This window comes from Tachypleus tridentatus, chromosome 10, assembly GCF_004210375.1.
Source record: "Tachypleus tridentatus isolate NWPU-2018 chromosome 10, ASM421037v1, whole genome shotgun sequence".
NCBI lineage: Eukaryota > Metazoa > Arthropoda > Merostomata > Xiphosura > Limulidae > Tachypleus > Tachypleus tridentatus.
The window spans coordinates 21,935,484-22,079,662 of NC_134834.1; the positions used below are offsets into that span (position 1 = coordinate 21,935,484).

The 144,179-nt window shown below is 35.2% G+C and overlaps 1 protein-coding gene across 1 annotated transcript; it reads left to right on the plus strand.

Annotated features, from left to right (window-relative positions):
• Window positions 1-22,552: 22,552 nt before the first annotated feature.
• LOC143228865 (uncharacterized) lies at window positions 22,553-97,714 on the plus strand. Its single transcript, XM_076460269.1, has 4 exons — window positions 22,553-23,536; window positions 64,081-64,299; window positions 96,078-96,782; window positions 97,289-97,714. Exons 1-4 carry the CDS (start codon window positions 23,419-23,421, stop codon window positions 97,480-97,482), a joined length of 1,236 nt encoding a protein of 411 aa, XP_076316384.1. The 5' UTR covers window positions 22,553-23,418; the 3' UTR covers window positions 97,483-97,714.
• The last annotated feature ends 46,465 nt before the right edge of the window (window positions 97,715-144,179 follow it).

Here is a 144,179-nt window from a genome sequence, read left to right on the forward strand (position 1 = left end):
TATAAGAAAAGAGTTAACAAATATAGTTTTAATAATTGTGTTCAATGCTGTAATTCCTTCGCCCCCTAGTGGCTCAACAGTAAGTCTGCAGGATTACAAAGCTAAAAATCGGGTTTCGATACCCATGGTCTAGCTTTGCGAACCATGTGAACCAGTAAATTTATTATTTAATTTTTTTAATGTGTTAGTAAAAAGATATCTTTGTTAGCGCAATGTAAACTTAAACGATATATCTACCACACTGATCAGGGTGTGGTTTTAAGGTTAACGTGCGAGGCTGCTTGTCCGATAATTCAAGGTTCACGCTTCGAGTTGCTGAACACATTTCACATTGTCAGGTGTGAATGCGTTAAGGAAATGACAGTCAGTTCTATTATTAGGTTGTACAAATGTCTTGTGGCAGCGAGAACTGTTCACTGACTGCCTTTTCTCTAAGGTTATACATCAGTTCTATATCAATAATACCACGCTGTCTATCGTATAAGTCTGTCAATATTTATGGTATAATCGTACAGAAGTCTTAATTATCTACTAAGGATTAGCTGGCATATGGATTCTGTGTACAAGAGTATTAGACAGATTTTACCAACTTGATCTAAAGAAGGGTAATATTAAATTGTGCACGAGCCCGTGTTTTGGTTTGTTTGTTTTTTTATTTCGCGCAAAGTCACAAGCCTTCCTTACTTTAGCTGTGATATACTAGAGGGAAGATTGCTAGACAACTTCACCCACCGCCAACTCTCAGGTTACTTTTTGCCAACGAATGGTGGGATTGACCGTCAAACTATAAGGCTTCCACGGCTGAAAAGGCGAACATGCTTCTTGACAAGAATTCGAGCTTGCAACCCTCAGATTGCGATTCGAGCGCCCCTAGTCAACACAATGTAGTAAGGTGAATCTTTTGTAAAGTTCTAAATTAGATAAATGTAAAGGCTAAACATTAGCGAACAAGGACGTGTTTTAACAGATATAGTCCGTTGTTTACCATCGAAGCCTAAATATGATATCTAGTTGTTGTTGTTTCCGTTTCCAATATTGATTATCCTTGTCATATCGGGTGACACAAATTTTATTTTTATTTATTGTCATAATTTTATTATAAAGATTGTTTTGGGTTGTTAGCTTAATATACGTAATTACACTAACGAAGCTCTTCTATGTTAATCAAACCTCATAAGATATTACTGGGATTACGGCCGAAAATTTCCAAGTTAATCGAACCTTATAAGATATTACTGGGATTACGGCCGAAAATGTTGTCAAGAGTGAGCTTACAGGCGATGTAACAATGCATTCTAATCTTTATAACAATAAACATAAGAATATTTTATTAGCTATACTGATGGCCAGATTCGTTTCTAGTTTCGCATTAAGTAAATACATAGCTTACTGTGATAGGAAATTATTCTTTTTTTTACTAAATTCGTCAGACAATAAGAATGTAGTTAATGGGAGTTGGTCTTAGGGAGAAAATGTTGACCTAACTGTTTATGTTTATTCCTTGTCTTAAAGTATTTAGATAGATGCTCTTTAGTTTATGACTCGAAGGCGAACAACATAGGTACTGGTTGCTATTATTAACCACTATTATGAAGTCTATTTCTGGTTCCAACCTCGTCAACCAAACAAGATATGTACTGAAGAGTAACAAACAAAACGGTTTAGGAAAGTTCATGCAGGTGTCTCTTGTATCATTTTTTGGTTCCTAAAAAAGGGTTAACTTCAGACACCCACTTTGCGGACAGAATTACTCATGAAGTCGCATACACAAGTAGTGGAAACCCTGAAAAAAAAACAAGAAAACCAGCGGTCATCTAACTTCTAACTCTATTCGACCGAGAATCGCCAAATGAGGTATGTTTTCGAATATGACAAGTTACGACGTCCTGTAGTGTTTTGGCGCGAAATAATTTTTTTATCACAATATCCTACGGAAGATTCGTGGACCGTACTCTGACTACACTATAACGCACTCGCTTTACGTGCCAGAGTCTTGTCTTCTCTCTGCCGATGGAAGAGATTAATTGATCTAAAATGGACCAATCTCTGTGTTCCCACCTTGCTTCTTCCCACCGTAGCCTACTCAAAGTGCTGTCGCCTTAGTAGAGGTTACGAACATTCGGTATTATTGGGGAAAGCTGCGTCGTGTGTCAAACGCGAAAAAGTAAGGCATAAGAGTTAGGTCTAGCGAAAAGCGATACGTCTTTCTTTGCTGGTTTTCGTCTTTCATAACGTAACGATTGAGTGAAGTTCGAGCGCGGGTTTATCACATTAGGTTAGAGTGTTAAAAGTTGAAGTGATAGCGTATTAGCTGTTCTCTCTCTCCATTAATAGCGTAGTTATGTGTTCTTGTGTGTGTTTTTAAACAGGCGGAGGTGTAATTACAAGAAAAAAACACCCACTTTTTTAGCCTGAAATAAGTGGGAGTCATAACTACACATACGTAACCACGAAAGGCTGTGTACGAAGGAGTATTGTTGTAATGCGTTGTTGTTGTTTTTATTTTTCGGTTTTACAGACAACATAAGCGTCGTTTTTAATCAGTCAACCTGAGAATCTTAACACGTTTCCATTGAGTTGAAGTCGTTAAATAAAAATAACCTATGCTGGTATACCTGAATAACCTAATAACTTCGTACAGGTAATCTATAATTGACGCTACTTTGTGGCACGTTGTGTCATTTCTGTCAAAGCCACAATGAAACAGTTATGTATGTAAATTCCTCTAAAGTTATGTTAAGAAAATTACGTTATGCACTTATTACACTTTCGCAAACTTGGGTCACAACTTGCGTATAATTAGCGCATTAGTGTTGTCAGGATTCGATGGATCTTGTGCTACTGTTAACTTGCATTATATAAGATTGTTTAAAATGTAAACACATGTATTGTGTGTGTGTGTTTTCTTACAGCAAAGCCACATCGGGGTGTCTGTTGAGTCCACCGAGGGGAATCGAACTTCTGATTTTAGCGTTGTAAATCCGTAGACTTACCGCTATACTAGCGCGGGACAAAATCGTGTATTAAAACTATGTTTTCTTGTCCTATTTTACATTTGGAAAATATTAAACTAATGAAAAGTAGGCTTAACACTGCCATTATAATGTTGAACATATCACATTCGTACTTAATCGAAAGGCTTGGCATAATCAGGTGGTTACGGCACTCGTAATCCAAGGGTTGTGGGTTCGAATCCACGTCACACCAAACATGCTCGTTCCTTTAAGCCGTGGGGGCGTTATAATGTGACGGTCAATCTTACAATTCATTGGTAAAAGAGTAGCTCAAGAGTTGGCAATTGGTGGTGATGGCTAGTTGCCTTCCCTCTAGTCTTATACTGCTAAATTAGTGATCGCTAGCGCAGATATCCCTGGTGTAGCTTTGTGCGAAATTCAAAAACAAAACAAACAAATTTAGTCAAAATGTGATTTTCTGTATTATTTAATGAGTCATTAATTAAAACATGATGTTCCATAACGCAATTAACTTTTTTTTTGAAAATTCAAACCTTGGATAACATTTATTACAAAATACTGTAAAAATATTAAATATTTTACAAAAAATATCCATTATAAAATATAGTAAAAACGCTAAAAATATATATTTTACAATGAATATTAATTACTAAATACAGAACATTACACAATACCTCTTTGTGCTAGCCATCCCTAATTTAGCAGTGAAAGACTAGAGGAAAGGCAGCTACTCATCGCTACCCACCGCCAACTCTTGGGCTACCATTTTACCAACGGGGTTTATCGTCATATTATAACGCCTTTACGGCTGAAATGATGAACATAATTTGTAGAAAAGGAATTCGAACCCGCGACCCTTATATTGCGAGTCGAACCCCCTGTCCACCTGGTCTTGTAAGACCGTTACCTATTAATGACCTTGAAAGATGAACTGATATAACTGAAAACCAAATAGAAACTTTCTGTGTTAGTGTTTATTTTTGAATTTCGCGCAAAACTACACGAGGGATATCTGCGTTAGCCGTCCCTAATTTAGCAGTCTAAGACAGCTAGCTAGTCGTCGTCACCCACCGCCAACTCTTGGGCTGTTCTTTTACCAACGAATAATAGGATAGCCCGTAACTTTATAACGCCCCCAGGGCTGAGAAAACGAAAATGTTTGGTGCGACGGGGATTCGGACCAGCGGCTCTCAAATTACAAGCAAGGCGCCTTCACATGCTACCACGCTGGGAACATTATATTAGTGAGGTTAATAATATATAATAATATATATATCATAAGACACCAAAACATTTCATGAAATAAAACAAAGAACCAACATTTAAACAAAAAATAAAGCTACAAAGATGTCTTTAGAGTTAAAAACCGCAAAATGGCGGTCTTAAGCCTTGGTTTCTTATCAAAAGAATGATGTGTTGTTATTTTTTTCAGAAGGCCTTCAGTTTTCTAAATCCATGCAGCCCGCTGTGACCAGATGCTTAAAACGCTTGACTGACAAACTGAGGTTCGCAGGTTCAAGTCTCTGTCACACCAAACGTGCTCGCTCTTTCAGCCATGGGGGTGTTATAATGTGATGGTCAATCCCACAATTCTTTGGTAAAAGAGTATTCCAACAGTTGGCGGTGGTTAGTGATGACTATTTGCCTTCCCTCTAATCTCACACTGCCAAATGAGGGACGGCTAGCGCAGATAGCTCTCGTGTAGCTTTGCACGAAACTCGAAACAAACCGAATTCTACAAAAACTATGGATTCGTATCATGAACACAAGCTGTTTTGATTTTGAGTCAATATATCAATATTTTGTACTGGGTTAGTTTTTGTTTTAAACTGAATATAGGTTTCAGTTAAGAAGTCAGATTTTATGTGTAACAGGTTTTTGTTTTGTTCTTTTTTACTGATGAGTTATATGGAATCGAAGTTCATGCCTTCTCAGGTCATTAAAGGACCAGCCCAGGCAATATCGTATTTTGCATACTGGCTAAAGATAATAACAAAATTTAAAATAACTTGTAAGAGTGCAGCTGTCCGCTGTCCTAGAGGGCTAAGTCTCCACCTGGTGTACCTAATGTGAGTTATCATGAAAAACGATTGTTCGAAATTATGCCCTATAAATTTTAAACCACTTTATAATAGGTGGTGTATTTGATTATATCTTAACCATTATTCAGTTAAAAAGCTATTTTAATGCATTCTATATGACCAACAAACGTCCGCGTGCGAATTTTCCAAAAGGGATCGAAAATGACTCTTTTAGTCACTTTGATAAATAACGTAACCTTTAGTTATTTTGCACCAACTTCCTTGCCATCCGTATTTACATCGCTAAAATCCAAGGTTCGATTCCCCGTGATGGATAGAGAACAAAGAGCCAATAACAATCTTTCCTTAGTTTTAATTTGTATATAATTATGATAACAGAAAAAAATAAGTTATTGAAACATAACCTTAAGTCTTACCACTAATGTGTTTTGAGTCAAAATTAAGTCGTAATAATTGTCGGACTAATCTGTCATTGGTTGATAATGATAAGAACATTTTATTTAATCTGTCATTGGTGTATAGTTATAAGAAGAATACTTTGTTCGATCTGTCATTGGTTGGTAATGATAAGAACATTTTATTTGATCTTTCATTGGTTTATAGTTATAAGAAGAATCCTTTTTTCGATCTGTCATTGGTTGGTAATGATAAGAACATATTATTTGATCTGTCATTGGTTTATAGTCATAAGAGGAATATTTTGGTAGATCTATCATTGGTTTATACTTAGAAGAAGAGTATTTTACAAAAAAATATCCTTTGTTTTCAATCATTATGGTTGCCATCTTTTTTTTTGTATAGATTTCATATAAAAAGGTTGAAAATACCACACCAAGAACCGCACGGCAAAAAACATTTTACGATTTTTTAAATTAATTACATCAAAAAAATACGAATACGAAGTAACTGCGAACACAGACACTTCTAATGAAAACCACACCAGTTTATGTAAGTTCGACACCAAAGAACCAGTTGTGAACACAGATAGATATATAGTTTCTATGAAAGATGCACAGACCACGAGAACACTTTAGTTGGGACGCTGATTTTTGTAATTTTATGCTTAACTGCAAGGATTGTTAAGTTTACATTAGTGTTTCAATCAGGACTCAAATATTTACGTACGTGTTAAAATAGATTCTTTATACGTCGTGCAACGGTTCTGATACAGAAGCCAAACCAACAAACACACAAAAAAAGAAACCTTTATCAGAATATTTTTCTCATTATTGTAACACAAAGTAGCTTATTGTACTTATTACTATTCTGCCTCCATTGGCGCCGTTCGCACATGTCTTATTCAGTCTTACCTAACTATAATCATCCCTTTACAGCGCTGTTAATATCGAGTTATACGGGATAATATCAAAGTAAAACTCTCATGTCACAAAGCACGCGCTCTGTTATTAGACGGTCGCGTGACGGGTCGCAGCTGACGGTATTCCGATTATCGGGTTTTTTTTTTAGTTCAAGCTTACATCACTAGAGTTATTTGTGTGGTTTTCTTTCGATTGTCAATAAATATTTAACTAGTTTATCAGTTATAAATATACGCCCCCTCTATGCGTATATAGTCAAACGTATAATAAAAAAATACAGTGTTGCACATGCTGTTATGAAAAACAAGGGATGATCTATATAATAAAACTCTGTGGTATACGAATCGATTTCAATAGATGTAAGCGAAACGTTTTTATCGTCTTAACACCTCATCTAAATATATCTTTTAGAGAAATATAATTTGTCCAGCCATTCGTATTTCAAGTTTTCAATAACATTATATAAAAATAGGGAGAGTAGTAGATAAATGAATGATCCCTCGGGTCTTTTATTTGAATACACTCTAAGTACAATACATTATTGACTTCCAATTCTTTAAACAATGTGGTTGGTTATAGCTAACCACAAATTAGCATTTCTGAGAAACTAAAGCTTTGTATGACAACTTAAAAGGTGCTTGCTGTCCTTGTCGAATTTTCTTGTTGTTTTGGTGGAAATACGTTTGATATATTTACACGTGTGGTATTCTACGACATTTTGGTGCTGTCGATAAAACTGAATTCTATGATTGACGCTTAATAATTCAAAAAGAAGATAAGGCTGTTTATATAAGCTTAACTTAAAGAGGTTTCGGTTTCATGAAAATAACCGACATGTTTGCTTTTGGTTTTTTTTTTGTTTTTTTAATGATGTACAATGAAAAACAAAAGAAAGGAAAATGGAGAATTTCATAACCAGTTTTTGTCATTTGAAACAGATTTCCGCAACTGGTTCTTTCATTTCGTTTATCAGTTCAATAAGAAATTGTGAAAGCTAATACACTACTGCAATAATATTAGTTATGTCAAAAAGAGATGGAAAATTTTAAGGTCACTCCTTATTTTCGTGAAATGAACATACGCACACCTATTGCTAAATATTGTAGATGACGCTTCAGAGAGTGCGTGTGTGTGTGTTTTCTTATAGCAAAGCTACATCGAGCTATCTGCCGAGTTCACCGAGGGGAATCGAACTCCTAGTTTTAGCGTTGTAAAGACTTACCGCTGCACTAGGGGAGGGATTGCCTCAGCAGGAGCGTTGGCTTTATATTTCAAGCACTGAAAAAAAAAAAAAAAAACCACGAACCGTGCTAAATTCAGACACGACGTTTTTATACCGACAACAAACGATCTGAAGAAATCAGTATATTAATTTAAGAAGTAAGATTGGTTATTATTGTTTTTATGTATTTACAACAATAAAATCTTGAAATAGTTTACTTGTGGTGAATTGTTTTGTTTTTTGAATTTCGCACAAAGCTACTCGAAGGCTATCTGTGCTAGCCGTCCCTAATTTAGCAGTGTAAGACTAGAGGGAAGGCAGCTAGTCATCACCACCCACCGCCAACTCTTGGGCTACTCTTTTACCAACGAATAGTGGGATTGACCGTAACATTATAACGCTCCCACGGCTGGAAAAGCGAGCGTGTTTGATGCGACGGGAACGCGAACCCGCGACCCTCAGATTACGAGTCGAACGTCTTAAACCACCTGGCCATGACAGGCCTTGCTTGTGGTGAACTGAGCGAAGATATCCCATAATGAAGCTTTTCACCAAAATAATAATAGTAATAGGCTACTAATGTTGACAATTTTTTAACTATCTATAATTAATAGTTTTCATATATATATATACACACATATATAAATATTTCTCTCGCCACCAGGTGTTACTAATTAGTTGTGTTTCAGTTTTATCGCTGGTACTTTATTATCATAGGTACCAACGTAGTAATACACCAACTGAGGCGTGATAAAGCCATTAATTCACGCTGTGTTTGTGAATCTCTGTTTTAACGCGAACTCCTCCATAGGGTTGGACCTAGGGATAAAGTTTGTCTGGAAGATCACTTAGATATGATGTGTAAGTTGTTTTTAATTAAACACAAAGCTACATAATTGTTTATTTGTTCTCTGCCCATCACAGATATCGAAACCTGGTTTCAAGCGGTGTGAGTCCATAGACATACCGCTATGCCGTAGGGGTGGAGAGACAATTGTCTCTGTTGTGTCAATGGTAATAACGCTCCTTTATATATGGTGAAGGAGAAAGAAATACGAGTTCCCTGTTTGTTCAATCTTACGCACAAAGTTACGCATTGGGCTATCAGTGCTGAGCCCACGACTTATCGCTGTTATAATTGTTAGGCTCTTGTTGACTATTGCATGAAAATCTAAGAACTACGTTAATGGAAATACAAAGACACTTTATATACATTCTGAGCCATCGTAACATACCTTTGAGTCGCTGTATGACATATTGTTTGGCTATGTTTAATCTCTTCTTATTTTGTAGACATTCTGAGCCATCGTAACATACCTTTGAGTCGCTGTATGACATACTGTTTGGCTACGTTTATCATTTGATCATTTTGTAGACATTATGAAGAACTGTACCATACTCCATACTGCATGGACATTTTAAAGTTGGTATTTGGTCATTTAAGGCACGTTATTGTAGCTTATCATGGACTTAAGAAACTATCTTATATTCTGGATTATTTTAACACCCTCAATTAGTCCTCTGAAGATCAACGGTAAGTCTCCGGACTTACAACGTTAAAAGTAGGTGTTCGATTCCCCGCGATGGATAGATTTCAGCTCACCCACTTTGTTGATTTGCACTGGGAAACAAAACCTATGTTTGAGTAACTTTGTGACATCTTAAGTCATTTAAAATTGGCTTTGATTACTTTACAGGATTCTACATTATTTTAACCCACCTTGGAGCCACTTTGTGACATATAAGATCATTTGATCTGGACTTTGGGTATTTTATGACATTCTAGATTATTTTAACCTACATTGGATTCACTTCGTATCATCCTTGGTTATCTAAGCTGGCCTTTGGTCATTTTGTAGCATTTCAACTTATTTTTTACTAGCATTGTGATAATGTTAAGTTAGTTTTGGGTCGTTTTGTGGAATTCTGGACCATTTTACCATGTTGTACAATCGATTTACGAAGTCCACGATCTTTTTACGTTAGTTTTAAATTACTTCGTGATGTTATAATGTCTTACATACCATTAATCAGTAACTTTTGAATAATTATTTTATTGGCTCTGTGGTCACTTTGTAACATTTCAGTGCACATGATCTATCCTTTATGCATTCTCGGACAATATAACTTTTCCTTGAGCCATTGTGATGATTTTGTTACACCTCAAATCACTTTTAGAGAATCTTTGATTATTTAAAGGTATCTTCGGTAAGGTTTAGCAACATTTTAAGTAATTTTGTGACATCTAGCATCACGATGTCTTAGTCTTACGTCACAATGTGGCATTATGGGTAATTTTAATTTAGCATGCAATCGCACTGTTAGTCATCATTGAAACCAAAATATTTACAATATTTAGGATTTATAGAAAACACAAAACAAGAGATGCATTGCCAACATTTTTAGTGTGAGATACTCAACGCTAATGGATGCATTTATTAATTACACGAGCTGTTTGAGCTTGTTTAACATATTTTAACAGGACCATAATTATACATATATATATAAAGCATAGATCCTATTAGTAATCATATGGCGACATCTGGTGAGCTTTAATTATTGTTCTCAGGTATATAAATGTTATTTATGCGAATCGGTAAAGAAGGAATAAAAAACACAGCGTATACATTTCAAGTTTATGTTTACGTGGGTTAAATGCAAAATATTCCTGTGCCATCAGTGAATGACTGCACAGCCATTTCTGTGGAAATTAATCAACACGTCAATTTGAAAAGTAATGTTGCCGATAAGTACTTAACGTAAAGTTGTGATCATCAAATATGGATCGTTATAATCAGCCTATAAAATAATATAGATAAAATTACCTTAACTAACTGCTGATTTTAATTAAATGATCGTGTGGTGAGGCCTGGCATGACCAAGCGTTTTAAGGCGTGCGACTCGTAATCTGAGGGTCGCGGGTTCGCATCCCCGTCGCGCCAAACATGCTCGCCCTTTCAGCCGTGGGAGCATTATAATGTGACGGTCAATCCCACTATTCGTTGGTACAAGAGTAGCCCAAGAGTTGGCGGTGAGTGGTGATGACTAGCTGCCTTCCCTCTGATCTTACACTGCTAAATTAGGGACGGCTAGCACAGATAGTCCTCGAGTAACTTTGCGCGAAATTAAAACAAACAAACAAACAAACAAATCGTGCGGTAATTAAAACAGTTGTTGTGACAAATGGTTATTTATTTGCTACAGACAAGGAAGTGTTTAACCATTTGTTCCTGATTCTTCTTTATTAAACTTTAATTGTAACCCAAACCCCTTCTTTAAGAGATTTCCAAAAACGGTTTATTTGCAAGTTAACTAAGAGAACTCCACTATATTATACATAAAACCTTCCATTAGTATTTAAATAATTTCTAACAAACCTTCAATATATTGTAAACAATACGTAAACAGCCATTAATAGAGCGTTTTTATTTCTTTGTTTGGAACTAAGCACAAAACTGCACATGGGCTATCTGTGCTTTGCCCACCACTGGTATTGAAACCCGATATCTCGCATTGTAAGTTCGCAGACATACCACTGTGCTGCTGAGAAGGAAAACACTGGTTTGTAAACAGTATATAACAAGCTATTAATATATTGTAAACAATATGTAACAAGCTTCCAGTACATTTGTAACAATATGTATAAAGACACCTATAAATTGTAAGCAATATGTAACAAGCTTCAATACATTGTAAGTAATATGTAACACACACTACCAGTATATTTTAACAATATGTAATACGATTGTAAACAATACGTAAAAAGTTTTAATAGACTGTACATAATGTGTAAGAAGCTTCAATACATTGTAAACAATATATAACACACTACAAGTATATTTTTAATATGTAAAAAGTCTCCGCTATATTGTAAACAATATTTATCACGCATAAAAAAAATATTAAAACATGTGGGTATCACGATAGCGAAGTTATCATTTTAACCCCAAAATGATTTTTCTGAAAAAAAAAAATATTACACACATTCTCGTGGAAGGTGAAGTTTTGGTTCACCAAGTGTTAAGCCTACAAAGATACCGACTGAATAGCTCTCTACCAGTTAACCCATTATTAACCGTGATAATTACGGTACCAAATGTGCCAGAAAGAGGCCTGCTGTTTTATTATACGTGTGGAATAAAATATGCAATATATTGGAGTTTCTGTCATTATAACATCTAAGGTCGAAGTCGACGTCATGAAGTGATTCGTAAGCCTTATTGTCGTATAAGTTTTATTTTTTCAAGTTATACAAAGTATCTGACAATAACTACACCTGTAACAGAGCTTCTTATTTGATTGCTTTAACCGTAATGAGTATTGATTTTCTAAGTGGTCCTGGTTGTCCGTGACGTCCAGAGGTCCTTCAATATACATGCATGACAAAATTATAATTATTAACCCATTATGTCCTCTCTTTCGATCTATCACCGCCTGTAGATACCCGACGTAATATTTTATGCAATCGCGGTTAGGGTTAGCTGTATCTGCGTATAACAAACGAAGAGAAACAGCTGCTGTTTTGGCGAACGATCTAAATCCGTCATCGTACATCGTAAGAGGTTTACCTAGTCCCGAATCGATGCACGTGGGAAACCCAGTAATAACTGTGCCAGGTTACCAGTACTGACGTGTTGACTGACTTCAGGATGGATGAAACTGATTCATACCGCAAGTCAGAGCGTAACTAATAAACTACCTGATCCGTGGGTTGTTATCATATGTTAATTGTAACATGTTAGTCTTACGCGTGTTGTGTTCGCAAAAGTAAGTAATTGTTTTAATTGGATTCAAAGTAACACTTCTCCACTACGTGAAGCCTAGTCTACTTTTAATTTATCCTCGTTGGAAGTTAGTAACCAGAGTTATAATAACGTGAAACCGATACAACTCCGTGGCAAGTGAGGAATATATATAATATGTTACTGATTATCGGAATATACAGATAGCAGATTAGAATACTCTAATATTAGAATATGTATAGATAACAAATTAAAATACACTAATATTAGAATATGTATAGATAACAAATTAAAATACACTGATATTAGAATATATAAATAATAGCTTAAAATACACTGATATTAGAATCTATAGATAACAGATTAAAATACACAGATATTAGAATATATATAAAATAGATTAAAATACACAGATATTAGAATATATAGATAACATATTAAAATACACTGATATTAGAATATATAAATAATAGATTAAAATACACAGATATTAGAATATATAGATAACAAATTAAAATACACTAATATTAGAATATATAGATAATAGATTAAAATACACTGGTATTATGATATATAGGTAGTACATGAAAATATTTTTCTTTATTTGTAGATAGTAGGTAGGAACATAGTGAAATTAAAATATGAAGGTAATAAATTAGAATGTATAGTAAAGGAAGTAGATGGAAGGATGGCTAATATCGTTCGTTCAAAAACAATGGAAACAAGATGGTAGGGATGGCTATTCCATCATCCTTTTATAACAACACAGACAGTGTAGTGGAATGTTAACAGATAAAAACAGGATAAATTAAACCTAATTGTCATTAAATAGTTATTATGTCAGGATGATGGAAATGTCATCCCTACCATCTTGTTTACGCTGTTTTTGAAGGATTGATTTCAGCCATCCTTACCTTCATTTCCTTTTTTTAAAAGTTTTTCTTTACTTATTTTAATGCAGTGTTTCAATAGACATAGGAAGGTTGTATTCATAACAAAATTTAAATACAATCGGGTTCCGTCTGTAGTACTTATTGTTCATCTGTTATTGGTTGGTAGCTCCTGTTTAAATCTGTACTTAAGCTTTTATACAGGTACACACAGTGTCTGTAAGAAAGCTAACTTCAAGGGGTAATAATAACATCGTTTATACTTGATTTGTGATTTTAAAAATTACTATTACATATTAACAATACTTATAAAAGTAGACACGCCATTTGAAACTACGTCATCTTAGTTGAACTGGTTGACATCATTGTTTTGGTTTTTCAATTATCGTGTCATAAGAAAGAAGCAGAACAAATGAAAACAAGGAATTCATACTTATTTTCTATCGTATTTACAGACATTTTCAGAACTTGTGACTCAGTTATTACATAGATATTGTTATAAAAGGAAACATCGTATAGTATTGTAAAGTTCTGATGACCTCTTGAAGAGATATTTAAAATACCATTTAGATGAACAATCCGAGTCATCCCTACATAAACAGTGCTGCCACCTGCCTAATATATAGTAGATTAGAATGCACTATATATCAGAATGTACAGAAAATAAATTAAAACACACTGTACTGATGTACTTTTTAACTTGAAGACAGTGACTTATTTCATGCCAGAATAGTCCTCGCCAGTCATCATGATTTTCTTTGAATATCGCTCAAAGCTACACTCGGGCTATATGCGCTAGCTGTCTCTAATTTAGTACTGTAAGACTACTAGGCAGCTAGTCGTCGCCAACCACCGCCAACTGTTAGACTACTCTTTTAACAACGAATAATGTGATTGACCATAATGTTACAACGCAGCCACAGCTGAAAGGGCGACCATGTTTGGCGTGAAGGTGATTTGAACCCGTGACCCACAGATTACGAGTCGAGCGCCATAACCACCTAACCATGTGTCCTTGCGCTATTTACTTTCGGGAATGCTTGTACGAAATGTTTAAAAATATAGATCCAGCTTTTCAATATTCTTACATACGAAGGTGCATCCAAACACTATTAATACTAGCGTTGTACATCTAAGCACTATTTATACATATAACGATATTCACTTAAGCACTAAGTGTGTCAGTGTGTACGTAAGATTGTTTATGTGTAACAGCTCTTTTCTTAGCCACGTGCATTGGAACTTCAGCCAAATACCACTTCTTCTCGTTCGTATTTTCTTACATATTACAAATCAGGTGTCAATGTTGATTTCGTAATATTTATAATCGAACAGCATATATTTAACTGCATGTAGAAACACTGAAAAACAGTTTACCTGTATGAAGAATTATTTATATAACCAGATTCTAAAGGTATTGTTCTACGAATCTGGCCTGGCGCGTAAGGCGTGCGGCTCATAATCCGAGGGTCGCGGGTTCGCGCCCGCGTCGCGCCTAACATGCTCGCCCTCCCAGCCGTGGGGGGGTTATGTGACGGTCAATCCCACTATTCGTTGGTAAAAGAGTAGCCCAAGAGTTGGCGGTGGGTAGTGATGACTAGCTGCCTTCCCTCTAGTCTTACATTCCAAAATTAGGGACGGCTAGCACAGATAGCCCTCGAGTAGCTTTGTGCGAAATTCCAAAAACCAAACCAATCTACGAATCTGTTTTGAAAAATCCCCTCAAAAATTTTTGGTATGTTTAACAACCTGTAGATTACAGTCCGTGTTGTCTAGACGTCTTATTTTGTAGATGTTTAGAACATTTTATATGGAATTATGAGGGTATTTCTTCTTTCCTTTTCTTTAGTGTTTAAAGTGCAGTAGAAATATTTGTTTTCTATTTACGCAAAAAATTATCATATCAATCAAATAAAGCTTTCAACGAACCTTCTCTTATCAATATATATCGCCCCCTAGTGTCCCAGCGGCATGTCCGCAGATTCAAACCGCTATGAATGATTTATTAAATCATAATTCCATAACACTGGTGACCATATGGTATAGAGGATTATCTAACCGCTCGGCAACTAACACATATTTAATAAACAAATGTATTAAGTCATTGCATTTACTTAAATAATAATCGATCATGCGAAAAACAGAAATCGCTTATTTTTCAGCTGTTTTACAAATATCTAAATAAAACGGATTTATTGGAAAGAAATTAACGTCTGTTCTGTTCTACCATTAATTCTTATCGTTTATATACGCTACCTGATTCCATTGTCACTAAAAGTAAGACGGATAGCCATTGTATATATGAAATAACGGCTCGGCATAACCAGGTGGTTAAGGCGTTCGATTCGTAATCTGAGAGTTGCGGGTTTGAATCCCCGTCCCACCAAACCTGTTCGCCCTTTCAGCCGTGGGGGCGTTATAACGTGACAGTTAATCCCATTATTCGTTAGTAAAAGAGTAGCCCACGAGCTGGCGATGGGTGGTGATGACTAACTGCCTTCCCTCTAGTCTTACACAACTAAATTAGAGACGACTAGCGCAGATAGCCCTCGTCTAGCTTTGCTCGAAACTTAAAAAGCAAACACAAAATATGATATAGCTCAACTCACCGTGTTGTACTTATATACCCCCCAGTGGCACAGCGGCATGTCTTTGGATTCAGACCGCTATAAACCGGATTTCGATTCCCTTGTTGGGCAAAGCACAGGTAGCCCATTGTGTAGCTTCGTGCTTGATTCCAACATCCACAACCACGTCATATGTATCTTTACTACGCCATCTATCGATGACTAAATTTTACAATCCAATAACGAAATTAAACAACCGTCAAATTCGCTCTCACCTCTCGATCAAAAAATAAAATAAAAAGTGCAGTGCAAGCTAGCATTGAATAATATAAAATATATTTTAGCTTTATACAGACATTATCACAAGCAAGACTTAGTTTAGGCTTAGTACCAAGTTTATACAGACACTATCACAAGCATGACTTAGTTTAGACTTTGTACCAAGTTAATACTGACATTATCACAGGCATGACTTAGTACTAAGTTTATACTGATATTATCACAAGCATGACTTAGTACTAAGTTTATACTGATATTATCACAAGCATGACTTAGTACTAAGTTTATACTGATATTATCACAAGCATGACTTCGTTTAGACTTAGTACAAAGTTTATACTGACATTATCACAAGAATGACTTAGTACTAAGTTTATACTGATATTATCACAAGCATGACTTAGTTTAGACTTAGTACAAAGTTTATACTTACATTATCACAAGCATGACTTAGTTTAGACTTTCTACCAAGTTAATACTGACATTATCACAGGCATGACTTAGTACTAAGTTTATACTGATATTATCACAAGCATGACTTAGTACTAAGTTTATACTGATATTATCACAAGCATGACTTCGTTTAGACTTAGTACAAAGTTTATACTGACATTATCACAAGAATGACTTAGTACTAAGTTTATACTGATATTATCACAAGCATGACTTAGTTTAGACTTAGTACAAAGTTTATACTTACATTATCACAAGCATGACTTAGTACTAAGTTTATACTGATATTATCACAAGCATGACTTAGTACTAGGTTTATACTGATATTATCACAAGCATGACTTAGTTTAGACTTAGTACAAAGTTTATACTGACATTATCACAAGCATGACTTAGTTTAGACTTTGTACCAAGTTAATACTGACATTATCACAAGCATGACTTAGTTTAGACTTTGTACCAAGTTAATACTGACATTATCACAAGCATGACTTAGTTTAGACTTTGTACCAAGTTTATACTGACATTATCACAAGCATGATTTAGTACTACGTTTATACTGATATTATCAAAAGCATGACTTAGTACTAAGTTTATACTGATATTATCACAAGCATGACTTAGTACTAGGTTTATACTGATATTATAACAAGCATGACTTAGTTTAGACTTAGTACAAAGTTTATACTGACATTATCACAAGCATGACTTAGTTTAGACTTTGTACCAAGTTAATGCTGACATTATCACAAGCATGACTTAGTTTAGACTTTGTACCAAGTTTATACTGACATTATAACAAGCATGACTTAGTCCTACGTTTATACTGATATTATCAAAAGCATGACTTAGTTTAGACTTAGTACAAAGTTTATACTGACATTATCACAAACATGACTTAGTACTAAGTTTATGCTGACATTATCACAAGCATATCTTAGTTTAGACTTTGTACCAAGTTTATACTGACATTATCACAAGCATGACTTAGTACTAAGTTTATACTGACATTATCACAAGCATGACTTAGTACTAAATTTATACTGATATTATCACAAGCATGACATAGTTTAGACTTAGTACAAAGTTTATACTGACATTACCACAAGAATGACTTAGTACTAAGTTTATACTGATATAATCACAAGAATGACTTAGTTTAGATTTAGTACAAAATTTATACTGATATTATCACAAGCATGACATAGTTTAGATTTAGTACTAAATTTATACTGATATTATCACAAGCATGACATAGTTTAGACTTAGTACAAAGTTTATACTGACATTACCACAAGAATGACTTAGTACTAAGTTTATACTGATATAATCACAAGAATGACTTAGTTTAGATTTAGTACAAAATTTATACTGATATTATCACAAGCATGACATAGTTTAGATTTAGTACAAAATTTATACTGATATTATCACAAGCATGACATAGTTTAGACTTAGTACAAAGTTTATACTGACATTATCACAAGCATGGTTTAGTTTATATTTAGCACTAAGTTTATACTGACATTATCACTGTACCACATTCAAGACTTCGACTAAACTGTGAGGGGTTAGATATTACCCGCTAGCCTCACATAATTTTGAGCTACTGACCAGAAGGAATGCAGCTGAGTCAGAACTCTAGTTTTAACGGGATCGTTTAAGGTAATGATTGGAAATTGTTTCCACTCCCATAACGCGTCCACGTGTTAGGAGGAATCACGTTTCAAACCCAGACCATTAGATTCGTAGCCCGACGTCGTAACTATTAGGTCAAATCTAACAATTCTTGTTATTCATATATTTAGACATTCTTGAGCGGTATCTGTAGGTATTTGTGTCTTTCTAATTAGCTGTGATTTCGAATATACTGAACAAGTGACATAATTCTGTTAAGATTTCGCACACTGTGGAGGTAAAAAAAAAAAAATACTAAAGCATTTGACTCCGTGTATTCAATGGGTACTGGTATAATCGAAAACAACTTTCAAACAATACTGAGATAAAACTGTGATATGTTTGAACATTTTTTCTTTGTTTTTCTCTAAATTTTACATTTAGTTTCTTTAATTTCGAAACCGTTGACTTCAACAGAGAAGGCTATTCAGTAAACCTTATTTAAATAACGTTCATAGCTACCTATCAACTGCGTAAAAATGTTGTCTTAAAAAATACTCCATTACATACGTAATTCATTGTAGGGGAAAATAAAAACAACAAATAAAATAAAATTTGAATTTATTTAAATAATCTTTTTTTCTTAATTTCGCGCAAAGCTACACGAGTGCTATCTGTGCTAGCTGTCCCTAATTTAATTGTGTAAGACTGTAGTGAAGGCAGCGAGCTATCATGATCCATCGCTAACCCTTTTACCAACCTTCGCATTACAACGCCCCTACGGTTGAAAGAACGAGCATGTTTAGTGCGACGGGGATTCGTACTCGTGATCCTCAGATTACGAGTCGACTGCCTTAACCACTTGGCCAGGCCGGGCCCTAATCTTTACTCAGATGCTCTCTAGCTACTTCTTTGATTGTTTTATTTTCAGAAACCAGAGTAAAGCAAAATACAATTAAAACTGGTAGTTAAAATGACAATATTTGGAGTATATCATGTTTACTTGTACAAGACTTAAGTAGTTATTTCATATTTACGCAATTGGGATTATCGAATGAAAGAATCCGTCCCACTACCAACAAACTTTTTTATTTTTTTGTATGGTGGCAACTCCTTACCTGTTATTACAGGTTAGCGTATGGAACACAAACTTTATTCTTATCTTATATTACCGATATTCCAATGAAAGCCTCTGGGTTTATTACGTCTAGCAAGTTTTCAAAGTTTAGGAACTTTCTTACAATGGTAAAACAATTTTATCTTTGTAGTCGTAAAGTCCTCCTTTGGGAGAGCGGTAAGCCTTCAAATTTCAGGTGCTAAAATCAGAGGTTCGATTCTCCTAGGTGGTCACAGCAAATAGCTTAATGTGGCTTTGCTGTAAGACAATACACAGACTTGTAACCATGAAGTACCTGCGCTTTGCCAACTGCAGGGAGCGAGCGTTGAAGATTAATGTTGTAAAAGTTGGCAAAAATTAGTAACAAAATATGACATTCCAGTTAATACCAAATTTATTCAAAAACCAGGCACAAAACTGAGGTCTATACTGTGTAAAAACTACACTGACAAACACCACACCAACATTATTTATAAAATACAATGTGATAACTGCCACGACTTCTATATTGGAGAAACCAGATTCAATCACCTTCACACATTTTCGAACACTGCAAGTCAAATAAATACAAAATAACCACAGAAAACACTCAAATACTAAATAAAGAAACAAACATAAATAAATGCAAAATTAAAGAAGCCTTACTTATACAACAACTCAAGGCCAAAATAAACCAATACAAAGAGGAACACCTTTATACCTATATTAATAAATATAATCAAACATCTAAGCACGCCCGCTACATTCCTACACTCAATTACACAACCCTTTTCAAACATGTGGTCAGCTTCCGGTCAGTTACCTCTTTCTTTCTTTGTGAACCTGACGATGACTGAAGAAAGTCGAAACGTTGTTCACTTCTCTACGTAAAATATTTTCTCAACCCAAACGAGCTCTTTTTACATAAATATTTCTCTACAAGTGGGTTTTCTCGACATCACTGAATGTTGTAAGTCTTTATGTGAGTACATCACAATGTCTCTGTAATATAACTCACTTAGGCCTTTTCATAAACTGACAATTCTCAGACACTTTTACCTCGAGAAAAGGAACGAGCTCACGCACTTCATCTCGTTCAGTGTTTTTCACGTTCCGATTTCCAGTTCGTTTATAGAGGTTCTGAATATTTTTTGTATCTCGCTACACTCTTGTGTGTTTTGCGACAAATTCTTGAAGATCCAGTGTAGAGTATTAATTACTGCCCTGAGTACCATTCAAGCTATTGCCAGTCATGTTAAAATTAAATAACCTAATTAAGAATGTCTGAACTATTGGAAACTGTTAACGGAATACAGTTAAATAACCTAATTCAGAATGTCTGAGCTATTGGAAACTGTTAACGGAAAATAATTATCACTTCATCATCGCGTGTAATTAGGTGTTCTAGAACACATTCACCATGTGGAACGTGGAACAGTTAATGAAACGCGGTAATCACGTGATAAAGATAACAGAACACAGTCACCACGTGTAACAACTAACGAAACACTATAACAAGTTTCCGTTGACGGAAAAAAGTGATAATGCGGAAAATGTTTATAGGACACAATAATAACGGACAAAACTGGACACATGATCACGTAGCAATAGTCTACAAAAGGTCAGTTTAACTAGGATACAGGTGTCTTAAAACAGTATTTCTATATATTTAACCATGACTCTTAATGAGTTTTATAAGTGAATCAGATTGAACCAAACTCTATCTTCAGGTATTAATATACCCCATTATAATGAATAATTATTTTCGTAAAGCATTTCAATTAGTCCCAGAAATTAGGTTAAAAATCGTCGTTTTACTTTTATAAACACGAGAAACAAATATATAATCACTTTGAAACATTAAGAGCCACAATAATGCTATAAGCTAGTCACAACCTTTAAATATAGGTTTGTTAAATATGTGTCACCCAGTGCCGTCTAAATTCAAAAGAGACATCTATGCCAGTTTGTTATTTCTTATTATTTACGTATTGATTACGTAGTAGACATTTAGCTTAAAAACTGTGCTATGTTACAAAGAGTTATCATGGCCTAGTGGTTATAACACTCGATTCGCAACCTGAGAGCTGACGTTTCGATCTCAGTCCATCCACATAGGTTCACCGTTTCAACTCAGAGTAAATTCCACAAATCGTTGTTAAAGTTTAGCCCAAGAGTTGACCAAAAATAATGTCCACTAGACTCTCATATCAAAAGTAAGGAGGATCGTCTCGAATAAACCCTTCAGTAGCTTTGTGTGAAATTAACTAAAAGAAATCTTCAAAACAAATATTTTTAAATTAACTACAGTACTCTAAAAGGCTTAACAGCACCAGGCTGTGGTGTCTTCCAAATATTATTTCTAGAAATGAGAAGGTATGAAAAAGGAATTCAAATTTTTACATTACTGCGCATGTTTTATAATTTGCCAATATTATTTAAAGAGCGGGCCCGGCACGGCCAGGTGGGTTAAGGCGTGCGACTCGTACTCTGAGGGTCGCGGGTTCGAATCTCTGTCGCACCAAACATGCTTAACTTTTCAGCCGTGGGGGCGTTATAATGTAACGGTCAATCCCAATAATCGTTGGTAAAACAGTAGCCCAAGAGTTGGCGGTGGGTGGTGATGACTAGCTGTCTTCCCTCTATACTTATATTGCTAAACTAGGGACGGTTAGCGCAGATAGCCCTCGAGTAGCTTTGCGCGAAATTGAGAAACAAACAAACAATGTCTTTAAAGAGCAAGACACTTCAAAAATAACAAACATGGTCATGTAATGAAGCTCAGGTTTAGTGAAAAATGTTAGGGTTAACTCAAATATGGATATGTTAGGGTAAAAAAAAATAGTTTTAGTTTGCACATAAAACTCGCCTACATAAAAAATCTCCAAGCTACTAATAGATGATACATAATTTCTAACAGAAAATTAATTAACAATGGTCAACTGACCTTGACATCCTTGGTCTACTAGTAGAAACGTTGTGTAACTAAATCTTCGTAACACGATAAAAACATCCAAAAGCCGTACAACTTAATAAAAAATATATCTGGTAATCTAAACTATAGATTGAAATAAGTGTTCACTCGCGACTGACGTTTTGAATTGTGCAATAAATGAAGAGAAACGTTAACAAGTACGTTCAAATCATAACTTTGGTCTTCTTAACACCTGCTGTTTCCGCTAGATGTCACCTCGACCTGGTGGGATCGGTTGTGTTCTCTACGTCACGATGACAGAGACGGTAAATTATTGGAGGGGCAGGCGTACTCCTTGATTGTCGTTATTAACATAATCATCGGTTTTACCCCCCCCCCTCCTCCTACTCCCAGTACGAGGAAGGCCAAGAACACGACACTTGTGACCACAAGGTTTAGCGTGGTAGCTGAGCTGTTGTCGATTCTCTCATGCTGTTTCCACGTGGTTACCGTTAGGTGCCTCCAATACCTTTACCCAACCCAGGGTGCTGTTAGCACAATATACTCTCTTACTTGTTTATTACGCATCGGTATTTTGCTTTGTGGGGTCGTCCTCAGTTGTGTCAACATGCCCTCACTTGTGGGGGTAGGGGAGAGTTACAGAAGTGCAGATTTTGTTGTATACAGTTTCACACCGTTCATAAACAGTTACGTTTCTAAGTTAAGAGGCTGATTAAGTTTAGTGGCTGATAAAAGCCATCCTCTTCATGTTTCGGGGTCTAAGTTTAGATTACGTGTTTAGACGTTTTTTTTAGTGGGATCTATTTGCCTTTTTTTCTTGGTAATACTTTTAATTTTAGCTGTTGAATAAACATAACTACAAAAGAAATCTATTGTGGCCATGTTCCAACACATACCGGCATCGACAATACAGATCTGCTTCAAACAGCTAAATTAGGACAGTTTAAAAAACAACAACTAACACTTGACCTTTCTTTAAAACCACGACAGCAATGTAGGAATTTGTTCGATACTGGACACTTTTCTTCTAATCTTTTACTGCTACAAATAAAACAAGACTTACTTAAGTTGAAATAAAACTAATAGGAAGAGATTTCCTATACAAATATTGTGCGCTGTATTATCTAAGATAATACCTGATTCATTACTATCTCTTCTGCACGAGGTGTTGTTTTCGGCTGACTGGTACGCGGGTAAAGTAGGTAACAAAAGAGGGATTCGAAACGGAGAAACAACAGTTCACAGCTTTACCCTGAAAGTCTGGAGAACACGTTTCAGAACATGCTACGTTCAGTGGACGCAGAAAGCCGCCATACGACTGACGGGAGAAGTTTTCTAACAACTCTCGATCACCTTGGAAGTGCTTTCCGAGTGGTAACTCCGAAACGGTCAAAGGAAGGTAAGATTTCGACGTTTCTCTAACTGTGTAACGGTTTCGAAACTACATCCATTCAGCTTTATGGTTTTGACAGTTATATACATTTGTGGTTTCTACGGTCTAACTTGTTGGGTTTATACTAAGAAACAAAAACCGCAACAACGTTCTATAGACCTCTTCCAGTTTGTAATAAACTACACTCTATATTCCAGTACTCTAATCCAGAATCTACACGCTTATTTTATTTTGTGTCTGTGTTTCCTTATAACAAAGCCACCTCGGTCTATCTGCTGTGTCCACCGAGGGGACTGGAATCCCTAATTGTAGCGTTGTAAATCCGAAGAATTAGCACTGTCCAATCGGAGGACTAGTTTATTTTGTAGCCATATTGTGTTACAGAACACATAGAAGTGTTACATAGCTTCACTTGCTACGCGTACTAGAGCTTAAAGTTTATTTATATCCGCATTGTGTTACGTAGTTTCACTTGTTACGTATTATAGAGCATAATGTTCTATAGTAAGCATCATAAGAGTACAGTGTAAAAAATGTTTTCTTTGATCTTCTTACTTCAATGGGCGTATATTGTGCAAAAGCGTCTTCGTAAGATACATTCTGATAAGTTATATCTGGGTACGCTATTTAGATGTAACATTGTTCAGTTGAGAAACCAACAAAAGTAATGCCGTAGTTTATTTAACCTATGACCTGCTTTACAAGTTCAACTACAGAACTGAAACGTGCGTGCGTGTATCAACAAAGATGAGTTACGTGCAAATTACAATGCGCAATAGAGGGTTACACGAATATTCCAAATGTGTTACACCGCTACACTTGTGATATGTTACTTTGTGCTTCACAACCCAACACTACTACGTGTTTAATGTGTTATAGAGTTGTCCTTAACGTTTACTTGATGTTTCAAATAGCTAAACATTTTTTTAAATATTTCAAAACAGACTTTCGATAGATAAACTACCTCTTTACCACGGTACTGCCCTCAACTTTAAAAATGAGTTGTTTTCCAAATAGAGCAAGTTATTAACAGTAAAGTATATCCTTACTGGCGGAGTAAACAATTAACAGTATACGACGTTTCGCTTTTTGGTCGAATAACATATAAAACAAGTTTAACTTCCATATTGAATAAATGTTTAATACCAAATGTTCCATCTTGTTAACACTGTTTTATTTGCATATTAATTCCAATATTCAAATAATTTTATAATAATAATTTAGTTATAATATTATTATTATTATATTACAGTATTTTAAAAAATACTTTAAATAAACTGATTTTCAAATAAAAAATAATATTTTAACCACCTTCTTAGCATCGTTCTTAAAAATAGAAAATACAACATTATAATAACATTTTATTCTCTTTCTGTGTTGTATGTTAAGATAATAGTATTTTTCACTCAAATTAGTTTTGTTGTTTATTATGAACTTGGCATAATCTTAATGACTATTAAAAATATATTTTTTTAAAACTTTCATATATTATTTTAAGATATTAGGATTTCGAAATGTGTTATAGTTGGAACTATGGTATAAAATATTTTCACGAGACATGTTGAACTTATCTACAGAACAACCTCCATATTTCATTTACAGTTAAGTTTTCAAAATACATTCGTTTCTATGATCGTCTGTAATGCAACTCTGTAGCTTTATAGTATTGATGAGATAACGTATGCATTGGACACTAAATCTAAGTTCATAAACGCTTTAGGGTCCTGACAGCAATTGAAATAACTTAAAAATGCTCGCGATGATTGATAATTTAACAGTTCTATATTAAGTTATGTTTTAAAGAAATTAACGGGGAATACTCTTGAATAACAGGTTCAAAAATTGGCCAAACCATTCGTCAACCTAACCAGTCTAACTCTATAAGACTCATCTCTCTGAGCAACGATCGTGATAAAATTTAAATTCTACTGAGAATTCTTTATTTCACAATCGTAGTGGACAACAACCATTCACTTGAAATGAAACGTGATCGCCTTGGGAAAAGAACGAAATTTATCTGATAGAGAAAAAACATGAGAAACATGCATTGAGATGACAACTAAGACCTCGGCAAACTGATTATTGCGAACTGTCCACACACAAAAACACATAAGAGTCAAATGTATATTTAGAAGTGTGTGATGACTTTGGTTTCACTGTAAGTTATTCAAAGTTTAATTACTGTTTCCAATGTTTTCTAACAAAATGTAGAAATATTTCTTATTTACCTGCAAGATGTGATTGGATAAACATTGAGTTTCGAGATATCTCTTCCTAACGTGATTGCTGTATTTGGTTGCCGTAAAGTGTAGCGAGTTGTGGTTGGATAAATATAAAATTTAGAGATTTATCGTATTAACGTTATGGTTATAGCTGGGTAAACAGAGAGTGTACAGCTGTCTCTTAGTAACATGATTGTGGTGTTATAAAGTGTAAAGACATCTCTTTCTGACGTGATATTTATGATTTAATAACCACAAAGTGAAGAGAAATCTCTTCCCAACGTGATATTTATGATTTTGATAACCGTGCGGTATAGAGACATCTTTCACTAACTTGGGGCTCGGCATGGCCAAGCGTGTTAAGGCGTGCGACTCGTAATCTGAGGGTCGCGGGTTCGCATCCCCGTCGCGCCAAACATGCTCGCCCTTTCAGCCGTGGGGGCGTTATAATGTGACGGTCAATCCCACTATTCGTTGGTAAAAGAGTAGCCCAAAAGTTGGCGGTGGGTGGTAATGACTAGCTGCCTTCCCTTTAGTCTTACACTGCTAAATTAGGGACGGCTAGCGCAGATGGCCCTCGAGTAGCTTTGCGAGAAATTTGGAAACAAACAAACAATTCATTAACTTGACATTTGTGGTTTGGTAACCACAAAGTGTAGACACTTATCTTCTTGGAAAAAACATAAAGATGTCTTTTCCTAACGCAATAGTTATAGCTGGATAAACGTAAAGTGTGAAGGTGTCTCTTACAAACGCGAATATTTTATTTGTATACAAAAGAATGTAGAGACATCTCTTCTTAACAAGACAGTTGTAGCTAAATAAAGAGGCAGAATATACAACATACAAGATGCTCTTTTTTGTGTCTAATTACCTATTAGCTTCACAAAAATTTACACACAACAAAGGGGCAGTTTTGCTAACACAATATTTTTTGAAACTACTATATTCTGATAGGCCAATGCGTTGTTTAGTTCTTAAATAATTTTCGCAGCTTATACAAAAGAACATATTGTATGTATGTGATGGATTTGTTTTGAGTGAAATCAGTAAGTCTAACACTTACCTCAGTCTATCTTATTTTGTTACTTGTAACAGCTGCTTGTTTAATTTACTCACTTTATATGACATTCAGATTTACAGGATATGTATTCTTACATAGCTTGTATCTCGTGTTTATATCACATAGTTATATGACTGTACTATTTATTTGAATTCAGCTTTTTTTTGTTGGGTAAAAATTCTATTTAATGTCAGCATTTATTGTAACAATGGATGAAAAATATTTTAAGTTCGTTGTTTATAATATGAAACGTTAAGCGAGTTACACAAGTATTGTGAAGTCACATTTGCTTAAAGAGATGTTTTTATGATTTAAAAAAAAGTGCCGTGTGTGTTCATGCGTTCGTTAATTTCAACGAGCTACATACATAAACCAAAATATTCGCAGACAGTGGGCCCGGCATGGCCAAGCGTGTTAAGGCATTCGACTCATAATCCGAGGGTCGCGGGTTCGAATCCAGGTCGCACTAAACATGCTCGCCCTTTCAGCCGTGGGGGCGTTATAATGTGACTGTCAATCCCACTATTCGTTGGTAAAAAGAGTAGCCCAAGAGTTGGCGGTGTGTAGTGATGACTAGCTGCCTTCCCTCTAGTCTTACACTGCTAAATTAGGGACGGCTAGCGCAGATAGCCCTCGAGTAGCTTTGTGCGGAATTCAAAAACAAACAAACACAGCAGATATCCCGATGTGGTTTTGCGATGAGGAATAGACACATAGTTTAAAAATGTTTCACATATACATGCCTCCCTCAGTGGCACAGCAGTATGTATGTGGACATAAAATACTAGAAACCGGGTCTCGATACCCATGGTTGACAGAGCACCGATAGCCCGTTGTTTAGCTTTGTGCTTAACTTCAAACAAAGCAAATACCTCAGCAAACAGGAGTGGCTATCGGTTTGGTAAGGCACTGTAGGGAAGTAGACAATAAATAGGTGCGTAAAATATGTCTCTCACACACTTTAGTTATATTGTACACATGAGGTTAAAAGCAATATATATAGTTACTTTATTAAGCTCCAAGTGAAACCGTGTGGAGTTAATGAACAGATTTATTGTATTTACGTAAACAAAATATCTTAATTTCCGTGTGATATTGTTAAATACCACGTTGGTAGGCTGCATGTTTGTTATTTTATCCATTATTAGTTTAGACTGTAAAACAGAAGTCTAAAGACGGAATTCTTTTCTAAATAGATTATTTTCATCGATCGTTTCTAACAATTATGGTTTTAACCAGTTATTTTCTCTTCAATGGACATTTTATCTGTCTGGGTTTAAACATTTAGTTAGTTTGTTTTTAACTGAGATTCTTGTCTCCATAAATTTCACCGGTTAGTTTATATTCAAAGGACATTTTTGTCTTTACATAACTTTTACTGGTTTGTTACTTTTTTCATCGGACATTTATATAAAGGTACATTCATTTTGCAATTCTGTTTTATTTGTTTTCAAAGGACACTTTAGTCTGTTTGTAGTTTTGTAGTTTCTCCCTGTCAGTTTATTTTCAACAGGTATTTTTGTCTGCCTATGCGTTTATTTTCCCCTTTGTTGCTATTCGCCAGCTCTATTTATTTGTCAGTTTTTTAACGAATTACTTTATTCTGTTCGCCAGCTTTCTGCTTTTATTCACATATATATGAAACATAGGCTGAAGAGGTGTTACAACTACATTTTTGGAGGATTAGTTGTAAGTGTAAATCGACAGATTTACAACGCTAAAATTAGGGTTCTGATTCCTCTCGGTGGACTCAGCAGATAGTCTCATGTGGCTTTGCTATAAGAAAACACACACAAAATTAGTTAAAAATGTATATGGAAATCCATTGTTCACTTACACTTTATGTTTCTCTTCTGTAGCAAACTGAAGAATGTTAGTGACATCTGAAAGAAATGGTGTCTCGAAAACGAAGTTCAAGAAATTGTGATTTATACATATTTATTTACTATGACTCACAGTAGTTAAAGTGTCCGTCGAACGATTCAAATATTTATAAGCCCATGGAAGTAAAATTAACTACGGAATTATTTGTACATATATTTATTTAAATAATATGATTTGTATAGTAAATGAAGTACAAGGACGATAACAGTCACATTGTTGATAAATATGTACTCAAGGTCTTGAATGATAACAGTCACATTGTTGATATATATGAACTCAAGGTCTTGGATGATAACAGTCACATTGTTGATATATGTACTCAAGGTCTTGGATGATAACAGTCACATTGTTGATATAATATATGTATTCAAGGTCTTGGATGATAACAGTCACATTGTTGATATAATATATGTACTCAAGGTCTTGGATGATAACAGTCACATTGTTGATATAATATATGTACTCAAGGTCTTGGATGATAACAGTCACATTGTTGATATAATATATGTACTCAAGGTCTTGGATGATAACAGTCACATTGTTGATATAGTATATGTACTCAAGGTCTTGGATGATAACAGTCACATTGTTGATATAATATATGTACTCAAGGTCTTGGATGATAACAGTCACATTGTTGATATAATATATGTACTCAAGGTCTTGGATGATAACAGTCACATTGTTGATATATCAAGGTCTTGGATGTACTCAAGGTCTTGGATGATAACAGTCACATTGTTGATATAATATATGTACTCAAGGTCTTGGATGATAACAGTCACATTGTTGATATAACTCAAGGTCTTGGATGATAACAGTCACAGGTCTCAAGGTCTTGGATGATAACAGTCACATTGTTGATATATATATGTACTCAAGGTCTTGGATGATAACAGTCACATTGTTGATATAATATATGTACTCAAGGTCTTGGATGATAACAGTCACATTGTTGATATATGTACTCAAGGTCTTGGATGTAACAGTCACATTGTTGATATAATATATGTACTTCTTGGATGATAACAGTCACATTGTTGATATATGTATAAGGTCTTGGATGATAACAGTCACATTGTTGATATAATATATGTACTCTTGGATGATAACAGTCACATTGTTGATATAATATATGTACTCAAGGTCTTGGATGATAACAGTCACATTGTTGATATAATATATGTACTCAAGGTCTTGGATGATAACAGTCACATTGTTGATATATGTACTCAAGGTCTTGGATGATAACAGTCACATTGTTGATATAATATATGTACTCAAGGTCTTGGATGATAACAGTCACATTGTTGATATAATATATGTACTCAAGGTCTTGGATGATAACAGTCACATTGTTGATATAATATATGTACTCAAGGTCTTGGATGATAACAGTCACATTGTTGATATAATATATGTACTCAAGGTCTTGGATGATAACAGTCACATTGTTGATATAATATATGTACTCAAGGTCTTGGATGATAACAGTCACATTGTTGATATAATATATGTACTCAAGGTCTTGGATGATAACAGTCACATTGTTGATATAATATATGTACTCAAGGTCTTGGATGATAACAGTCACATTGTTGATATATATATGTACTCAAGGTCTTGGATGATAACAGTCACATTGTTGATATAATATATGTACTCAAGGTCTTGGATGATAACAGTCACATTGTTGATATAATATATGTACTCACAGGTCTTGGATGATAACAGTCACATTGTTGATATAATATATGTACTCATCTTGGATGATAACAGTCACATTGTTGATATAATATATGTACTCAAGGTCTTGGATGATAACAGTCACATTGTTGATATAATATATGTACTCAAGGTCTTGGATGATAACAGTCACATTGTTGATATAATATATGTACTCAAGGTCTTGGATGATAACAGTCACATTGTTGATATAATATATGTACTCAAGGTCTTGGATGATAACAGTCACATTGTTGATATAATATATGTACTCAAGGTCTTGGATGATAACAGTCACATTGTTGATATAATATATGTACTCAAGGTCTTGGATGATAACAGTACTCAAGGTCTTGGATGATAACAGTCACATTGTTGATATAATATATGTACTCAAGGTCTTGGATGATAACAGTCACATTGTTGATATAATATATGTACTCAAGGTCTTGGATGATAACAGTCACATTGTTGATATAATATATGTACTCAAGGTCTTGGATGATAACAGTCACATTGTTGATATAATATATGTACTCAAGGTCTTGGATGATAACAGTCACATTGTTGATATAATATATGTACTCAAGGTCTTGGATGATAACAGTCACATTGTTGATATAATATATGTACTCAAGGTCTTGGATGATAACAGTCACATTGTTGATATATGTACTCAAGGTCTTGGATGATAACAGTCACATTGTTGATATAATATATGTACTCAAGGTCTTGGATGATAACAGTCACATTGTTGATATAATATATGTACTCAAGGTCTTGGATGATAACAGTCACATTGTTGATATAATATATGTACTCAAGGTCTTGGATGATAACAGTCACATTGTTGATATAATATATGTACTCAAGGTCTTGGATGATAACAGTCACATTGTTGATATAAATATATATAATATATGTACTCAAGGTCTTGGATGATAACAGTCACATTGTTGATATAATATATGTACTCAAGGTCTTGGATGATAACAGTCACATTGTTGATATAATATATGTACTCAAGGTCTTGGATGATAACAGTCACATTGTTGATATAATATATGTACTCAAGGTCTTGGATGATAACAGTCACATTGTTGATATAATATATGTACTCAAGGTCTTGGATGATAACAGTCACATTGTTGATATAATATATGTACTCAAGGTCTTGGATGATAACAGTCACATTGTTGATATAATATATGTACTCAAGGTCTTGGATGATAACAGTCACATTGTTGATATAATATATGTACTCTTGGATGATAACAGTCACATTGTTGATATAATATATGTACTCAAGGTGGATGATAACAGTCACATTGTTGATATAATATATGTACTCAAGGTCTTGGATGATAACAGTCACATTGTACTCAAGGTCTTGGATGATAACAGTCACATTGTTGATATAATATACTCAAGGTCTTGGATGATAACAGTCACAGGTCTTCTTGGATGATAACAGTCACATTGTTGATATAATATATGTACTCAAGGTCTTGGATGATAACAGTCACATTGTTGATATAATATATGTACTCAAGGTCTTGGATGATAACAGTCACATTGTTGATATAATATATGTACTCAAGGTCTTGGATGATAACAGTCACATTGTTGATATAATATATGTACTCAAGGTCTTGGATGATAACAGTCACATTGTTGATATAATATATGTACTCTTGGATGATAACAGTCACATTGTTGATATAATATATGTACTCAAGGTCTTGGATGATAACAGTCACATTGTTGATATATATATGTACTCAAGGTCTTGGATGATAACAGTCACATTGTTGATATAATATATGTACTCAAGGTCTTGGATGATAACAGTCACATTGTTGATATAATATATGTACTCAAGGTCTTGGATGATAACAGTCACATTGTTGATATAATATATGTACTCAAGGTCTTGGATGATAACAGTCACATTGTTGATATAATATATGTACTCAAGGTCTTGGATGATAACAGTCACATTGTTGATATATGTACTCAAGGTCTTGGATGATAACAGTCACATTGTTGATATAATATATGTACTCAAGGTCTTGGATGATAACAGTCACATTGTTGATATAATATATGTACTCAAGGTCTTGGATGATAACAGTCACATTGTTGATATAATATATGGATGATAACAGTCAAGGTCTCATGGTCTTGGATGATAACAGTCACATTGTTGATATAATATATGTACTCAAGGTCTTGGATGATAACAGTCACATTGTTGATATAATATATGTACTCAAGGTCTTGGATGATAACAGTCACATTGTTGATATATATATGTACTCAAGGTCTTGGATGATAACAGTCACATTGTTGATATAATATATGTACTCAAGGTCTTGGATGATAACAGTCACATTGTTGATATAATATATGTATATACAAGGTCTTGGATGATAACAGTCACATTGTTGATATAATATATGTACTCAAGGTCTTGGATGATAACAGTCACATTGTTGATATAATGTACTCAAGGTCTTGGATGATAACAGTCACATTGTTGATATAATATATGTACTCAAGGTCTTGGATGATAACAGTCACATTGTTGATATAATATATGTACTCAAGGTCTTGGATGATAACAGTCACATTGTTGATATAATATATGTACTCAAGGTCTTGGATGATAACAGTCACATTGTTGATATATGTACTCAAGGTCTTGGATGATAACAGTCACATTGTTGATATAATATATGTACTCAAGGTCTTGGATGATAACAGTCACATTGTTGATATAATATATGTACTCAAGGTCTTGGATGATAACAGTCACATTGTTGATATAATATATGTACTCAAGGTCTTGGATGATAACAGTCACATTGTTGATATAATATATGTACTCAAGGTCTTGGATGATAACAGTCACATTGTTGATATAATATATGTACTCAAGGTCTTGGATGATAACAGTCACATTGTTGATATAATATATGTACTCAAGGTCTTGGATGATAACAGTCACATTGTTGATATAATATATGTACTCAAGGTCTTGGATGATAACAGTCACATTGTTGATATAATATATGTACTCAAGGTCTTGGATGATAACAGTCACATTGTTGATATAATATATGTACTCAAGGTCTTGGATGATAACAGTCACATTGTTGATATAATATATGTACTCAAGGTCTTGGATGATAACAGTCACATTGTTGATATAATATATGTACTAAGGTCTTGGATGTACTCAAGGTCTTGGATGATAACAGTCACATTGTTGATATAATATATGTACTGAAGGTCTTGGATGATAACAGTCACATTGTTGATATAATATATGTACTCAAGGTCTTGGATGATAACAGTCACATTGTTGATATAATATATGTACTCAAGGTCTTGGATGATAACAGTCACATTGTTGATATATGTACTCAAGGTCTTGGATGATAACAGTCACATTGTTGATATAATATATGTACTCAAGGTCTTGGATGATAACAGTCACATTGTTGATATAATATATGTACTCAAGGTCTTGGATGATAACAGTCACATTGTTGATATAATATATGTACTCAAGGTCTTGGATGATAACAGTCACATTGTTGATATAATATATGTACTCAAGGTCTTGGATGATAACAGTCACATTGTTGATATAATATATGTACTCAAGGTCTTGGATGATAACAGTCACATTGTTGATATAATATATGTACTCAAGGTCTTGGATGATAACAGTCACATTGTTGATATAATATATGTACTCAAGGTCTTGGATGATAACAGTCACATTGTTGATATAATATATGTACTCAAGGTCTTGGATGATAACAGTCACATTGTTGATATAATATATGTACTCAAGGTCTTGGATGATAACAGTCACATTGTTGATATAATATATGTACTCAAGGTCTTGGATGATAACAGTCACATTGTTGATATAATATATGTACTCAAGGTCTTGGATGATAACAGTCACATTGTTGATATAATATATGTACTCAATGATAACAGTCACATTGTTGATGATAACAGTCAAGGTCTTGGATGATAACAGTCACATTGTTGATATAATATATGTACTCAAGGTCTTGGATGATAACAGTCACATTGTTGATATAATATATGTACTCAAGGTCTTGGATGATAACAGTCACATTGTTGATATAATATATGTACTCAAGGTCTTGGATGATAACAGTCACATTGTTGATATAATATATGTACTCAAGGTCTTGGATGATAACAGTCACATTGTTGATATAATATATGTACTCAAGGTCTTGGATGATAACAGTCACATTGTTGATATAATATATGTACTCAAGGTCTTGGATGATAACACATTGTTGATATAATATATGTACTCAAGGTCTTGGATGATAACAGTCACATTGTTGATATAATATATGTACTCAAGGTCTTGGATGATAACAGTCACATTGTTGATATAATATATGTACTCAAGGTCTTGGATGATAACAGTCACATTGTTGATATAATATATGTACTCAAGGTCTTGGATGATAACAGTCACATTGTTGATATAATATATGTACTCAAGGTCTTGGATGATAACAGTCACATTGTTGATATAATATATGTACTCAAGGTCTTGGATGATAACAGTCACATTGTTGATATAATATATGTACTCAAGGTCTTGGATGATAACAGTCACATTGTTGATATAATATATGTACTCAAGGTCTTGGATGATAACAGTCACATTGTTGATATAATATATGTACTCAAGGTCTTGGATGATAACAGTCACATTGTTGATATAATATATGTACTCAAGGTCTTGGATGATAACAGTCACATTGTTGATATAATATATGTACTCAAGGTCTTGGATGATAACAGTCACATTGTTGATATAATATATGTACTCAAGGTCTTGGATGATAACAGTCACATTGTTGATATAATATATGTACTCAAGGTCTTGGATGATAACAGTCACATTGTTGATATAATATATGTACTCAAGGTCTTGGATGATAACAGTCACATTGTTGATATAATATATGTACTCAAGGATATATGTACTCAAGGTCTTGGATGATAACAGTCACATTGTTGATATAATATATGTACTCAAGGTCTTGGATGATAACAGTCACATTGTTGATATAATATATGTACTCAAGGTCTTGGATGATAACAGTCACATTGTTGATATAATATATGTACTCAAGGTCTTGGATGATAACAGTCACATTGTTGATATAATATATGTACTCAAGGTCTTGGATGATAACAGTCACATTGTTGATATAATATATGTACTCAAGGTCTTGGATGATAACAGTCACATTGTTGATATAATATATGTACTCAAGGTCTTGGATGATAACAGTCACATTGTTGATATAATATATGTACTCAAGGTCTTGGATGATAACAGTCACATTGTTGATATAATATATGTACTCAAGGTCTTGGATGATAACAGTCACATTGTTGATATAATATATGTACTCAAGGTCTTGGATGATAACAGTCACATTGTTGATATAACTATATGTACTCACAGGTCTTGGATGATAACAGTCACATTGTTGATATATATATGTACTCAAGGTCTTGGATGATAACAGTCACATTGTTGATATATATATGTACTCAAGGTCTTGGATGATAACAGTCACATTGTTGATATAATATATGTACTCAAGGTCTTGGATGATAACAGTCACATTGTTGATATAATATATGTACTCAAGGTCTTGGATGATAACAGTCACATTGTTGATATAATATATGTACTCAAGGTCTTGGATGATAACAGTCACATTGTTGATATATGTACTCAAGGTCTTGGATGATAACAGTCACATTGTTGATATAATATATGTACTCAAGGTCTTGGATGATAACAGTCACATTGTTGATATAATATATGTACTCAAGGTCTTGGATGATAACAGTCACATTGTTGATATAATATATGTACTCAAGGTCTTGGATGATAACAGTCACATTGTTGATATAATATATGTACTCAAGGTCTTGGATGATAACAGTCACATTGTTGATATAATATGTATGTACTCAAGGTCTTGGATGATAACAGTCACATTGTTGATATAATATATGTACTCAAGGTCTTGGATGATAACAGTCACATTGTTGATATAATATATGTACTCAAGGTCTTGGATGATAACAGTCACATTGTTGATATAATATATGTACTCAAGGTCTTGGATGATAACAGTCACATTGTTGATATAATATATGTACTCAAGGTCTTGGATGATAACAGTCACATTGTTGATATAATATATGTACTCAAGGTCTTGGATGATAACAGTCACATTGTTGATATAATATATGTACTCAAGGTCTTGGATGATAACAGTCACATTGTTGATATAATATATGTACTCAAGGTCTTGGATGATAACAGTCACATTGTTGATATAATATATGTACTCATCTTGGATGATAACTCAAGGTCTTGGATGATAACAGTCACATTGTTGATATAATATATGTACTCAAGGTCTTGGATGATAACAGTCACATTGTTGATATAATATATGTACTCAAGGTCTTGGATGATAACAGTCACATTGTTGATATAATATATGTACTCAAGGTCTTGGATGATAACAGTCACATTGTTGATATAATATATGTACTCAAGGTCTTGGATGATAACAGTCACATTGTTGATATAATATATGTACTCAAGGTCTTGGATGATACAGTCAAGGTCTACTCAAGGTCTTGGATGATAACAGTCACATTGTTGATATAATATATGTACTCAAGGTCTTGGATGATAACAGTGTTGATTGTTGATATAATATATTGTTGATATAATATATGTACTCAAGGTCTTGGATGATAACAGTCACATTGTTGATATAATATATGTACTCAAGGTCTTGGATGATAACAGTCACATTGTTGATATAATATATGTACTCAAGGTCTTGGATGATAACAGTCACATTGTTGATATAATATATGTACTCAAGGTCTTGGATGATAACAGTCACATTGTTGATATAATATATGTACTCAAGGTCTTGGATGATAACAGTCACATTGTTGATATAATATATGTACTCAATGATAACAGTCACATTGTTTGATATATGTACTCAAGGTCTTGGATGATAACAGTCACATTGTTGATATAATATACTCAAGGTCTTGGATGATAACAGTCACATTGTTGATATAATATATGTACTCAAGGTCTTGGATGATAACAGTCACATTGTTGATATAATATATGTACTCAAGGTCTTGGATGATAACAGTCACATTGTTGATATAATATATGTACTCAAGGTCTTGGATGATAACAGTCACATTGTTGATATAATATATGTACTCAAGGTCTTGGATGATAACAGTCACATTGTTGATATAATGGATGTACTCAAGGTCTTGGATGATAACAGTCACATTGTTGATATAATATATGTACTCAAGGTCACATTGTTGATGATAACATGATAACAGTCACATTGTTGATATAATATATGTACTCAAGGTCTTGGATGATAACAGTCACATTGTTGATATAATATATGTACTCAAGGTCTTGGATGATAACAGTCACATTGTTGATATAATATATGTACTCAAGGTCTTGGATGATAACAGTCACATTGTTGATATAATATATGTACTCAAGGTCTTGGATGATAACAGTCACATTGTTGATATAATATATGTACTCAAGGTCTTGGATGATAACAGTCACATTGTTGATATAATATATGTACTCAAGGTCTTGGATGATAACAGTCACATTGTTGATATAATATATGTACTCAAGGTCTTGGATGATAACAGTCACATTGTTGATATAATATATGTACTCAAGGTCTTGGATGATAACAGTCACATTGTTGATATAATATATGTACTCAAGGTCTTGGATGATAACAGTCACATTGTTGATATAATATATGTACTCAAGGTCTTGGATGATAACAGTCACATTGTTGATATAATATATGTACTCAAGGTCTTGGATGATAACAGTCACATTGTTGATATATGTACTCAAGGTCTTGGATGATAACAGTCACATTGTTGATATAATATATGTACTCAAGGTCTTGGATGATAACAGTCACATTGTTGATATAATATATGTACTCAAGGTCTTGGATGATAACAGTCACATTGTTGATATAATATATGTACTCAAGGTCTTGGATGATAACAGTCACATTGTTGATATAATATATGTACTCAAGGTCTTGGATGATAACAGTCACATTGTTGATATAATATATGTACTCAAGGTCTTGGATGATAACAGTCACATTGTTGATATAATATATGTACTCAAGGTCTTGGATGATAACAGTCACATTGTTGATATAATATATGTACTCAAGGTCTTGGATGATAACAGTCACATTGTTGATATAATATATGTACTCAAGGTCTTGGATGATAACAGTCACATTGTTGATATAATATATGTACTCAAGGTCTTGGATGATAACAGTCACATTGTTGATATAATATATGTACTCAAGGTCTTGGATGATAACAGTCACATTGTTGATATAATATATGTACTCAAGGTCTTGGATGATAACAGTCACATTGTTGATATAATATATGTACTCAAGGTCTTGGATGATAACAGTCACATTGTTGATATAATATATGTACTCAAGGTCTTGGATGATAACAGTCACATTGTTGATATAATATATGTACTCAAGGTCTTGGATGATAACAGTCACATTGTTGATATATATATGTACTCAAGGTCTTGGATGATAACAGTCACATTGTTATAATATATCAAGGTCTTGGATGATAACAGTCACATTGTTGATATAATATATGTACTCAAGGTCTTGGATGATAACAGTCACATTGTTGATATAATATATGTACTCAAGGTCTTGGATGATAACAGTCACATTGTTGATATATGTACTCAAGGTCTTGGATGATAACAGTCACATTGTTGATATATATATGTACTCAAGGTCTTGGATGATAACAGTCACATTGTTGATATAATATATGTACTCAAGGTCTTGGATGATAACAGTTGATATAATATATGTACACATTGTTGATGATAATACATTGTTGATATAATATATGTACTCAAGGTCTTGGATGATAACAGTCACATTGTTGATATAATATATCAAGGTCTTGGATGATAACAGTCTCAAGGTCTTGGATGATAACAGTCACATTGTTGATATAATATATGTACTCAAGGTCTTGGATGATAACAGTCACATTGTTGATATAATATATGTACTCAAGGTCTTGGATGATAACAGTCACATTGTTGATATAATATATGTACTCAAGGTCTTGGATGATAACAGTCACATTGTTGATATAATATATGTACTCAAGGTCTTGGATGATAACAGTCACATTGTTGATATAATATATGTACTCAAGGTCTTGGATGATAACAGTCACATTGTTGATATAATATATGTACTCAAGGTCTTGGATGATAACAGTCACATTGTTGATATAATATATGTACTCAAGGTCTTGGATGATAACAGTCACATTGTTGATATAATATATGTACTCAAGGTCTTGGATGATAACAGTCACATTGTTGATATAATATATGTACTCAAGGTCTTGGATGATAACAGTCACATTGTTGATATAATATATGTACTCAAGGTCTTGGATGATAACAGTCACATTGTTGATATAATATATGTACTCAAGGTCTTGGATGATAACAGTCACATTGTTGATATAATATATGTACTCAAGGTCTTGGATGATAACAGTCACATTGTTGATATAATATATGTACTCAAGGTCTTGGATGATAACAGTCACATTGTTGATATAATATATGTACTCAAGGTCTTGGATGATAACAGTCACATTGTTGATATAATATATGTACTCAAGGTCTTGGATGATAACAGTCACATTGTTGATATATGTACTCAAGGTCTTGGATGATAACAGTCACATTGTTGATATAATATATGTACTCAAGGTCTTGGATGATAACAGTCACATTGTTGATATAATATATGTACTCAAGGTCTTGGATGATAACAGTCACATTGTCACATGATATAATATATGTACTCAAGGTCTTGGATGATAACAGTCACATTGTTGATATAATATATGTACTCAAGGTCTTGGATGATAACAGTCACATTGTTGATATAATATATGTACTCAAGGTCTTGGATGATAACAGTCACATTGTTGATATATATGTACTCAAGGTCTTGGATGATAACAGTCAGATTGTTGATATATGTATGTACTCAAGGTCTTGGATGATAACAGTCACATTGTTGATATAATATATGTACTCAAGGTCTTGGATGATAACAGTCACATTGTTGATATAATATATGTACTCAAGGTCTTGGATGATAACAGTCACATTGTTGATATAATATATGTACTCAAGGTCTTGGATGATAACAGTCACGTTGTTGATATAATATATGTACTCAAGGTCTTGGATGATAACAGTCACATTGTTGATATAATATATGTATTCAAGGTCTTGGATGATAACAGTCACATTGTTGATATAATGTATGTACTCAAGGTCTTGGATGATAACATTCACATTGTTGATATATGTACTACTCAAGGTCTTGGATGATAACAGTCACATTGTTGGATGATATAATATATGTACTCAAGTTCTTGGATGATAACATTCACATTGTTGATATAATATATGTACTCAAGTTCTTGGATGATAACATTCACATTGTTGATATAATATATGTACTCAAGGTCTTGGATGATAACATTCACATTGTTGATATAATATATGTACTCAAGTTCTTGGATGATAACATTCACATTGTTGATATAATATATGTACTCAAGGTCTTGGATGATAACAGTCACATTGTTGATATAATATATGTACTCAAGGTCTTGGATGATAACAGTCACATTGTTGATATAATATATGTACTCAAGGTCTTGGATGATAACAGTCACATTGTTGATATATGTACTCAAGGTCTTGGATGATAACAGTCACATTGTTGATATATATGTACTCAAGGTCTGGTATGATAACAGTCACATTGTTGATATAATATATGTACTCAAGGTCTTGGATGATAACAGTCACATTGTTGATATAATATATGTACTAAAGGTCTTGGATGATAACAGTCATATTGTTGATATATGTACTCAAGGTCTTGGATGATAACAGTCACATTGTTGATATATGTACTCAAGGTCTTGGATGATAACAGTCACATTGTTGATATAATATATGTACTCAAGGTCTTGGATGATAACAGTCACATTGTTGATATAATATATGTACTCAAGGTCTTGGATGATAACAGTCACATTGTTGATATAATATATGTACTCAAGGTCTTGGATGATAACAGTCACATTGTTGATATAATATATGTACTCAAGGTCTTGGATGATAACAGTCACATTGTTGTTGATATATGTACTCAAGGTCTTGGATGATAACAGTCACATTGTTGATATAATATAAGGTCTGGTACTCATATAGTATATGGTCTTGGATGATAACAGTCACATTGTTGATATAATATATGTACTCAAGGTCTTGGATGATAACAGTCACATTGTTGATATAATATATGTACTCAAGGTCTTGGATGATAACAGTCACATTGTTGATATAATATATGTACTCAAGGTCTTGGATGATAACAGTCACATTGTTGATATAATATATGTACTCAAGGTCTTGGATGATAACAGTCACATTGTTGATATAATATATGTACTCAAGGTCTTGGATGATAACAGTCACATTGTTGATATAATATATGTACTCAAGGTCTTGGATGATAACAGTCACATTGTTGATATAATATATGTACTCAAGGTCTTGGATGATAACAGTCACATTGTTGATATATATGTACTCAAGGTCTTGGATGATAACAGTCACATTGTTGATATAATATATGTACTCAAGGTCTTGGATGATAACAGTCACATTGTTGATATAATATATGTACTCAAGGTCTTGGATGATAACAGTCACATTGTTGATATAATATATGTACTCAAGGTCTTGGATGATAACAGTCACATTGTTGATATAATATATGTACTCAAGGTCTTGGATGATAACAGTCACATTGTTGATATAATATATGTACTCAAGGTCTTGGATGATAACAGTCACATTGTTGATATATGTACTCAAGGTCTTGGATGATAACAGTCACATTGTTGATATAATATATGTACTCAAGGTCTTGGATGATAACAGTCACATTGTTGATATATATACTCAAGTACTCAAGGTCTTGGATGATAACAGTCACATTGTTGATATAATATATGTACTCAAGGTCTTGGATGATAACATGTCACATTGTTGATATAATATATGTACTCAAGGTCTTGGATGATAACAGTCACATTGTTGATATAATATATGTACTCAAGGTCTTGGATGATAACAGTCACATTGTTGATATAATATATGTACTCAAGGTCTTGGATGATAACAGTCACATTGTTGATATAATATATGTACTCAAGGTCTTGGATGATAACAGTCACATTGTTGATATAATATATGTACTCAAGGTCTTGGATGATAACAGTCACATTGTTGATATAATATATGTACTCAAGGTCTTGGATGATAACAGTCACATTGTTGATATAATATATGTACTCAAGGTCTTGGATGATAACAGTCACATTGTTGATATAATATATGTACTCAAGGTCTTGGATGATAACAGTCACATTGTTGATATAATAATATATGTATAACATTCAAGTTGATCTTGGATGATAACAGTCACATTGTTGATATAATATATGTACTCAAGGTCTTGGATGATAACAGTCACATTGTTGATATAATATATGTACTCAAGGTCTTGGATGATAACAGTCACATTGTTGATATAATATATGTACTCAAGGTCTTGGATGATAACAGTCACATTGTTGATATAATATATGTACTCAAGGTCTCTTGGATGATAACAGTCACATTGTTGATATATGTACTCAAGGTCTTGGATGATAACAGTCACATTGTATAATATATGTACTCAAGGTCTTGGATGATAACAGTCACATTGTTGATATAATATATGTACTCAAGGTCTTGGATGATAACAGTCACATTGTTGATATAATATATGTACTCAAGGTCTTGGATGATAACAGTCACATTGTTGATATATGTACTCAAGGTCTTGGATACTAACAGTCACATTGTTGATATATATACTCAAGGTCTTGGATGATAACAGTCACATTGTTGATATAATATATGTACTCAAGGTCTTGGATGATAACAGTCACATTGTTGATATAATATATGTACTCAAGGTCTTGGATGATAACAGTCACATTGTTGATATAATATATGTACTCAAGGTCTTGGATGATAACAGTCACATTGTTGATATAATATATGTACTCAAGGTCTTGGATGATAACAGTCACATTGTTGATATATATCAAGGTCTTGGATGATAACAGTCACATTGTTGATCTTGGATGATAACAGTCACATTGTTGATATAATATATGTACTCAAGGTCTTGGATGATAACAGTCACATTGTTGATATAATATATGTACTCAAGGTCTTGGATGATAACAGTCACATTGTTGATATAATATATGTACTCAAGGTCTTGGATGATAACAGTCACATTGTTGATATAATATATGTACTCAAGGTCTTGGATGATAACAGTCACATTGTTGATATAATATATGTACTCAAGGTCTTGGATGATAACAGTCACATTGTTGATATAATATATGTACTCAAGGTCTTGGATGATAACAGTCACATTGTTGATATAATATATGTACTCAAGGTCTTGGATGATAACAGTCACATTGTTGATATAATATATGTACTCAAGGTCTTGGATGATAACAGTCACATTGTTGATATAATATATGTACTCAAGGTCTTGTTGATGATCAAGGTCAGTCACATTGTTGATATATGTACTCAAGGTCTTGGATGATAACAGTCACATTGTTGATATAATATATGTACTCAAGGTCTTGGATGATAACAGTCACATTGTTGATATAATATATGTACTCAAGGTCTTGGATGATAACAGTCACATTGTTGATATAATATATGTACTCAAGGTCTTGGATGATAACAGTCACATTGTTGATATATGTACTCAAGGTCTTGGATGATAACAGTCATATTGTTGATATAATATGTACTCAAGGTCTTGGATGATAACAGTCACATTGTTGATATAATATATGTACTCAAGGTCTTGGATGATAACAGTCACATTGTTGATATAATATATGTACTCAAGGTCTTGGATGATAACAGTCACATTGTTGATATAATATATGTACTCAAGGTCTTGGATGATAACAGTCACATTGTTGATATAATATATGTACTCAAGGTCTTGGATGATAACAGTCACATTGTTGATATAATATATGTACTCAAGGTCTTGGATGATAACAGTCACATTGTTGATATAATATATGTACTCAAGGTCTTGGATGATAACAGTCACATTGTTGATATAATATATGTACTCAAGGTCTTGGATGATAACATACATTGTTGATATAATATATGTACTCAAGGTCTTGGATGATAACATCACATTGTTGATATAATATATGTACTCAAGGTCTTGGATGATAACAGTCACATTGTTGATATAATATATGTACTCAAGGTCTTGGATGATAACATTCACATTGTTGATATAATATATGTACTCAAGGTCTTGGATGATAACAGTCACATTGTTGATATAATATATGTACTCAAGGTCTTGGATGATAACAGTCACATTGTTGATATAATATATGTACTCAAGGTCTTGGATGATAACAGTCACATTGTTGATATAATATATGTACTCAAGGTCTTGGATGATAACAGTCACATTGTTGATATAATATATGTACTCAAGGTCTTGGATGATAACAGTCACATTGTTGATATATGTACTCAAGGTCTTGGATGATAACAGTCACATTGTTGATATAATATATGTACTCAAGGTCTTGGATGATAACAGTCACATTGTTGATATAACAGTATATTGTACTCAAGGTCTTGGATGATAACAGTCACATTGTTGATATAATATATGTACTCAAGGTCTTGGATGATAACAGTCACATTGTTGATATAATATATGTACTCAAGGTCTTGGATGATAACAGTCACATTGTTGATATAATATATGTACTCAAGGTCTTGGATGATAACAGTCACATTGTTGATATAATATATGTACTCAAGGTCTTGGATGATAACAGTCACATTGTTGATATAATATATGTACTCAAGGTCTTGGATGATAACAGTCACATTGTTGATATAATATATGTACTCAAGGTCTTGGATGATAACAGTCACATTGTTGATATAATATATGTACTCAAGGTCTTGGATGATAACAGTCACATTGTTGATATAATATATGTACTCAAGGTCTTGGATGATAACAGTCACATTGTTGATATAATATATGTACTCAAGGTCTTGGATGATAACAGTCACATTGTTGATATAATATATGTACTCAAGGTCTTGGATGATAACAGTCACATTGTTGATATAATATATGTACTCAAGGTCTTGGATGATAACAGTCACATTGTTGATATAATATATGTACTCAAGGTCTTGGATGATAACAGTCACATTGTTGATATAACTCAAGGTCTTGGATGATAACAGTCACATTGTTGATATAATATATGTACTCAAGGTCTTGGATGATAACAGTCACATTGTTGATATAATATATGTACTCAAGGTCTTGGATGATAACAGTCACATTGTTGATATATATGAACTCATGGTCTTGGATGATAACAGTCACATTGTTGATATAATATATGTACTCATGGTCTTGGATGATAACAGTCACATTGTTGATATAATATATGTACTCAAGGTCTTGGATGATAACAGTCACATTGTTGATATATGTACTCAAGGTCTTGGATGATAACAGTCACATTGTTGATATAATATATGTACTCAAGGTCTTGGATGATAACAGTCACATTGTTGATATAATATATGTACTCAAGGTCTTGGATGATAACAGTCACATTGTTGATATAATATATGTACTCAAGGTCTTGGATGATAACAGTCACATTGTTGATATAATATATGTACTCAAGGTCTTGGATGATAACAGTCACATTGTTGATATAATGTACTCAAGGTCTTGGATGATAACAGTCACATTGTTGATATAATATATGTACTCAAGGTCTTGGATGATAACAGTCACATTGTTGATATAATATATGTACTCAAGGTCTTGGATGATAACAGTCACATTGTTGATATAATATATGTACTCAAGGTCTTGGATGATAACAGTCACATTGTTGATATAATATATGTACTCAAGGTCTTGGATGATAACAGTCACATTGTTGATATAATATATGTACTCAAGGTCTTGGATGATAACAGTCACATTGTTGATATAATATATGTACTCAAGGTCTTGGATGATAACAGTCACATTGTTGATATAATATATGTACTCAAGGTCTTGGATGATAACAGTCACATTGTTGATATAATATATGTACTCAAGGTCTTGGATGATAACAGTCACATTGTTGATATAATATATGTACTCAAGGTCTTGGATGATAACAGTCACATTGTTGATATAATATATGTACTCAAGGTCTTGGATGATAACAGTCACATTGTTGATATAATATATGTACTCAAGGTCTTGGATGATAACAGTCACATTGTTGATATATATATGTACTCAAGGTCTTGGATGATAACAGTCACATTGTTGATATAATATATGTACTCAAGGTCTTGGATGATAACAGTCACATTGTTGATATAATATATGTACTCAAGGTCTTGTTGATGATAACAGTCACATTGTTGATACATTGTTGATATATATATGTACTCAAGGTCTTGGATGATAACAGTCACATTGTTGATATAATATATGTACTCAAGGTCTTGGATGATAACAGTCACATTGTTGATATAATATATGTACTCAAGGTCTTCTTGGATGATAACAGTCACATTGTTGATATAATATATGTACTCAAGGTCTTGGATGATAACAGTCACATTGTTGATATAACTAAGGTCTTGGATGTACACATTGTTGATATAATGTACTCAAGGTCTTGGATGATAACAGTCACATTGTTGATATAATATATGTACTCAAGGTCTTGGATGATAACAGTCACATTGTTGATATATGTATATGTACTCAAGGTCTTGGATGATAACAGTCACATTGTTGATATAATATATGTACTCAAGGTCTTGGATGATAACAGTCACATTGTTGATATAATATATGTACTCAAGGTCTTGGATGATAACAGTCACATTGTTGATATAATATATGTACTCAAGGTCTTGGATGATAACAGTCACATTGTTGATATAACTCAAGGTCTTGGATGATAACAGTCACATTGTTGATATATATGTACTCAAGGTCTTGGATGATAACAGTCACATTGTTGATATAATATATGTACTCAAGGTCTTGGATGATAACAGTCACATTGTTGATATAATATATGTACTCAAGGTCTTGGATGATAACAGTCACATTGTTGATATAACTATATGATAACAGTACTCAAGGTCTTGGATGATAACAGTCACATTGTTGATATAATATATGTACTCAAGGTCTTGGATGATAACAGTCACATTGTTGATATATATACTCAAGGTCTTGGATGATAACAGTCACATTGTTGTATAATATATGTACTCAAGGTCTTGGATGATAACAGTCACATTGTTGATATAATATATGTACTCAAGGTCTTGGATGATAACAGTCACATTGTTGATATAATATATGTACTCAAGGTCTTGGATGATAACAGTCACATTGTTGATATAATATATGTACTCAAGGTCTTGGATGATAACAGTCACATTGTTGATATAATATATGTACTCAAGGTCTTGGATGATAACAGTCACATTGTTGATATAATATATGTACTCAAGGTCTTGGATGATAACAGTCACATTGTTGATATAATATATGTACTCATGGTCTTGGATGATAACAGTCACATTGTTGATATAATATATGTACTCAAGGTCTTGGATGATAACAGTCACATTGTTGATATATGTATAAGGTCTTGGATGTACTCAAGGTCTTGGTCTTGGATGATAACAGTCACATTGTTGATATAATATATGTACTCAAGGTCTTGGATGATAACAGTCACATTGTTGATATAATATATGTACTCAAGGTCTTGGATGATAACAGTCACATTGTTGATATAATATATGTACTCAAGGTCTTGGATGATAACAGTCACATTGTTGATATAATATATGTACTCAAGGTCTTGGATGATAACAGTCACATTGTTGATATAATATATGTACTCAAGGTCTTGGATGATAACAGTCACATTGTTGATATAATATATGTACTCAAGGTCTTGGATGATAACAGTCACATTGTTGATATAATATATGTACTCAAGGTCTTGGATGATAACAGTCACATTGTTGATATAATATATGTACTCAAGGTCTTGGATGATAACAGTCACATTGTTGATATAATATATGTACTCAAGGTCTTGGATGATAACAGTCACATTGTTGATATAATATATGTACTCAAGGTCTTGGATGATAACAGTCACATTGTTGATATAATATATGTACTCAAGGTCTTGGATGATAACAGTCACATTGTTGATATAATATATGTACTCAAGGTCTTGGATGATAACAGTCACATTGTTGATATAATATATATCAAGGTCTTGTACTCAAGGTCTTGGATGATAACAGTCACATTGTTGATATAATATATGTACTCAAGGTCTTGGATGATAACAGTCACATTGTTGATATAATATATGTATAAGGTCTTGGATGTACTCAAGGTCTTGGATGATAACAGTCACATTGTTGATATAATATATGTACTCAAGGTCTTGGATGATAACAGTCACATTGTTGATATAATATATGTACTCAAGGTCTTGGATGATAACAGTCACATTGTTGATATAACTATATGTACTCAAGGTCTTGGATGATAACAGTCACATTGTTGATATAATATATGTACTCAAGGTCTTGGATGATAACAGTCACATTGTTGATATAATATATGTACTCAAGGTCTTGGATGATAACAGTCACATTGTTGATATAATATATGTACTCAAGGTCTTGGATGATAACAGTCACATTGTTGATATAATATATGTACTCAAGGTCTTGGATGATAACAGTCACATTGTTGATATAATATATGTACTCAAGGTCTTGGATGATAACAGTCACATTGTTGATATAATGTATGTACTCAAGGTCTTGGATGATAACAGTCACATTGTTGATATAATATATGTACTCAAGGTCTTGGATGATAACAGTCACATTGTTGATATAATATATGTACTCAAGGTCTTGGATGATAACAGTCACATTGTTGATATAATATATGTACTCAAGGTCTTGGATGATAACAGTCACATTGTTGATATAATATATGTACTCAAGGTCTTGGATGATAACAGTCACATTGTTGATATATGTACTCAAGGTCTTGGATGATAACAGTCACATTGTTGATATAATATATGTACTCAAGGTCTTGGATGATAACAGTCACATTGTTGATATATGTACTCAAGGTCTTGGATGATAACAGTCACATTGTTGATATAATATATGTACTCAAGGTCTTGGATGATAACAGTCACATTGTTGATATAATATATGTACTCAAGGTCTTGGATGATAACAGTCACATTGTTGATATAATATATGTACTCAAGGTCTTGGATGATAACAGTCACATTGTTGATATAATATATGTACTCAAGGTCTTGGATGATAACAGTCACATTGTTGATATATGTACTCAAGGTCTTGGATGATAACAGTCACATTGTTGATATAATATGTATGTACTCATTGGTCTTGGATGATAACAGTCACATTGTTGATATAATATATGTACTCAAGGTCTTGGATGATAACAGTCACATTGTTGATATAATATATGTACTCAAGGTCTTGGATGATAACAGTCACATTGTTGATATAATATATGTACTCAAGGTCTTGGATGATAACAGTCACATTGTTGATATAATATATGTACTCAAGGTCTTGGATGATAACATATCACATTGTTGATATATGTATAATATATGTACTCAAGGTCTTGGATGATAACAGTCACATTGTTGATATAATATATGTACTCAAGGTCTTGGATGATAACAGTCACATTGTTGATATAATATATGTACTCAAGGTCTTGGATGATAACATTCACATTGTTGATATAATATATGTACTCAAGGTCTTGGATGATAACATTCACATTGTTGATATAATATATGTACTCAAGGTCTTGGATGATAACATTCACATTGTTGATATAATATATGTACTCAAGGTCTTGGATGATAACAGTCACATTGTTGATATAATATATGTACTCAAGGTCTTGGATGATAACAGTCACATTGTTGATATAATATATGTACTCAAGGTCTTGGATGATAACAGTCACATTGTTGATATAATATATGTACTCAAGGTCTTGGATGATAACAGTCACATTGTTGATATATATATGTACTCAAGGTCTGGTATGATAACAGTCACATTGTTGATATAATATATGTACTCAAGGTCTTGGATGATAACAGTCACATTGTTGATATAATATATGTACTAAAGGTCTTGGATGATAACAGTCACATTGTTGATATATGTACTCAAGGTCTTGGATGATAACAGTCACATTGTTGATATATGTACTCAAGGTCTTGGATGATAACAGTCACATTGTTGATATAATATATGTACTCAAGGTCTTGGATGATAACAGTCACATTGTTGATAAATATATGTACTCAAGGTCTTGGATGATAACAGTCACATTGTTGATATAATATATGTACTCAAGGTCTTGGATGATAACAGTCACATTGTTGATATAATATATGTACTCAAGGTCTTGGATGATAACAGTCACATTGTTGATATAATATATGTACTCAAGGTCTTGGATGATAGCAGTTACATTGTTGATATATGTACTCAAGGTCTTGGATGATAACAGTCACATTGTTGATATAATATATGTACTCATGGTCTTGGATGATAACAGTCACATTGTTGATATAATATATGTACTCAAGGTCTTGGATGATAACAGTCACATTGTTGATATAATATATGTACTCAAGGTCTTGGATGATAACAGTCACATTGTTGATATAATATATGTACTCAAGGTCTTGGATGATAACAGTCACATTGTTGATATAATATATGTACTCAAGGTCTTGGATGATAACAGTCACATTGTTGATATAGTATATGTACTCAAGGTCTTGGATGATAACAGTCACATTGTTGATATAATATATGTACTCAAGGTCTTGGATGATAACAGTCACATTGTTGATATAATATATGTACTCAAGGTCTTGGATGATAACAGTCACATTGTTGATATAATATATGTACTCAAGGTCTTGGATGATAACATTCACATTGTTGATATATGTACTCAAGGTCTTGGATGATAACAGTCACATTGTTGATATATGTACTCAAGGTCTTGGATGATAACAGTCACATTGTTGATATAATATATGTACTCATGGTCTTGGATGATAACAGTCACATTGTTGATATAATATATGTACTCAAGGTCTTGCATGATAACAGTCACATTGTTGATATATGTACTCAAGGTCTTGGATGATAACAGTCACATTGTTGATATAATATATGTACTCATGGTCTTGGATGATAACAGTCACATTGTTGATATAATATATGTACTCAAGGTCTTGGATGATAACAGTCACATTGTTGATATAATATATGTACTCATGGTCTTGGATGATAACAGTCACATTGTTGATATAATATATGTACTCAAGGTCTTGGATGATAACAGTCACATTGTTGATATATGTACTCAAGGTCTTGGATGATAACAGTCACGTTGTTGATATAATATATGTACTCAAGGTCTTGGATGATAACAGTCACATTGTTGATATAATATATGTTCTCATGGTCTTGGATGATAACAGTCACATTGTTGATATAATATATGTACTCAAGGTCTTGGATGATAATAGTCACATTGTTGATATAATATATGTACTCAAGGTCTTGGATGATAACAGTCACATTGTTGATATAATATATGTATTCAAGGTCTTGGATGATAACAGTGACATTGTTGATATAATGTATGTACTCAAGGTCTTGGATGATAACATTCACATTGTTGATATATGTACTGAAGGTCTTGGATGATAACAGTCACATTGTTGATATAATATATGTACTCAAGTTCTTGGATGATAACATTCACATTGTTGATATAATATATGTACTCAAGTTCTTGGATGATAACATTCACATTGTTGATATAATATATGTACTCAAGGTCTTGGATGATAACATTCACATTGTTGATATAATATATGTACTCAAGTTCTTGGATGATAACATTCACATTGTTGATATAATATATGTACTCAAGGTCTTGGATGATAACAGTCACATTGTTGATATAATATATGTACTCAAGGTCTTGGATGATAACAGTCACATTGTTGATATAATATATGTACTCAAGGTCTTGGATGATAACAGTCACATTGTTGATATATGTACTCAAGGTCTTGGATGATAACAGTCACATTGTTGATATATATGTACTCAAGGTCTGGTATGATAACAGTCACATTGTTGATATAGTATATGTACTCAAGGTCTTGGATGATAACAGTCACATTGTTGATATAATATATGTACTAAAGGTCTTGGATGATAACAGTCATATTGTTGATATATGTACTCAAGGTCTTGGATGATAACAGTCACATTGTTGATATATGTACTCAAGGTCTTGGATGATGACAGTCACATTGTTGATATAATATATGTACTCAAGGTCTTAGATTATAACAGTCACATTGTTGATAAATATATGTACTCAAGGTCTTGGATGATAACAGTCACATTGTTGATATAATATATGTACTCAAGGTCTTGGATGATAACAGTCACATTGTTGATATAATATATGTACTCAAGGTCTTGGATGATAACAGTCACATTGTTGATATAATATATGTACTCAAGGTCTTGGATGATAGCAGTTACATTGTTGATATATGTACTCAAGGTCTTGGATGATAACAGTCACATTGTTGATATAATATATGTACTCATGGTCTTGGATGATAACAGTCACATTGTTGATATAATATATGTACTCAAGGTCTTGGATGATAACAGTCACATTGTTGATATAATATATGTACTCAAGGTCTTGGATGATAACAGTCACATTGTTGATATATGTACTCAAGGTCTTGGATGATAACAGTCACATTGTTGATATAATATATGTACTCATGGTCTTGGATGATAACAGTCACATTGTTGATATAATATATGTACTCAAGGTCTTGGATGATAACAGTCACATTGTTGATATATGTACTCAAGGTCTTGGATGATAACAGTCACATTGTTGATATAATATATGTACTCATGGTCTTGGATGATAACAGTCACATTGTTGATATAATATATGTACTCAAGGTCTTGGATGATAACAGTCACATTGTTGATATAATATATGTACTCAAGGTCTTGGATGATAACAGTCACATTGTTGATATATGTACTCAAGGTCTTGGATGATAACAGTCACATTGTTGATATAATATATGTACTCATGGTCTTGGATGATAACAGTCACATTGTTGATATAATATATGTACTCAAGGTCTTGGATGATAACAGTCACATTGTTGATATATGTACTCAAGGTCTTGGATGATAACAGTCACATTGTTGATATAATATATGTACTCATGGTCTTGGATGATAACAGTCACATTGTTGATATAATATATGTACTCAAGGTCTTGGATGATAACAGTCACATTGTTGATATAATATATGTACTCAAGGTCTTGGATGATAACAGTCACATTGTTGATATAATGTATGTACTCAAGGTCTTGGATGATAACATTCACATTGTTGATATATGTACTGAAGGTCTTGGATGATAACAGTCACATTGTTGATATAATATATGTACTCAAGGTCTTGGATGATAACAGTCAAGTTGATATAATATATGTACTCAAGGTCTTGGATGATAACATTCACATTGTTGATATAATATATGTACTCAAGGTCTTGGATGATAACATTCACATTGTTGATATAATATATGTACTCAAGGTCTTGGATGATAACAGTCACATTGTTGATATAATATATGTACTCAAGGTCTTGGATGATAACAGTCACATTGTTGATATAATATATGTACTCAAGGTCTTGGATGATAACAGTCACATTGTTGATATATATATGTACTCAAGGTCTTGGATGATAACAGTCACATTGTTGATATAATATATGTACTCAAGGTCTTGGATGATAACAGTCACATTGTTGATATATGTACTCAAGGTCTTGGATGATAACAGTCACATTGTTGATATAATATATGTACTCAAGGTCTTGGATGATAACAGTCACATTGTTGATATAATATATGTACTCAAGGTCTTGGATGATAACAGTCACATTGTTGATATAATATATGTACTCAAGGTCTTGGATGATAACAGTCACATTGTTGATTGTACTCAAGGTCTTGGATGATAACAGTCACATTGTTGATATAATATATGTACTCAAGGTCTTGGATGATAACAGTCACATTGTTGATATATATATGTACTCAAGGTCTTGGATGATTGTTGATATAATATATGTACTCAAGGTCTTGGATGATAACAGTCACATTGTTGATATAATATATGTACTCAAGGTCTTGGATGATAACAGTCACATTGTTGATATAATATATGTACTCAAGGTCTTGGATGATAACAGTCACATTGTTGATATAATATATGTACTCAAGGTCTTGGATGATAACAGTCACATTGTTGATATAATATATGTACTCAAGGTCTTGGATGATAACAGTCACATTGTTGATATAATATATGTACTCAAGGTCTTGGATGATAACAGTCACATTGTTGATATAATATATGTACTCAAGGTCTTGGATGATAACAGTCACATTGTTGATATAATATATGTACTCAAGGTCTTGGATGATAACAGTCACATTGTTGATATAATATATGTACTCAAGGTCTTGGATGATAACAGTCACATTGTTGATATAATATATGTACTCAAGGTCTTGGATGATAACAGTCACATTGTTGATATAATATATGTACTCAAGGTCTTGGATGATAACAGTCACATTGTTGATATAATATATGTACTCAAGGTCTTGGATGATAACAGTCACATTGTTGATATAATATATGTACTCAAGGTCTTGGATGATAACAGTCACATTGTTGATATAATATATGTACTCAAGGTCTTGGATGATAACAGTCACATTGTTGATATAATATATGTACTCAAGGTCTTGGATGATAACAGTCACATTGTTGATATAATATATGTACTCAAGGTCTTGGATGATAACAGTCACATTGTTGATATAATATATGTACTCAAGGTCTTGGATGATAACAGTCACATTGTTGATATAATATATGTACTCAAGGTCTTGGATGATAACAGTCACATTGTTGATATAATATATGTACTCAAGGTCTTGGATGATAACAGTCACATTGTTGATATAATATATGTACTCAAGGTCTTGGATGATAACAGTCACATTGTTGATATAATATATGTACTCAAGGTCTTGGATGATAACAGTCACATTGTTGATATAATATATGTACTCAAGGTCTTGGATGATAACAGTCACATTGTTGATATAATATATGTACTCAAGGTCTTGGATGATAACAGTCACATTGTTGATATAATATATGTACTCAAGGTCTTGGATGATAACAGTCACATTGTTGATATAATATATGTACTCAAGGTCTTGGATGATAACAGTCACATTGTTGATATAATATATGTACTCAAGGTCTTGGATGATAACAGTCACATTGTTGATATAATATATGTACTCAAGGTCTTGGATGATAACAGTCACATTGTTGATATAATATATGTACTCAAGGTCTTGGATGATAACAGTCACATTGTTGATATAATATATGTACTCAAGGTCTTGGATGATAACAGTCACATTGTTGATATAATATATGTACTCAAGGTCTTGGATGATAACAGTCACATTGTTGATATAATATATGTACTCAAGGTCTTGGATGATAACAGTCACATTGTTGATATAATATATGTACTCAAGGTCTTGGATGATAACAGTCACATTGTTGATATAATATATGTACTCAAGGTCTTGGATGATAACAGTCACATTGTTGATATAATATATGTACTCAAGGTCTTGGATGATAACAGTCACATTGTTGATATAATATATGTACTCAAGGTCTTGGATGATAACAGTCACATTGTTGATATAATATATGTACTCAAGGTCTTGGATGATAACAGTCACATTGTTGATATAATATATGTACTCAAGGTCTTGGATGATAACAGTCACATTGTTGATATAATATATGTACTCAAGGTCTTGGATGATAACAGTCACATTGTTGATATATGTACTCAAGGTCTTGGATGATAACAGTCACATTGTTGATATAATATATGTACTCAAGGTCTTGGATGATAACAGTCACATTGTTGATATAATATATGTACTCAAGGTCTTGGATGATAACAGTCACATTGTTGATATAATATATGTACTCAAGGTCTTGGATGATAACAGTCACATTGTTGATATAATATATGTACTCAAGGTCTTGGATGATAACAGTCACATTGTTGATATATATGTACTCAAGGTCTTGGATGATAACAGTCAGATTGTTGATATATGTACTCAAGGTCTTGGATGATAACAGTCACATTGTTGATATAATATATGTACTCAAGGTCTTGGATGATAACAGTCACATTGTTGATATAATATATGTACTCAAGGTCTTGGATGATAACAGTCACATTGTTGATATAATATATGTACTCAAGGTCTTGGATGATAACAGTCACATTGTTGATATAATATATGTACTCAAGGTCTTGGATGATAACAGTCACATTGTTGATATAATATATGTACTCAAGGTCTTGGATGATAACAGTCACATTGTTGATATAGTATATGTACTCAAGGTCTTGGATGATAACAGTCACATTGTTGATATAATATATGTACTCAAGGTCTTGGATGATAACAGTCACATTGTTGATATAATATATGTACTCAAGGTCTTGGATGATAACAGTCACATTGTTGATATAATATATGTACTCAAGGTCTTGGATGATAACAAGTTGATATATGTACTCAAGGTCTTGGATGATAACAGTCATATTGTTGATATATGTACTCAAGGTCTTGGATGATAACAGTCACATTGTTGATATAATATATGTACTCAAGGTCTTGGATGATAACAGTCATATTTTTGATATATGAAATCAGGATCTTTGGTGATAAAAGACATATTGTTAGATATGATATATGAACTAGTTGTCTGGGGTGATAAGACGTATTGTTGATATAGTATATAAACTAGAGGTTTTGGATGATAAAATAGATTAGCCAGTATCTTTATAACTAAAGCTTGCTCACGTGATTCTTGCGTTATTTTAAAAATACAGTGGTTACATTCCATAAACACTTTTCAATAATAAAATACTAATAACACTGTAAAGGGATCGAACTAAAAGATCCAAGGTTTGAGCTGCAATATGTCACAGAATACAGTCCACGCTTTGAATTATAGGGGACATTTAATCTCGTTATTCAATTAAGGGAACGAAAAAAATACCTTGTGACGGCGAGCGGCGCCGACTGGCTTTCCTTATTCAGCTCAGTAGCCTAACATTATGACTTATGTATCGCATAATGAACCATTCAGGTTATAAAAACATCACCTTCTGCCTGTCTATCACAAGTTAAAAGTGTTGATAGCAAAGGCCAACTGCTCAGTTAGTTAACGTTTCTCTGTAAAAACAAAATGTTATGACATTTAAAGATGCTTAGTGGCCGTTCAAGTAAACAGCTGGAATGAGTGATTGTGATTTATGCGCAACTAATGTCTCTGTTTACCCCTTATTCGCTGGTATTAAAGCACATATATAAGACCATACTGCTAAGACAGTTTACATATCCGAACAAAACAATGTTGATATTATAATTGTAATAGTGATTACTTATTTGGTATTTAAGAAAAAAAAATGTGGTTTGGGAGTTAAAAGTTAATTAGGATATTACCAACCATATTCCAGCTACACAGTTATTACGTGTTAAAAAGTAAATAAACAGTGGTAATTTGTAACCAACCATATTCCAGCTACACAGTTATCACGTATTACAAAGTAAATAAACAGTGGTTATTTGTAACCAACCATATTCCAGCTACACAGTTATCACGTATTAAAAAGTAAATAAACAGTGGTTATTTGTAACCAACCATATTCCAGCTACACAGTTATCACGTATTAAAAAGTAAATAAACAGTGGCTATTTGTAACCAACCATATTCCAGCTACACAGTTATCACGTGTTAAAAAGTAAATAAACAGTGGCTATTTGTAACCAACCATATTCCAGCTACACAGTTATCACGTGTTAAAAAGTAAATAAACAGTGGCTATTTGTAACCAACCATATTCCAGCTACACAGTTATCACGTATTACAAAGTAAATAAACAGTGGCTATTTGTAACCAACCATATTCCAGCTACACAGTTATCACGTATTACAAAGTAAATAAACAGTGGCTATTTGTAACCAACCATATTCCAGCTACACAGTTATCACGTATTACAAAGTAAATAAACAGTGGCTATTTGTAACCAACCATATTCCAGCTACACAGTTATCACGTGTTAAAAAGTAAATAAACAGTGGCTATTTGTAACCAACCATATTCCAGCTACACAGTTATCACGTGTTAAAAAGTAAATAAACAGTGGCTATTTGTAACCAACCATATTCCAGCTACACAGTTATCACGTATTACAAAGTAAATAAACAGTGGCTATTTGTAACCAACCATATTCCAGCTACACAGTTATCTCGTATTACAAAGTAAATAAACAGTGGTTATTTGTAACCAACCGTATTCCAACTACACATGTAGCAGCGACCTACCATCCACCATCCATGCTATTAAATTAACTGTTATTCTTATAATGCGCTTACAGTTTAAAGTGCAAGGAATATTTCGGGCTAGCGCACTGTTTCTAACCCGGGTCAGAATGCTTCAAAATCCAGCAATAAGGAAAAAAAACTTCTGTTAGGTCTCTTAAAATAAACGATAATTCGAGTCCTCTGAGTCGTAGCTAATGGTCCAAAATTGAAATTTCAAACAACACTGTTGCTATTAAATACTGTTTTCGTTGGTGGCTAAGTAATAAGCTTAAGGGTTTAAAACTCTAAAATTCAGATTTAATCCCTGCCATAAACACAGCTCAGACAGTCTACGAAATATACAGCTTTGCGCTTGACAAGAAACAAAATAAATAAAACGGATTATATCCACTCGAGAGACGTTTGGTAGACTTTTGGTAGACTTTTTTAAAAATTCAATTAGTATCTTACTAGAGATTTATAGAAATTCGAAACCTTATTGGTGATGACGTAACAAAAAACTTAAGAACAAAGTAAAGCTAACACTTAAGGTACTACACACGCATTAACAGATATTAACAGAAGCTAACACTTAAGGTACTACACGCGCATTACCCGATATTGACAGAATCATTTCAAATATCAAAATTTATAAGCTATCTGCTGTGTCCACCGAGGGGAATCTAACCCCTAATTTTAACGTTGTAGCTCAGAAGACTTACCGCTATGCCAGTGTGAGACGATTTATTTAGATAAATTCGATTATGAATCAGATTATTTAAGCATTAAAGATACGGAAACTTATTCACGCAACTTTGATATAGTTTATATCCAGAATGCTCAAGGGAGGTCCTCAGACACTCTCTTATTATTTAAACATATATCTAAATTTTTGTGTGCACCAAACTACTTCTGGGTTTTAAGGTTTATGATCACTAGTCAACATAAGAATGGTCATTATTAATTCTATTTAACCTCACTGTTAACTAATGAATCATCTTTAAGTGTCTTACGTGGAAGATAAACAATTATATCTAACGTTTAGAGTTGTTTCTTCTTGTTGTATTTGTTTGTCTGTTTGTATTAATTAAGCACAAACCTATACAATGGGCTATGTATGCTCTGCCCACCACGAGTATCGAAACCTGGTTTCTAGCGGTGTAAGTCTACAGACATACCGCTGTGCCGTTAGGAGGGTTTGTTGTTGCAAGCAGCAACATTATGTCCCCAGTGGCACAGCAATATATCTGCATATCTGTTCCTCTGGAAACTGGGTTTCGATACCGTTGGTAGGTAGAGCACTTATGACCCCTCTTCCCAGTGACATAGCGGTATGTCTGTGGACTTACAAAGCTATAAACTGGGTTTCGATACCTGTGGTGAGCACAGTACTGATAGCCCATGGTGTAACTTTCCACTTATCTTCAAACATTATAAAATTACTTAGCATAATGTAATTTATGATAGTACGTGAATGGCAGTTTGAGATTTGATAAACAAAGATTGATTCAAGCCTTACAGAGAAATTATTTTCATAGACGAAGATCCTGGGAAACCCAGATTATATGTTTGTACATTTCTCACTATCGATGCGCTACGTAGGCCGTTTAAAAACTTTCAGTTTGTTCGATCGTTCTAAACTGCTAAGAGGCGATTATATTGAAAAGTCAATGGAAGAGGTGTTATTATATTTAATTACAACTAGCTTTAAAATAAGTAGTTATATTCATCATAATATAGCAATTATTAGAGAAGAAGAACTTATAATAGTATTTCAACCACACTACGCCCATTATATCTATCGTCAACGACGCATTCGTTCACTACCAGAGTTCATTAGGTTAACTAAGATACAACAAACGTGATCTGTTATTATAACAGTTGTTCTCCTCTGCCTTCCATAAAGTGGCTCGGCATGGCCAGGTGGTTAAGACGTTCCACTCGTAATCCGAGAGTTGCTGGTTCGAATCCCCGTCACACAAAACTGTTTGCCCTTTCAACCGTGGGGGTGTTATAATGTGAAGATCAATCACACTATTCGTTGGTAAAAGAGTAGCCCAAGAGCTAGCGTGTGGGTAGTGATAACTAGCTGCTTTACCTCTAGTCTTACACCATTAAATTAAGGACGGCTCGCGCAGATAGCCCTCAAGTAGCCTAGCGCGAAATTCAAAACAAACCAAAGCCTTCCATAAAAGGTTACAAAAGGCCTGGTATGGGCCCGGTATGGCCAGGTGGGTTAAGGCGTTCGACTCGTACTCTGAGGGTCGTGGGTTCAAATCCCCGTCGCACTAAACATGCTCGCCCTTTCAGCCGTGGAAGCGTTATAATGTGACGGCCAATCCGACTATTCGTTGGTAAAAGAGTAGCCAAAGAGTTAGCGGTGGATGGTGATGACTAGCTGCCTTCCCTCTAGTCTTACACTGCTAAATTAGGGACGGCTAGCGCAGATAGCTCTCGAGTAGCTTTGCACGAAATTCAAAACAAACAAACAAAAGGCCTATTTTACGCACATCTCTTTTAAATCCAAAACGAACAAATTAAGAATAATTTGGAAAAATGATAGTAAATGTGGTTTTTATCACAACTCTGTTGTAGTAAGTTATGGATTGAAATTTTAGAGTGAGGATACATAAAAATCTGGCTTTAATTCAGGAAAATACATTTTTGTCTTTTTTTCCCTGTCATGAAGAGTTAGCTCATCATATGCTGTACTTTTATAAAGAAGTCAGAGTTAAAATGGATAGTATGTAATTACATTAGGCTAATTATTGTATACTTTACTAAAATCCGAGCTTAGCACTAAAATCATACAAATCTTTTGTACATTTGAGTGTTACGATAACTCTATGGTTAATATTTAAATATACAATATCCAATATTTAGTTATTCTTGAAATAGTTTATTCTAGAACCTTCTTTAAGAGTCTGCCAAACAATTCGTCTGTTTTTTTACCCATTCGTAATTGTGATAGTGTATACGTATGTCTGTGTGTCCAAAAAATTTGACATTAATTACGACAATAACAGTGCATTTAGTCCTAACAAAATCATCAGAAGATAGCCTCTGATCTGAAAAACTAATAATAATTAGGCGTTCAAAGACAAATCTCGTAAGTTTGCATCCTTCATGACTGCTTTCTTAACCTGTTCAGTGCCGTAGACGAGATAACTCGTTCAAGCCGATCGGTAACACAGTACCTCGGACGAGTTAATTCGTTCTCAATAATACCTAACTGCAACGCTAGATGGCAGCACCATACATGCGTTTGACCTACTTACAAATTGTTTCACTTTCGATCCAAAATGGCGTCACGAAAAAAGTTACAAAATGAAGAAGCATTAGAGTTGTATTGTAGCAGCTGAAATACTTGGCAGTCAACAGGTTAAAGAATTATCTTGGGATTATTTCTTTTCTTGAGTACAATAACAAAAATACGACCTGCGGACGTGTTTACTCGGGCGTACTAATTGAAAGCAACTGTATACATCTAAAACGTACAAGGAAAGTTGCATACTTGTTAAAACATTCATGTTTTGACTCACTAGAACACTTTTGGACTCAGAAATTTTTCTATGTGTGTGTGTGTGTCGTTATCGTAGTTCGATTCGGAGTTTATTCCTAGAAATACAAGAAAATCCTTCTCGATTTCTCATACATTTCTGCTCTCTACCCGACAGCCATTGAAGACAACGAGGAATCTCCTATCTGAATATAAGTTGACAATGCTAAACTTGTTATATTTGATTTACAAACATAATGAGTGTTTGTTTGTTGTTGTTGGTTTTAATTTGCCTCTTTTCGCTTTATCTATTTTAGTTTGTGTTTTCTCCTGATGAAATTCTTCATGAAGTGGGTTTCAACATAACCTAAGAGCATTGACATAACAAAGCAAATGGCCCCATCTTTGAGGTTCAGTTGGTTGAAGTCGTGCAGTTTCTGTTGACGCAAAACAAGGTCATTTAAGAACATGTCTACGACTTATGAAATCTTAATTGTCTATGAACTCGACATAGAATAGGTTTCGTCAGGAATCATCACGCACGTGCTTATCCATATAATTAACCTTTCAGTTTATATAAGTTATTAGGAACTGTTTTCTGTTGATGACTTTGTCCATTTGCAACGACGGACTTCTCGTTCACCGACTTCACTTTATAAGCTGTTTAACATCGATACATCATTCAATTTTTCTTTAACCGTTCTTTGAATTTTTATAAATTTTAGGAACATCAACAGGTAGTTTCTGTTCATTCGGATTGGTCGCCCGGTGAAACATAGGTAAGCCTACGGATTTACAACGCTACAATCAGATAGCACGATTTAGTTTTGCTATTAAATACACACACGAAACGTTTACTTCAAATGTTAAAGTAATAGGATGTTAGTTACGAGATAAATGTCTTTATATAATGATAAAAACAGAAAATGGTGTTCTTTCCGTAGAATCCGACGTTTTACCATCCACTTTGTCGTCTCCTCCTTCACTTGGAATTCATTTGCAGTTACCAGAACATCTCTCTTCTCACTATCCAAGCTGGCGATTAAACGTTCCAACAAGTGACTTCACGCTAAAGGCTACAACAAGCTTGAAACCTGCACTGCCGGCATTTCCGTTTATGGTTCCAAGTTTCTACCCTGCTGCCTCTCGTGACACGTTCGTTGGTAGGTCACTTTTCTTGACTCTCCTTCAATATTGATATTGTAATGTTTTTAAACACTCTGTGACACACATGAAGTCTCGAGTCAAAGACCAGGTAATATTAATACACAACATGTTGAGTCATGGGGGTTGGCAGTAAAGTGCATTATGTGTTCAATCGAGGGGTTGGTAATAAAGCCCATAATATGCTGAGTCAGTGAGCTGCCTGTAAAGTACACGAAAAAGTAATTAATGGGTTATAGAATACGTCAGTGTATTTTGCTCGAGTGTTTCTACTAAAACGCAAACAGAATTTATGCCATCTGAGGTGCAAATACCAATAGAGCTCACTTGCGTTCTGTTGAAACTACATTTTCCCTACTTACGAATTAGTCACGTGGCAACGTGGCGGCAGTGTAAACTTCTTGAAAAGATGTTTACTTCCATCTGGAGTAATTTTCTTAAATATGTTTATTTAAATATAAAATAAAACTATCGTGGCTTTAAAGTTTACTATATACATGTTGTTCGGAGCGCATTAACAAAGTGACCGTAAATTCGATTTCTTACGCACTCATGGGACATTAAAAGAACATACTTACCAAGGGCTTCTGCTTCCAATTACGTGAAGTAATGTTATTCAAATGTGCCTTGACGATATCACTCATGCCTTGCGTAACATATTTTCCTTCTCAATAGTTTAAACCAATAACGAAACTTTATATCCCACTTTACCTTCTGTTGGTTTCCATTCTTTTCATAAACATTTTCATTCCGAATAAAGTTTGAACTAAAACGCGAATATATTATTTGCTGTTCTTCTTAACGTAGTGAATTAATAATGCATTGCGTAAAAGTGAAGAATTTTGAGCAAGTGGATGCTTAATATATTACGAAGTAACGATCGAAAACTGACTTATTTAACCTTTATGGTTTACGAGACTGTTGAAAATTCTGTACCGTTCTTACCCTCGATATTTATTAAATGTAGTGTTAAAAACATATTCAGTACCTGGAATAGTCGGTGGTTAATGTTTACTCAATCTGTGTTCAAACTGGGCCCGGCATGGCCAAGCGTGTTAAGGCGTTCGACACGTAATCTGAGGGGCGCGGGTTCGCATCCCCGTCGCGCCAAACATGCTCGCCCTTTCAGCTGTCAATCCCACTATGCGTTGGTAAAAGAGTAGCCCAAGAGTTGGCGGTGGGTGCTGATAACTAGCTGCCTTCCCTCTAGTCTTACGCTGCTAAATTAGGGACGGCTAGCACAGTTAGCCCTCATGTAGCTTTGTGCGAAATTCACAAAACAAGCAAACTGTTCAAACTAACAGAGTTGTTGACAACGATTTACAAGAAGAATGACGTAACGAACGTGCCACGTGTTCCAACAGAACACTGATTTGTCTTCATCAACTTTGATATATAACCAAAAGTAGAGGGTTCACTTACGAAAGCAATAAGTACTGACACAGGGGTTTATAATATAGTCATGTGTTCACGTGCAAGTAGTGAAATCTATAACAGGTTAAGACTTGAATTTTTGTTTGTTTTTATGAATTTCGTGCAAAGGCACACGAGGGCTATCTGCGTCCCTAATTAGCAGTGAAAATCTAGATGGAAGGCAGCTAGTCATCACCACCCACCGCCAATTCTTGCGTTACTCTTTTACCAACAAATAATAAGCTTGCCCGCGACATTATAATGCTCCCACGGTTGAAAGGACGTATGTTTGGTGTAACAGGTATTCGAACCCGCGACCCTCAGATTACGAGTCGAGTGCCTTAACCTCGTGGCCAGCCCGGGCTCTTCTCAGAAGGAGGAAAGGTTTAGTAATATTCATATCTTTTTCTTTCGAATTCGTATTATCGTCTTTCTGGAACATCTTATTACTTGTTGTGCTAATCACATCAGTAAGTGACTGTGGTAAATGGTGGAATACCAACTTCGAGAGATAAATTAACGGAACGATATCAGATGTAAATAAAAACCAATGTCAACATTTGACATGTCCTTTTCAATCCAACGTTTGTTTTATTTCATAACAAAGGGTTTCATTTATTTGAACGACATATGGCGTCAGGATGGGCTTCAGTTTAAAGTGACCTTTGGATATGTTGAAGTTCAACCTTTGATGAAACTGTAATTTTACTTACATCGTATTATTCATTTACCTATCTTTACAGTTCACGATGTAATTTTACTTATTACTCAAAAGTGATTTTACGTTTCGCTAATTTTAATTTTGAGACCTTTGTAGCCATTTTACAACACCGTCTTCTGATTGGCCAGCCTCTGTTCGTTTCATTCCTCTTAATGCCATCTCCCTCCCACGCGCGTGGATGAAACATCACAAAATTGTCTTTTGCATGTTCACTCATAGCTCGTGGACGTCTTGAAGTAATTTAAATCTTGATCTACGGAATAGTAACACGTGAGACAAGACTGTATGAAACAACCTTGTACAAAACATAAGCAATACGTGCCACACTTCACATGGCGAATCATCAGATGTCTGATTTGCATAACTGCTAGGCTGTTATTGTAACGGAGGCCTATCCTTGTTGTAGCTAGAATACTATAAAGTTTTTCATATGTATATATAAATATATATATATCGGCCAGCCGACATCGATTCATAAGATAAATTAAAAAAAAAAAAAAAAAACTATTTTTTATTGAGGCTCTTTACGCCCCATAAGTCGTATTTAATTATCTCCCCTGCCTTAATGGCAGAAAAAAACGGAGCTAGGGGTAATTTGTAATACGTCTCTGGCATTGCTCTGACCGTTTATGAACCCTGAGTTATCTCGCTTACCGACAGCCAAACTATCCATTACGTATATCGCTGTAGTGTATCGGTTTCGTTGTTAAATCATTCGTCACTGCTGTTTTGCAGTGGGATAAAGAAATCGCTTGCAGCATCTTCGGGCTATGGAAAACAGAGTAGCGAACACGAACCCAATAGCTATCCTTTCGTCTGGCGAGTTCCCACGTTTTATCACGTGCCAGAGACCACAGCAGGTTTATCCTGTACGTAGCTAGAACCTTTAGTTGCAGCTCTTGGATATTGACACAGAACTGGGCCGAGTGGGGCCACAATTATTCCTAATTCAACCCCCTTATTGTTCTAACCAAATATAGCCTGCGGTGCCGAAAGTGATTCCTATCCTCAGTAGCTTCGACCAACTCGAGTAATACACAGTCAGGTCTCAAACCAATACGAAACCATCGACAATGTGCCATTTAGAAAACGTTTCATGTACATCTCCGTGTCACGGAGGAAATACTTAAAGTAGAAAGCAACTCGATTCATGTTTTGCTTTGCGAAATAAGTTTACAGAACACCAAAAAGCGGACATGACACCACAAACAGAGGCGTTAAGTAGAAGATACGTCATAACTCGAAATAATATCTTGCTGTTACTGTTTTAAGTTGTTTCAGATTACGGTTGATTTGGTTCTATCTAATATACGAATGTTTCTGTTAGCAGTTGTTATTGTTAGCTCTATTGAACGTGTTTACATTCAATTAGCTTTCATATCGCCCAAACTTATCAATATTTTTATGTCGCGATTTTTGTCCTTAAGTTATGTTTAACTTTTCTAAATTCCATTTTTTCCCCAACTTATCAACATTTATAAGTGTGGTTCCTCTTATTCTGTGTTACATAACTTAAGTTTATTTTCAGTTTTATTTATTCGGCTTAATAGTGTTCCTACACATAATTGTTTAGTTTAGCTTGTTTCAAATTACACTACCTTATCAATGTTTATAGTTTCAGTTCTCACTATCACCGAGTTTTTCTGCGTGGTTTTGTCTTCATATGATCCTATTTTACCTAAGTTACGAATATATTAGGTGCAGTTGTTATTAAAAGTAAAAGCAGTTTACCAGCAGTTTCTTCAATATTTATGTCAGTTCTCAGCTGCCTCTAGTTGAGAACTGAGACCAGTGTTAAAAAACAGCTGCTGAACTGCATTTACTTGTATGTATATATATGTGAAACTTTGTTGTTCATTGAGGACCATTTGTTTTTGCGATGCCTGTCGCATGTTTTACTTTTTAACCGGGCCTGGCATGGACAAGTGAGTTAAGGCGTTCGACGTGTAATCCGAGGGTCGCGGATTCGAATCCCAGTCGCACCGAACATGCTCGCTCTTCCAGCCGTTAGGGCGATATAATTTGACGGTCAATCCCACTGTTCGTTGGTAAAAGAGTAGCCCAAGAGTTGGTGGCGGGTGGTGATGACTAGCTGCCTTCCCTCTAGTCTTACACTGCTAAATTAGGGACAGCTAGCGCAGATAGCCCTCGAGTAGCTTTGCATGAAATTCAAAACAAACAAACAAACAAACATTTTAACCCAATAATATCGGGCGATAAGTCTCCTATGGACATTTTTGTTATTACTTCGTCATAATTGATATCACGTAACGTCAATACGTCTCATTGTTCTAAACGTTTAAACACTGGCTTAGATGAATTTGACCCCCATCACACCAAACATGCTCGTCTTTTCAGTCGTGGAGGCGTTATAATGTTAAGATCAATCCCACTGTTAGTTGGTAAAAGAGTAGCCAAAGAGTTGGCGGTGGGTGTTCATGAGTAGCTGCCTTCCCTCTAGTCTTACACTACTAAATTAAAGATGGCTACCTCAGATAGCCCTCGTGTAGCTTTGCGCGAAATTAAAAAGCAAACAAACAATAAGATTAATTTGAAAATTACTTGTATTTCACATTTCAATTATTACGTCAAGCAGTAGGGGTTTTTATTACTATCAAATTTTCATCAAGACTAGCTGTGTAGGACAAACTTACAATTTAGTAAAACCTGGTTTACAAAATGAAGTTACCAGAAGTTCATATTGTTTAAAATCTGTGTATGGAAAAGTGACGATAGTTATGACGAGTATCCAATGAACTGTCGTTCCGATATCCTAGTTGATAAATATATAATCATCTGTAATCCAGGTAATACAACAGTCTTTGATACGGTGTTTCTTCTACAGTTGTTATATGTGGGTAGGGAATTGCTGTGATGGTTAAGCTATAGCAAACTAAACTGAGTGATTGATACCCTGCTTGTCTTTTAAAAACTACAACTGTATTAATTGATACCCTTTTGTCTGATAAAGAAACTACAACTGTATTAATTGATACCCTTTTGTCTGATAAAGAAACTACAACTGTATTAATTGATACCCTTTTTGTCTGATAAAGAAACTACAACTGTATTAATTGAAACCCTTCTTGTTTGATAAAGAAACTACAACTGTATTAATTGATACCCTTTTGTCTGATAAAGAAACTACAACTGTATTAATTGATACCCTTCTTGTTTGATAAAGAAACTACAACTGTATTAATTGATACCCTTTTTGTCTGATAAAGAAACTACAACTGTATTAATTGAAACCCTTCTTGTTTGATAAAGAAACTACAACTGTATTAATTGATACCCTTTTTGTCTGATAAAGAAACTACAACTGTATTAATTGATACCCTTCTTGTTTGATAAAGAAACTACAACTGTATTAATTGATACCCTTCTTGTTTGATAAAGCAACTACAACTGTGTTATTTGATACCCTGCTTGTCTTAAAAAGAAACTACAACTGTATTAATTGATACCCCGCTTGTCTTCAAAAGAAACTACAACTGTATTAATTGATACCCTTCTTGTTTGATAAAGAAACTACAACTGTGTTATTTGATACACTTCTTGTCTGAAAAGAAACTACAACTGTATTAATTGATACCCTGCTTGTCTTAAAAAGAAACTACAACTGTATTAATTGATACCCTTCTTGTTTGATAAAGCAACTACAACTGTGTTATTTGATACCCTGCTTGTTTGATAAAGAAACTACAACTGTATTAATTGATACCCCGCTTGTCTTCAAAAGAAACTACAACTGTATTAATTGATACCCTTCTTGTTTGATAAAGAAACTACAACTGTGTTATTTGATACACTTCTTGTCTGAAAAAGAAACTACAACTGTATTAATTGATACCCTGCTTGTCTTAAAAAGAAACTACAACTGTATTAATTGATACCCTTCTTGTTTGATAAAGCAACTACAACTGTGTTATTTGATACCCTGCTTGTCTGATAAAGAAACTACAACTGTGTTATTTGATACCCCGCTTGTCTTCAAAAGAAACTACAACTGTATTAATTGATACCCTGCTTGTCTGATAAAGAAACTACAACTGTATTAATTGATACCCTGCTTGTCTGATAAAGAAACTACAACTGTGTTATTTGATACCCTGCTTGTCTTCAAAAGAAACTACAACTGTATTAATTGATACCCTTCTTGTTTGATAAAGAAACTACAACTGTGTTATTTGATACCCTTCTTGTCTTCAAAAGAAACTACAACTGTATTAATTGATACCCTTCTTGTTTGATAAAGCAACTACAACTGTGTTATTTGATACCCTGCTTGTCTTCAAAAGAAACTACAACTGTGTTATTTGATACCCTGCTTGTCTGATAAAGAAACTACAACTGTGTTATTTGATACCCCGCTTGTCTTCAAAAGAAACTACAACTGTATTAATTGATACCCTTCTTGTTTGATAAAGAAACTACAACTGTGTTATTTGATACCCTTCTTGTCTTCAAAAGAAACTACAACTGTATTAATTGATACCCTTCTTGTTTGATAAAAGCAACTACAACTGTGTTATTTGATACCCTGCTTGTCTTAAAAAGAAACTACAACTGTGTTATTTGATACCCTGCTTGTCTGATAAAGAAACTACAACTGTGTTATTTGATACCCCGCTTGTCTTCAAAAGAAACTACAACTGTATTAATTGATACCCTGCTTGTCTGATAAAGAAACTACAACTGTATTAATTGATACCCTGCTTGTCTGATAAAGAAACTACAACTGTGTTATTTGATACCCCGCTTGTCTTCAAAAGAAACTACAACTGTATTAATTGATACCCTTCTTGTTTGATAAAGAAACTACAACTGTATTAATTGATACCCTTCTTGTTTGATAAAGAAACTACACCTGTGTTATTTGATACCCTGCTTGTCTTCAAAAGAAACTACAACTGTATTAATTGAAACCCTTCTTGTTTGATAAAGAAACTACAACTGTGTTATTTGATACCCCGCTTGTCTTCAAAAGAAACTACAACTGTATTAATTGATACCCTTCTTGTTTGATAAAGAAACTACAACTGTATTAATTGATACCCTTCTTGTTTGATAAAGAAACTACACCTGTGTTATTTGATACCCTGCTTGTCTTCAAAAGAAACTACAACTGTATTAATTGATACCCTTCTTGTTTGATAAAGCAACTACAACTGTGTTATTTGATACCCTGCTTGTCTTAAAAAGAAACTACAACTGTATTAATTGATACCCTTCTTGTTTGATAAAGCAACTACAACTGTGTTATTTGATACCCTGCTTGTCTTAAAAAGAAACTACAACTGTATTAATTGATACCCTTCTTGTCTGATAAAGCAACTACAACTGTATTAATTAATACCCTGCTTGTCTTAAAAAGAAACTACACCTGTGTTATTTGATACCCTGCTTGTCTTCAAAAGAAACTACAACTGTATTAATTGATACCCTTCTTGTTTGATAAAGCAACTACAACTGTGTTATTTGATACCCTGCTTGTCTTAAAAAGAAACTACAACTGTATTAATTGATACCCTGCTTGTCTGATAAAGAAACTACACCTGTGTTATTTGATACCCTGCTTGTCTTCAAAAGAAACTACAACTGTATTAATTGATACCCTTCTTGTCTGATAAAGCAACTACAACTGTATTAATTAATACCCTGCTTGTCTTAAAAAGAAACTACATATGTGTTATTTGATACCCTTCTTGTCTGATAAAGAAACTACAACTGTATTAATTGATACCCTTCTTGTCTGATAAAGCAACTACAACTGTGTTATTTGATACCCTGCTTGTCTTAAAAAGAAACTACACCTGTGTTATTTGATACCCTTCTTGCCCGAAAAAAAAACTACAACTGTTTTAATTGATACCCTGCTTGTCTTAAAAAGAAACTACAACTCTGTTATTTGATACCCTGCTTGTCTTAAAAAGAAACTACAACTGTGTTATTTGATACCCTTCTTGTCTTCAAAAGAAACTACAACTGTATTAATTGATACCCTGCTTGTCTGATAAAGAAACTACAACTGTAATAATTGATACCCTTCTTGTCTGAAAAAGAAACTACAACTGTATTAATTGATACTCTTCTTGCCCGAAAAAGAAACTACAACTGTATTAATTGATACCCTGCTTGTCTTAAAAAGAAACTACAACTGTGTTATTTGATACCCTTCTTATCTGAAAAAGAAACTACAACTGTGTTATTTGATACCCTGCTTGTCTTAAAAAAAAACTACAACTGTAATAATTGATACCCTGCTTGTCTTAAAAGGAAACCACAACTGTATTGGTTGATATCCTTCTTGCACTAAAGAAAAAAACTATAGCTGTACTGGTTAATATCCTTCTTGTATTAAAGAAAGATACTATAGCTGTACTGGTTAATATCCTTCTTATATTAAATAAAGAAACTATAGCTGTATTGGTTAATATCCTACTTGCATTAAAGAAAGATACTATAGCTGTACTGGTTAATATCCTTCTTATATTAAATAAAGAAACTATAGCTGTATTGGTTAATATCCTACTTGTATTAAAGAAAGATACTATAGCTGTACTAGTTAATATCCTTCTTGTATTAAAGAAAGATACTATAGCTGTACTAGTTAATATCCTTCTTATATTAAATAAAGAAACTATAGCTGTATTGGATAATATCCTTCTTGTATTAAAGAAAGATACTATAGCTCTACTGGTTAATATCCTTCTTGTATTAAAGAAAGAAACTATAGCTGTATTGGTTAATATCCTACTTGTATTAAAGAAAGAAACTATAGCTGTACTAGTTAATATCCTTCTTGTATTAAAGAAAGAAACTATAGCTGTACTAGTTAATATCCTTCTTATATTAAATAAAGAAACTATAGCTGTACTGGTTAATATCCTTCTTATATTAAATAAAGAAACTATAGCTGTACTGGTTAATATCCTTCTTGTATTAAAGAAAGATACTATAGCTGTAATGGTTAATATCATTCTTGTATTAAAGAAAGATACTATAGCTGTACTAGTTAATATCCTTCTTATATTAAATAAAGAAACTATAGCTGTATTGGATAATATCCTTCTTGTATTAAAGAAAGATACTATAGCTCTACTGGTTAATATCCTTCTTGTATTAAAGAAAGAAACTATAGCTGTATTGGTTAATATCCTACTTGTATTAAAGAAAGAAACTATAGCTGTACTAGTTAATATCCTTCTTGTATTAAAGAAAGAAACTATAGCTGTACTAGTTAATATCCTTCTTATATTAAATAAAGAAACTATAGCTGTACTGGTTAATATCCTTCTTGTATTAAAGAAAGATACTATAGCTGTAATGGTTAATATCATTCTTGTATTAAAGAAAGATACTATAGCTGTACTAGTTAATATCCTTCTTATATTAAATAAAGAAACTATAGCTGTACTGGTTAATATCCTTCTTGTATTAAAGAAAGATACTATAGCTGTACTAGTTAATATCCTTTTCGTATTAAAGAAAGATACTATAGCTGTACTGGTTAATATCCTTCTTGTATTAAAGAAAGAAACTATAGCTGTACTGGTTAATATCCTTCTTCTATTAAAGAAAGAAACTATAGCTGTATTGGTTAATATCCTTCATGTATTAAAGAAAGATACTATAGCTGTACTAGTTAATATCCTTCTTGTATTAAAGAAAGAAACTATAGCTGTACTGGTTGATATCCTACTTGTATTAAAGAAAGAAACTATAGCTGTACTGGTTAATATCCTTCTTATATTAAATAAAGAAACTATAGCTGTACTGGTTAATATCCTTCTTGTATTAAAGAAAGATACTATAGCTGTAATTGTTAATATCCTTCTTGTATTAAAGAAAGATACTATAGCTGTACTAGTTAATATCCTTCTTGTATTAAAGGAAGATACTATAGCTGTACTGGTTAATATCCTTCTTGTATTAAAGAAAGAAACTATAGCTGTATTGGTTAATATCCTTCTTGTATTAAAGAAAGAAACTATAGCTGTACTAGTTAATATCCTTCTTGTATTAAAGAAAGATACTATAGCTGTATTGGTTAATATCCTTCTTGTATTAAAGAAAGAAACTATAGCTGTACTAGTTAATATCATTCTTGTATTAAAGAAAGAAACTATAGCTGTACTGGTTAATATCCTTCTTGTATTAAAGAAAGATACTATAGCTGTACTGGTTAATATCCTTCTTGTATTAAAGAAAGATACTATAGCTGTACTGGTTAATATCCTTCTTATATTAAATGAAGAAACTATAGCTGTACTGGTTAATATCCTTCTTGTATTAAAGAAAGAAACTATAGCTGTATGGGTTAATATCCTTCTTGTATTAAAGAAAGATACTATAGCTGTACTAGTTAATATTCTTCTTGTATTAAAGAAGATACTATAGCTGAACTGGTTAATATCCTTCTTGTATTAAAGAAGATACTATAGCTGAACTGGTTAATATCCTTCTTGTATTAAAGAAAGATACTATAGCTGCACTAGTTAATATCCTTCTTGTATTAAATAAAGATACTATAGCTGTACTGGTTAATATCCTTCTTGTATTAAAGAAAGATACTATAGCTGTACTAGTTAATATCCTTCTTGTATTAAAGAAGATACTATAGCTGTACTGGTTAATATCCTTCTTGTATTAAATAAAGATACTATAGCTGTACTGGTTAATATCCTTCTTGTATTAAATAAAGAAACTATAGCTGTATTGGTTAATATCCTACTTGTATTAAAGAAAGATACTATAGCTGTACTAGTTAATATCCTTCTTGTATTAAAGAAAGATACTATAGCTGTACTGGTTAATATCCTTCTTGTATTAAAGAAAGATACTATAGCTGCACTGGTTAATATCCTTCTTGTATTAAAGAAACTATAGCTGTACTGGTTGACCAGAGAAGCCATCTCCTGTCACGTTTCCTCAACATATCGGCCGATCAGAGTGGTATAGTTCTTCAAGTTTTACCTGTTAATATAAGTTTTATTTTTCTCTAGTTTTTTAATCTCAATAATCAGTCATTATTTTAACTGTTTGTTTTAGTTTGGTTTATTTAATTATCCTGTTCATTCTCTTTCTTTCACTCTGATGAACAGGCCCGGCATGGCCAGGTGGTTAGGGCGCTCGACTCGTAATCCTAAGATCTTGGGTTCGAATCGCCGTCACAGCAAACATGTCGCCTTTTAATGTGACGGTCAATCCCATTATTCGGCGGTTAAAAGCGTAGCCCAAAAGTTGGCGGTGGATGGTAATGACTAGCTGCCTTCCCTCTAGTCTTGCATTGCTAAATCATGGACGGCTAGTGCAGATAGCCCTCGTGTAGCTTTGAGCAATATTCAAGAAATGAACAAACAAACACTCCAATGAAATCTTTCGATTCTTTTGTTTTGTACCTCAGTCCATTGTTTGATTTAATTACCTCAGTCAGTAGTTTGTAACTACTTCAGTCCATTGTTTGATTTAATTACCCCAGTCAGTAGTTTGTGACTATCTCAGTCCATTGTTTGGTTTAATTACCTCAGTCAATAGTTTGTAACTACCTCAGCCCATTGTTCGATTTAATTACCTCAGTCAGTAGTTTGTAACTACTTCAGTCCATTGTTTGATTTAATTACCTCAGTCAGTAGTTTGTAACTATTTCAGTCCATTGTTTGATTTAATTACCTCAGTCAGTAGTTTGTAACTACCTCAGCCCATTGTTCGATTTAATTACCTCAGTCAGTAGTTTGTAACTATCTCAGTCAGTAATTTGTAACTACCTTAGTCCATTGTTTAATTTAATTACCTCAATCAGTGGTTTGTAACTGCCTCAGTCCATTGTTTCTTTAAAGTAACTCAATCCATTGTTTCTTTTAATTATCTCAGTTCATCGTTTTCTTTAAACTACCTCAATCCATTGTTTAATTTAATTGTCTCAGCCCCTTGTTTTCTTCAACTACTTAAGCCCATTGTTCCTTTCAATAATGATATCATACACGTAAACAATATAGTGGCTTTTTATTAGCATTAAAAAGTGTTACATTATATATATAATATGTTGAAAATGAACAAACTTACGAAGCATTAACAAAACAGTTTTTAAATAACTGTTTTATATTTAAGAAGGTAAATGGAACTTGAAGGTTCTTCGGAAAATAATGTAAGCCCACGGAATGAAAATAATTACCATGACAACCACTTGTTTTTTTTTTTTAACAATAACTTTGTTTTAAGTGTTTATTATTAATGGGCAGAGATTTTAAGCTTTAATTCCATAGTGGGAGCACTTGGAGCTTAGCAATGGTCACCTTGATGGTGTAAAACCTACCGTCAGTCGAAAACACCATAACCACCCTGTTTGCTCAGAGCGCTCACTCGAAGTTACATAGCAGTCCCTAATTTTAAACTTTCAGACTAGAGATACAGAGATTAGTCAATAGTCCTACCATCACCCCTTGGGCTACCCCTATCTAACCGAACAGTGGGATTTGATGGTCAATCTTACAAGAAACCATTAGCACCAAAGGGCAGAGCGTGTTTTTGTAGAATCGGTGACCGAAACCTCGGTGTTACGTTGACCCTAAACACGCTGACGATGAATATCACTAGTTTGTTATAAGAAAGATATACATAATATCATCTGTTATATTATATTTACTCTCTTTAAAAAAATGAATGAAAAGTGTGGATTTGTTACAGACAAGAACCTTTGAAACTTGTTACAGGAAAAGAGGCTTCATTGAACTTGAACAAAAACTCGATATGCTCTTCTCTCTCTACGTCGTACTTTTCGCTCAGTAAATGTTTTTGTAGTGGGGTTGATTTGATCTCAAAGTTTTAATCACATGCCCCTGTTTAAATGCCCTTCTCCCACACAGACTCAGCAGTAACTCTCCAAGCTTATAACTCTAGAAATCGGGTTTCGATGCCCGTAGTGAGAACACTTAGACTTTTCTCTAGCTTTGCACCTACCAGAAACCAAACAAATATCTGTACAAATATTACATATTTAGAGCTGCTCTAACCCTCGTCACACATGCACGTTTATATAACGTAAACTCATCTCCACCGAGGACTGGAGTTTCACACAGTCCGTAGAACTATCGCATTGGTTTTGGGCCTGGCATGGCCTAGCGCGTTAAGGCGTGCGCTTTGTAATCTGAGGGTCGCGGGTTCGCGTCCGAGTCGCGCCAAACATGCTCGCCCTCCCAGCCGTGGGGGCGTTATAATGTAACTGTCAATCCCACTTTTCGTTGGTAAAAGAGTAGCCCAAGAGTTGGCGGTGGGTGATGATGACTAGCTGCCTTCCCTCTAGTCTTCCACTGCTAAATTAGGGACGGCTAGCACAGATAGCCCTCGAGTAGCTTTGTGCGAAATTCAAAAGCAAACAAACAAAACAAAAACAAACGCATTGGTTTTGTCACATGCAGAAAAAGACCAGCGTTCAAAGAGACGGTCACCCCAAGCTCGTAACTACGTTCCACTCCTTCAGTCAGACATGATGGTTCTGTGGGTGACAATAACGTAGGCAGTGTTCGCGCATATTCGATAACTGACTAATTACCTCCTTCCAAAAATCCACCCTGTTTAATATCCTTCTTAAGCAATGACCGTAGATGTCATTATATTTCTGAGGAGTGCAGTCGGTTGATTCAAACCGACCGCAGTTAGATATCCACTAGGAACAGTGGAGATAAATCGAATAAAAAGGAAGGCGCCACTCTGACGGCTGCTCCTCGCCGGATGACGGATGCGTCGTTTAAAATGATCACTTAACAAAATGTCACCTTTCTGTCAGTGAAAACGTTAGTGTGAATGTCAACCAGACAAAGAAAATTACTAAGAATTGTTTGTTTTATTAAGCATTACCTTAACTAATTTCATTTGGATAAGTTAAAGAAAACTGTCTCATCAGGTTTTAAAGTATAGTTGCCTCTTAATCAATATAAATATTTAGAATTCTAGTCAAGCGTTTTAGTGAAGTAGACGTGAAATACAAAAACTGTCATTTTATTTTTAGTAACTAAATATTTTGTGAAGGTTAATGTGTTAAAAAGGAAAATATTTATATGAAAACTGTGCTCATACCCTTAACATCAGAAGGATACACTGGGTACATTCTTTAGAAAGTGAAATTAAATAACACAGTTGCTAAAAGAGCGGTTTTATTTCACCTTTTGAACAAAATCTCAATGCTTTAGGCGAAAGAAAGATGAAAACGGGAAAACGAAACACATGATTTTCTTATTATACTGAGGCTTAGATATCCAGACTGTGGTAAGAACGAGGCTTAGCTACCTAGATTGTTGTAATACCGAGGTTTAGCTACCCCAGACTGTGGTAAGAACGAGGCTTAGCTACCTAGATTGTTGTAATACTGAGGTTTAGCTACCCCAGACTGTGGTAAGAACGAGGCTCAGCAACCTAGATTGTTGTAATACCGAGGTTTAGCTACCCCAGACTGTGGTAATAACGAGGCTTAGCTACCTAGATTGTTGTAATACCGAGGTTTAGCTACCCCAGACTGTGGTAATAACGAGGCTTAGCTACCTAGATTGTTGTAATACCGAGGTTTAGCTACCCCAGACTGTGGTAAGAACGAGGCTTAGCTACCAAGATTGTTGTAATACCGAGGTTTAGCTACCCCAGACTGTGGTAAGAACGAGGCTTAGCAACCTAGATTGTTGTAATACTGAGGTTTAGCTACCCCAGACTATGGTAATAACGAGGCTTAACCACCTAGATTGTTGTAATACCGAGGTTTAGCTACCCCAGACTATGGTAATAACGAGGCTTAACCACCTAGATTGTTGTAATACCGAGGTTTAGCTACCCCAGACTGTGGTAATAACGAGGCTTTGCTACGCTGATTATTCTAATACCGAGGCTCATCTACTTAAATTGAAGTAATAACGAGGCTTAACTACCCAAATTATGATAATAATTGTTGTAACACCGAGGTTTAGCTACCTAGATTGTTGTAATACCGAGGTTTAGCTACCCCAGACTGTGGTAATAACGAGGCTTAACCACCTAGATTGTTGTAATACCGAGGTTTCGCTACCCCAGACTATGGTAATAACGAGGCTTAACCACCTAGATTGTTGTAATACCGAGGTTTAGCTACCCCAGACTGTGGTAATAACGAGGCTTAGCTACCTAGATTGTTGTAATACCGAGGTTTAGCTACCCCAGACTGTGGTAATAACGAGGCTTAGCTACCTAGATTGTTGTAATACCGAGGTTTAGCTACCCCAGACTGTGGTAATAACGAGGCTTAGCTACCTAGATTGTTGTAATACCGAGGTTTAGCTACCCCAGACTATGGTAATAACGAGGCTTAACCACCTAGATTGTTGTAATACCGAGGTTTAGCTACCCCAGACTATGGTAATAACGAGGCTTTGCTACGCTGATTATTCTAATACCGAGGCTCATCTACTTAAATTGAAGTAATAACGAGGCTTAACTACCCAAATTAGGACAATAATTGTTGTAACACCGAGGTTTAGCTACCTAGATTGTTGTAATACCGAGGTTTAGCTACCCCAGACTGTGGTAGCAACGAGGCTAAGCTATTCTGATTATGCTAATACTGAGGCTTAGTTACCTAAATTATAGTAACAACGAGGCTTAGCTACCCAGACTTTGGTAATAACGAGGCTTAGCTACCATGCTTATGCAAATACCGAGGCTCAGATGCATGGATTGTTGTAATTACCAAGGTTTAGCTACCCAACTTATGATAATAGTGAGGTTCAGCTATCCAGACCGTGCTAATAACGAGGTCGTGTCAATATCAGGGCCGAAAGAGGATAATTTTGCAATTGTTTTTCATCAAAAAGGAAGATGTTGAGAAAGCTTTAGGGCTGTTTTCTGATACTTTATTACATGCTGTATTCATCAAACACAATAAAACTAGAGGTAAAATGGAATAACTTCCTTTTTAAACTTGAGAAACAAGCCAATATAAAATCGTTTAGTGGAAACACGTACTACATTAATACTGCATGCGTATATAATTTTTGAGAGGATATGAACAAAGATGTCCATTGTGGCGGCTTTAGATTAGGCTTATCTTAAATTCAAGCAGACGAAACTGGTTTAGGTATAACAGCCACACATTGAGACGTACTTGTCTGTATTAGAATATATATACACGGTGATAATTAAGCAGTTCTGAAGTAGTGATTATTTTGATAGTTCCTGTCATGCACCCACTACACCTCTTCCTCCACGTTTCATCCTAAAATTGGCCAATTTTTATCTCTGGCTATGATTTTATATTCAGACAGCTGTAAGAGCAGTTGTCTTAATTTATCTTTACAAGCTGACCTACCCAGAGAAGAATTACGGTATAGAAGAGAGAGAGATCGGAATGTCCATCCCGCATTACCCTCTCCTGGAAGGCCTAAGGGTATATACTAAGTTTGGTGACAATCAGTCCAGCGGTTCGCCAGTTATTATTTAAAAAAAAAAAAAACTTTGTCAAATAATGGTTTCAGACTAAAGTCACAGAAACAGTATTTTTTTCTTCTCGGTTACGCCTTAGCACCCCTATTTTAAGCCGAAACTTTCTGCCCCCTCACGACACCCATTGACTTGACATGAAACGTTAAAGTTGATTAACTGGTTCTCCGGCGTTACGTTTGTAATAGTTTTTCTTCTTCGTTATTATCAATAAATCTAACTTAAATGTATTGATATCAACAGACGTAAGATTTAGTTAAAAAAGAAGAAAGCTGTTTTTGTTTTTTTAAGTTTCTAAAATCCTCGAGGCTGATTTGTTACTTTTGTCTGTGACGTAAGAGCTTTATTGCTGTGTTTTTTTTTTCTTCTTGAATCTGAAAAATCGTTTTTATTTATAGCTCCGTGGGATGGAATTCATTGATCGAACATGTTCGCTCTTTCAGCCGTGGGAGTCGTTATTATGTCCCAATCAATTACACTATTTGTTAGTAAAGGAGACGCTCAAGAGTTAGCGGCTTGTGAGGTTAGCTAATTGCCTTCCCTCTTGGCTGTCTTCAAAATTAGGGACAGCTAGTGCAAAAGGCTCTCGTGAAGCTTAGCGCGAGATTAACAATTTATTGTACGTACCTTGATTTCATTTCGACTTATTTTACGACTTTTTTTTTTTTTTCAAATAGACGAAATGCTTATCAACTGAAATACAACTTAAGTCTAACTCACATGAGTTTCTTTTTTTCATTTTAATAAATTCCATAACGAATAGCGCGTCGTGGTATTATAATATTACTTGTTTGCCGTTAAGCGCAAAGCCACACAATGGTCTATCTGTGCCATGCCAATTACGTTATGAGTTACCGCTAAACTGGGGGCCTAGAAAAGTAATGTAAGTATGCGTACGTACTTGGATTATATATATAACTGCCTTCCATTCGGAAAATAAACATCGCTTACCAAACTTTCTGTCCCCTCACGACACCCATTGACTTCATACTTGTATGCAAAGCGAAAGCAGAAAATTCGTAACAGTAAATACAAACATTCTTTCGCGTGACTCAATCAGGATCTCTACTTACAAAATTCATTATTAAAAAAAGAAAACTAAAGAAATGCCACTCGCCACCTCAGCTCTCCAATTTCTAATTTTAACGTGGGCCAGAACCAGTAAATTATAACACTTGGTTATTCAATTTTCAGTATTAATGTGGGCCTACAACATCAGATTAAAGATCTTAAATATTTAATATTAATGTGAGCCCACACCATCGGATTATAACCCTTAATATTCAGTTCTCGTTATTACCACAGTCTGGGTAGCTAGACCTCGAAATTATAACAGTCCAGGTAACTGGGCCTCGGTATTAGCATAATAAAAGTAGCTAAGCCTCGTTATTACCATCGTCTGGGCATCTAAACCTCGAAATTATAACAGTCTAGGTAACTGGGCCTCGGTATTAGCATAATAAAAGTAGCTAAGCCTCGTTATTACCATCGTCTGGGCATCTAAACCTCGAAATTATAACAGTCTAGGTAACTGGGCCTCGGTATTAGCATAATAAAAGTAGCTAAGCCTCGTTATTACCATCGTCTGGGCATCTAAACCTCGAAATTATAACAGTCTAGGTAACTGGGCCTCGGTATTAGCATAATAAAAGTAGCTAAGCCTCGTTACTACCATCGTCTGGGCATCTAAACCTCGAAATTATAACAGTCTAGGTAACTGGGCCTCGGTATTAGCATAATAAAAGTAGTTAAGCCTCGTTATTACCATCGTCTGGGCATCTATACCTCGAAATTATAACAGTCTAGGTAGCTAGGCCTCGGTATTACCATTATTTGGGTAGCTAAGCCTCGTTATTACTATAGTTTGGGTAGTTTTAACTTCGATAGTTCCACATTATAGGTAAGTGGATAAGTTAGTTAAAAGTATTGTATACCGTAAATGCGTCATTTAATTTGTTATTAATTATATACACAAATACATAAAAAATGTATGCCTATGACTTTAAAGCTATATCACTTATTCTCCACCCCACCTCTAAATCGAAATTATCATGGTTGCACTATTTTCGAACTCTTTTCCAGAATTACCTTATTATAGACAAAACAAAGTATTCAAATAATGCGCATGTTCTTAAAACAGATGTAATGTAATACATATGTTTGTATTAATTGCAAGATCTAATTACGTATAGTTTCTTTCCTTGCTTACAGTATAATTGATTAAAACATTGTGGCGTATAAATAAATGTTTTCGGATATCGCATATCCATTCAAAAATGCTTGAGTGAAATAAGAAAAAAACTGATATTTTAGTCTGGCGGAACCGCAGCTTTATTTAAAAAAAACAACAACTATTACTTATAGTTTAACCTTTAATTCATGTGTTGTAGTTTGCCTCTTAATTCACTTAAAAATCTTCAAGTTAGGAGGACATTAGCTGAGTTTCTTTAATGCGAGATAAAGCGAAGACAGCTACCATTCAAACGCAGATAAATCGTCCAATTAATTAAAATTCTGTGAAAAACGTTTAATTTATAGAGGGCCAAGGCATTAAAGGAAGATTAATTTCCTCGTTCTATCACGAGTGAGAATCTTAAAACGTTAGTTGATAACTAATTGTAACATCTTTTGGTCTGTTTTACTTTGCGTTACTCTGAAACAACGAAGCAATAATTGACCGGAGAACAAGTCGCCAAAGCTGATGTTTACTCGTACAAATAAGCGACTGTAGTAACCTTTCGCTTCTTACAAGACAAGTAATCAGAACAACTGCCACTGAACGTGTCCCACAGGTACCAATGTCAGATCATGTTGGCTAGTATCATAATGAGCACTGACAGACGGTAAAAGAGCCTGATGTAGTCTAATACATATTAGTCATCGCGAAAGAAAGGTTTTAGTACAGAGGCAGACATAAAGTGTTTCACGTTTAATAGAAAATAAATTTCTTGTTAGAAATGAGGATAAAGAAGAAATAAAACTAAGTATTTTGAATCTGTTCTGAGATTATTAAGGTGTAATGTTTTTAACGTTAAAAAAAGATGGCACCCTTCTTATTTGTTTATTTGTTTTTGATTTCACGCAAAGCTACACTAGGGTTATCTGAGCTAGCCGTCTCTAATTTAGCAGTGTAAGGCTAAAGGGAAGGCAGCTAGTCATCACCACCCACCGCCAACTCTTGGGTTACTCTTTTACTAACGAATAGTTGGATTGACCATTACTTTATGACGCCACCACAGCTGAAGGAGTGAGCATATTTGATACGACGGGGATCCGAACCCGTGACCCTCAGATTACGAATCGAGTGCCTTAACCACCTGGCCATGCCGGGTCTCTCTTATTTGTTCTTTTTCTTTGCATACCTAAATCGGTTTCACGTAGTGTTGTTGAATGTGTCTCAGATGATGAACGCGGTTTTTATTTCGTTCACTTTAACATTTTGTTCAAGCATTGGATAAAATTCCTCTGGAACTGTGTGTGTGGCGTCGCTTGACCTGGTGATTATACATTCTAACTGTGGATATGAGGGTTCATAGTTTGCATCCCATTGCCGCAAAATCGCTCTTTAGGGCCGCGGATGCGTTATGGTCGTGACAGTCAAATCTTACTTTTCGCTTAGAGTAAGAGTTGTGAATAAGAATTGTTGACTAGCTGTCTTCCTTCTAGTCTAGGTACAGTTAGTTCTGTTGTATCTTTTGTGCGAATATTTGAAATTTGTTTGTTTGTTTTTGAATTTCGCGCAAAGCTATACGAGGGCTATCTGCGCTAGCCGTCCCTAATTTAGCAGTGTAAGACTAAATTATAGTCCTCACCACCCACCGCCAACTCTTGGGCTACTCTTTTCCCAACGAATAGGGGGATTGATCGTCACATTATAACGCTCCCACGGCTGAAAGGGCGAGCATGTTTGGTGCGACGGGGATTCGAGCCCGCGACCCTCAGATTACGAGTCGAGCGCCTTAACCCACCTAAAAGAAACAGTCGAATCGTTTGAAATAAGGAAAAAAAACACAGAGAAGAGTTTGGTTAATGTTGGTGTTTTATTTCGATCGAACGCTGATGCAGCCGAGCCTTTTGTTATTACAGTGGAGCGCCATTAAGCCGCGGACCAGTAAACCGCGACATCGCTTAAGCCGCTGTAGCAAGTCTTGTGAGCGATGTGAGCGAGGATTATCGCGGCTCACCGCTAATTTAAGAACGTGTAAAAACGCGGGAACGCGGCTTACGAATTTAATCCTGGCTTTATAACTTCAAGGGGATATTTAAAAAGGATTTGCTTTAATTTGGGAAATAAATAAAATATATTACAATAGAAATCGACCGTTAATCTACCTTATCTGCTCTCTATGTCAGCTTTATGGAGGCCGCCATTGTTACCGAATCACACCTCTCCATACATTAAAGTTAATCCGCGGTAAATCCGTGAAAAAAAGTGATCAATAATTAAAGTATTATTTTTAATTCGAAAATCCGATATAATGATCACGCAATGGCCCGGATGAGGCTCCTCGGCGGAACTGTTGGCGACTTCGGCTTTTCAGTCACAAAGGTTTAAGCCGCGGTTAAGCAGGTTGACCCCCCAAATACCGCGGCTTAACGGCGCTCCACTGTATTATGTGATACACTTATTTTAGTTTTACCATTTTCCCAATCTGAAGATTATTAAATAACTCTTAACTTTGAAATCAGTCAATCCACTTTCTTTCTTTGAAGTTTTGAATGTGTTTTCTCAAATCTTAATACCAATAATATCCCAAAATGAAACAATGGTTTAATCTACTCGCTTGCAATGCTAAAATCTAGAGTTCTGTTGAGATGCAGCAGGTAGCCTACTGCTATAAAAATAACCAATACCAAAATATGAACGTCTTCCCCTCTATAGAATTATTCCGATTTAAACTGCTATACTTTTTTCACACTAGAATACTTTTTTCATCTTCCTTTGGCACAATTGTGAAAAATACCAAGAACGTCTGTCTTTTTAAAATCCGAAAGTTAAATGAATCACGGACGTTTAATGGTAAACTTCGAGAATAACCAAGTACGTACACATGGTTAAGGCACTCGACTCGTAATACGAGGGCCGCGGGTTTGAATCCCGGTCGCGCCAAACATGCTCGCCCTCCCAGCCGTGGGGGCGTTATAATGTTATGGTCAATCCCACTTTTCGTTGGCAAGAAAATATCTCGTGAGTTGGCGGTGGGTGCTGATGACTAGCTGCCTTCCCTCTAATCTTACACTGCTAAATTAGGGACGGCTAGCACAGACAGCCCTGGTGTGGCTTTGCGCGAAATTAAAAAACAAGCAAACATACTCGAACTAAACGTGCTCAAGAGTATCTCCAAAGGTCACGGTATATTCACAATTTTAAGCAATATTTGCTTCTGATACATTCGCTTCGTTTCCCCTTCCCTCCACAATATGATTTCGTGATGAGACAATAAAAGGAATCACGTGTACAATCATTTTGCTTGTTTCTACATAAGCTGTGTTCTTCACTTATTTCACTTGGTTCCAAAGTGGATACATATTGAATAAATTCAAATAAGTATCTTACTCGTAAGTGGCCAACAATTCTAGAGAAAATCAGAAAAGATGGTTCCTTTGACAATTACCCATGTAATAATGAGAAATAGAAATGAATGGCGCACGAATATAGGCACAGTTTATTCTCAAAAGAAATACATATTTATGTTTGTAATATAATTAATCAGATGTTGGGATTTGCTGTTTCTAACGCAGTCTTTCATCATGATTTTGTTTACTTATTTAACTTCATTTAAAGGTAATTGTTTAATTTCACTGTATATATATATATATATATTAATTATATTATAACTATAAATTTTTAAGCCATAAACAAAACACGATCCTAGGGTACAAGCTACAACGTGGAATTATAAAATGTATCCTGGTTTTGGAGGTAACTGCGAATAGGACCCACATTGCAGTGGGGATACACCGACACCGTCTATCAGTCTTTACCTCCAATTCGCTAGTCTCACATAAAATTAGAAATTAGAGTGCTCTAGCCCACAACGTCCTACATCTATATCACCCTTCGCTGCCTGCAAACAGGTGTGGAAAGGTGACTGTTCTCCCAAGTTAAAATAAGAGAAAGATAAACATAAAAAAATGAAAAAAATAAATAAATAATGAAAATAAGGTACTACCATTTGAGGGTAAGTAAGATAAAACTTACTTCTTGAAGTTAACATTCCTGCCCCCAGTATGGTAGAAGCACTAATTAACATGACATTAATTATAGTTCAATTATGGCTTTAAAAATATATAAAAATACAATAAACCAGAGTGGTGTGTTTAGTATTTTTAGGCTAGACTATTTTGCATGCCTTGAACTACTACAAACCTCGATGCTCCCCTTTGAGGTATTTGATATATTCATAATTTAGATGTAATAACCGACAAATTTCACTGCAAAACGATCTGCTTTCATAATGTGAACGCAATCATCTAATAAACTTCACTGGAAAGTTTTGTGAATATAAAAATGTAGATACGATCTCCCAAGACGAAAGCTTGAAGCGGCACTGAGAACTTCAAAATAATATCCAAAACTTCGTTGCAGTGGGATAACCACAACTTCGTTCACATAAAGCTTTGGATGTTGTTTTTGAGCTACTGAGTTCAAACCCCTTATGATTGGCAGAGGATCAAACGTACCGAAAAACCTCCTTTATTATTCAATCTTATGTCTGTAGCTACCTCAAAGTGAGTACGCATCTAAAATAGAAAAATGTATGGCATTCGACCATGGGACCTGACCACGTGTGCCAAGTTTGGTCTCAATAGCTACTGAGTCATGGCAGAAACACAACTTCAAATATAGTGCCCCTGGGACCCAGAGAGTACCCGAGGACAGAAAATAATTCATCGTACAGTCTAAGGACCTTCTTCGAGCGTTTCGTCACCCCTTTCTTGGTTTTGGGCAAACAGACGATGATATCTTTCTTTACAGACGATAATATCTCCAGGTCATTCACCCTGAATCCATCTTTCATGTCAGCTCTAAATATTGGAAGAGTTCGCGAATAATAATAGGATATTAACTCTTATTTGTTTGCTTTTTGTATCATATGCACACAGCTATTCGAGAGTTTTAGGCGCTAACCGTCCCTAACTTACAAGTGATAGAATACACCACTCGCCTCCAACTCTTAGCTATTTGCTTTTTTACCAACGAACAGTGGGATTGACCATTACATTATAACGCCTCCGCGGGGGAAAGAGCGAGCATGTTCAGTGACGGGATTCGAACTTGTGACCAGCAGATTGCCAATCGAATTCCCTAACCGCCATACCATACAAATATTCGTAAGCGAACTTGCACGAGCTTGTAAAGCCTTGAAGTGAACATCGACAGCTTTCAGGCCTAGCTGGTGTTCGTAGGTTTCAGACAGCAATCAGTTTATTTATATCACTTGCGTCGCTTAATATGTAGTCTGCATAAGAATCATAAGGCTAGAAGTTATAACCTAATATCTTTACATAAGTGTTTCGCACGTTATTTCTTACAGGACGTGCACTTGTTTTTCTTTCCCATGTATTACTTTATTATATCATGAAGTAATGTTTATTTAAACAGGTTATTTTCTTGCTTGCTACTTCAAAACAATTATTTTCGGGATTATTCATTATTTGTGTTTCTCACTATATGTATATATATATAGTAGTGTTTTAATAAACTATACAACCCCCCAACGGATCTGGCCCGGCATGGCCAGGTGGGTTAAGGCGTTTGACTCGTAATCTGAGGGTCGTGGGTTCGAATCCCGGTCGCACCAAACATGCTCGCCCTTTCAGCCTGGAGACATTATAATGTAACGGTCAATCCCACTATTCGTTGGTAAAAGAGTAGCTCAAGAGTTGGCGTCGGGTGGCGATGACTAGTCGCCTTCCCTCTAGTCTTACACTGCCAAATTAGGGACGGCTAACGCAGATAGCCTTTGAGTAGCTTTGCGCGAAACTCAAAACAAAAACAAAAAACAAAACCCAACCGATTTGCAACGCTAGAAACCGGTTTTTGATACCCGTAGCGGGCAGAGCGCAGATAGCCCATTGTGATGTTTTGTGCTTAACTTCAAACAAACAATAGAGTGTACAAACGATAGAATTAATTAAGTATATGATTTAGCATCACGTTTAAAAATGTAATCTAACACAATGTTTATAAGAACTTCGTTTAACACCATGGTTGTTCGCATGTAATCTAATACCATGTGGCGTAAAACCATTTTTCTACGGATGAGGCTTGCGCGTATGTGATCTAATATCACATTTCTACGGATCTGATCAAACACCACTTAGAAACAGACTTAACAAAATTCTACGATAAAACAGATTGTTCAATTGAACTGAATCAGTAACGAGTCATTTATTCACAGCCTACCTCACCAACCGTTCTTATGTCACTCACAATGAGCAGACAAAACTGCTTTACATGAATACGTTAAAACAAACTAACCTGAGAAACAATCCTACAGACAGTTGCGACGACTACAAGAGACGTAACATTGATTCGAAACTAATGTGTACCAATTAATGCACCCGTTCAACGCCTGAGAAAGACATGGGATTTGTATCCGGAAGCTAATCTCCTCCATGTGTCAGTACCCGAGAGATTCTAAAGTTTAGTGATGATCGGTCAAGTAGTTTGATATGTATAAGTGACACACACACACTCAGACTTTTGTTGATTGTTGGTTTAGATTAATCAGGAGATCTCGTTTTTCTTTTCAGTAAAAACTAGTATGATCTCTATATCTTTTCTGAAGCGCACTCGTAACACTAAGCCCAAATTATGCTGCCCTCTAGTGCCGATAAAGAATATAACGTATGATAGAAAGGTATAAAATTCTTAAAGCTTCAAACCAATGCGCGTCAGTAAATTGTGTATGTATGTTTTTCTCAAGAAATGAAACTAGCTTTTATTATAAACTAATCAGAACAAAAACAAACTAAAAGTAATGTGTTTTCAGTTCACTTTAGTAGAATATTTCAGTAAAGACAAAATATATCTTTCAACAACAAAGAAATAGAATGTCTTAAGGAAAATCAAGTACCCTATTTCAGCTACAAACAAACAGGAACTTTTAAGGAAAGCCAAGTACCATATTTTAGCTACAAACAAACAGGGACTTTTAAGGAAAGCCAAGTACCATCTTTCAGCTTCAAACAAACAAGAACTTTTAAGGAAAGCCAAGTACCATATTTCAGCTACAAACAAACAGGAACTTTTAAGGAAAACCAAGTACCATATTTCAGCTACAAACGAACAGGGACTTTTAAGGAAAACCAAGTACCCTATTTTAGCTACAAACAAACAGGAACTTTTAAGGAAAGACAAGTACCATATTTCAGCTACAAACAAACAGGGACTTTTAAGGAAAGCCAAGTACCATCTTTCAGCTTCAAACAAACAGGAACTTTTAAGGAAAGCCGAGTACCATATTTCAGCTACAAACAAACAGGGACTTTTAAGAAAAACCAAGTACCATATTTCAGCTACAAACAAACAGGGACTTTTAAGGAAAACCAAGTACCATATTTCGGCTACAAACAAATGGAATCTTTTAAGGAAAACCAAGTACCATCTTTCAGCTACAAACAAATGGGATCTTTTAAGGAAAACCAAGTACCATCGCTCAGCTACAAACACGTCTCCTATGTTATTCTGTTATGTTCTACTTCTTAAGTTTGTAGCTCCAACAAAACGAAACTATGAAACATAGGTTTGTTTGTTTTTTCATCAACTGAGCCAAAGGCTTAACCCGAACCGCGAACCAAACGAAGTACGAAATAAAAAAGGCCCAGTAGGTTAAGAAAGGCATTCGACTCGTAATCTGAGGGTCGCGGATTTAAATTCCCGTCGCACTAAACATGCTTGCCCTTTCAGCCATGGGAGCGTTATAATATGACGGTATAATAGTTATACCAACTATTCGTTGGTAAAAGAGTAGACCAAGCCAAGAGTTGGCGGTGGGTGGTGAAGACTAGCTGCCTTCACTCTTGTCTTACACTGCTAAATTAGGGACGGCTAGCACAGATAGCCCTCGCGTAGCTTTGCATGAAATTCCAAAGAAACATACAAAAAGCAAAATAAACGAAATTAAAGGTTCTTACCAACTGGACCAAACAGCAAACTGAAATCCAATGAATTTAGAAACACAATCCACTCTCATCAACTTAATTAAACAGTTAACACAAGTCGCGAACACAATAAAATAAAAGATCATGAGTGTTCTCACCAAGTTAGCTAAATATCTGTTAACCTGATAGCCATAGCGTGTGAGGTACTTTTTATATTATACTTACTGAAGCTTATATTACAGTAAAATAAAACTGACGGTGGTACGCGATGCTACTGATGGTAAGAAACATCTTTTGAATTTAATTTTGGGGAACAAAGTCCATACGAAGGTTGAGAAACATTCTTGTGTTTTTCTACCAGAAGATTCCTTGTATGAGATTACATTCTGTACACTTACAGCATGCCCAGTAAAAGTGTAAAAATTGACACTTTTTACTCTGTTTTTGCTAATTTTTTACGTTATTTCGTTGTTTTTTTTGAAGGGGTGAAGGTAATTGCTCCTCTTGTGACATCCCATAATTATCGTCCCTAATTGTAAAACTACCAAGAAAAAAGCCAATTTTTTTTAGAGAAGTTCCTGAATTTCAATTATAAACAAAGCATATTTAAAGTTTGTGTGAACGTAAGAACTCAACTGGAATTTGACGAGCGTAAAATAGGTTTATTCAACTTGGACTTGACGAGCGTAAAATTGGTTTATTCAACTCAGATTTGACGAGCGTAAAACTGGTTTATTCAACCCAGATTTGACGAGCGTAAAATTGGTTTATTCAACCCAGACTTGACGAGTGTAAAATTGATTTATTCAACTCAGATTTGACGAGCGTAAAATTGGTTTATTCAACTGGGATTTGACGTGTGTAAAAATGATTTACTCAGCTGAATTCTAAAGAGTTTAAATTTAAATTTCGAATTGTTCATGCAGGATTCGGCTGCTTTACGACGTATCTTACTCACTTGAAATTTGGTGAGCGTAAAATAGATTTTACTCATTAAAGGCAGTCTAATTTAACTGTTTAGCCTCAGTTGGTCCAGGAGGCACTGACCACTTCATGATACGTATTTTATCATGTCTTTAATCAGCACGTGACTCTTTTGAAAATACCAAACTTTTATTTCTGAAAAAATGTTTACATTTCTTGGCTGGTTATTCATACAAGAAGGAGTTTAAAACTCTTAACTTATAAATTAATGTTACATTTTAATTAACATAAGTAATCTTTAATCCTCTACAAACTTATAACATTCTTGCAGAATTACAGATCTTGTGTCTTAATCAGTGATGACGAGAAAACTCTCTTGTAGAGAAAAATATATATGTAAAAATGGCTGATTTGGATTGAGAAAATTTTTTATGTAGAGGAGCGAACAACGTTTCGACCTTCTTCGGTCATCGTCAGGTTCACAAAGAAGAAAGAGGTAGCTGACCGATAGCTGACCACATGTTTGAAGGCGGTTGTGTAACTGAGTGTAGTAATGTAGAGGGCGTGCTTAGATGTTTGATTATATTTATTAATATAGGTATATATGTGTTCCTTTGTAATGGTTTATTTTGGGCTTGAGTTGTTGTATAAGTAAGGCTTATTTAATTTTGCGTTTGTTTATGTTTGTTTCTTGATTTAGTATTTGGGTGTTTTCAGCAGAAAAATAACCAACATTTAACAAAAACTAGTAATAAAATATGACATTCCAGTTAATACCAAATTTATTCAAAAACCAGGCACAAAACTTAGGTCTATACTGTGTAAAAACTACACTGACAAACACCACACCAACATTATTTATAAAATACAATGTGATAACTGCCACGACTTCTATATTGGAGAAACAAGTAGAAAAATGGAAACCAGATTCAAAGAACACAAAAAGTCACCTTCACACGTTTTCGAACACTGCAAATCAAATAAACACAACATAACCATAGAAAATATCCAAATACTAAATAAAGAAACAAACATAAACAAACGCAAAATTAAAGAAGCTTTACTTATATAACAACTTAAACCCAAAATAAACCAATACAAAGAAACACCTTTATACCTATATTAATATATAATCAAACATCTAAGCACGCTCTCTACATTCCTACACTTAGTTACACAACCCCCTTCAAACATGCGGTGAGCTATCGGTCAGTTACCTCTTTCTTTCTTTGTGAACCTGACGATGAAACGTTGTTCGCTCCTCTACATAAAAATTTTCTCAACCCATATCAGCCGTTTTTACACATACATAGTTCTTATGTGTTGCTCTATGTGTGTTCTCAACTTGTAACGTTCCTGCAGAATTACAGTTCTTATGTCTTGCTCTATGTGTGCTGTCAACTTGTAACATTCCTGCAGAAGTGCAGTTCTTATGTCTTGCTCTATGTGTGCTGTCAACTTGTAACATTCCTGCAGAAGTGCAGTTCTTATGTCTTGCTCTGTGTGCTGTCAACTTGTAACATTCATACAGAATTACAGTTCTTATGTCTTGCTCTGTGTGCTGTCAACTTGTAACATTCATACAGAATTACAGTTCTTATGTCTTGCTCTGTGTGTGCTGTCAACTTGTAACATTCATACAGAATTACAGTTCTTATGTCTTGCTCTATGTGTGCTGTCAACTTGTAACATTCATACAGAATTACAGTTCTTATGTCTTGCTCTGTGTGTGCTGTCAACTTATAACATTAATACAGAATTACAGTTCTTATGTCTTGCTCTGTGTGTGCTGTCAACTTGTAACATTCATACAGAATTACAGTTCTTATGTCTTGCTCTGTGTGTGCTGTCAACTTAAAACATTCAAACAGAATTACAGTTCTTATGTCTTGCTCTGTGTGTACTGTCAACTTATAATATTCAAACAGAATTACAGTTCTTATGTCTTGCTCTATGTGTACTGTCAACTTATAACGCAGCTTCAGAAGTGTTATAACGTGAATTATGAAACATATTCTGTATGCCTATTATCATTTCTCCATGGTAACCATTCTTGCTGGCTAATTTGACGGAACTATTAATTTACAACAGTGTGTGTGACGTAACAGAATGGGCGTACACCTTTAATTATCAATAACTGCGTTATGTTGCTTGTATGTGCCATGAGTTTTTATTTAGTAGTTTATGAGATAAAAATCTAAATATTTTTCCTTTTTTCATATTTCTAGAAGAAAGTAAGTCATAAATGTTGTGCGCTTTTTCAGAACCTTACTTCATTTTGAAAACCTTTATATCTTAAATTTCAAGAAATAATTTAGGTTTGTTTATTTGGCTCGGTGTTTAAAATCAACCCAACAACGAAAACACTCGAAGCTTGTGAAAAAGATGAAAATAAGAAAAGGGAAAAAGTAAACATTTTTAGTGTTTAATAGGGAATATGTGAACACTATGAAATTAGCCTAAATACTAGCTGGTCAAAAGTTTAAGACCATATTGAAACGGAGCGTTAATCGGTAAACACGTAACGAAATTTAGTCATTTGTGTTCAAGCATTATAGTTGTCAACATCTCCTGTGTTACACTGGATAAAAAACATGGCAAAGACTAAAAATTTGATAGAGTTTGAACGTGGCTGAATTGTCGAGCTGTAAAGGCAAGGTTTACGTGCCATCTCAACGTGCCATCGCTGGTGAGATTGGGTATAGTAAAACTACTGTTGTAAATTTCTTAAAAGACTCTGAGGGATACAGAACGAGAATTTCAAATAGTCAGCCCAAGAAAATTTCGCCGGCGTTGAGCAGGAGGATTCGACGGGTTGTCCGGTAAGACACGAGCCGATCGTCGAATTAGATTAAAGCCCTTACGGACGCAGAACGCAGCTTAAGAACAAAAAGACGGCATCTGCGAGAGAAAGGCTTTAGAAACCGTAAACGTCTTCAAAGGCCACGCCTCCTTCCACACCACGAAACAACTCGGTTAAACTTTGCTGAGAAGCATCAAACATGGGACGTAGAAAAGTGGAAGAAGGTTTTGTTTTCTGATGAAAAAATTAACCTGGATGGTTCAGATGGCTTCCAACACTACTGACACGATAAGGATATCCAACCGGAGACATTTTGTACACGACACAGTGGGGGAGGTTCCATCATGATCTGGAGTGCTTTCTCCTTTCATGGAACAATGAAGCTTCAGGTTATACAGGGGCGTCAAACAGCAGCTGGCTACATTGGCATGTTGGAGAGAGCATCCTTATTGACTGAAGGCCCTCGCTTGTGTGGAAATGACTGGATCTTTCAGCAGGACAACGCTGCAATCCACAATGCCTGGAGGACAAAGGTCTTTTTCATGGAGAATAACGTGATTCTTTTGGACCATCCAGTGTGTTCGTCCGAACTGAACCCCATTGAAAATGTTTGGGGTGGATGGTAAAGGACGTCTGTAGAAATGGACGTCAATTCCAAACAGTGCATGATCTTTGTGAAGCCATCTTCACCACTTGGAATAACATTCCAGCCAGCCTTCCGCAAAAAATTATATCGACCATGTCAAAGCGAATGTTTGCAGTTATTCGCAATAACGGCCGTGCAACTTACTAGTGAGATTTCTTGTTGGGCATTTCATACCCTGTTTAGGACTTCGTTTCAGTATGGTCTTAAACTTTTGATCAGCTAGTATTTAGGCTAATTTCATAATGTTCACATTTTCCCTATTAAATGCTAAAAAAAATATTTTTATTTTCCCTTTTCTTATTTTCATCTTTCGAAGCTCTACTCAAATAAGTGGTTTAGTCTAACAACGCAAAATGCATATTTTCTCTTTATGTTCATTGGCCTTAAGATTTTGGCCAGCAGTGTATGTGAAGGCCGAGCGTGAATACCCTTTCAGAACACTTGACGCGACACTTGAACCTGTTTACATGTGAGGGAAGTGACATTTCTAACTAACAGCCACATTCTACATATTCTTCAAAACGAAATGTAGCGTCAGATGTAACTTTTTGACATTTACTTTGATAGTTCAGTAATATGACTCGGAGATAACCAATGGTTATTTTAATCCTTCTTGTTAATCTCATATCAAATTAATTTTTGTGACGATCATGAGGAATGATTCTCGATATCAATTTTTATGTATACGAAATATTTCCAGAAAACAAGACCTGTTTGACCAGAAGTCCATCCTTACCCAAAGAGTCTTCGAGTAAGACACGTTCGTTATTTATTGACTCCATTTTCAAACCAGAATATCGACCCTTCAGTTTAACGTCTTGGCCCTCTGAACTCTCACCTGAAGACCACCAAACATTGACCTTCCGTGATCCCTCCGCTTTGACCTCCTCATTTTGCAGCTTGGCAACTCATGATCCAAGAGGATTCCTGTCGTCAACTTATGAGAAAATTCTTCGGCCCCTTCCCGGGTTCGGATTTCCCTTTTACAGTCCCCCAATCTCCTATTCTAGTAAGTCTGAATTTTCTCTTGTGTCCAAACCTGACCCCACAGCCAAACCCGTAGCTGTTGGGGATGTTTTTTCTTGCATCAAGTGCAACAAAATGTTCAGCACCCCCCACGGTCTGGAAGTGCACGCGCGGCGATCCCACAGTGGCAAGAGACCTTTTGCTTGCGAACTCTGTAACAAAACTTTCGGCCACGAGGTAAGTTTGAGTCAGCACCGTGTCCTTCACACGGCAGAAAAGAGTTTCGAGTGCAAGCAGTGCGGGAAGACGTTCAAGAGGTCATCCACTCTGTCCACTCATCTGCTGATCCACTCCGATACCAGACCTTACCCGTGTCAGTACTGTGGAAAACGTTTTCACCAGAAGTCAGACATGAAGAAACATACCTATATTCATACAGGTCAGTGATAGACAAACACAGAACTGTTCATGTTTGATGACACCCTGTTTTTGTTTTGTTTTTTCTCAATCAGCTCTTTGTTCTAACAAACGTAATTTGACCTAATCTTATTTTTTTCCTTAACAGCATTTTGAACACCTATTTTTTTGTGACGAGTGAAAAACGTTATCTCTTCTTGTTTTTTAAGTGTTTAACACTCCTACGAAAAGACGTTTCTTGTCCTGATTTCTCCAAGCCCGTTCCCCTGGCTGTGGTTTCGCTAGATAGTAGATAGGGACAGTGGGAATCTCGTTAATCCATTCATTAATGGATTTAAATGGCAATTTCATTTAAATGCAAAATTATTAGCCTAATATTAATAACCTTTCAAGTTGCTCTGGGGCCTATTAGGCCCCACTTTTCGTAGGAGTGTTAAGTTTATTTGGAGTGAGTGTTCGATTAGAAATTTCACAGTGATCGGTCTAGTTTTGTTAACGTATTACCACTTGTTTATGTGTTTCACACAGGAGAGAAGCCCCACAAGTGTGGTATATGTGGTAAAGCGTTCAGCCAGTCGTCCAACTTGATCACCCACTGCAGAAAACATACCGGTTTCAAACCTTTCTCCTGTGACGTCTGTGGGCGCGCCTTCCAGCGGAAGGTGGATCTCCGACGTCACAAAGAAACGCAACACATAGAGGCCCAGCAGTTGCACCAGTAGAAGGAAACGAATGTGACGCGTAGTAACTTATTGTAACCAATCAGAACTGGCTTTTTTTTCTTTTTCTTTTTAACGTGGTTTTCCATGTCACGCTACGACTTTGTCAAGTACGATTGCGCAAACGAAACGTAATAGAAAATTACGATGTTAATAGAATATACAACATCAAGTTAGATTTATTTATATATGTATATGTCTGTGTGCTGGTTAAATAAAGTTAACCTTAATGAAAGTCCTTGTGTTTGAAGGCCTTTACTACTGTTGTAATTTTAATACTCACCAGGAAAAAGGAAACCTCGTCGGTTAAAGCGCATATTGCTCGATGTTCATTATAAAATCTTTTAAGTGTAATAACCTATGCAGCAAGTGCTGTCAATAATTTTCACTTGTATGTTTGTTTGTTGTTGTTTTTTTAATTTCGCGCAAAGCTATGCGAAGGCTATCTGCGCTAGCCGTCCCCCAATTTAACAGTGTAAGATTAGAGGATAGGCAGCTAGTCATCACTACCCACCGCCAACTCTTGGAGTACTCTTTTACCAACGAATAGTGGGATTGACCGTAACATTATAACAACCCCACAGCTGAAAAGGCGAGCATGTTAAGTGTGACAAGGATTCGAACCCGCGACCCTCGGATTACGAGTCGAGTACCTTAACCACCTGGCAATGCCGGGCTTACCTGTATGTATGTGTGTATATGTATGTATATTCGCGCACACGCATCTTAAACATATAAATACAACTTTATTATAATATTTTGTGAAACGATGCCGCATGGCACATTTCATGGTTTTGGTTTTGTTTTAAACTTTATGAAATAAGTCACAGTTAATGTTTTTTCATATAGAGACAATAAATGAAAACACGTAATTTTTTTAAAAACACAAAACTGAATGGTGTATTTGTTAAGCGTTCCAACCCTATCAAAATAAAATATAATAAATACGGTCTTCACTGCAGATTTTTTAACTTAGCTGGCTAAGTCTACGTAAAATGTAGTATCCACAATTTCATAAAACTTCAAGAGTCCTGGACATGCCAGGACACGTTTCAACACCTCTGCTGTTAATTAACACGTAATACTTTCTCTTCGCAGAGATAATGTTAACTGAAGATGCCATGACATAAATACAGTTGATATTTATCTGGTTTAATATAATCATGTTTTAACAGCATAGTTTTCACTGAATGTGAGACTCACATCAATAATTTGCAATCATATCAGTTCCAACTATGTCAGCCTTCTTCAAACTTCAAATTAATATGCCAATAGAGGGAGCTGCTGTTGGTTCTTACGTCAGTACAGGTGGTTTAAATATTACTTTAAGGTCCGACATGGCCAAATGTGGGAAGAAGAGGTCAAATGTACCTGACTCTCCTGGGTATTTAACAACATCAATACCCAAATACCGACACAGTGAAACTTGGCCAAATGTGTTAAGGCGTGCGACTCGTAATTCGAGGGTCGCGGGTTCGCATCCCCGTCGCACCAAACATGCTCGCCCTTTCAGCCGTGGGGGCGTTATATTGTGACGGTCAATCCTACTATTCGTTGGTAAAAGAGTAGCCCAAGAGTTGGCGGTGGGTGGTGATGACTAGCTGCCTTCCCTCTCGTCTAACACTGCTAAATTAGGGACGGCTAGCACAGATAGCCCTCGAGTAGCTTTGTGCGAAATTCCAAAACAAACAAACAAACCAAGTAACATCCACAACTAAAAACACGGTAAAAGTGACTTTTTTACCTTTTAGTGGATTATGTTCTATTTTTCTCTGATTCCTTCTTTTACTGGGACACCCTCTACATTTTTGTACCTCTTTTACCAGGATACCCTATAAATTCTATTACCTTTTAATTACTATATTAACCTGTAAATTGTTTCTTTCTTTTACTGAGCTACTCTATAAATTATGTTACCATTTTTAATGTGTTACTTTGTGGTATTAGTTACTGGACCACTCTATAAATTATGTTACCATTTTTAATGTGTTACTTTGTGGTATTAGTTACTGGACCACTCTGTAAATTATGTTACCATTTTTAATGTGTTACTTTGTGGTATTAGTTACTGGACCACTCTGTAAATTATGTTACCATTTTTAATGTGTTACTTTGTGGTATTAGTTACCTGTTTTTACTGAATCATTCTATAAGATATATTGTTTTCTTCCAAAAATTTGTTTTAAAGTTATCACTGTGAGTTACCCGTAAAGTGTGTATATTTTTAAGAATGTGGCAGTAGCAGAATAAATAACGTTTCCTTATGGCCAGATGGGCTAAGGCGTTCGACTCCTAATCTGAGGGTCGCAGGTTCGAATTCCTGTCACACCAAACATGCTCGCCCTTTCAGCCGTGGGGGCTTTGTAATGTACGATCAATCCCACTATTCGTTGGTAAAAGAGTAGCCCAAGATTTAGCGGTGGGTGGTGATGACTAGCTGCCTTCCTTCTAGTCTTTCACGACTAAATTAAGGACGGATAGCGCAAATAGCCCTCGTGTAGGTTAGCGCGAAATTCAAAAAACAAAACATCGATAATGTATGGATTTTTAATCTTGTGAAATAATGAACAGTGAAACGAACCTTTTTCTTAATTAGTTCTTACAACACCTATAGTAGTAGTATGTGTGAGCGGCTTAAAACAACACATCATATATTTATATAAGGTCTTACACCATTACCCTTTAAAATGCAAGAAGTTATTTAGACCTACACCTGTAACAAGCAAATTACGTCTGAATATAATGTTACCAGACTATGCAAATGCCTTTAACAAGAACTATTTGTGATTAAAGTAGCTAATGTTTGTCACGGGAAGATGATCAGGGTGCTGGATTCGTAATCTGAGGGTCGCGATTTTGATTCCCCGTCCCACCAAACATACTTGCCCTTTCAACCGTGGGGGTCTTTATAATGTGACGGTCAATCCCACTATTGGTTGGTAAAAGAATAGCCCAAGAGTTGGCGGTGAGCGATGATGACTAGCTGCCTTTCTTCTAGTCTTTCACTGCTAAATTAGGGACGTGTAACGCAGATAGTCCTCGTGTGGCCTTGCGCGAAATTCAAAGCAAACAAGTCAACCAGCCTAATGTTTTCCGTCATTTAATCAAACTTGAAAGGAAGCTAGGAGAAAAAAAAAAAACGTGTTATATTGTCATCAGTACCATTAGAAATCACTTTACTCACTCATTTCGTCATTATATGTTTCCCAAAAGAAAGTGAATTAAAAAGGAAATAATTGTTGTTAATGATGCATCGGTTATGAAATATCTTGTAACACTCTTACGTTTTTTCTTCTTATTTAGAATATTTATAACTCCATAAGAACAACGCCGACTTACGCAGACAGATGTGTTTGAAAATTTGTCACATAAGAATTTTCGTTATAAAATATTTCCTCATCCAAGTGACACAGCGGTATGTCTGTTGACTAACAACGCTAGAAACCTGGTTTCGATACTCGTAATAAGCAGCACACAGATAGCCCATCGAGTATTTTTGCGGTTAATTACAAACAAATCATTACAACTCGTGTTTTAAAAATTTTCACGTAGGAATCTTTATTACAACTCGTGTTTTAAAATTTTTTTATATGAAAATTTTCAGTACAACACGCGTTTGAATTTTTTTCATATAAGAATCTTCATTACAACACGTGTTTGAAAATTTGTCAGATGAGAATTTTCATCGCAGTAATTGTTTATAAAGTTGTCACTTTCAAATAAGCTTACTAGAAAAATTAATATTCTATTTCCAGTTTATCTCAGAACGGTTGGAATGGGTCTTAACGCTTTTACTAATAAAGCAGAGAACAATGTTTTAACCTGAAGATGACCTAGAGAGGTCGAAATGTTGTTTTCTGCTTTACTAGTACAAGTGTTAACACTAATACCAGCCGTTCTGAGATCTAATTTTTGTTTCAAGTAGGTTTCTCGTGATCAACAATTCTGCTTCTAGATTAAACTGCTTCTTGTTTTGTTATATTCGTTTTTGTTTTTTTTTTTGTCATAGTTTCTTTTCTTCAGGTCTCTCGGCGGGATAACGACAAGTTTACGGATTTAGAACGCTAGTATCAGGGATTCGATACCCCCTCTGAGGACACAACAAATAGCTCAGTGTGGTTTTGGTATTAAAATAAACACACACACACACACACCCTTCTCTTGAGAAAAGTTGAACATAGTGATATTAACCGTCATGATCGTTCTTTAAATTAAGGTCATAATAAAAAATGGGAGTAAAAAAGTACACGCATAAACACCACTTGATTTAGGCTTAAGAAACTTGTGATTATAAAGTCTTAAATTCAATTCAGAGGTGTGTATCTCAGAAAGGTCAACCTAATGTTAGTAGTGAGTGTACACGCGGAAATATTATGAAGTCTTAAAACCTGTTCAGAGGTGTGTATCTCAGACAGATCAACTCAGTGCTAATAATATGTACACACAACGTAAGTAAGCCAATCCAAGGTTCCACAAAAATCTTGGTTTCTATCTGACAAATATCCGACTATATATGTCAAGTGATGACGTTTCAATTTCGGTAAAAATTGAGCTGTTGTAGAATTTAAACATAACCAGAATTCTAATATTTTTATAAGACTTTCTATACGTCAATTTCAGTTTATTGTTGTTAAACAATTTACAGCAAAAACAACAACAACAAAAATAACTCTGTTCCTAATTTTAAAAAATGCATCAGCTTTGGTAAATAATACTTTTCCATATTTTCCATTTTCCGAAAACGGTCAAATGCCATTAAAACAAAGTGCCTTAGTACACTTGGAGTCTTGGATGACGAAAGGCGTTGACAAAGGTTCTGTCACCTTATTTCTTTTCAAACGTTTTTTCAGAACTCTGTTTGTTTTGTAATTTCGCACAAAGCTGCTCGAGGGCTATCTGTGCTAGCCGTCCCTAATTTAGCAGTGTAAGACTAGAGGGAAGGCAGCTAGTCATCACCACCCACCGCCAACTCTTGGGCTACTCTTTTACCAACGAATAGTGGGATTGACCGTCACATTATACGCCCCCACGGCTGGGAGGGCGAGCATGTTTAGCGCGACGCGGGCGCGAAACCGCGACCCTCGGATTACGAGACGCACGCCTTACGCGCTTGGCCATGCCAGGCCCTTTTCAGAACTCATAAGCTGTATTTGAAAATTGCACACGAAAGGATATTCGTCACAACATGTATTCGAAGACTCGTCGGATAAGAATCCTCACCATTAGGAAATATTTACAAGTTTCTCATATGTGAACGCTCACAGTAACACGTGTTTGAAAATTTATCAAATAAGAATCCAACAAAGGCTCGGCTAGCGCAGATAGCCGTTAGCGTAAGATTCAAAAAGCAAACAAACACGCAAAAATTCACTATGCAATACGTGTAAGGCCTGGCATGGCCAGGTGGGTTAAGGCGTTTTACTCGTCATCTGAGGGTCGCGGGTTCGAATCTCGGTCGCACCAAACATGATCGCCCTTTCAGACGTGGGGGTGTTATAATGTACGGTCAATCTCACTATTCGTTGGTAAAAGAGTAGCCCAAAAGTTGGCGATGGGTGGTGATGACTAGCTTCCTTCCCTTCTAGTCTTACGCTGATAAATTAGGGACGGCTAGCGCAGATAGCTGTTAGCGCAAAGTTCAAAAAACAAACTAGCAAAAATCCATTATGCAACACGTGTTTGAAAAGTTGTCAAATAACTGATAAGTGATGAATATGTGTAAAGGTTTTTAAAAGTGCAATGTTATAAACTCTTAGGAACTGCACAAACAAAGATGAAATGGTTAGCAACTGCTAAGGTCAGTGTGACAATTGTGACAGTCAGTACGACTATCCGATTAAGAGTTAGACAGCGAATATCCGTCTTCTGATCGGTGTAGAATGGACGGCTATGCCTGAATCTTGAGATCTCTCAGCCGGCCGCTTAACGCAGGCGTCGCCTGACGCACTTTTCAGGTGGAAAATTTAAAATAGTAAAAAAAGTAAACAAATAAATTTTTACAATTTCCAAGAATGTTTTGTTTTCTTTTTTCATCTCTCTCACTCGCTTTGTTTGTTTTTGAATTTCGCACAAGGCTACTCGAGGGCTATCTACGCTAGCCGTCCCTAATTTAGCAGTGTAAGACTAGAGGGAAGGCAGCTGGTCATCACCACCACTCTTGGGCTACTCTTTTACCAACGAATAGTGGGACTGATCTTCACATTATAACGCCCCCACGGCTGGGAGGGCGAGCATGTTTGGGGCGACTGGGATTCCAACTCGCGACCCTCGGATTAGGAGTTGAACGCCTTAACCCACCTGGCCATGCCGGGGCCTCATCCCTCACTTACTTCCATTAATATTATTAATTTAGTGATTCCTATAAAGTTATAATTCGACGCTGGGATTTTTTTTTGTGAGCACCTGTAAAAAAAATATTCAAAATAAGATATAAGTATTAAATATTCAAAAAGCACACTTAACATAATTGCACACACAAGGTAGTGGTTGATGTTTATGAATTTCAAATTGTTTGAACCAGCTGTAAGATGAATCGTATAAAAATATACTGCAGTAATTAATTGGAAAAAAAATTTAAATTATATGTAATATTTAAATATTCAAAACGCTATAATTGATATATAATTTATAAAATACTCTATATATGTTATTTTTTTATTTTTCTTGCATGAATCTAACGTAATCTTAATTATTAACTGCTTCATTTAAACTTGACTGAAAACTGTGGCTTTATGACACTTTTTTTTTCATTGCTGCGAGAGCTTAATTTCATTTTTACTTGTCATTTACCGCGTGGTTCTGAAATGTGACGCTGATTTTAAACGTGCATGTTTTTGTATGTAAGGTTGAAGCCATTTAGTGGTCGACAACTGTAAGAATATTGTCTGTAAAGTTCGATTCGTCGTGTCTAATACTGTTGCGAAAGGTTATGAACTTACTCGATGTCTAAGTCACTTAGTTTTTGTTTTGGCACCATTAACTAATACTAAACATGCCATCAAAGAGAATTTTGATTTTTCTCAAAACAAATAAAATTTTAATTTTTATCATACCATTTACTGTATTGGTTTTAATATATAATTCCCTCTTTGTGATCCCTCTAGTGGCACAGCGATATGAATATAGACTCACAACGCTAGAAACCGAACACTCGTGGTGGGCAGAGCACAGATAGCTGTTTGTGTAGCTTTGTGCTTAAGTACAAATAAACGAACTTTCTTTGTGCTTAGGTTCCGTTACGTGAATCTATACATTTTCCCGATATTTTTATATGGAAATGAAAATAATCAAATAATATTTCCTAAACAGGTGTTTTAAAAAAGTCGATAATTTTAAAACCAAGAAACTTAATTTTGAATCCGGCAGTAATTTGTATGACCAGGTTATGACAGTTTCATAGTACCAAGACTCATCACTAGCTGGCCTGTCCCTTTACTTCCGTGAAAAGTTCTGGTTTTATCACAGTCCTTCTTATTTGAATTCAACATACTACAGAAGATGAATGCGTGGTATATTACTATTTTGGAAGAAACTGAGCAAGTGGGTGGGCCCGGCATGGCCAAACGCGTTAAGACGTGCGACTCGTAATCCGAGGGTCGCGGGTTCGCATCCCCGTCGTGCCAAACATGCTCGTCCTTTCAGCCGTGGGGGCGTTACAATGTGACGGTAATTCCCACTATTCGTTGGTAAAAGAGTAGCCCAAGAGTTGGCGGTGGGTGGTGATGACTAGCTGCCTTCCCTCTAGTCTTACACTGCTAAATTAGGGATGGCTAGCACAGATAGCCCTCGAGTAGCTTTGTGCGAAATTAAAAAACAAACAAACAAACCTTCTCTGGGATTTAGTCATATTAGGTCTCTATAAGAACACCCGTGAACTGTTTTTTATACTTTAGGAATATTGCCTTGCTCATATACAACAAATTAACATGAGTAAACCCCTAAATAGGAATGTTTACTAGTTCCTTCTCAATGATTCACTAATGTTAGATCACTGTGAAATGGTTTGACTGCACATTACAAAATTGAACAAGAAAAGAAGTCATACTGGGGAACGTTACTTTCAGATATTGTTATAACCTTTCACGTGCAACATGAATCTCGTCTCAGTTACTTAACCTAAACGTGTAACACAAAAACAATTACACTAATAAGACATTAATCCTGTAAAACAGGAAGTAACAAGAACATTGGTAATGAGAAACTTTCGAAACCTGACAAAGCCACTTAGGACTTACTGGAAGTAAAAGGATAATAAAAACTGGTAGAGCTGGATAACTCATAAATAGTCAGTTGGACAGTTCTGTTCGCTTTGATTAAAGCCCTATTTGTTTTTGGGTGTTTTTTTTCAAGTAACACTCCAGTGCAAGATAAACATGTGGCGCCACCTTTAGTTACTGACCTGACTCGGACTGATTCACCAGTACCCTTCACCAGTAATCCTTGACAATTGGTTTCGTTTGTCGTGAATTTCGCACAATGTTACACGAAAGCTACCTGCGCTAGCCGTCCCTAATTTAGCAGTGTAAGACTAGAGGGAAGGCAGCTAGTCATCACCACCCACCGCCAACTGTTAGACTACTCTTTTACCAACGAACAGTGGGATTGACCGTCACATTATAACGCTTCCACTGCTGAAAGGGCGGGTCAATCCCAATATTCGTTGGCGGTGGGTGGTGATGACTAGCTGCCTTCCCTCTAGTCTTACACTGCTAAATTAGGGACGGCTAGCGCAGAGCGCCCTTGAGTAGCTTTGCGCGAAATTCAAAACAAAACCAAATCTTCTATAACATAATCCATGGGGTTTCATTCAATTGCGATCGTAAAAATTAACATTTTTTTACTTATTACGATATGATTCGCAAAGTTTCTTCATTGTTAATTAATTTATTTTACTTTTTATTGTACTCCATGAATATTTTTTATGTTTGTGTTTTCTTATAACAAAACCACCTCGGGCTATCTGCTGAGCCCACCGAGGGGAATCGAACCACTGTATCCCTAGACTTACCGCTGTACCGGCGGTGGGCATATTATTTATTAAAGCGCTATTTTGGAATATATTTCTAATTATAGGTCCTCCTGTGGATCAGAAATAAGTATAAACACTATCATGCTAAAGATGGAGTTTCGATACCCGTGAGCCAATCACAGACAGCCCATTATGCAGTTCTTCTCTTAGCAACAAATAAACCTTAATATTTATATTCTATTAAATGTTTTACTCATTATAGCTAATTTTCATAATTTTTTTTCTGTGTTGTTATTTATATATTATATTTTCAAAACAGTCACTTGGGGAATTTCTGTATTTTAAGTTCTAAAAATTCGTGTTGCGTTGTAAGCGTTAGATTGGTTCTCTTACATTAAAGCCTAAGTAATGTGAATCTCAGGTGCTGTCGATTATACGAACTTTCATGATTTGAAGAAAGCACTTTTCCTGGTTTTGTTTGTCATAAACTAAGTCATTAGTTAAGCAGCCGATGTAATTTCCACGTACTTTAATATAAATTATTCTGCAAATACAGATGAAGACCAGAACTTCTGTTTGTGCATATTCGTAAATTATTTTATACGTAAATGTGTGTGTGTCTGAACTCTTTTTGCATCGACTTTAAAAGCGAAAATAGTTACAAAAAGTTTTCTTCCAGCAAATAAAGTTCTTTCTTTTTGCGAAGATGAAAGGAACGTGTTACGACTGCAGAATGAAGTACAAAACATAACAATATAGATGAAGTCAAGAGTGATCGCCAACGGGGCTAACCAAACAATCAAAACTGCTACAGTAAAACAGCAACTCAACAAGACGCGACCAGATTTGCTAATCGGCCACCCATGAAAAGAGGCTGCACCATCTTTATGATTCTATTCCGCCGTGTATTACCGAAACACTTTTCAAAATGCTGGACCATTCATATCGCTCCTGGGCAGAGAACCGCTGTAACTATTAGGACTACTTGAGCTAGGTTCCGCGGAGCTACGCTTTATTCCTGGTGCACATCTAACCCATCTCTCTTCATCATTTGCCGCCGACCAAACTCTCCTGTGACTCGGCTAATGAAATCACAGAGCCGGAGTCTGACCGAGGGGAAAGAAGCTTATTGCCTGGATTGGATTGTAGATGAAAGGAAAGCTACGAAGGATATATCATTTCGGACCTTAGCCGCATCAGCAATCGTACAGTGCAGGGTCAACCTCTGACAGCGTTTTCTGAACGATGGAGAATTCCGCGGACCCTCGAGACTTCATGAATTAGGCCCGGCCATTTACCAGTCTTTGTGTTTGTCTACGGTGATTGGCCTAGCTGTCAGGCAGCACAAATCTGATTTCCAGTTTCCGCTTCGCGCTTTCTGTTCAAGTGGCCTCTTCTGGCACATTGTAACAAAGGAACTGGAAAGCGATTCGTGAACGTGGTTCAGCTGCCTTATACGGAAAAGTTATCTCTCGTTGTTTTATTACTTCAAGACCGAGACAAAAAGATCCAAACAACAAACAGTTTGGTTTGTCACATACTGTGTCTACACGTTATGTTCCCAACCTGCAAAGTTCTTTGTTTCATTAACGAAGTTTTTGTTGCGTTTCCAGTTTGCATAAAATTTAATACAGAAAAAGAAATCTGGTATTAAGGCCCTCTGTATGCTATTCTAACCAACATTTCATATTGTTAAATGCAAGTGATAACAATTAAATCAAAGTGTCATCTCATTGTTAAGCTCATTTCATGACAACTAAATCAGAGTGTTAGTTCTTCTGTTCTAATATAGCGGTTTCACCGTGCAGTTTAACAATAGTACCAAAACTGTTCTGTACTGATTTATATCAGTTCTTTTTCATAGTTATTTGTAGCTTCATTGTACTAATTCAACAATAGTGCCACTACTGTTCTGATTCATATCAGTTCTTTTCCGTGGTTATTTGTAATCTCATTGTACTCATTCAACAATAGTACCACTACTGTTCTGTTCTGATTTATATCAGTTCTTTTTCATAGTTATTTGTAGCTTCATTGTACTAATTCAACAATAGTACCACTACTGTTCTGATTCATATCAGTTCTTTTCCGTGGTTATTTGTAATCTCATTGTACTCATTCAACAATAGTACCACTACTGTTCTGTCCTGATTTATATCAGTTCTTTTTCATAGTTATTTGTAGCTTCATTGTACTAATTCAACAATAGTACCACTACTGTTCTCATTCATATCAGTTCTTTTCCATGGTTATTTGTAATCTCATTGTACTCATTCAACAATAGTACTACTAGTGTCGTATTTCATATCAGTTCTCTTCCATAGCTATTTGTGCGTTCATTCAACAATAGTACCACTGTCATAGTTTAATGTATGCTTTACTGATTTAGTTGAACAGTAAGTCCCCCTATTCTAATTAGTTATATTTTTTTCCAACTTAATTCATCATTAATCCTCTTACTTAAGTTCATTGCGAGTTCTACCATCTTGATTCCATACTTTGCCACTGTTCTAATTGATCAGGCTAAGTTAATGGTTCGTGTGTTCGATTGCGTAAATGATTATCCGATTATTTAGAATTTAGAACAAAGCTACACAATGGACTCTCTGTGCTCTGCCCGTTACGGGTAGAGAAACCTGATTTTTACAGTGTGATTTCGACACTGGGGGATATTTGTGTTCGGAATAAAAAACTTTGGGGCCTTAAGTGTGCTTTACTACAAACAAACGAGCAAAAAGACTGTGAATCTGAGAGTTTATAGTTCGCGTCTCGTTGCCGTAAAAAAAACCACTTCATCTTTGATATAAGGATGCTATAAGACAGTTGGGGTCAAATTCCTGTCTTCGATCGGGCAAGAGTAGCTCAAAAGTTAGCGGTGGGTTTGATTGTCTAGCTGCCCTCTTTTAAGTATGTCAGTGCCATTAATGCTTGCTATGACCTCACAATCCTTTATGCGGAGCCCGGCATGGCCAGGTGGTTAAGGCACCCGACTCGCAATCCGCGGGTTGTGGGTTCGAATCCCCATCACACCAGACATGCTCGCCCTTTAAACCATGGGGGCATTATAATGTGATGGTCAATCCCACTATTCGTTGGTAAAAGAGTAGCCCAAGAGTTGGCGGCGGGTGGTGATGAATAATTGCCTTTCTCTCTAGTCTTACACTGCTAAGTTAGGGACGACTAGCGCAGATAGCCTTCGTGTCGCTCTGCGCGAAATTCAAACCAAATTTTACGCGGAAATTATAAAACAAATAAATCGTTGTAAATTTTAAGGTATTAGTTTTATGCAAATTATTGAATTTAAAAGGACCTAGTCAAACCTACCTCATCCCTCTAGAGTGTGGTATAGTGAAAACTTATAATAAAACTTCCATCACCAAATTTGTTAACAATTTATTTGATGATTTAATGATAGCACGCTTTAATAACATCCCCGTATACGATAAAACGTTTTCACTTCTTAGATACAACCTCGATTAAACCAGCTTTAACATTTAAAGGAATCTCGTTAGCGCTTTAGTGAATGAAAACTATAGTTTTATAAATGTTATACACGTATGAACAAAACCTGTTTCAACTGTCGTACTCTTAAAACAATTTAGTCTGAAAAGTAAATACTAGCGCCTTCTAATATTATAAAAAGTAAATTATTTTTTTAAAAATCAGGGTGAAACGAGTAATCTGTAACTTTATGAAACTTCAGTAATCACGAAAAATAGAGATGGAAACTTCTAATTGTTTGTTCCCGATTTCACACACACACACATAAACCTACAAAATTAACTTTAAATTCAAAATGTTATAAATGTTGCTGTTAAAATATGATACAACTATTTCAAAACTGCTCGTATTTAGTAATTCTTCACTAATAAAAATTGTTCCAATAAGAAAAAAAGGCTAAAGATAGGTGTCGCTGATATCTATACTGCGTAGTAATACATATTATTTAAATTAAGAGCCAAAAGAAAAGAACTACTTTTAAACTTATTCATTAGTATTATGAAACCTTTTGAGTTTTTATTCTGCGATTTTAAAATAAAAAACACGAGCAAAGAACGATTGAAAAATCTAAGCCTAATATACATCAGAGTGAATGTCAAAAAATATCTTAGCCTTTGATATTACGTGTATTTATTTTTGATTGTGGACGCAATGTGTAAAATATACGAGTCTATGTCATCCTGCTTTGTTCCATTAATACGTTACACTATCATAGTTTAGTAATGGGTATTGACTGTTTTAACTGAAACGCCAGTACATACGTACGTGCGTCGACTAAAGAGTCAAGTGAGAAACTCACATAGAGTTCTGGTGTAGCCATTACAAACTTCGAACTAGAGAGCCAGAAGGAAGGCAGCAGCAGTCGCCATGATGGTTTTGTTTAGCTTTGAGCCGTGAAAAAAAAAATCGACTGTTATATTTATAACGCATCAAGCCCTGAGAAGGCGAAGTACATTCAGCGGTATCCAGGTTCGAAACTTGAACTTTCCGATCCGCTCCCTGACATGTTAACTATTAGAACATGCGCGGATGCAGAATTATAAGACAAATGTAAGGAACTTTTTTACTGTAAACATGTTTCGTTTCAGCTAGAAGATCCTCGTTTCAGCCGTTACTCACTTGAAAACACTGCAGTTTTAGGTAATCTAGAGGAGACCAGTTAATAATGGAATGTATATTATCATAGTAAAGAACCTACGGGATGCTGTTAGGAGTATCCATTAAGTGACAGTGGAAAACGCAGAAAAACAGTAGTGTCAGTAGAGAGTGTTAATGTACCCTATACAAAATGATAGTGAGAAATGTTCCAGATGATCGGGGAGATCTTATACAATACTAGTGAAATAATGTATAGAATAACATCGAGGAACGTATAGTGGGGATTGTGTAGAATAACATAAAGAAACGTAAAGGATGATATAGAGAATGTATAGAATAACATCGAGGAACGTATAGTGGGGATTATGTAGAATAACATAAAGAAACGTAAAGGATGATATAGAGAATGTATAGAATAACATCGAGGAACGTATAGTGGGGATTGTGTAGAATAACATAAAGAAACGTAAAGGATGATATAGAGAATGTATAGAATAACATCGAGGAACGTATAGTGGGGATTGTGTAGAATAACATAAAGAAACGTAAAGGATGATATGAAGAATGTATAGAATAACATCGAGGAACGTATAGTGGAGATTGTGTAGAATAACATAAAGAAACGTAAAGGATGATATGGAGAATGTATAGAGTAACATCGAGGAACGTATAGTGGGGATTGTGTAGAATAACATAAAGAAACGTAAAGGATGATATGGAGAATGTATAGAATAACATCGAGGAACGTATAGTGGGGATTGTGTAGAATAACATAAAGAAACGTAAAGGATGATATAGAGAATGTATAGAATAACATCGAGGAACGTATAGTGGGGATTGTGTAGAATAACATAAAGAAACGTAAAGGATGATATAGAGAATGTATAGAATAACATCGAGGAACGTATAGTGGGGATTGTGTAGAATAACATAAAGAAACGTAAAGGATGATATAGAGAATGTATAGAATAACATCGAGGAACGTATAGTGGGGATTGTGTAGAATAACATAAAGAAACGTAAAGGATGATATGAAGAATGTATAGAATAACATCGAGGAACGTATAGTGGAGATTGTGTAGAATAACATAAAGAAACGTAAAGGATGATATAGAGAATGTATAGAATAACATCGAGGAACGTATAGTGGGGATTGTGTAGAATAACATAAAGAAACGTAAAGGATGATATGGAGAATGTATAGAATAACATCGAGGAACGTATAGTGGGGATTGTGTAGAATAACATAAAGAAACGTAAAGGATGATATAGAGAATGTATAGAATAACATCGAGGAACGTATAGTGGGGATTGTGTAGAATAACATAAAGAAACGTAAAGGATGATATAGTGAATGTGTGGAATAGCATTGAGGAACGTCGTAAAGGATGATATGGAGAACGTATATAATAACTTCGAGGAACGTATAGTGGGGAATGTATAGAATATCATCGAGGAACGTATAATGATGAATGTATATAATGTGTAGTGTAGAACGTGTTGAACGTATTATACGTTCTCTGAAATCCCTTTTAAAGAAAGTGACAATGAAAATATATGCTGGTGATCCATTCAAAAAAACAACAGTTTTCTTGTCATTGTTTTCACAACATCACATCGCATCATTGTTATTATTACTATTGTAACTCCCTCATTGGTTGCTCGTTGATTGATTTAAGCTGCGCGTGAAAACAAGGTAGCACGAGCTAAGCTTACCTCACGAACAGTTAGAATGCTTTTATAAATACACCAGCAGGTAATAATTCGACTGATTGAGACGCATAACAAACGTAACACATCCGTCTATGTAGTTTAAGGGATCGCCCCTTATTGTCCAAGAGATTCGCTCTTCGCGAAAGATACAGTCTACTAGAAAACCGTTAAAGTAGAGTTCGCGTGCTGTATTAGTATATATTTTCTCTCTTTTTGTAAGAGGTCGATAGAAACGCCAAATACTTAAAGAACCGTGCCACGCATGCGCTGAAACTGTATAAAAAGTGACTTTCCGAATACTGCGACATTGTCAGAGTTCAATGAATTCGCGAACTTTGTTATTAATAAATACAACTTTATTTTAATGAAACCTTAATAATCGACAACAGAATCATATGTAAGAAAACATGTATAAGGTCATAGAAGTCATTAGAGCATTGATTTTTTTAACCCATAAAATTTATTGCTCAGAAAATAATAAATTTTTCACTCGATTAGGTATTTCGTGAAGGACTTCGTTAAAAACGTTAATAGCCTGGTAAGTGTTCATCATAACAAGTACCTGAATGTCTTCTATTTCTTTAAAAATGAATTTGACATTTCAAGTTTCTGAAACTTACACGCTTTACTTACAGTTTTACAGACAAAAGGTCACATTACTAGCTGGATCTCAGGTTTGTTTTTCAGTTACAATACTCCTGATCCGGTGGTAAGCCAGGAACCGTGGTTCGATACCAGTTATGGGCAGAACTCAGACAGCCCATTGTGTAACATTGTGCTTAATTTCAATCAGTCAGTCAATTTCAAGTCTGGGAATATTTTACCTTCCAATGAACAAAAAAATTATTTTTATACAACATAAACCACTAGGGTTCGTTTGGTTTACCTGGCATCACTAATGAGTGAACTATTAGAAGAAACCCACAACTGTTCTAACTGTCCAAAGTTACATGTGCAACAATGATTTTATCACATTAAAACAACAAAAGTCAAATGTAAACCTGTGGTATAAGCTAATACAGGATATAATAAATGAGTAGTTTTTGTATAATACTGAGAAACGTACTTCTGAAAGGAAGAAAGGGAAACTGGAACATTTATGACGCCATAAACATGTAAATTAACGTCTATGTGTAAAATGTATTTCTAAACTGATGGTGGTGATCGGGTGCGATGTGTCTACCTCGGGGAATCGAGTCACGAATTTCAGCGTTATATGTTTATAAAGTTACTGCTGGCTCACCAGAGAACGCTACTGCAGGAATTTGTTTATTTGTTTGTTTGTTTGAAGTTAAGCATAAGTCTGAACAATGAGTTATCTATGTTCTGCCCACAACAGGTATCTAAACCAGGTTTCTAGCGTTGTAACTCTACAGATATGCCGCTTGGGAGGATATTACTATCTCCTGCGTATTCTCTTGTTTGTCTCTTCGATGATATTTGTTGTTCAACGATGACTCTTTTATCAGAAGATGGACTCATCTTGGAAACCAAATCTTTGCTTATAAACCAGTAACATATGAACTTTTTATGTGTGGATGAAGCAGTCGTAGAAAGTAGTTACGCACGTGCATGAACAGATGACGCCGAAGGCGTTGCCCGCGGCTAGGTTTAAATGATGATTCCTGAAGCGAATGTGCCCAGAACTGTTAAAAACTGTAATGTTTGTTTGTTTGTTTTTTTAATTTCGCGCAAAGCTACTCGAGGGCTATCTGCACTAGCCGTCCATAATTTAGCAATGAAGGAAAGGCAGCTAGTCATCACCACCCACCACCAACTCTTGGGCTACTCTTTTACCAACGAATAGTGGGATTTACCCTCACATTATAATGACCCCACGGTTGAAAGGGCGCATGTTTGGTGTGACGGGGATTCGAACCCGCGACTCTCGGATTACGAGTCGCACACCTTAACTCACCTGGCCATGCCGGGCCAAAATATAATTTAAAACAAGAATGTTACAGAACCTATTCTATCTCCTGTCTTCAATGTCTGTGAATAACGACACAGTCGCAATTCAAATTTCAAAATGTGTCAAACCAGAACACTTGACATTGTAGGCTCTATCCGGTGATCTTTGTGACCTCACTTCAAGACCAGCACGCGACTTCCTTCTTAACAGCTTTGTTCACTTAGGTCAAAGACCTGTTTTTACTCTGACACTAAACGTATATGACACACCTCTGACAAGACAAACGGGTGATTCAAATTAAATCTGACAAATGAGGTGTGAAATTCAGTAAAACCTTAGAACTGGTATATTTGATAGAAGAAGATAATGGAGTGAAATTCTTGACACAGTCTGGACTGTGTAGATCTACGAAAACAAACACTTTTATGGAGAGATAAACGATAATGTATTATGTCAAGAGAGATTATTTATTTCCTTTCAGTTAATAGGCTGCAACATTCGAGCTTTAATTTAACCTTTATTCGCTATTCCTTTTGTTTTCGTGTTGTGCTCAATACCGTATACACAGTGTTTTTAAAAGCAGTTTTTGATGTTACAAGAAACGAAGTATACAGATTTATTTTTCTCTTTTTCTCAAGAACACTGTCATCAGCGACATCTACATTAATGATTGCCTAAGATAAACAAAAAATGCGGTTTAAAGATTGCATTGGTAATTAGACGTTTTGCTCGAATATTACATATTTTTGGAATAACACTGTTTACAGCATTAACCAGCTAACACTTCCCTTGCAGTTCGACTCAAAAACGTCTCTCAAACACAACCGTAATTAGTTATTTAACACTTTCCTTGCAGTTCGACTCGCGAACGTCTTGTAAGCACAACCCCAATTAGTTATTTAACACTTCCCTTGCAGTTCGACTCGCGAACGTCTTTCAAGCACAACCCTAATTAGTTATTTAACACTTTCCTTGCAGTTCGACTCGCGAACGTCTTTCAAGCACAACCCTAATTAGTTATTTAACACTTTCCTTGCAGTTCGACTCGCGAACGTCTTTCAAGCACAACCCTAATTAGTTATTTAACACTTTCCTTGCAGTTCGACTCGCGAACGTCTTTCAAGCACAACCCTAATTAGTTATTTAACACTTTCCTTGCAGTTCGACTCGCGAACGTTTTTCAAGCACAACCCTAATTAGTTATTTAACACTTTCCTTGCAGTTCGACTCGCGAACAAAACGTTCTGATACAAGTTGTCGACCACTGGTACAGTGGTAAGTCTACGAATTTACAAAGCTAAAATCAAGGATTCGCTTCCCACTCGGTGGCTTTGTTATAAGAAAACACACACACTGAACAAGTTACTGGATACATACTTCATTCTTCATATAAATGACTTTCATCTTGTTTCTATGTAGGTGTTACAATTATGAATGTATTTTATTTTTCACATGTTTTACAAAACTTCTTAAAACTTTAACTTTTCTTTGCCGAAGAGACGTGTAACTCTCACACTCGTTTCCTTTCTCTAACACATTTCTTTCACATATCCATTTATTCAAAACAAATCGCTGATTAAGAAAATAAAAATCATACTGTCTTGATTGTTTGTTTTTTAATAATACGGAGCTATCTGCGCAAGCCCGTCCCTAGTTTCAGAAGTGACAAGGAAGTGTGCTAGTCAACACAATCCATCGCTATCTCCTGAGCTACTTTTTACCAAAGAATAGTGAGATTAACCGATTCATTATAACGCCACCACGGCTGAAAGTGGGAGCATGTTCGTGAGGGGGGGGGGCATAAAAGAAGTGAAACAAAGTAGAAGCTAACTATATCAAGCGACACCTATTATTGGATATTCAACGAAGAAAATTGTGTTAATTTAAATTTAATTATCTTGGCCGCTTTTGTTCAAGAGAAATATTTATTGATACATTATTAATGCCGAGAAGGAAGAACCCATTAGCCACGGTTGAAACAACAACACTTAAAAAGCACAAAATTAAGCGATTGCGCTTATAACTCACACAATAGTCCCAACTTAATAAACGAAAAATATCTTAGCGACCTTTTAAAAAATAGGAAATTATTTCCGTTCAAAACGACTTTAGCAGAAAACATACAGACCAAAGCATTTGTGTGTGTGTTATATCCTGAACAAACTTATTAATATCGTGTTATCAGACACATTATTACATCGTGAACAGAGAATTATTATATCCTTATCAGATACATTATTACATCCTGAAAAGACACATTATTATATCCGATTAGACTGTATTATTATATCTCATTAGACTGTATTATTGCATATTATCAGACTTTATTATTATATCACATTAGAGTGTATGTTTGTTTGTTTTTTAATTTCGCACAAAGCTACTGGAGGTCTATGTGCTAGCCGTCCCTAATTTAGCAGTGTAAGACTAGAGGGAAGGCAGCTAGTCATCACCACCCACCGCCAACTCTTGGGCTACTCTTTTACCAACGAATAGTGGGATTGACCGTCACATTATAACGCCCCCACGGCTGAAAGGGCGAGCACGTTTGGCGCGACGGGGATGCGAACCCGCGACCCTCAGATTACGAGTCGCACGCCTCAACACGCTTGGCCATGCCGGGCCTAGAGTGTATTATTATATCCTAATTAGACATGTTAATTGAGACATACTTAGACACAAGTCGGTTCAAATGAAAACACAATAAAACCAGCGAGCAAGAAATGTATAAGTATGCATACTATTCCCCAACTTCAAGGTGTGGATGTTTGAACACCCTTTTCTGCGATGACCTTAAGATGGCGTCAATAATCCAGTCAAGATATTTTATGACGAAATCCAGTCGTCTCTATTCCCTTAACAAAGGAAGACACAACGCACACGAGACTCTATTATAAATCCAGTAACACGAAAATAAAAGCTAATTTAAAACCAACTTATTTCTGGTTTAAAAATGTAAGTTGGTGAATAATTTATTTTTGAGGAAAAGTCATTTTACGAAGCAAGAAACATTGCTTAAGTTTGTTTTGTTTTTTTTTTGGAGGGAGGGTTGGAGTCGGCGTTTGGGAGATACAATAGTTCTCTTCTGCTCTCGCTTGGTGTCTTGGAAAAAAGTAACAACAAAAGATCAAAGAGGAACCATCTGGTTAGGGAAAGTAACCATGTAATCATAAGAAATCGAAAGTCACAATTCCAAGAAATCACACTCTATTGTTCGATAGAACTGTTCCAGTTACCTCTTCTGTCACCTTTAGAACCTTAAAGGTGTTTCTGAATATGAAAGAAATCTATGTCATTCTATCAAAAAAGTTTTATCAGATCATTCTGGGAATAGGCAATACGAATCTTTCGGAAGTCTATTAATATATTTTATTCAAAAAGCAATTACAATATCTCGAGTGCGTTAACGAAATATATATTGCCACACATGCGTTGACTCAGTGTTTAGTGTTTCACGTGAGTTATTAGATGACATACACTGCTGTCCAAAATCATAAAACCAATGAACATAAAGAAAAAAATATGCATTTTATGTTGTTAGACTTAACCACATATTTGAGTAGAGCTTCGAAAGATAAAAAGAAGAAAAGGGAAAATAAAAAAAAAATGTTTAGCATTTAATAGGGAAAATGTGAACACTATGAAATTATCCTAAATACTAACTGGTCAAAACCATACCAAAAAGAAGTCCTAAACAGGGTAAAAAATGCCCAACAAGAGGTCTCAGTAGTAAGTTGCGCGGCCATCATTGCGAATAACTGCAAACATTCGCTTTGGCATGGTCGATATAAGCGTTTGCAGAAGACTGGCTGGAATATTATTCCAAGTAGTGAAGATGGCACTGTTTGGAATTGACGTCCATTTCTATAGACTTCCCTTGCCATCCGTCTCTAAACATTTTCAGTGGAGTTCAGTTCGGGAGAACACGCTGGATGGTCCAAATAATCACGTTATTCGCCACGAAAAAGTCCTTTGTCCTGCGGGCATTCTGGATTGCAGCGCAGTCCTGCTGAAAGATCCAGTCATTTCCATATAGTCGAGGGCCTTCAATCAATAAGGATGCTCTCTTCAACATGCCAATGTAGCCAGCTGCTGTTTGACGTTCCTGTATAACCTGAAGCTCCATTATTCCATGGAAGGAGAAAGCATCCCAGATCATAATGGAACCTCCTCCACTATTTCGTGTAGAAAATTTCTCCGGTGGGATATCCTTATCGTTCCATTAACTTTAAAAGCCATCTGGACCATCCAGGTTAAATATTTTCTCATTAGAGAACAAAACCTTCTTTCACTTTTCTACGTCCCATGTTTGGTACTTCTCAGCAAAGTTTAACCGAGCTGTTTCGTGGTGTGGAAGGAGGCGTGGCATTTGAAGACGTTTACGGTTTTAAAGCCTTTCTCTCATAGATGCCGTCTTATTGTTCTTGAGCTACAATCTGCGTCCGTAAGGGCCTTAATCTGGTTCGACGATCGGCTGGTGTCTTGCTGGACAACCCGTCGAATCCTCCTGCTCAACGCCGGCAAAATTTTATTGTGCCGACCACTTGAAATTCTCGTTTCGTATCCCTCAGGATCATTTAAGAAATATGCAACAGCAGTTTTACTACGCCCAATCTCACCAGCGATGGGACGTTGAGAGATATCTTGCTTTAACAGCTCGACAATTCTGTCACGTTCAAACTCTGTCAACTTTTCAGCCTTTGCCATGGTTTTACCCAATGTAACACAGGAGATGTCAGTGGGAGATCTTGAAAGATCCCGGCATGGCCAAGTGGTTAGGACACGCGACTCGTAATTTGAGGGTCTCAGGTTCAAATCCTGGTCTCAGCCGTGAGGTGGTTATAATGTTTTAGTCAATCTCACTATTCCTTGGTAAACGAGGATCTCATAAGAAACCACTGAATAATGAAATTATAATTTTCAACAAAAACAGATTTGTCTATACATCCAAGATCCATCTCTTCTTTACTTATTTCATCAGTCTCGATTCCTCTACTCTTACACTGCTAAATAGAGACAGGTAGCACAGATAATCCTCGTATAGCTTTGCGCGAAATTAAATAAACATTTTACGAACTGTAGTACAGAGTAACTTAAACAGCTGGACCATAAAGTTTATTTTATGTTAATATGGCACATCCTAGTTGTTTATTTATTTGTTGTTAAACGCAAAGTTACGCAATAAGCCATCTGTGCAGTGCCCACCACGGGGGTATCGAAACACGGTTTTCAGCGTTATAAGTTTACAGGCTTACCATTGTGCCCCTAAAGTAGAAGGGACCAACAAGAAATAACAAAACAATCGTGTGAAGAAAACGCTTTTGTATCAATTTCCAAAAGTAAATAAAATTTTAAAAATCATTTAGCGTTGGTCCCACGACCACGTGAGGTTTTAAAAATTTAATGTCGTAATATCATGTAACTCATGTATAGAGTGATTATATTGACAATATCTTGAAAAACCAAAAACACTCTAATTATTGCTAGACTTCCCGATAGGGATGTACAACGTTATGATCATTACCAACCAAACAGCACATACCAGCTTCTAAGCCAAGCATTTTATTTGCCCAATATATGTTTTTACTCATAACTCCATTAAGGCCCTGCATGGCCAGGTGGATTAAGGCGTTCGACTCGTAATCCGAAGGTCGAGGTTTCGAATCCCCGTCGCACCAAACATGCTCGCCCCTTTCAGCCGTGGGGGCGTTATACTGTTACGGTCAATCCCACCATTCGTTGGTAAAAGAGTAGCCCAAGAGTTGGCGATGGGTGGTTTTAAGCTGCTAAATTATGGACGGCTAGCGCAAATAGTCTTCACTTAGCTTTGCGCGGGGAATTCAAAAACAAACAAACATAACTCCATTAAATGCTCTTTTCAATTATAGATAACGAAATAGCAAAATAAACGAAAATATATGATATGAGAAGCAGGTACACCGAAGACAAAAGGTTCCCCAAATGACGTCATTAGTCTCATGATAGATGCTTATAAAGAGGTCTCGTGCAGTTAAGAAATATAATTTTTACCCTTGACTACAAACAAACTCGTTACATCCATCAAAACAGACCTTTCCAAGACTATCGAATACACGCTGTGGCACTCTCGTGAGTTATGCGCAACTCGCGACCATACTGTGCGTGGAGTCACTCCACGAGACAAATCACCTTCGACTTAGAATTAACAATGGCTTCTTAAATCAACAACAATTCCTACCTGAAGGTGCGTGTGTAATTAAATTAAACCATGTGAATGGTTAGAAGTCGTTCTTTCAGAAAACGGAATACTGAATATCTCCAAGTATTTATGGACCCGTATCAGCATGTTCTGTGCAGAAAATACAAATAAATAAGAATAGAAAATTTGATTAAATAGAATCATGTAGTTAGTCACTATTTCGATTAAAGCTGTAAAAATTATTTAGACTCTCTGCTCCGATTAAGTAAGAATAGGCATTGTCTTTATTGTTTTCAAATAGTTCACTATATCTGTGTGTGTGTGCTTTCTTATAACAAAGCCACATGGGGCTATCTGCTGAGCCCACCGAGGGAAATCGAACCCCTGTGTTGTAAGTCCGTAGACGTACCGCTGTACTAGCGGGGGCTTCACTATTTGTTTCTTTCTTGTTGCTATCTTTATTGACTCGTATCATGTTTAAGTTTACACGTTCGTTTAAAAACAAACAAACAAGTACTCCACCTTCGTGTGATTAGGCATTTCATTCCTTAATATCGTGAGAGTGTAATTGATGTTTGTAAATGTACGAATAATATGTACATATATTATTTACGAAGTGAGAAGTGTTGGTCGTCAAAACAAGTGCGGTATATCCAGAATGATGAAAGTGGTTAATTAGTTTATCTCCGTGGGTTCGGAGATAAAATTACAGCAACACGGTATTAATCACAAACAATTAAGCTTGTGTCTCATCTTTTCATGAGGGACCTTATTGAAAGAGGTTCGTGGACTGGTTCAGTGTCACTTATTGAAAGAGGTTCGTGGACTGGTTCAGTGTCACTTATTGAAAGAGGTTCGTGGACTGGTTCAGTGTCACTTATTGAAAAAGGTTTGTGGACTGGTTCAGTGTCACTTATTGAAAAAGGTTCGTGGACTGGTTCAGTGTCACTTATTGAAAGAGGTTCGTGGACTGGTTCAGTGTCACTTATTGAAAGAGGTTCGTGGACTGGTTCAGTGTCACTTATTGAAAGAGGTTCGTGGACTGGTTCAGTGTCACTTGTTGAAAGAGGTTCGTGGACTGGTTCAGTGTCACTTATTGAAAGAGGTTCGTGGACTGGTTCAGTGTCACTTATTGAAAGAGGTTCGTGGACTGGTTCAGTGTCGGATATCCTAACCGGGGTTGAGTGTTTGTGATGCTACAAACTATAACCCGCGCTTTAAGAGTTGAAAAAATGACAACGGAATCCATTAGTGTAAATGGCGAGTGTTATGGAGCAGCTGACTGACTGTTTTCCCTCTTGTCATCTCTGGTGAACAGTTCAAAATTAGTGACGGCAAAAGACAGCCCCCGCAACTTTGTGATTAACACAAAATCGAGAATGAAGTTCGAAGCTTTAAAAATTATTTCATGAAAAATTATAATTATATCTCCCCCCGTATACTTTACTTGTAATAATAAAATGTTTAAGCTAAATTCTCTAAAGCTGTCAGTGTTAAGTAATGTAGAGGTTTCGCATGATTCGTGAAGATATAGGATTGTTTGTTTATTTGTTTGTTTAATTTCGCGCAAAGCTACACGAAGGTTATCTGCGCTAGCCGTCCCTAATTTAGCAGTGTAAGACTAGAGGGAAGGCAGCTAGTCATCACCACCCACCACCAACTCTTGGGCTACTCCTTTGCCAACGAATAGTAGGATTGAGTGTCACATTATAACGCCCCCACGACTGATGTTTGTTGTGACGGGATTCGAACCCGTAACTTTCAGATTACGATTCGAGTGCCTTAACCACCTGGCCATGCCGGACCCCTACCAGTAATTCTGCTGATATTTGATAGTTGTTTCTTTGTTTTTTTTTAATTTCGCGTAAAGCTACACGAGGGCTATCCGCACTAGCCGTCCCTAATTTAGCAGTGTAAGACCAGAGGGAAGGCAGCTAGTCATCACCACCCCCCGTCAACTCTTGGACTACTATTTTACCAACGAATAGTGGGATTTAACGTCACATTATAACGCCCCCATGGCTGAAAGAGCGAGCATGGTGGTGCGACGGGGATTCGTACCCGCGACCCTCGGATTACGAGTCAAACGCCTTAACTCACCTGGCCATGCAGGGACAGGAATATATAACATATATTTATCCCACATATGTACAAAGTGTCAATCATGTTGAATATTCCTATTCTGTTTCGTTTTCATATTATATTGATTTGTGCCACTCATTAGTCACTTGAACAGGTTCAATGGATTTTAAAACGGATATTCCATAAGCTTCTCACCCTCAGCCGGCCTTTAAACTGTTATAAGCAGTAACAGCTCAGAAGAAAACAATCTAGCCAATGGTAGAGTGTCGCTGTTACATAAAAGTGTATAATGCGTATTTTTATGCGAGTCGTCTTGTAACTCGAATCATTCAGTTTATGTAAAGTTTGTGTGTATTTTTTGCCCGTATACGTGAATAATTCCTCCGCGCTATGGCTTCATTGATTGAACACGTGAAAAACGAATATACAGAGGACTGAGTGCGTTTAATATCATTAAAACGACTTTAGAATTTCACCATGCCATTACAGTCCAAGAGACCATGTCCGGCCATACGCTTTCTGACAACCGTGCATCTTGTTTGTAGCTTCTCAACATAATTTCTTTGGAAAATACTCTGTCAGAACGCTGTCACGCACAAAGAACATCACTCCTCCCTACTGGCTTTCGATAATCCATCTAGTGTACGAAGACAAAGGTTTCCAACGCCATGTCAACAATTTGATCGGCAGAAATCTTTAGATACTGTGTATGGCGAGCTGATCAGTATGTCTTGATATAGAATAGCATGAATATCTGTTGCATTTTCCTTCTAATTGAGGTATGCAATAGATGAACAAAAGGTAAGATTGAAAAACTTATCTTGGTGAACTCATCCCATGTTGGCCTCGTTTCTAGTAGAAGATATTTCTTGATTATATTGCGTACTGTTGCTTTACCACTGACTTTGTGTTCGGGATTCTCATCTCTACAGGATTCTGCATTTTGCGTACTACGACTTGTTGTAGGTCTTTTTATCGATAGTCCAGGTACTCTAAGCTAAACCATATTCCTTTGTTTTTTGGTATTAGCAAGTATAAGGGAAATTCTGTATCCCAGCTTGTTTTCAGATTAAAGCATATTCTCATTAAATGTTAGATATCAAAATACATCCTTGTTAGAGGTTACAAATCAAAACTCATCTTTATTTTAAACTAGAAATTAAAACATACACCCATTCAAATTATAATTTAAATATATCCTCGTTAGAAGTTAAATATGTTCTACATTCTTTTCAGTTGTCGGCTTAAAATATATTATTGCAAGAAGTTAGAGCAAAAAACACATCCGGTCTAGAAATAACTCTTTGATGCTCTTGACCTGAGGTGACATGGGTTCAATGGCGAGATCAGAGACTACAACAATCAAGCACAGCTGCCCTTTAGTTTTGATCTACTGACCATAAAAAGGTCAAACACTAAACAATTACTTCAGACCAAATAGCGAGAACAACAGTTTCTTTTGTAAATATACCCAATAAAAACTGTGAGAATAAAGTGGGCTCAAACGTAAAAACTTCCGATAAGCAGCCCAGCATGTTAAACACGTGGTCAAACCTACTTCTCGTAAGAATTAAGTTAACACATATGATCACTAAAAGTTAGAAATCAGACCTTAGTTTCTCTTACTTGTTATGGCCCAGCGTGGCCAGGTGGGTTAAGGCGTGCGACTCGTAATCCGAGGGTCGCAGGTTCGCATCCCCGTCGCGCCAAACATACTCGCCCTTTCAGCCGTGGGGGCGTTATAATGTGACGGTCAATCCCACTTTTCGTTGGTAAAAGAGTAGTCCAAGAGCGGGCGGTGGGTGGTGATGACTAGCTGCCTTCCCTCTAGTCTTACACTGCTAAATTAAGGACGGCTAGCATAGATAGCCCTCGAGTAGCTTTGCGCGAAATTCAAGACAAGAAAACAAAACCAAACTGATCTTACTGAAATAGTGATTGATAATTTATAAAATAAACTCGTGATTTTCTACATTGTGAACAATATTTATACTAGGTGTAGCGTAGTGGTTAGCATATAGGGCTGCGTACCGAGTGTCCAGGGTGTGAGACATGATGCTACTCTACACGATCCCCCGTTTTCCTTATGGGTGCATTATAACACCGACAGCCATTAACATTATCCGATGTAAAAAGCTAGACTAAATCCTTGGGGTGGTGTCTGCTGCAGGATTGCTGACTATTTTTCATCTGCTCAGTATTTTACCACAATAGTGCCTCTGGCGTGTCCTAAAGATGTCGCTCGAATCGAAGGTTTCATTTCTACTAATATTGTCAATCGACTAAATTAAGTGCTCTATATTTGTCTCATCGTTTCGGAAAAAAAAATCATTCCAATGTGTTTCGAGTAACTAAGAAGGTTGATGAAAGTGAGCTGTTCGTTTCACCGAAACGTCGGAAGAGACTTTTTACTAGACGTTTGCAGATTTATGTACGCACTGATTTCCAGTTTAATTACTGTTGTAATGGATTTTAGAGTTAGTAAACGCTTCTCAGGATCTCGAGATAACCACGTGCACCGTACGATAGTCACAAACAACAAAGCTGTCAGAGAAACTAGGGCGCCAATTACAAATGATTTAATCCTTAAAGGATGAAGATGCTTTAGTTTTCATTTATACTAAAAGATAGTGGCATGCAGGACACTCTTGACTTTAGAATAAGTCTCAAAGAACGGAATTTCAATATCGAGGATCAGATTTGTTTTTTAAATTTTGCACAGTGCCCGGCATCGCCAGGTAAGTTAAGGCGTTTGACTCCTAATCTGAGAATCGCGGGTTCGAATTCCCGTCACACCAAACATGCTCGCCCTTTCAACCGTGGAGGCGTTATAATGTGACGGTCAATCCCACTATTCGTTAGTAAAAGAGTAGCCCAAAAGTTGGCGGTGGGTGGTGATGCCTAGCTGCCTTCCCTTCTAGTCTTACACTGCAAAATTAGGGACGGCTAGCGCAGATAGCCCTTGAGTAGTCTTGCGCGAAATTCAAAACGAATAAACAAAAGGAGTAACATTACATGAAATTTATATTATATAGAAAACCAAATGTTCTCGTATTCTGTTAGCGTGTTGCACGGGCACGGTTCTATTGTGTTATTTGTTTGTTTTTTTGCCAAGCAAGCACATCATGCAGTGAAGGTCATCATAAAATAAATGAAATGTTTTTTTTTTCCAGCGCTGGTTAAGGCAATCAAACTAGCAGCGAGTCCACAATGTTAAAAACTTTTAAATACGATATTTTAACAAAGTTCTTCTTAGTTATTAGAGCTCGAGATAAATTTTTGTTGGTTTGTAGTTAAACACAAGCTTATTTATTACAATACCTATATCTGTACAATAGAATACCTATATCTGTACAATACAATACCTATATCTATACAACACAATACCTATACCTATATAAGTAAAAACGGCTCGTTTGGATTCAGAAAACTTTTACGTTTTATTTTAAAATTTTCCAACCCATACAAGCCGTTTTAACATATATATTTTCTCTACAAGTGGATTTTATCGATATCACTGATTAATAGCTCTACCTATACAATACAGTACCTATACCTGTACAATAAGCTATCTCTACCGTCCCCATCATGATTTGTAGCGTTATAAGACATACCGTCCCTTCCCCCGTAGCATAGTAATAAATCTACAGACTTATAACGCTAGAAACCGGGTTTCTATTTTCGTGGTGGACAGACAGCCCATTGTACAGCTTTGTGCTTAACTTCAAACAAACAAGAACAACTAAGACATGCCATTGGGACACTAAACATGTACAGTTTATTTCTTATTTAAGTATTTCTGAATGGTATATTTTATATTAGCTTCAAAGGTAAATAAATATATGTTTGTTTGTCATTTAATAAAATATGTAGTTTTATTTTCTCAAGGTAAATTCGAGTTGTTTCTGCTTTTGATTCAAAATTTTGCGAAGACATTATTGTGCCAGACGTGACTTAATGGTCACCGTGGTGGGATGTCACTCGAAAGATGCAAGGTTCGAGCAGCAGTATGATACTAAACACACTTTGTCCCTTGAGTTATGGAGAATTTATAAACATTGGCATTCGGTTCCATTATTCGGTTAAAAGAAAACACTGAGTCGCTGGGTGCTTTTGACTCGGTGCCTGCTAACTGGTAGATATTTCAAAATCACAAATGGCTACACATACGTCTTGGTGTCTAGGACTTAGCTGTTTATCTCATTTATCGCATAAGGTACCGTTCTACTTAAAAATACCAAACACCTAAATAAAAATAATTATATCAACAGATATAGGTTAATGAACTTTTTATCAATCGTGAAGGTAAAACTAAATATATATATATATATATACATATTGTTTCCACAATTCAGTCAAAGCTTTCCCATCTTTCCTGTCTTTTCTCTCTCGTGGCATTTTAGAAAAGCCACACTCTTAAAGCGAATTTCTGGCAAATCGAATTATCTCAACCCATCTGGTCAATAAACTGGATACATCTGACACGGACATAGATGATCATTGACAGTTTAGAAGTACTTAGGTGTACGAGCAGATCTTCCAACAATGGAATCTAGAACCATCATGGGCGTCCTTTATCAGTAAAGATGACGTAACCTTCTCTCCCTGTGGGAGCTAGGGCACCAAGACAGCGCAGCAAACACAATTTGGAGAGTGCCGCTTGATTGATTTAAAATTTGATTAAACGTAGTTCAACCCAGAGCTGTCAGGCCATTACATCTTCAAATGGACAAATTCCAGAGATTCTAGAGCTGTAGAGACGTTCGAATTTCTGAGATTTGACGACACGGGCAGCAAGTTGTGGGGGACACCTCAATAACCTGGCACTCTCTGCTAAATGTCATATAAAATCGACCCTCTCAGGGGAGGAGATATTATGGGGTCCAAAGGCCGCGTTACTAAGCGGTCTGACTATGACTGGAGTTCGTATCTATTGTCTCTAAAAATCCAATTTATATATCCATTTATCACGGCTCCCCCAGGTGGCGCCAGATATTGACAGGCCTTTGGTTTTGTTTAAGATTTTTATTGGGAATATTCGACTCTAAGTGTGCTCGTTTGTCATTTCAAGCTAAACTCCACATCTGTTGCCTTGGAAACGTTTGCTGGAGATTCTAGTGTAGGGGCGAGAAATCATAAATGATAAACGTATATAATAAATAAGAAACACAGTGCCTTGAAAGCAACGGATTTTTTTTTTCTTTCAGTGAAGTTTAAATACGTTCTATCTTCGAAACTAAATATGGAATTAAAGAACTGACAAATATCGAAAAGTTCAAATATTTATCTCTGTTTCTTGAACATATATTACATCAATTACGAATTATTTACTTACCAGCATATACCACGTATATGTGGCGAAAAGAAATAGGCATCAGAAAAGAAGACATGAATTGTGTATTAATTAACTTATCGTAGACATAAGCTTACAAAGCGCCCTCTACAGAACATAACTATATTTATTCAGCATCAGAATCACATATGTGTTGTTTTTTAATTTATGTAGCTTGGAACTGAAGTCCACGAGAGTTAAACGTTTGGATTTAGAGAGAAACACTCGATAAAACTTAATTGTTTCATCAAATAAAGTTACTGAAACTAAAAGATATCATCATGTATAGACATATAGATGTCACTTTATCCAATATTCTGATATTAAAGAATCGAACATAACTTTGAAAAGGGTCCTTTTTTTCCTTTTTATTTACTAAAAAACGAAACGTTTCCCAGGCTAATAAGATGTATTTATTAAATAAATTTCATTTTAGTCTATTATTTTATATTATATTTGTTTATTACATATTATTATTTTACGTATCGGCCCGGCATGGCCAAGCGCGTTAAGGCGTGCGACTCGTAATCTGAGGGTCGCGGGTGCGCATCCCCGTCGCGCCAAACATGCTCGCCCCTTTCAGCTGTGGGGGCATTATAAGGTGAAGGTCAATCCCACTATTCGTTGGTAAAAAGAGTAGCCCAAGAGTTGGCGGTGGGTAGTGATGACTAGCTGCCTTCCCTCTAGTCTTACACTGCTAAATTAGGGACGGCTAGCACTGATAGCCCTCAAGTAGCTTTGTGCGAAATTCAAAAACAAACAAACATTTTGCGTATTATTTTATATTATATTATTCCATTACGTATTATTATTTTGCGTATTATTTCATTCTATCATTTTATACTATATTAATTTATTACATATTATTGTTTTACGTATTATTTTGTTATTTTATATTATATTAGTGTATTATATATTATTATAGTTAAATACTTTGAGATTTTCCTCGTAACTATCAGTTTTATAAGATGTAGAATTATTATATTAAAATAGATTATAAAACCGTGAAATCGTGTAATCCCTCTCGCATGTCTCTACATTAAGGCTCAGCGATTATTGACGAATCCTTAGACCATATATTTATTAAAGCAAAAACAGAGTTTAGCAGTTCATAAATATTACAAAGTATTGTGGTCTGGTGGGTAATTTACCGGGTTGCTTATCGGAAGGTCCGACATTCAAGTCAAGATACGTCTCTGAACATATTTCATGCATTCAGTTGTAAGTGATATTATAACTATGACATGCAATTCCGCTCTTCTGCTAAGAGTAATTGCATAGGAGGCGGTGGGTACTGCTAATTGCTGACCTTCGTTCTGACTACTGGTACTAAACTAAAAATGGCCACACCTGAAACCGGGAAGTGTTCCATGAAGAAGAAGAAAAAAAAAAGGCCCAGCATGGCCAGGTGGTTGAGACACTCGACTCATAATCTAAGAGTTGCGAGTTCGAATCGCCGTCACACCAATCATGCTCGCCCTTTCAGCAGTGGGAGTGTTATAATATGACAGTCAATCACACTATTCGTTAATAAAAGAGTAGCCCAAAAGTTAGCGTTGTGTTGTGATGACTAGCTGCCTTCCATCTAGTCTTACACTACTAAATGAGAGACGGTTAGCACAGATAACCCTCGTGTAGCTTTGCTCGAAATTCAAATCAAACAAACAATATATATATATATACTGAAAGATTTAACATAAATTAACACAAAATAATAACAACAGTGAAAGATAAATCACATTATAACACCTCACAATCACTATAATACACACTCTTTCCAAACTTTGTTTGTCGTGTTGCGTGTAGTTCATAATTAAAACAAAATAGAAAGAATAATTATAAAAGTTCGTAATACTTTGATTAATATTTTAAAGCCACGTAGAAGTTTCCCCATAAACATAATCATAAAGTTATTCAAATCTTAACTTTAAAAAAAAATGTTTTACTTTGCAGACTATAGTTTCAGATTTCTCTAAAACATAAATGAATAATGACATCTAGTCATTGTTCTACAGAAGAGAGCCATTTTCATTCTTACAATTTTATTCATTTTATAATGTCTACTTTCTATCAAAGTATTGTCTCTTCTCTCCCTAGAGACGGTTGTAAAACGAGCAAGCACCATTTCGCCCATTGGGAATCATCACCAAATTATACCTTGATGACTCCATTCACTCATCAGACAACGCCCCGCGCGGTCAGGGGTAGGTGGGTGGAAAATAAGGCTCGTTTGCTTCAACTAGCCCTGTGGTGAAAACGATAGTTATTCCACTAGGCCCCACATAAAGGCGATTAGGGCTGCACTCAAAAAGCTTTTGGTTACAGCAATAGGTTGATCACGGCTAATCTTTCTGAATACCATTTTACGCAGGCGGGTCTGTCGTAAGTTCTTGATATATAATACAACAAAGTTACGAAATAAAGAAAGACTCCTACGGTAAAAAAATTGAAGCTACTTTGACTAAAACGAATACATAGGTGAAATAAGACGTACGTGAATACGTCTACCCTTATTTTTAACAAATAAAAATGAATGAACCATTCTGCGAAAGTATTTTGATAAAATATTACAACTTTTGTTTCAAACTTTAATTTCTTCGGAATTTTATTTAAAAAATATGTTATATTTAGGTGCATAGCCTGCCAGCCGTATCGAATCCAAAACGACTCTTGGTTCAAAATGTTAGCAAATATTGTTTGTTTGTTTAGAATTTCGCGCAAAGCTACACGAGGGCTATCTACGCTAGCCGTCTGTAACTTAGCAACGTAAGACTAAAAGGGAAAGCAGCTAGTCATCACCACCCACCGCCAACTCTTTGGTTACTATTTTACCGACCAACAGTAGGATTGATCGTACATAATAACGCGTCTACGGCTGAAAGGATGAGCATGTTTGGTGTAGCAAATATTAACAGTGAGTAAACTGTTAAAACACCAAGATATGATATATATTTATTAAAATAATAACAAATTTAAAAAAATAAAGATATGCTAATGTCTAAGTGTTTAGTGCTTGACACTACATATGAACTTTAAAAAACAAATTCGCTAACGAAACTTTAAATTTATCAAAACCATTGAAACCAGCAACAGAGGACCGATCCCGATACGTCTGTTTGAAGTAAAACACTAAATCCATTTTATAGACATCCCAAAATACTTAGAGTTAACAATATTTCTATCATGGTTTATTCACAAAATAAAGTTTCAGTATAATTGAAATAACGACATTTGTGTTCCCGATTTTCCAATTAGTCATATGTACTCAAGATAATGCTGAGGCTAAAACAGATAATTAAAAAGGGCGTAGTCTTCCGATTTCATTAGCTAACTATGTTTTTAATGCAGCTCAGCATCGATGTTAATACTTACATGCACCTAACAATCTCCATCTTAATAGAATAAGCACCCATTTCACGTAAACCCTGTATGTTAAACGTCAGTGCTTGAGTTTGATGCTACAGGGTAATATGTATTACGATGGAATGAATACTCACTTTATTAAATAAATCTTGTTGTGGTCTTTACTTAGCAAAGTCTATATCTTTCATTTCTATATAAACACCTACATTACTAAATAAATCTTGTTGTAGTCTATAGCAAAGTCTATATCTTTCATGTCTATATAAACACCTACATTACTAAATAAATCTTGTTGTAGTCTTTACCCAGCAAAGTCTATATCTTCCATTTCTATATAAACACCTACTTTACTAAATAAATCTTGTTGTAGTCTTTACCTGGCAAAGTCTATATCTTCTATTTCTATATAAACACCTACATTACTAAATAAATCTTGTTGTAGTCTTTACCTAGCAAAGTCTATATCTTTCATTTCTATATAAACACCTACATTACTAAATAAATCTTGTTGTAGTCTTTACCTGGCAAAGTCTATATCTTCTATTTCTATATAAACACCTACTTTACTAAATAAATATTGATGTGCTCTTTACCTGGCAAAGTCTATATCCTTCATTTCTATATAAACACCTACTGTACTAAATAAATCTTGTTGTAGTCTTTACCTAGCAAAGTCTATATCTTTCATTTCTATATAAACACCTACATTACTAAATAAATCTTGTTGTGCTCTTTACTTAGCAAAGTCTATATCTATCATTTTTATACAAACACCTACTTTTTAAAATAAATCTTGTTGTGGTCTTTATCTAGCAAAGTCTATATCTTTTATTTCTATATAAACACCTACTTTACTAAATAAATCTTGTTGTAGTCTTTACCCAGCAAAGTCTATATCCTTCATTTCTATATAAACACCTACTGTACTAAATAAATCTTGTTGTAGTCTTTACCTGGCAAAGTCTATATCTTCTATTTCTATATAAACACCTACTTTACTAAATAAATATTGATGTGCTCTTTACCTGGCAAAGTCTATATCTTTTATTTCTATATAAACACCTACATTACTAAATAAATCTTGTTGTAGTCTTTACCTAGCAAAGTCTATATCTTTCATTTCTATATAAACACCTACATTACTAAATAAATCTTGTTGTAGTCTTTACCTGGCAAAGTCTATATCTTCTATTTCTATATAAACACCTACATTACTAAATAAATCTTGTTGTAGTCTTTACCTAGCAAAGTCTATATCTTTCATTTCTATATAAACACCTACATTACTAAATAAATCTTGTTGTAGTCTTTACCTGGCAAAGTCTATATCTTCTATTTCTATATAAACACCTACTTTACTAAATAAATATTGATGTGCTCTTTACATGGCAAAGTCTATATCCTTCATTTCTATATAAACACCTACTGTACTAAATAAATCTTGTTGTAGTCTTTACCTGGCAAAGTCTATATCTTTCATTTCTATATAAACACCTACATTACTAAATAAATCTTGTTGTAGTCTTTACCTAGCAAAGTCTATATCTTTCATTTCTATATAAACACCTAGATTACTAAATAAATCTTGTTGTAGTCTTTACCTGGCAAAGTCTATATCTTCTATTTCTATATAAACACCTACATTACTAAATAAATCTTGTTGTAGTCTTTACCTAGCAAAGTCTATATCTTTCATTTCTATATAAACACCTACATTAGTAAATAAATCTTGTTGTAGTCTTTACCTACCAAAGTCTATATCTTTCATTTCTATATAAACACCTACTTTACTAAATAAATCTTGTTGTAGTCTTTACCTGGCAAAGTCTATATCTTCTATTTCTACATAAACACCTACTTTACTAAATAAATATTGATGTGCTCTTTACCTGGCAAAGTCTATATCTTTCATTTCTATATAAACACCTACATTACTAAATAAATCTTGTTGTAGTCTTTACCTAGCAAAGTCTATAGCTTCTATTTCTATATAAACACCTACTTTACTAAATAAATATTGATGTGCTTTTTACCTGGCAAAGTCTATATCCTTCATTTCTATATAAACACCTACTGTATTAAATAAATCTTGTTGTAGTCTTTACCTGGCAAAGTCTATAGCTTCTATTTCTATATAAACACCTACTTTACTAAATAAATATTGGTGTGCTCTTTACCTGGCAAAGTCTATATCTTTCATTTCTATATAAACACCTACATTATTAAATAAATCTTGTTGTAGTCTTTACCTAGCAAAGTCTATATCTTTCATTTCTATATAAACACCTAGATTACTAAATAAATCTTGTTGTAGTCTTTACCTGGCAAAGTCTATATCTTCTATTTCTATATAAACACCTACATTACTAAATAAATCTTGTTGTAGTCTTTACCTAGCAAAGTCTATATCTTTCATTTCTATATAAACACCTACATTAGTAAATAAATCTTGTTGTAGTCTTTACCTACCAAAGTCTATATCTTTCATTTCTATATAAACACCTACTTTACTAAATAAATCTTGTTGTAGTCTTTACCTGGCAAAGTCTATATCTTCTATTTCTACATAAACACCTACTTTACTAAATAAATATTGATGTGCTCTTTACCTGGCAAAGTCTATATCTTTCATTTCTATATAAACACCTACATTACTAAATAAATCTTGTTGTAGTCTTTACCTAGCAAAGTCTATATCTTTCATTTCTATATAAACACCTACTTTACTAAATAAATCTTGTTGTAGTCTTTACCTGGCAAAGTCTATATCTTCTATTTCTATATAAACACCTACATTACTAAATAAATCTTGTTGTAGTCTTTACCTAGCAAAGTCTATATCTTTCATTTTTATATAAACACCTACATTACTAAATAAATCTTGTTGTAGTCTTTACCTGGCAAAGTCTATATCTTCTATTTCTATATAAACACCTACTTTACTAAATAAATATTGATGTGCTCTTTACCGATCAAAGTCTATATCTTTCATTTGTATATAAACACCTACTTTACTAAATAAATCTTGTTGTGGTCTTTACCGAGCAAATCTATATCTTTCATTTCTATATAAACACCTACTTTACTAAATAAATCTTGTTGTAGTCTTTACCCAGAAAAGTCTATATCTTTCATTTCTATATAAACACCTACTTTACTAAATAAATCTTGTTGTAGTCTTTACCTAGCAAAGTCTATATCTTCCATTTCTATATAAACACCTACTTTACTAAATAAATTTTGTTGTGCTCTTTACTTAGCAAAGTCTATATCTTTCATTTCTATAAAAACACCTACTTTACTAAATAAATATTGATGTGCTCTTTACCGAGCAAAGTCTATATCTTTCATTTCTATGTAAAAACCTACTTTACTAAATAAATCTTGTTGTAGTCTTTACCTGGCAAAGTCTATATCTTCTATTTCTATATAAACACCTACTTTACTAAATAAATATTGATGTGCTCTTTACCTGGCAAAGTCTATATCCTTCATTTCTATATAAACACTTACAGTACTAAATAAATCTTGTTGTAGTCTTTACCTAGCAAAGTCTATATCTTTCATTTCTATATAAACACTTACATTACTAAATAAATCTTGTTGTAGTCTTTACCTAGCAAAGTCTATATCTTTCATTTCTATATAAACACCTACTTTACTAAATAAATATTGATGTGCTCTTTACCTGGCAAAGTCTATATCCTTCATTTCTATATAAACACCTACTGTACTAAATAAATCTTGTTGTAGTCTTTACCTAGCAAAGTCTATATCTTTCATTTCTATATAAACACCTACATTACTAAATAAATTTTGTTGTAGTCTTTACCTAGAAAAGTCTATATCTTTCATTTCTATATAAACACCTACATTACTAAATAAATCTTGTTGTAGTCTTTACCTAGAAAAGTCTATATCTTTCATTTCTATATAAACACCTACTTTACTAAATAAATCTTGTTGTAGTCTTTATCTAGCAAAGTCTATATCTTCCATTTCTATATCAACACCGTTGAATATGTTTCTACCTAAATATTCTGTTTGTTTGCTACATAAAGGACCATCTGTGCTGTGTCCACTACAAATATTAAAACCAGAATTTTAAAGTTATATGTCCTCACACTAACCTCTGAACCACTTTCTCCCTACTGATCAAGCGAATAATGATAAAAACCAAAGTATGCAGCAAAAAAAAGTTACATTATGTGCACCAAAGTTAAACCATAACTACTCTTATTACACTTAACAGAGAACGCGGCTAGCCTACGATTAACACCTCCTCTCAATCCAAACAGAAGGGCGTGACCAAAGGCCTAGTTCGCAACCGAGGGCCCGTGCTAAGGGAGAGAACGCCCATAGTGCTCCTGTTCCTGATAGTGAATTAATATGTCGTACAGGTGGCTGCTACCGCTTTTCCACATATTAGAAATTAATTATTAAAACCTCTCTCACGTAATAGATTCGAAGCTAAAACAGAAACAGAAAATGGGGTTTTCCTGTAACGATAGGACAAAGATAATTAAATTCATTTTCAAGTCATGAAATCTGATCAGATTTTAGAAATCAGAATACACCTCTTTAACTAATGAACTTTTTCGGTAATGTAATGAACACAATAATTCCTGGGAAATCAATATTAAAGTAAGTTATTTAAATATATGACGGAAATTTCCAACAGATAAACGCAATTCTAAGAAATATCAAATTCAGTAAGTAAAAAAAAAAAAAAATCAAGATATATTTATCAAGTGCTGATTTAAACTTGGAGCAATCCAAATAAAATGTTACAATCCAGTCCATTAACGGGGTAGGCCTGCCCCAGTAGTTTCGCTTTTTGGATTCCTAGTTAGATGATCGCGAGTTAGAAATTGGCTTGTGTCATGTTGTTGTGTCCATAAGCAGGATGTGTCATCCCAGTCGTTTCAGTCTATCCAGCTGCACTTGACTCGTAATCCGAGGGTCGAGGGTTCGATTCCCGTCACACTAAACATGCTCACCCTATCAGCCGTGGGACGTTATAATATGACCGTCAATCCCACTATTTGCTGATAAAAGAGTAGCTCGAGAGTTGCGGTGGGTGGTAATGACGTAGCTACCTTCCCTCTAGTCTTATACTGTTAAATTAGGAACGGTTAGCACAGATAGCCTTCGTGTAGCTTTACGCGAAATTCAACAAACAAACAAACAAACTATTAAATATCAGCAGAATTAATGGTAGGGGCCCGGCATGGCCAGGTGGTTAAGGCACTCGAATCGTAATCTGAAAGTTGCGGGTTCGAATCCCGTCACACCAAACATCAGTCGTGGGGGCATTATAATATGACAGTCAATTCCACTATTCGTTGGTAAACGAGTAGCCAAAGAGTTGACGGTGGATGGTGATGACTATCTGCTTTCCGTTTAGTCTTACACTACTAAATTAGGGACGGCTTGCGCAGATAGCCCTCGTGTAGCTTTACGCGAAATTCAACAAACAAACAAACTATCCAGCTGTATGATGGATACCAATTGTTAGCTGGGGGTTTCGCCATTCTCACCCACTTGTACCATTTAAACCCTAGTTCATCTCTGTATCCTAGGTGCCATGGTGATTTGATTTTGACCATTGCAACCGTATATTTGTAAAATAAATATCAAACTCATTTGTTTATTTGTACAAAGGCACATTATTCTTATGTAGAAAACATAAATATTTGAGAAATGAATTTTTTTTAGATGTATCCTTATCGTGAATACAAATAACAAAACAAAAGTCATGTTATTTCTTGAAGCTTTTATCTAACTCTATAGTGTGTATAAAACATAAAACAAAAACGTTTTAATGTTAGCTTTTCTGGTTCAGCTACTTAAACATTACCTTGACAAAACATTTTTTAATATCCGTAATCTAACTTGAAGTTGTCACATTAAAACGCATTTATCTTAACAAAGATGGACACTTTCTACTTTGATTTTATGATAATAAAAATTGCGTAAAATTAAAAAATCTATGTAACTCAAAAAGAAAGAAAAATAAAAACATTTTAATGGACGGATTCACCTCCATTAGAAGCTATAGCAAAAAGTGGTGAAGACCTCACCACCTCTCAAAATTGCTAGGGTTAATTTTGTCTCTATTGAAGTCAGAATTTGCTAGAGTTAATTTTGTTCCTCTTGAAGTTAAGTACATCGATCAAAAGTGCTAGGGTTAATTTTGTCTCCTTTGAAGACAAGTCCGCCTCTCGAAATTGCTTGGGTTAATTTTGTCTCTTTTGAAGTCAAGTCCATCTCTCAAAAGTGCTAGAGTTAATTTTGTCTCCTTTGAAGACAAGTCCGCCTCTCGAAATTGCTAGGGTTAATTTTGTCTCTTTTGAAGACAAGTCCGCCTCTCAAAAGTGCTAGGGTTAATTTTGTCTCCTCTGAAGACAAGTCCGCCTCTCAAAATCATTAGATGTTTATCTTTTTTTTTTTAATATAAATTTACCAAAATTCATCTTTTGCAGTAAAATTATCAGGACTTATTGATTTTATCATAAAAATTGAGATTAACTGAAGATTAATCTTCAAACTACATTAATAAACCTTCGAGAAAAATAAGATTTTTTTTTTTCATTTGGAAGTCAAGTTACAAAACAGATTCCTTGGCAGCGCGTTCTTCTACCGAGAGGGGTCTACATTATTTGTGCACTATTCTTTGGTACACTTAGAGAGGGGTCTACATTATTTGTGCACTATTCTTTGGTACACTTAGAGAGGGGTCTACATTATTTGTGCACTATTCTTTGGTACACTTAGAGAGGGGTCTACATTATTTGTGCACTATTCTTTGGTACACTTAGAGAGGGGTCTACATTATTTGTGCACTTCTTTGGTATTAGAGAGGGGTCTTTATTTGTGCACATTCTTTGGTACACTAGAGAGGGGTCTACATTATTTGTGCACTATTCTTTGGTACACTTAGAGAGGGGTCTACATTATTTGTGCACTATTCTTTGGTACACTTAGAGAGGGGTCTACATTATTTGTGCACTATTCTTTGGTACACTTAGAGAGGGGTCTACATTATTTGTGCACTATTCTTTGGTACACTTAGAGAGGGGTCTACATTATTTGTGCACTATTCTTTGGTACACTTAGAGAGGGGTCTACATTATTTGTGCACTATTCTTTGGTACACTTAGAGAGGGGTCTACATTATTTGTGCACTATTCTTTGGTACACTTAGAGAGGGGTCTACATTATTTGTGCACTATTCTTTGGTACACTTAGAGAGGGGTCTACATTATTTGTGCACTATTCTTTGGTACACTTAGAGAGGGTCTACATTATTTGTGCACTATTCTTTGGTACACTTAGAGAGGGGTCTACATTATTTGTGCACTATTCTTTGGTACACTTAGAGAGGGGTCTACATTATTTGTGCACTATTCTTTGGTACACTTAGAGAGGGTCTACATTATTTGTGCACTATTCTTTGGTACACTTAGAGAGGGGTCTACATTATTTGTGCACTATTCTTTGGTACACTTAGAGAGGGGTCTACATTATTTGTGCACTATTCTTTGGTACACTTAGAGAGGGGTCTACATTATTTGTGCACTATTCTTTGGTACACTTAGAGAGGGGTCTACATTATTTGTGCACTATTCTTTGGTACACTTAGAGAGGGGTCTACATTATTTGTGCACTATTCTTTGGTACACTTAGAGAGGGGTCTACATTATTTGTGCACTATTCTTTGGTACACTTAGAGAGGGGTCTACATTATTTGTGCACTATTCTTTGGTACACTTAGAGAGGGGTCTACATTATTTGTGCACTATTCTTTGGTACACTTAGAGAGGGTCTACATTATTTGTGCACTATTCTTTGGTACACTTAGAGAGGGAGAGGGGTCTACATTATTTGTGCACTATTCTTTGGTACACTTAGAGAGGGGTCTACATTATTTGTGCACTATTCTTTGGTACACTTAGAGAGGGGTCTACATTATTTGTGCACTATTCTTTGGTACACTTAGAGAGGGGTCTACATTATTTGTGCACTATTCTTTGGTACACTTAGAGAGGGTGTCTACATTATTTGTGCACTATTCTTTGGTACACTTAGAGAGGGTCTACATTATTTGTGCACTATTCTTTGGTACACTTAGAGAGGGTCTACATTATTTGTGCACTATTCTTTGGCACTATACACTTAGAGAGGGGTCTACATTATTTGTGCACTATTCTTTGGTACACTTAGAGAGGGGTCTACATTATTTGTGCACTATTCTTTGGTACACTTAGAGAGGGGTCTACATTATTTGTGCACTATTCTTTGGTACACTATAGAGAGGGGTCTACATTATTTGTGCACTATTCTATTCTTTATTTGTGCACACTTAGAGAGGGGTCTACATTATTTGTGCACTATTCTTTGGTACACTTATTCTTTGAGAGGGGTCTACATTATTTGTGCACTATTCTTTGGTACACTTAGAGAGGGGTCTACATTATTTGTGCACTATTCTTTGGTACACTTAGAGAGGGGTCTACATTATTTGTGCACTATTCTTTGGTACACTTAGAGAGGGGTCTACATTATTTGTGCACTATTCTTTGGTACACTTAGAGAGGGGTCTACACTTAGAGAGGGGTCTACATTATTTGTGCACTATTCTTTGGTACACTTAGAGAGGGGTCTACATTATTTGTGCACTATTCTTTGGTACACTTAGAGAGGGTCTACATTATTTGTGCACTATTCTTTGGTACACTTAGAGAGGGGGGTCTACATTATTTGTGCACTATTCTTTGGTACACTTAGAGAGGGGTCTACATTATTTGTGCACTATTCTTTGGTACACTTAGAGAGGGGTCTACATTATTTGTGCACTATTCTTTGGTACACTTAGAGAGGGGTCTACATTATTTGTGCACTATTCTTTGGTACACTTAGAGAGGGGTCTACATTATTTGTGCACTATTCTTTGGTACACTTAGAGGTACACTTAGGGGGGTCTACATTATTTGTGCACTATTCTTTGGTACACTTAGAGAGGGGTCTACATTATTTGTGCACTATTCTTTGGTACACTTAGAGAGGGGTCTACATTATTTGTGCACTATTCTTTGGTACACTTAGAGAGGGTCTACATTATTTGTGCACTATTCTTTGGTACACTAGAGAGGGGTAGAGAGGGGTCTACATTATTTGTGCACTATTCTTTGGTACACTTAGAGAGGGGTCTACATTATTTGTGCACCATTCTTTGGTACACTTAGAGAGGGTCTACATTATTTGTGCACTATTCTTTGGTACACTTAGAGAGGGGTCTACATTATTTGTGCACTATTCTTTGGTACACTTAGAGAGGGGTCTACATTATTTGTGCACTATTCTTTGGTACACTTAGAGAGGGGTCTACATTAGAGGTACAGAGGGGGTCTACATTATTTGTGCACTATTCTTTGGTACACTTAGAGAGGGGTCTACATTATTTGTGCACTATTCTTTGGTACACTTAGAGAGGGGTCTACATTATTTGTGCACTATTCTTTGGTACACTTAGAGAGGGGTCTACATTATTTGTGCACTATTCTTTGGTACACTTAGAGAGGGGTCTACATTATTTGTGCACTATTCTTTGGTACACTTAGAGAGGGGTCTACATTATTTGTGCACTATTCTTTACACTTAGAGAGGGGTCTACATTATTTGTGCACTATTCTTTGGTACACTTAGAGGGGGTCTACATTATTTGTGCACTATTCTTTGGTACACTTAGAGAGGGGTCTACATTATTTGTGCACTATTCTTTGGTACACTTAGAGAGGGGTCTACATTATTTGTGCACTATTCTTTGGTACTACATTAGAGAGGGGTCTACATTATTTGTGCACTATTCTTTGGTACACTTAGAGAGGGTCTACATTATTTGTGCACTATTCTTTGGTACACTTAGAGAGGGTCTACATTATTTGTGCACTATTCTTTGGTACACTTAGAGAGGGGTCTACATTATTTGTGCACTATTCTTTGGTACAGAGAGGGGTCTTATTTGTGCACTATTCTTTGAGAGGGTCTACATTATTTGTGCACTATTCTTTATTTGTGCACTACACAATTAGAGAGGGGTCTACATTATTTGTGCACTATTCTTTGGTACACTTAGAGAGGGGTCTACATTATTTGTGCACTATTCTTTGGTACACTTAGAGAGGGGTCTACATTATTTGTGCACTATTCTTTGGTACACTTAGAGAGGGTCTACATTATTTGTCTACATTAGAGAGGGGTTTGTGCACTATTCTTTGGTACACTTAGAGAGGGTCTACATTATTTGTGCACTATTCTTTGGTACACTAGAGAGGGGTCTACATTATTTGTGCACTATTCTTTGGTACACTTAGAGAGGGGTCTACATTATTTGTGCACTATTCTTTGGTACACTTAGAGAGGGTCTACATTATTTGTGCACTATTCTTTGGTACACTTAGAGAGGGGTCTACATTATTTGTGCACTATTCTTTGGTACACTTAGAGAGGGGTCTACATTATTTGTGCACTATTCTTTGGGTACACTTAGAGAGGGGTCTACATTATTTGTGCACTATTCTTTGGCACACCCTTAGAGAGGGGTCTACATTATTTGTGCACTATTCTTTGGTACACTTAGAGAGGGTCTACATTATTTGTGCACTATTAGAGAGGGGTCTTTATTTGTGCACCATTCTTTGGTACACTTAGAGAGGGGTCTACATTATTTGTGCACTATTCTTTGAGAGATGGGTCTACATTATTTGTGCACTATTCTTTGGTACACTTAGAGAGGGTCTACATTATTCTGTCTAGAGAGGGGTCTACATTATTTGTGCACTATTCTTTGGTACACTTAGAGAGGGGTCTACATTATTTGTGCACTATTCTTTGGTACACTTAGAGAGGGGTCTACATTATTTGTGCACTATTCTTTGGTACACTTAGAGAGGGTCTACATTATTTGTGCACCATTCTTTGGCACACTCTTATTTGTGCACATTATTACATTATTTGTGCACTATTCTTTACACTTAGAGAGGGCTTCTACATTATTTGTGCACTACATTAGAGAGGGGTCTACATTATTTGTGCACTATTCTTTGGTACACTTAGAGAGGGGTCTACATTATTTGTGCACTATTCTTTGGTACACTTAGAGAGAGGGGTCTACATTATTTGTGCACTATTCTTTGGTACACTTAGAGAGGGTACACAGCACTATTCTTTGGTACACCTTAGAGAGGGTCTACATTATTTGTGCACCATTCTTTGGTACACTTAGAGAGGGTCTACATTATTTGTGCACTATTCTTTGGTACACTTAGAGAGGGGTCTACATTATTTGTGCACTATTCTTTGGTACACTTAGAGAGGGGTCTACATTATTTGTGCACTATTCTTTAGTTCACTTAGAGAGGAGTCTACATTATTTGTGCACTATTCTTTGATACACTTAGAGAGGGGTCTACATTATTTGTGCACTATTCTTTGGTACACTTAGAGAGGGTCTACATTATTTGTGCACTATTCTTTATTTGGTACACTTAGAGAGGAGTCTACATTATTTGTGCACTATCTCTTTGGTATTCTTAGAGAGGGGTCTACATTATTTGTGCACCATATCTTTGGTACACTTAGAGAGGGTTTTATTTGTGCACCATTCTTGGTACTTAGAGAGGGTCTACATTATTTGTGCACTATTCTTTGGTACACTTAGAGAGGGTCTACATTATTTGTTCTATTATTTGCTTCTATACACTTAGAGAGGGTCTACATTATTTGTGCTTCTGGCACACCCTTAGAGAGGGTCTACATTATTTGTGCACTATTCTTTGGTACACTTAGAGAGGGGTCTACATTATTTGTGCACTATTCTTTATTTGTGCACATTCTTAGAGAGGGGGTCTACATTATTTGTGCACTATTCTTTGGTACATTATTTGTGCACTATTCTTACACTTAGAGAGGGGTCTACATTATTTGTGCACTATTCTTTGGTACACTTAGAGAGGGTCTACATTATTTGTGCACTATTCTTTGGTACACTTAGAGAGGGGTCTACATTATTTGTGCACTATTCTTTGGTACACTTAGAGAGGGGTCTACATTATTTGTGCACTATTCTTTGGTACACTTAGAGAGGGGTCTACATTATGTGTGCGCTATACTTTGGTACAATTACAACCTTCGAGTAAAAAAGGCTCGGCATGTACAGGTAGTTCAGGCACTCGACTCATAATCCGAGGGTCGCGGGTTCTTCCCGCGATAAGAGAAGGAGCGAACATGGTCAGTGACGGGGATTCGAATTTGTGACCGTTAGATTGCGAATCGAATTCCCGTTAAGCCATATAAATATTCGTAAACTAATGTGCACGAGTTTTTAAGGTCTTGAGGTAAATATCTATAGTTTTTAGGGTTAGCTAGTTTCGTAAGTTATAGACAGCAGTTAATTTATTTATATCATTTTTGCTGCTTAATATGCAGTTTGCATTATAGTTATAAGGCTAGAAGTTATAACCTAGTAAGATGCCTTTACATAAGTGGAGGC

What these genes read in the sequence shown, in the direction of transcription:
- LOC143228865 (XM_076460269.1), top strand. Translation starts at nt 23,419, where the DNA reads ATGCTACGTTCAGTGGACGCAGAAAGCCGCCATACGACTGACGGGAGA. An exon ending in CTCTCGTGACACGTTCGTTG is followed by an intron (nt 64,300 to 96,077) that starts GTAGGTCACTTT and finishes AAATATTTCCAG; the next exon opens with AAAACAAGACCTGTTTGACC. An exon ending in ACATACCTATATTCATACAG is followed by an intron (nt 96,783 to 97,288) that starts GTCAGTGATAGA and finishes TGTTTCACACAG; the next exon opens with GAGAGAAGCCCCACAAGTGT.